This window comes from Labeo rohita, chromosome 5 (genome assembly GCF_022985175.1).
Source record: "Labeo rohita strain BAU-BD-2019 chromosome 5, IGBB_LRoh.1.0, whole genome shotgun sequence".
In the NCBI taxonomy this organism is placed as follows: Eukaryota; Metazoa; Chordata; class Actinopteri; order Cypriniformes; family Cyprinidae; genus Labeo; species Labeo rohita.
The window spans coordinates 1053827-1198005 of NC_066873.1; the positions used below are offsets into that span (position 1 = coordinate 1053827).

The following is a 144179-nucleotide window of genomic DNA, read 5'->3' on the forward strand; positions in this document are numbered from 1 at the left end:
GGCCTCCTGAACCGCCCACCTACCCTCTTTTTTTTTAATGTTATACGGCGCGAGACGCGCCTATTCGGAGGGGGAGGGGGCGTAATGTCACATTTATGTCAGTTCTGTTTTGGTTTCTCCCATTGTCTCCCCCTGTTGTTCTGTTGTTTTTGGTTTCTTCCTTATTATTGTGTTCACCTGTCCTAGTAATTAGTTACCCTTTATAAGGAATAAGTTTGTATTCTGAGTTCTCTGTCGGTCCTTGATGTTGTTGTTTGGTGTTCGTGGATGTTTCGCTGTGTTCCTGCCTGATTTGTATGAAGATTTATATTAAAGTAATTGTTTGTATCGTATCTTGTTTCCCGTCTCGTCCATCCAGCACAAACCGTAACAGTTAAAGGGTTAAGTAGTGTTTTAGTATGTGGGTTAAAATGGAATGTTGGGATGTTTTGTCAAAAATAAAGTATACTGGATTATCAACTAAGATGTTATGATCAATATATAAATCAGGAAATCCGTATGATCAACTTCTGCATTTTACAAAGAAAAATGGGATTCAAAATACAACAAATATCATAAATCACACGTGAAATACTGTTAAAATTGTAATTGTTATGGATTTACCTCTGAAAACTTTTTTAATAAAATAGAAAAAATACATGTAAATCTTAATAGGTCAATATATCCCTTCTGATTAAATTATCACTGTGTTTCAGTAGTGACAAATTTGGGGAGAGGACAAATATTCCAAAACGTTCTGAAAATACAATATGAGAATTAACCGCACAATTACTGGAAATGTGTACCTTGGATATTTGTAACGTGTGGTTTTGGGTTTTGTTTGTTGTTCATGTCTTTTGAGGTTTAGTCATGGTCCTTGTCTAGTCACGTGTTTCCCTTGCCCTCTTTATTCCTGCCATTGGTTCTGTTGTTCAGTGTGTCATGTTCTGTTTGCTTGTCCAAGACATGGGTCTTGTTCCTCACTGGTTGTTTTGTGTTTGGTATATATAGCCCTCATGTAGTCATTGTCTCTTGTCATGTATTGGATGTATATTCCTGCTGTTTGGTTGTTTGTTTCATGTCTGTAGTCAAGTCTGTTCATGTCAAGTCAAGTCGTCAAGTCATTGTTTAGATTTTGGATTACACATTTGGATATTAAAAATAAAGCTGCACTTGTATTCTACTTCAACTTGCCATTCAGTGGACCTTCATTACAATATTATGCGATTTGCGTGCATACTAAATTTGTGGAAAAAGATTTTCTTTTTTTTTTCAAGATGTTTACAACTCTGACTTTGACTCAATTCTGTAGAATGGGTCATATTACATAATTAGATTGTGCTAAATGTTAAATCATTTTGAATAAAAACAATCATTAAATTGTGGTTGAAAAGAGACTTTCTACAGCATGTGGGCGACTGACGCATAACACGTCCTTCAGCTTTTATTTTTCATCAGCATTAAGATTTTAGGTTCACATTTTTTATGAATGTATAAGAAATAGTGTTTATCTTTGCTCCTGAATTTCAGGATAATTTCTTTATATTTTCACCATCATTATTCAACTTTTTGCCATCATTGTAAAAGTCTTTAGATAAGTTTTTTAATTAATAATCTAATACAACGCACGTACGTACGTGTGTTTATATGTTGTACTTTCTTTAAAAAACCCTGCGTTTAATTAATCTGTAATTAATTTCTGTAATTATATAATTACACTGTTGACCCTATATATTCCTCTTAACCCATTGTTAAACCTAACTAAACCACTAAGCCTGTAACTGTTTTCTATCTAAGTATACGGTACCAAACACTAAACAAACAAAGAGACATTCAGAGCGTGTCTCTGTTCTTTCTGATTCAGGGAGATGGATATTAATCAAACAGACCTTACTGACACATTATTTTGGATAAAAAAAAGAATCTTACAAGTAAAAATAAAGAAATCTTGAGAGTCCGGCCGAGAGAGAGAGAGAGAGAGCTGGAGCGATTTTGATTGATTTATTCCATCCGCAGCAGCGTCCAGACAGCTGTGTCCATGTGGGATAGTGGTAGGATTAAGGCACTGGTTCGTGTAATTAATGGCTCGTGTGTGCCAGCGAGAAGGAGATCAACACTAAATCAGAGCAGAGAATGTGTGTGTGAGTGTGTGTGTGTTACACAAGGGAAAAAAAGGTCAATACTAAATCACAAAAGTGCAAAAACAAACAAACAAACAAACAAACAAAAAAACAATATGCTTTAGAAAGGAGCAGAGATCGTGTCTGTGTGTGGCACTGAACATATGAGTGTGTGTGTTTGTCTGCTGTGTTTTTAAGATGAGAAATCAGATTAGATTCCTTGTGCTTGCAGTGATCAACTACTGAGGGGTCACCAGCTCATGTGATCCGGGACATTGAACATGAAGCGTTGCTGTTCGTCTGAACTGCAGGATTGCTGTGATTACCCTTAGTCTTATGACTACATATGCAAAACATTCATGCTTGTGTGATATATTCTTGATAAATACTTGCTAGTGTATATTTTAGGCTACATCTACACTATTCCAGATACATTTGAAAACACGTATTTGTCTCTACATTTGGGCCTTTTGTTTGCATTAAGACGGTGTTTTTGTCCGTGACACGTGTTTTGTTGTGTGACACATATAGAATATGTTAATACTGATATGTGCTTGCATTCACTTTAACAGTATTGCTAAAGATACAGTATGGGACTCTGTACAATCTTCATATTACATTCTTGCAAAAACGACTGTCGTGTGGAAAACAAATGAAGTCGACTGCATTTTAGACCACATATGGGATGGCGATTGAGTGCGACCTGGACGCAGCAGAAGAGTGGTGAGATATTTTCTAATAAATCGATCATGGCAAAGAAATATCATGAGAACTGAACTAGATCTGGACTCGGTATCGAGCTTATTACATTTCACACATGAGCAGTAAGATGAGTTAAGTGCTTTCCAGTGTTTCAGATGAGTTTTTTTTTGGAAAAAGCTTGAACACACTAGTGTTTGTACAGAGAGATCTGAAATAAAACACTGTTTTGAAGTGTCTCGGTTTGTTTTGCAGTATTGCTTACAGTTATTTTGTTGCTTTGGTATGGTTGATAAGCAAGTGGTGCATTGTCAAAATGTGCATCTCTTGTTATTGTTGAATACATTTTTCTATCATTTGACCCTGTACTGATCCTAATGATTATTCTTCACTGAATGATTTGGTACATCAGTTAACTTCTACTTCTACCATGGAGCTGTTGAACACTTGATTCTGATTGGCTGACAGATGTATACATGTATAGATTGTATAGATCCAGATTCTATGAAACAATTTTAAAAATGATAACCACATATAATGAATTCTTGATGTAGTATAAACAACTTATCTCAGGTGAAAAACACAATGTTCATCAGAAGCAGACAGACAAATGCAGGTAACTGCTGTATCCAGTTCAGACATTTAACATTTCAGTATGCCAAGTGATACTGTAAACCAAAGCTTTACCGTGGTAAGGATCATCAAATGATTGTAATTCACCCAACTACAGTCCAGATTCAGTGACACTGCGAGAACATTCACTATATTTGCAGGAAACTCAATTGTGCAAGTAAGATCATATAAGTCAATTTTCTAACATGGCAGCTATAATCTGCATCAGTGTAACATGATAAACATTTATCATGCATTGTTTGAATTCACTGATTCATTGATTTTTATTGCTAAAATACATTGATAAAATCTGAAGTTATATTGTCAGAACTCTTCACACTATCAGTGAAACAGAAATCCATGCAGACCAAACTGTGAATAATTGTTCACTGCTGTCACATAAAATGCATTCAGTGACCACATCCTTCAAAATCCATCAACTCATTGTCAATGGGAAAAAAAAGCAAAAAAAAAAAAAAAAAAAAAAAAAAATGTTTGCAGCACAATTTTTAAATGTTGGCACATGGCTTTCATTTTTCAAACATTAAAAACAGAAAATTCACGCATTACTGCAGTAATTCTATTGGAATATACAAAAAAATCTACAACATCTACAACCAGAATGAAAGTGTGAGATGGTTTTGGTTTTGTAAGAATGACTAGCTGTTTTACAAGTGTGATCATTTTGGAGTCTGTACAGTTTTACAAATGTGCCAAATCATAGAAAACAAAGGAGTGGAATGAGCAGGAATCTCATTTAGTGTTGATTCTTATGCATAACCCATAGAAAACAGACGTGCACCGACTATCATGATGACAACAGCAGAACGACTCAGATGCAGCATTTACACGGAAGCCTAAAACCTTAACTTACCTAAAAGATTCTTTTTTGGCTGCTTTTCGTTCTTGTTATCCAGACCTACAGCAGGTTCCATTTTTTAACATCATCATGTCAGTGCACCGCTGACCCCATTAGAAAGCACCGATCGCACAATACACGTACGCACGGTCGGAAAATTCATCTTTGCTAATGCTACATTTCCATGCTTAATTGTCTGCTTTGAAATGCACTAATCAAATGAAATAATACATTATAATTGAATCCAGTCTCTTAATGTGATTTGCAAGGTGAGTAAATGCTGTGTCCTGCTGTCTCGCTCTCTGATGCTCCACTTCGGTTTTTCACCCTTGCAGGCAATCCAGCCATGCAAACAGATGTGGGACAAAAAGGAAAATGGGATTGATTGATTTAAACGAGGCAAATGAAGGACAAAGAGTCCAAAAAAGAGGGTTAGAATAAATAGCCGGTCGGATGGAAGATCAGGGAAAGGATGGCGAGACAGAGACAAATGGAGGACAATGGACAAGCAGACGGGGGGAAAAAGTCAAATGTGTAGCCAGTGACCTCTCGCTGTTTCTGGGATAATCAATAAGAGAGAGAGACAGACGGTTACAGAGACACAAGGGGAGAATAGAAGAACAAAACCCGTCTTTCCCTTCACATTCTTTCCAGTCCGTTCGACCTTTGTGGAGGCCTTAACCAAAGTCGTTTTCCATGCGTGTCAATTCACTCGATGGCCATTTTGGTAACGCCCTGGGCTGCTGTTTTCTAGTCATGCGTGTGCATGTCTTACTGTGTATTTGAATTGTATTGCGGGACGTCCTGCAGCTGGCATGTTGGCTCTGTTTCGCATGTGTAAGCAGCAATGCAGTCCTACTGCCACTGCAGACTTGCATTTTTATTACAGATAGAAAAATGCGTCCGAGACAGACTGGGAAGAGAAGTGCTGCAGTCGTGTAAAATATGAGAAAATAATGTGTTTTTAGAACAACCAAGCATGAAAAACTATTCTGGTACACCCCAAAAACCAAATCAGGACTTGATGTAAATGAACATAAGGGACAACACGAACATTCTGCTTAATATCTCACTGTGAATTTCACAGAAGAAAGTCAGTCATTGGTTTGAAATGCAAGTCAAATAACTGAGTCGAGTAAACAAAGACAAAACTGTTCTTTTGAGGGAGCTTTCCCTTTAAGTGAGCTGTGATCTGTAGACTGGCAGGGCTGGTAAGGAGTATGAATGAGGAGAGGGAGCGAGTGAAAAGGATGGACGGTAAGATTGTGTCCTCTGGTGCAGTATGGGTACTCCAGAGAGACCATCTGTCATGTTTGACTGCACAGCCTCCGGCCCTCTGTCACTTCCCCCTGTTACCCCGGCCCACACCGGCCCGACACGCCTCTCTCAGTCATCATTTACCCAGCAGCTGAGTCCAGGAAGGAGGCGTCTCGCTCCAGCTCTGGTCATCACGTACGCCGCTAGCAGCACAGTATGTCTCTGAATGCCACAGTATGAGGGACACCGCTGATCTGCTCCGTGTCTGTCGGTGCGTCCGAAATCATGTACTGTCTGAGCGTATACTACATTTGAATTAAAAACTATTAAGCTATTAAAAATGACTTTCTATGTAGTATGAATATGAGTAGGATGAATTACTACATCTGTCATGTAGATATGTGAAATGTGAGCTGTGTCCCTTCACTGCCACTTACAGATCGTCTCCCGTGGCCTCATGGGACAGTAAAGTGTCCATCCAATGCACACCTCAAAGTCTCACTGGATGTAATAGTCTTTTTTTTAAAAAAAAAAAAAAAAAACTAAATGTAACTAAAATTTGTTTCACTTGATTTTGGTTATGGTTCTTCTGTAGTAATACATTTATTTTCATGTAGCTTCAATATTTTGGTAAATATTTATGTGAGAAAATTTGAGAAATTCTATACTTAATTCTAAAACAATGGTTTAGTACAGATACTGTCAGGGCTATGGACCTGTTTTGTCTTGTTTTGCCCCTGTTTCTGTTCCTGTTTTCCCTTATATGGTCATGTTCCTGTTCTTGTTTAATGTGATTAAGTCCCATTTGATTCACCTGTGTTTCCTCTGTTATCCCTTCTATATTATGCTACATTCAAGTCCTCCTGGGATGTTCGTACTTATCAGTTAACACGTCGTCATTACGTTGTCAGGTGCGTTCAAGTTACTTTGGTCGGAACAAGATGGCTATTTACCTTTTCTACATAAAATTCAATGATTTTATAAAAACTCTACAAAACTACAAAAATGTTGAATAAAGAATGTGCAACATTGCGTTTTTGCTTTTTTTCTGCTTTTTATTTAATTTATGAAGGTGATGTGAACTGCATCATTATATATTCTATGGTAATTATACTATAATATAATATTCTGTACATGTAACATATAGTTTTATTGTAAATTACAAAAAAGTAATAATTTATTTCAGCAAATTTACAGTCAATAAAGCTGCTGCATGTCTATTGTCTTTGGATGTGTCCATTGTATCCGACACGTTTTTTCACTGACATGCGCCCAACTCGGAAATTCTTGGCTTGAACACATCATTTCCTGGTTGTTCAGTTTTGGTTTGTCGGGTCTACTCGTTGTGTTTGTGTTTCTGTTGTGGACTGGTCTCTGTGTTTCATCAATAAAGATTGTTTAAAGCTTCTCCGTGTCTCCTGTGTGGTGCCTCGCCTACAAACTGTGACAAATACATTTTTGTACATTTTTTTTTTTTTTTTTTAAATGTGAACATTCTAAAGTTTCTGTAACATTCTGTAATATTATGTAACATTCTAGTGTTTTCTTAAACATTCCAGTCATAAAAAACAAAAATCATCCAAATTACACTTCTGAAGTTTTGGACGACTGGTAACCGTTTATATTAAACTGTTATATTAAGCTCAGTATGTACCACAGAATTTTTATGCATGAGTAATAACATGCCAGCACGGTGTTATATATTCAGACATATTTCTCCTTTGGCCTAGGGGAAAGCGTGGACGAAAGTAACATGGGACAAAAGTAACAAAGCTATTGTCTCAGAGCCCAGACTAAATTTGCTTTCCAAGCTATGATAGCACATTCAGCACGCAACCCTTGATGGAGCTGAGAGATATAACGTGATTTCATCATTGTTTCCCACAGTTTCGAATACAAAAAGTAAATTATGGAAACTATCATTTTTTTCTAATTAGTTGCTGTGTTTCTCGTTTCATGTGTCACAGTAATGATCAATCTACATGTTATTTAGTGCTGTAACACATCCTGAAGTTTGGCTTTTCAGAGTTTTTCAATATAGAAGTAAATGGGATCTAAATGTTCCTGTCGGGACGAAAGTAACACTTGCTACTTTTGTCTCCCAACAGTGACGACAAGTGTTTCTTTTGTCCCGCAGCATGCTAATGCAGTGACTTTCTGTGTCTTGCATCATTTATTAAAATGTTTATCATAAATGTTTATGTTGTATTATACCAAATAAATATGCCAAGAGTGAGGATCAGAAAGACAGACAGAGCTCTGATTCAGCCACATGTTCATAAAAAGGGTGTTTCTGGACATAAACCTATCTGTCAGGGATATCAGTCTCAGGGCTGTTGCTACATCGCATTTACCTTAGTCATATTTAGGTTTTAGCCATACCTTAGCTTTTCCACCTCCACCTTTGTTTTTGCAAAGATTAAGGACAAATATGTTTGCAGTTACATATTAACAAGGTCATAGTCATGTATATTTAATAAAAACAACAATAACAAAAAATCCAGCTTGTATTGTTGTGTTACTTTTGACCCACCTTTCGTCTCAACGACAGGGTTGAAAGTAACAATGTGCAACTTATATTCGGACTGAAATTATACTTAAGTATTTCTACATTTTTACAAAATACCACCTGGTATTAATAGACCACACGTCTGAGTTATTGGCCACAGCAAAAATATATCTCTGTCTACAACTTTATTTTTTTAAATTATGTTTTTCTGAAAAATGGTACTTCCGTCCCCGCTCTCCCCTACTGTTTTTTGCATATTATGCATATGATGATTTTGGACACAAATGTGTGTCTCCATCATTAAAGTAAGATTTGTTTGCACATTTAAAGAAGTTCACTTTCATAACAAAATAAATTACAGATAATGTACTCACCCCATTGACATCCAAGATGTTCATGTCTTTCTTTCTAGAGCCGTAAAGAATTTATGTTTCTTCAGGATTTCAGGATTTTTCTCCATATAGTGGACATCTATGGTGCCCTGAGTTTGAACTTCCAAAATGGGTAACACTTTAGAGCTAATAGTGAACTAGCACTTTCAACTGAGCGCTATTACTTACTGATTCAATAGAATTTCTCGTTAGTCAATAGTAGTTACTAGAATGTTAACAGTGCATTAGTCATTGGTTCCTGTGTAGTTATTCATTAATGACGGAACAGTATTCTAAAGTGTTACCCCAAAATGCAGTTTCAAAGGGCTCTTAATGATCCCAAATGCGGTTGTAAATTATCCTAGCTGAGGAAGAAGGGTCTTATCTAGCGAAATGATCGGTTATTTAAAAAAACAAACAAAAAAAACAAAAGTGATTTTAATGCTCGACTTTTCTAACTCTGCCATGTGCATGCGTACTCTGTGTAGAACTTTAAAATCATCGCTGTTTCACCTTTTTTTTGTAAACACTGGGTCGGTACTTCTGCAACGATATAGGATGATTTTGAAGTTGAAGGAGAATCTTCTTCGGCATCTTCAGCTGTATTGAACCAGAGTTCACATGTACATCACAGAGAATAGACAAGCGTTTGAGGTTAAAAAGTATATAAATTGTGTGTGTGTATATATATATATATATATATATATTTTTTTTTTTTTTTTTTTTAGAAAATAACCAATCGGGTGAGCTGCATTGCTGCTTTTAAACTGCATTTTGGAAGTTCCAACTTACGGACACCATATGGAGATCATTCCTAAAATGTTTTCCTCAAAAAACATACTGTCTAATTTCAATTTTTGTTCTGGAAGTGAACATCTCCTTTAATTTTAGGCTTGGCCTTTCATTATGTTCTAGTTATGGTCAGCTCCGAAATAGTTAGTCAGCTACAAATTCTTATTTTGAATAAAATCTCTTTAAAATGATTTGTGAAAATCCTCACTGAGAATTCAAGAGCCATTCTGGAGAAAGGTGTGACCAGACAGAGGAAACCATGAAGTAGGAGATAATAGAGAGAGGAGAAGCCGGAGAGATGGAGCAGGTGATGACCCAGAGTCCAAACAGGGAGTGGAGGGAGGGAGGAGCTGTGCTGGACACTTGGCTGATGAAACCAGGGGGACGATGGATGGAGATGGAAACGATGGAGGTGGAGACCTGGGCGGAGCTGAGGAGACAGAGACCTGGGGTGATACCGGAAGACTGAGGCAGAGCCACAGCCTCGTGGGACTTATTTCATTCCAATAGCTGGAAAAATGAAAAGTAGACAAATGTTAATTGAGCTGTGCTGTTGCAGGTATGAGAAAGACACATGAGAGCGCGAGACTGGTGTAGTGTTACCTCAGGACTGTCTGTCTGTTGTGGAAATGACAAACAAAGCCGTTTCTGGTAAGTTGAGGAAGGCGCATGTGTCGACTAAAAAGAGTCATTTTCAGCAAATTCTCTCCCCGCAGACGATAGGGATGTTGATTCAGAATAATGATTTCAGCATTTCTTGCTCCTGTTTTCTCTCCGTCTGTTTGGAGAGGGCCCAGGTGCAGCCAGAGACACAAGCATAACTCTTCAACCTGCCGTCACGCCCGTCGACAGCACCTCTTTGCCTTTTTCAGTTGAGGGATTTGTACTATTGGCAGTCAACAAAATAGCGGAATACCACTAATAAAATATCATATAAATGCAATAAAAAGGACAGGTGCTTATGTGTGACATTGTCTTCTTATGACATGCTGCCATTTTGTCATGGTGAATTGTGAATAATCTTATTAAATATTCATGAGCATTGTACATTTGTAGAAACTTGCACACGATGTGCTTAGGTTATGAATGAGGAAAACTGTGAAGCAGTGATGAAACGCTATCATTTAAAATAATTATGCTGGCTTGTCACATGCTATTCTTATCCAATCAATGTTAGTAACCTTGTAAATGTGCAAATTTCTGCTCATCAGGGTTTAAAAAATGTACAAATGTGTCCTTTAAAGGAATCCTATTACTTGATTGTGTCCTCTTGGAAACAAAGAAAAAAAATCACAATTGCCTGGATGTATCTCCTACAAGAAAGGTTAGCAAAGATCACATGGCACGAACTGCAAGTGATGATACTTCTTATGCATATATTTATTTTCTGTTCTAAGATGCAACTCTTTGATTACTGAATATATTATGTCTTTGTATACTGAAATGAGATGAAGTTGGCACACTTATAAACACATGGTGGAATCTCAATAGACTTGAAGTTTTTTTGTTTTTTTTGGAGGAAACTCAAAAGTCTTGGCTAAAGCTGGATTTGATTTCACAACTCTTCCATCTTAAAGAACACTGTGGATTTCCACAGTGGTGATACCTGAACAAACAAACAGTGTCATATGATACACAGTTACTGTTTTTCCACACGACGTCTGTGTTAGATGTTGTGCTTTTTTTCATCAAATGCCCATTTTCCAAAATTTGATATGATTCTTTAGGGTCAATGCCAATGAGCTCTGCTCACCCCGCCCCTTTCTTCCGTAGGGTGACGAGCCGTCCTCTGAGAGACTGTGAACTTTAGCTGTATTTAGCCATGAAACTTGCTAGTTAGCACATTGTTAGGAAAAGCGATTTGCAAAGATTCATAAAAACTCCTTATACTCATTTCTTCTGTAGGTGAAGCTGCATCACAAATGATTCGCGTGAACATAGACACATTTAAGCAGATCGATTCCCTTCAAAAATGAAAGTAATCTTCAGCGGCTCAGATGTCGGCAAGAAATGACGACTGCTATATTCATTATTACATCCAACAACAAAACATCTCAATCGCTTAGGAGATTTTTGTCCACTCCTCCTTCAGTGTCAAAACAATGGTGGACTGTTCACAGCTCACTCAGGGCGGGTCTACGCTAAAATGGTTGTGTCAATCAACAATGATGGGAGGGGCCTGTGCAGAACTCTGCAAAGAATCTCAGAACAGCCTGATCTAATAAAGTGATTATTATTATTGGGCATTAAAAAAAAAAAAAAAGCAGTGGGTGGATTTTTATCATTATAGGGTGCTTGCACACACACTGTCAACCAGTTTTGGGGGTGACGCATTACAAGTAACACGAGTTACATAATAATATTACTTTTTTCAAGTAACTAGTAAAGTAAATACTATTGAATTTCTAAGAAAATAGAAAAATAGTTACTTTTCAAATAAGTAACACCAGTTACTTTTTTCCCCATTTATTGATTGACAAGTCTCCTGTGGGGAAATTGTGAGTAAACATGATGTTAGTGTATTCTAGACTAAATGTGAACATGCATTAATTCATTTCACTCACAAAAAACAGATTCAGTATTCCTCAGAATGAATAAAAACAGTGAAATGCAAACTCAGAATACGACGCAACCCTGCAGTAATTAAATATGTTAAATAAAACAAATATCTTTAATGTATTTAATTCACTTTTAGTGTACTTGCAGTACAAACTAAAAACATAGATGTAAACTAGTTGTGTACTCAAAGTTTACTACTGTTATACTTGAAGTATACTTAAAAGTATATGCTTATATACTAGAAAGTGGGCCAATTTAGTCCCAAGGAGTATTGAAATAGTACACTTACAAGTATACTACTAGTACACTGATATTTGTATACTTACTACGTAAAGTATACTTATAAATATACTTGAACTTAAGTATACTTAATAAAATAAACTTGAAGTATACTTCTTTTTGCTAAGGATCTGGACATGTCAGATGTGTTTGGGTGTCTTAATCAGGATGCAGATGTGAGCTGTGTGTCGTCTGAAGGTTTGGATCCAGTCACTGTTCTCCACCAGAGCTGCTCCTGTCAGTTTTGTGGTCTGTATGCGACTGTAATGTTCTGTTGCCTCTCAAACATGAAGCTGCCTTTGGCTGATTTAATCAAAGCGGTTGTGGAATGGAAAATCTAAATGTTCTTGACATTTAATATAAAAACAATCACCCGAAAAGTAAACTTACTAGAAGAACAAACACTTGAACATCAGCGTGATGAACTTTTATTTCAGTCACTGTTGCTAAGGTTACTGGCGCCAGTCACACAGAATACGGGCTCGACATCATTTGCATGTTCATACAGACAGTATTCGACTCGCACCTGGACGTAAATGCGGTTCTCAATCCCAAACACTAACCGTGTGAACGCAGTGTTTTACTGGTCATGTGTATGTGCATTTTGTGTTCTGAACAACTAGTAAACCATTTCTGAAATTGGGAAGTGTTTGATGCCTGATGTTTTAAAATCTGCCAGATTATTCCGGCCTTGGAAATTATTTCAGATTTGACTACATTAACAACATTAACCATAGCAGTGTGCGACAGCTATACAGGAATTGCCCTTTTTTTCTGATTATTTTAAACCACTGCCTCAATTATAGACTGCCACTGTTTGCCTAAGAAGCTCCTGATGTCTGATAAAGGTCTTGAAGGTGGCTGAAAGACATTAGTTAAGAAATAAAGGTCAAGTTTATATCCACACTAAAATATATCCACACTAAAATCCGCACTAGAGTGCTTCACCTCTTCTTCTAAAGATTGACACAGAATGGAAATATACCTCTATTGATTTCTACCTCTGTGTCAGCAATAGAAATCAATGTAACTGAATGTGTTTCTGAGAGCTTTGCAGAGATGAATATGCTTCATATAAGAAAACGTCTAAGGTTACGTATGTAACCCTGGTTCCCCGAAGGGAACGAGACGCCGCGTCGAAACGCTTTGGGAACGCTTTGGGAACGCCTTCAGCGTGACCGCGCTCTGAATCACGTGTGCAATCAAACCAATGGAAGAACGAAACGTCACAGGCGGGTGACGTCACTGACCAGGAAGCATAAAAGCACGTGCGCCAGAACGAGCGTCAGCTTCCAGGAGAGAAGCAGCGCTCGCAGGGACGCAGGAGGATGGCTACGAGACGCGGCGTCTCGTTCCCTTCGGGGAACCAGGGTTACATACGTAACCTTAGACGTTCCCCTTCAGGAACTCGAGCCGCGTCGAAACGCTTTGGGAACGAGATGCCCACGCCGCCAGACCCCTAGTCCCTGCCTAGGATGTGCTAGGACAAAGGACAGAGGTACCAGGCGAGACCCGCAGGTCCAATTCATAAAACCTAACAAAGGTCAAAGGTGAGGACCATCCCGCAGCGTTGCAAATATCTTGCATGGGAACCCCAGCAAGAAAAGCTTTGGAGGCAGCCATGCTCCGGGTAGAATGGGCTCTGACCCCTAAAGGAGGAGGGAGGTCAGAAGCCTCATAAGCAGAAAGGATAGCGTCCACTACCCAGCGACTTAAAGTTTGCTTAGAAGCAGGGAGGCCCCTTTTTGGGGGCCATAACAGACAAATAACTGGTCTGACTTTCTCCACCTGGCAGCCCTGTGGACGTATGCATCCAGCGCTCGCACTGGACACATACAATTAAGCTTCTGCTGGTCAGCATCCCGAAAGGGGGGAGGACAAAAGGCCTGGAGTACGACAGGCCGTGGTGTCGAGGTGGGGACCTTAGGGACATAACCCGCTTTTGGAAACAGGAAAGCTTTAGAAAGGCCTGGCGCGAAGTCCAGGAAAGAAGGGGCCACAGAGAGGGCCTGAAGATCCCCAATTCTCTTAAGGGAGGAAAGAGCTAAGAGAAGGACAGTTTTTAAAGTAAGGAATCTGTCCGAGATTTCCTCAACAGGCTCGAAGGGAGGCCTGCAGAGAGCCTCTAACACCACAGACAGGTCCCAAGAGGGGACACGAGGTCGTACAGGAGGCCTGAGCCTCAAAGCACCGCGGAGGAAACGTGTAACGAGAGGGTCCTTTCCCACGGAAAGACCACCAAGAGGGGCGTGGTAGGCCGCAATGGCCGCCACGTAGACCTTCAAGGTGGAGTGGGATAACCCTGCAGACAACCGGCTTTGCAGGAACTCCAGCACTGAGCCAACTGGGCAGTTAACTGGGTCTTGCTGGCGGTGTCCGCACCAAGAAGTGAAAAGTTTCCACTTCAAGGCGTACAGTTTCCTCGTGGAGGGAGCTCTAGATTGGAGGATGGTCTCAACAACCTCAGTTGAGAGACCGGAAGCTAAGAGGTGCGCCCCCTCAGAGGCCACACCCAAAGCTTCCACAGCTCCGGCCGGGGGTGAAGAATGGTACCCCCTGCCTGTGAGAGGAGATCTCCCCTGACGGGAATCTCCCAGGGAGAGCCGTCGAGGAGAGAAATCAGGTCCGAGAACCATACTCGGCCCGGCCAGTACGGGGCTACTAGAAGAAGGGACACCCCGTCCCGGCGCACTCTCTCTAGAACTCCCGGGAGCAGAGCGATCGGGGAAAGCGTACAGACGTAGCCTCGGCCACGTCTGCACCATGGCATCCAGCCCCAGGGGAGCTGGATGAACTAGAGAGTACCAGAGGGGACATTGCGTGTTCTCCCTCGTGGCAAACAGGTCCACCTGGGCTGGACCAAACACTCTCCAGATCTGCTTCACCACCTCGGGGTGAAGCATCCATTCCCGGGCCTCGGCCCCTGTCTCGACAGGATGTCTGCTCCCAAGTTGAGATGCCCAGGAACATAAACTGCTCTCAGCGAGAGGAGTTTGTCCTGGGACCACACAAGGATCTGGTACGCCAGCTTGTACAAGGGGCGCGAACGCAGACCTCCCTGGTGGTTGATGTAAGAGACCACCGAGGTGTTGTCGGTGCGGACCAACACATGGCGGTCTCTTAGGTCCGGGAGAAAGTGTTTCAGAGCCCGAAACACGGCCAGCATCTCCAGGCAATTTATGTGCCACGTGAGTTGCAGACCGCTCCACAGACCGCGGGCAGGGTGGCCACTCATGACCGCTCCCCAACCGGTGAGGGACGCGTCCGTCGCTAGCGTTACGCGGCGACAAGGAGCTCCCAACACCGGGCCCTGAGACAAGAACCAAGGCTTCCTCCACATGTCCAGGGCACGTAGGCAACGCCGCGTGACCCTGATCATGCGAAGTGGGTTTCCCTCGGGAAAACTCCTTGGTCTTGAGCCACCACTGTAGGGGTCTCATGTACAGCAGGCCAAAAGGTATCACGTTGGACGCTGCTGCCATCAGACCCAGCAGTTGCTGGAATTGCTTGACAGTGAGTGACAGGCCTTCCTTCACTCTCTTGACTGCAGTGAGGATCGACTCGATCCGAGCAGGAGACAGACGTGCCTGCATCGTGGTCGAATCCCACACCACGCCCAGATAAGTGGTCCTCTGTAATGGAGAAAGCACACTTTTCTTGGCGTTCAGTCTTAACCCCAGCGCTTTCATGTGAGCGAGAACGACATCTCGATGCCGAACTGCCTCCATCTCCGACTGAGCTAGGATCAGCCAGTCGTCGATGTAATTGAGTATGCGGATGCCCTGGAGTCGCAGAGGAGCCAGAGCTGCATCCACACACTTCGTAAAGTGCGGGGGAGAATGCTAGGCCGAACGGAAGAACCCGATATTGGTAAGCTTCGCCCCTGAAAGCAAACCTCAGGAACTTCCTGTGATGAGGAAGGATGGAGACGTGAAAATATGCGTCTTTTAGATCTATCGTGACAAACCAGTCCTCGGACCTGATCTGAGACACGACTTGCTTGATGGTGAGCATCTTGAACTTCAGTCTCTTGACTGAGCGGTTCAGCAGACGCAGATCTAAAATGGGACGCAGGCCCCCATCCTTCTTCGGAACAATGAAGTACCGGCTGTAGAACCCGGACTCTCTTTCGTGAGGAGGGACCACCTCGATGGCCTCCTTCCTCAGGAGAGTGGCTACTTCCTGTTCCATTACCAGACCCTGCTCGGGGCCCACCAGAGTGGGAGAGACCCCGTTGAACGGCGGAGGTGGTGCGCTGAACTGAATGCGATAACCTCGCTCTACAGTATGCAGGACCCAAGCAGACACATTGGGCAGTAGTTTCCACGCTGCCAAATGATCTACTAAGGGAACCAGCCTCTCGAGGCTGGCCTCTGGTGTTAAGGGGGCCGCTGGAACGGTGTCCTGAAACGGTTGCCCGGCAGGAAGCACCTGAACCAGCGGTCCCAGAGACCCCCGCGGGGGTGGCGAGCTCCCCAGCCCCGCTACGTTGCCGGGCGGGAAAAACTGGGGTGGATGCTCGCTGGAGACCGCTGCGCCCTGAAACACTGGCAGGGTTGGCAGGGCGATCTCCCGGGGGCACGGGGGGGACCCGGACACCGAATACTGCGGTGCTACCCGTTTTCCCCCAGATGGGGCTGCCCCCGGCGGTCCCGACCCGTCAGGACCACTTGGTCGAGGACCTCTTCGACTGAAGCACGACCCTCAGATCGGGCTTAGCCTGGGAGGTCCTCGACCTAGAGCGTTTGACCACTCGCTCTCGATGGGGAGGAGTGCGAGTGGCCACGCTCTGTTTCTGAGTTTCCCGGTACGAGGAGCTGGTAGACGGCTGGGGCTGCTCCGTCGCAGCAGCCCCGCGAGCCGGATGACGGCGAGGGAGGAACCGCTGGAACGCCACCGCTTGCTTACGCGCCTCCTGGTATCTGTCGATGACGGCATTGACGGCGTCGCCGAACAGACCAGCAGGCGAAAGCGGGGGCGTCCAGAAGGAAGACCCTGTCCTTCTCTTTCATGTCGGACAGGGTCAACCAGAGATGTCTCTCCGCGGCCACAAGGGCTGCCATAGACCGCCCAATGGCACGGGCGGTCTCCTTAGTGGCGCGGAGAGACAAATCAGCGGTCCTCCTGAGCTCAGAGATATCGCTATCTTTGATCTCCTCACCCTCATCCAGCTCTTTGAGCAGGCCTGACCCGCAGCCGTGTAACCCTTGCCCACCAGCGCTGAGGTGACTCGCAGCGGCTTGGAGGGCAAGACCGGAGCCTTCAGAGACGATGCAGACTCGGGGGACAGATAGCTCGCGAGCGTCTGTTCCACCCGAGGCATCGCTCTGTACCCTCGCTCATCCAACCCCGCCACACAACCGTAATTATAGGAAGCGGGGATGAACAAGCGGGACGAGAAGGGTGCATTCCATGATCTCGACACCTCAGTGTGGAGATCAGGAAAGAATGGAAGGCTCCGGCGTGCTGGAGGTGGTCGAGACCGCAGAAATCTCTCGTCCAACTTACTTTTCTGCGGTTCGACTAATGGCTCGGCGGGCCAATCGATGCTGAGCTTGGCCACCGCCCGAGTCACCACCTCCAGTAGCTCCTCGTACTGGGGAAACTGAGGTGCTGCAGCCTCATCCACACTCACCACGTCAACCTCCTCGGAGGAAGATATGGCGAGCGTGGAGGCCGACCCCCGGGGGGAAGAAACCGCAGCGCGGGCTTCCGATCCCGAAGGCCGGGCAGCGGATCTGGTGGGTGAGGCAGAAGATAGGGGGTCACCCGTCTCCATACCCTCCACCAGATCCAGTTGCGAACCCCACGAGTGCAGCCGCCGCTCCGCCTCGGCGGAAGCGGGACCGGACCCGCGGGGAATGAAGGACCCCTCCGCGGAGAAGAGGTCCTTCCGGGACCGGAGCAGACGCATCGGCAATGCCCGCTCGAGGGCCGATGCCGCATGCTCCGCTCCCAAGCAAGCCACGCATAGAGCGTGTGTATCCCCGCTCGAGATGTAACGAGAGCAGGGAGGAACACACGCTCTAAAACCTGGCTTGCTAACGTTTTTGGTTTTTTCAGATTTTTTTGACATCTGTTCCAAAATAAAAGTGGTGCAAACTAGCAACCAAAAAGGGAACAGCACAGACACAAACACAGAGCGCTGCTGAAAGACAGAAGCTGACGCTCGTTCTGGCGCACGTGCTTTTATGCTTCCTGGTCAGTGACGTCACCCGCCTGTGACGTTTCGTTCTTCCATTGGTTTGATTGCACACGTGATTCAGAGCGCGGTCACGCTGAAGGCGTTCCCAAAGCGTTTCGACGCGGCTCGAGTTCCTGAAGGGGAACTCCAGACTTATCAAGGTATCTGAGGCCTCATTTATAAAATGTGTGTATCCACAGATTTGATCTAGAGCAGAGTCCTGATCCTGGAGATCCACCTGCAGACTTCAGATCCAACCCTGCTCCAACGCATCTGTCTGCATAATCGGGCGCTCCTGAAGATCTTCATTAGCTGGTTCAGGTGTGTTTGATCAGGGCTGGAGACGGTATCCTTTGCAGGATGGTAGATCTCCAGGAACAGGATTGGGTATCCCTGATCTAGAATGTGCTAATGCTAAAATCCATGCCAATGTTCAGATGTATACAAACTCTTTTTGACATGGAAAAGTGCTTAGAGCCACGTCAGGGTCTCAGCAGACATAGGTACTGCAGGTATGTTTGCCGCCCACCATTCCCAAGTAAGGATTGTTGGTGCTCTAGTATTTGCCAGTGACATTATTTGCGGAGATCTGAAACCCATCAGCTGCACACAATTTCAAGATCATTTCTGGTTTATAGATTTCACATGTGGAAGACAGGTGTACACTGGTGTGTGTTTTCAGTTCTCGGAATCACACGTATGCACATTTGACAAATGTCATATGAACTACATTATAGTGGTTTTGTGGTGTTTTTGCCCTTGGTTCCATTCAGTCCCCGTTCACTTGCATGTAAAGGAGGAGCCTGGACGTTCTTCTTCTTTGATGCTCCACAGATGGAAGAAAGTCATGGAAAGACATTAGTGTGAGTAATGATACTTTTTTAGTGTTTGGGACAACTATTCTTTACAGCTTGGGAACACTAACACTGATCTAGTACTGGCATCTTTCTTATGCGCCTATAACAGATCAAACAAGTTAATGCATTCATGCTGTTTAAAGAACTCAGTCCCAGAGGCAGTCTCAGTACATTTGCCTTTAATCACATAGAAAAAACAAAACAAAACATACTTTATACAAAATAGTTTGTTCGTTTGTTTTTTTCTTTTGTCTCTGAGTTTTCATCACACAGTTTGACAGAGGAAGAGAGAGCCATATTTTCAAAAGCTGCAACCTACAAAAAAAGACATTCAAAAACGGTTTGTTTTCTCGCTCGGTGAGGAGATGACTAATAAACAATCAATGAACAGTCAGTGACCTCGTCCCTTCATCTCTTAAAAACAATAAAGAGAACAGAGCTAAAACAAAGTAATGTGACTCATTTGGGGCTTCCGGTTTTGTTTGTTAAGCAGCATTAGTTTGCTCTGACGACTTTAACCAACAGGAGAAACAGTAAGGTTCACTTTAGATTGAATATAACAGAATGAAAAGAATTGAATTAAACAGTATGATGCATTTGTGTGCAGTGTATATCCAGTTTCATTTTAATCATCATTAAGGGTTTAGTTCTTTGTAAGTAAACTTTGCTATGTGTGTGAAAATGATAGGAATATATATGAAACAAACAAACAAACAATCAAAAAACAATAGTGAACTGCTTCTAAAGTAATGCAAGTGGCTGTAATTCCCAAGTTTCCATGATGTTTCATAACACAATAATACTACCATGTAGTGAACTGGACCGAGCGTGATATGTTGTCAGCGTTTACATGACCGACCAAATAATACAACACATATTTGCAGGTGATTGTTGTAGTTATAGGGGCAAAAGATCAAAAGAACCATTTTGTTCATGCTTTTGATGTCACTAACAAACAAATACCATGGGAAAACACATTTTTGACTTTTAAGTGTAATTACCGTTATATATATAAATATGTACTGCAAAAAATATTTTTAATCAGTATTTCGTCCTTTAAAAATATCTAAAAATCCTTAAAAGAACATAAATGTACTTTGGATGCAAAACTGATGAATATATATATATATATATATATATATATATATATATATTCTTAACTAAATTTATTTGTCAAACACCGCTGACATTTTTTGTTTAAGCAGAAATTAAACTAAATGTAGTTAGGGTTATGTTTAAAAAGACTAAAATAGATTCTTTTATTGTAGAGTGGTAATCATTCTGTACCGGTATATGTTGACATTCCATGTTGTTGCTATTTCAATCGCACTATTGTAGCGTGCGCTGCCACTGAACATGTTATGAGGGGTACGGCTGCCATTTTCCCATAATGTAAAACCAGCTGCGTCAGGCAATGAGATCATTTTGAAATCCACTGAAGCCTTGATCGGGAATGTTTTCCCATTGTCGCACAGAACTGAGCTCTATAAGCCAGGGGTCATTAACTGCTTGCGTACAGCACTTAGAAAGAGTCGTATTACACCATTCCCACTGCCTGGCTTATGACATTGTGATGAGATGAGATTGAGATGAGAGAGCACCAGTGACATATGACAGACAGAGAATGAGAGGTAGGCTCAGATGATATGGGTGAGTGACAGCTTCTCACTCTCAAGGTGTCACTACTGCCGAGTTCACGTGTAAAATAAAACCCCAAAACACCATCGCTCCAACTTCAGACACAGCAGCCGCAGATTAAATGCACAAAAATGCTAAATCAATATGTCAAATAGATTTTTCAGAAACACAGGATTTAAGGGTGCATTCACACGACAACAATTGTGCTGAAAACAAACGTTTTTCCTTTACGTGTTTGAAAAGTTTTGCGTACAGGTGACAACACTGATCCCCGTTCACCTGGATCTACGAAAACAACTAAAAATGCTGTATTATGCATGCCAGGCCAGTAGTTGGCGACGTCACTTTATAAAGAAACACTACTCACTTGCGCACACACACATGCATATAGACTGAACACGTAATACCCATGTGTATGACTTTTGGTGTAAAATAATATCTAAAATGCATGAAAAGTTTTCCATTTTCAGCTGAAAATAGTGTAGTGTAAACGCCCCCAAGATTAATTAAAGGTGTTTTTGCACACTTGCACTTTTGGTGCAGGGTTCATTTAACGGCAGAGAACGCAATCGTACTAAATTGCAGAACTGAACTGCTGTTGATGATGTATGATTCAGCATATCTGTGTGTTTGTGTGTGCAAGCAGCATGAGTTTAATGTGCATCGATAAAGCAGCGTGCTCTTAGCTCACTTTATTTACACATTCACATCATTTCCCACATTTTTTTGTGCACAGAAGTGCAGCATTTCACCAGTACTTTACCAAAATAAACCTTCATGATTTGAAATGTTAAAAGTTCGAGGGTTTGAATGTTTGAAAATAAATAATTTTAAGACATACATATTAGTATTATAACTTGTAGTAGTGTAAAGTAAATATTTTATTGTAATATTATCGCACACACATTTTTTTTTTTTTTTTTTTTTAATTTACAACTAATATATTTATATTGTTCATTTTTATCATTAAAATTCAAATTCATAACAACCAGTACCCAGAATTTCCCACAAAAACACTGTTAATAAAAAATATTAAATAGTTAACCGACATCAGAGAATCACAAATGTGTTATTAAATTACTGAAATATTAGCTAATATATGAATTAAAAATCAAAAGCTAAAAAGGGGCTTTGGCTGACAAAAAACCCCAAAAAAACAAGTGGCAACCCCTGCTTTTTTTTTAGAACATTTGCAGCACATTCGGCTGTTATTTGTTAATTCACTGGAAACAAAACCAAGTGAGCAACGCTATGAATTTTACCGCCTTCTCCTGCATCATTGTTACCTAGCAACAAGGAGTAAACAGCTGCCGCTTTGATGCAAACATACCGCGGTTTGGAATTAAAAGTGTGAACACAATCCAGAAGGGGGAGCAATCAAACGCAAACTTGGTCCAGGCAATCAAACCAAGTTATCCCAAGCCAATTTCTGGTGCTTTTTCAAAAGCACCTGAAATTGCGAGAAATTAACTCTAGGTATGATTTTAGAGTATTGACATAAAGGTTTCTTGTTGATAACAGCCTTGTTGCTACAAAGGTACACCTCTAGCATCTGCGTAGTGATGTGCAAAACTCAAGCGGCAGTATCTGATGCCTTGGGAGTGAGAATAGGCTGTGTGTGAGGTGAAATGTATTGTTGTTATTTTACAGAATGAGTATGCAGGTTAAGCTCCTGTCTCAGGGGTGACAACAGAAGGATGTGTGTGTGTGTGTGTATAGTGGAGTGTGCATGTGTGCAAAGAGACATCTGCGTTAATGGGGTGCAGGTGGAACAACTGCTGGTCAGAGTCGGCAGGAGATATCAAATTTGCAGATGGTTTCAATAAAACAGACAGGAAAATTGCAACAGAAAATGCTTTTAATGTATGCCTCTGTATTTTTGAAGCCCTAAAGAACATCACACACACACACACACACACACACTCAAAGACACACACCGACTCTGTAATCCTTCTTTGCACATGCTGCAAAATCAAATGAAAACAATGGCGACAGATCAAAGAGTTTCTCAAGATGGCAGGGGAAAGTGAAGACAGGAAGTGAGCGCCTGAACGTTTCAGCCGCAGGCCAAAAAGATGACCTGTAGGTGGAACTTAAATGCAAGGCCCCATTTACACCTGTGGAGTTGTACAATCTTCCAACCTCGTTGCCTGTGTGAGAAGGGCGTGAATCTGCATTACAGTATCATGGGAATTTGAACAACAGCTTATTCAACAGGTTTGAAGTGCTCTTGAGATGCACTGAATATTCTCTGTACAGTAGCTGCAAATTATACCTGAGATGAATGCAAATAGTTCACCCAGAAATACACTAAGCAATCTGCTAACCCTCATTCAGTTAAATTTGGCTAGTTTTGTTACAAGACACCAAAGAACTAATGGCATCTGGTGTTATTCATTTCATGTACAAGAACTAATCCTTCATGTCTGAATGAGTGCAAGAATGAATTTGATTTGATAACTATTTCAATTTTGCCTTATTTTTCACACAAAGCTGCTGAAGGATTTTAGACGATTTGGAATATAGTCTTCCGAGTCACGTAGACTACATTTATTGTGCTTTTATGATGCTTTTTTGTTCTTTTCAGAGCTTGACAGTCCCTGGTGACTGCGAGTTGTCATTTTTATCAACATTCTGCAGCACCATTCTGCTGAACTACTTTACTAAACTTTTGTGTTCCAAAGAAGAAATTAAGTTCATTTCTTGTCAATTTCATGTTGGGTCTAAAATGGCAGGAGAGTGAGAAAAAGATGACACAATTTCCCTTTTTGAGTGAACTAATTATTGCACTTGGACTACATAAAACATACCAACAATTCAAAATAAATAAATGAATAAAAAAACAAAAAAATTGGGCTATATTATTAAAGCAGCGGTGCTGTGGGTAGTTAGTAGGGTCCGGTCGCTTCATATCCTGTGCACCCTTCACTCTTTCCTCAGTTTTACACTTTTCTCTCTGCTGCCCTAAAAAAGAAAGGCTGAAAACCCCACAGATCAATTTAAAGAGAAACTTCACCCAAAATGAAAATTCTGTCTTCATTTACTCACTCTCAAACCTGTATGATTTATTTTCTTCTGCTGAACACAAAGAAGATATTTTGAAGAACGTACCTCAACAGTTTCTGGTCCCCAATTTTCTTTTATACTATGGAAGTCAATGTGGACCAACAATCGTTTGGTTCCTCCAAAAAAAAAAAAAAAAAAAAAAAAAAAAAAGTTCAGCAGAAGAAAAAAATGCATACAGGTTTGGAACAACTAGAGAGTAAGTAATAGACAGAATTTCCATTTTTGGTGAGCTGTCCTTTTGAAAGACCCCATTAAAAACAAAATTGTATTTTTAGTTTGCCATGAAGTCTTGATTCATTTCCAGCTCTGAAACAGAGGTTAGGAGTAATCCTTTGTGTAGAGGGAAAGGCATGAGACAAAGTGCCAACACAACAGCAGACAGCAAGAAGATGACAACACATTTCATGCACAGTTCAACACCGCAGGTTTCATTTCCGTTAGGCCTCTGCTTCAATGTCAAATCTATGTTTTATGTGTAGAATTTCTCGCTTTTTCTCAGTATAGTACATTCTACTTCTACTTCTCTCTCTCTCTCTCTCTCTCTCTATCCATCTTTTCTTTCCTGTTTCTGACAAGTACACTACAATGCCAAATAGTACATAAAATACACGGCAGTGTAAGCTGTCTTAAATTCTCTAAGTCCTCAAATACGTGAATATAGCAGATCAGAACAGAAATGTCACGGAGACTCTGGGGAGGTCTTTCGTAAAACGCAAGCATAGCTTTCTCTCTGTCTACCTCAGAACCATTGCGGAAACTGTCTGATAAGTGTTCCTTAATTAGTGTTCTGTTCCGCTGTTGGCTTAAATGAATGGGTTGAAGACACTGACAAACTGCTTAATTTCTACACAAGGAAAAATTACATTTTTTTAATCAAAATGCATCCGCCTTACAAAATTATACAACATTCTGATGCACTCTCTGTCTCCCACAGTGATGGTCCACAGTGTTATGGTTCATATTCCTGGTTTCCCCTCGAACACCCTCTCTCCTCTCCCTAAGAATCATAGCAGTACAGCTGCTGTGGTTAGCAGCGAGGCCATATCTTTATCTACAGTGACATTTGGAGATGTGATTTATAGAATGTACTTTGTGCTAAGAATGTGGCTAAGCCTACAAACAATGAGCCATTTAACAGAACTGTGCATTATAGGGGACAATCCATTGAAAACAAGCAAGTTTTGTGTTTTTGTAGGAGAACGTTCCTTTACATTAGTGATGCCCTTGTTTGAAAATTATGATGTAACTATCGTCAGGGCTATATGACTTTTCAAAATTAAAGTGAAACAAATTTAAAAAGAGCAAACAATGAAAAAAAAAAAAAATGTAAACAACTAGGGAACAGAGTTATGACAATGTCCAATATCTAACTTGCATTGTTTGCCTCTATCAACACACCAGGGTTCAGTTGCAATTTTTTAAAAATCGAAAGTTCCTCAAGACACATAAACAGATTTCATTCGTCCTCTCAACTTTACACCGGTCTGAAACTAAAACAGTCACCGTGACGCTTGTTGGATGTTATCATAGTAGTATCAGGCAGCTTTCAAGTGTATAAGATTTCAAATGAATGTAGTTTTTGAGGCATTTCAAACCTTGCTGTAGTTTTTGAGGGCCGTGTCTCTGCTTGGTCCAGAGATTCCGACTTGATTAGGAATAGCAGTCGTGTTCTGCAGCTCATATCTCCAAAACACAAGTGCGCATGTGAGCCCGCGCACTTTCCAGAAGGATTGCTTGCAGCGACACATTTCCAGTTTCCTCTGAGCAAAGAGGTCATCTTGCTTGATGCAGGATTCCTGTCGCTCCTGGTTCAAATCCTTGACTCTCGTAGGAGACAAAAATATCACAATGTACAGCAGGTTGGTTCTTTCCTACGAGAAGACTTCCTCTCACCCATATATGCACTGAGCTCTGTGAACAGTCTGTGAGCTGAAGGCGGTGTGGGCTGCCCTTGAATCCCCCTCAGTGCACCAGCCAGGGATAAAACAGCAATGTCAGGGACACTGATCATTACACCGGGAGGTGAAAATAGCATTTGGTATCACCACCTGAAATGGCATCATCGCCTCCTGGCACCACATTTATAATGCTTCCTATAAGCATCTGGGCCAATTAAAAGTTTTATAGTGTCATGAACAGCAGGCTACATTGTAATGGAGACCAGAAGGCACAAAGGGATTCTGCAGAGCCCATGTTGATTAAAAACTGTGTATCTATGCAGTACATGACTCCTAATTGTGGTTTCTAAATCAAAGCTATCATGTGTAAGAGTAATCTATATCTGGAATGCCTCCTTCTCTATAGCCGCGGTTGGTGCCGTAGCCGGAGTTGGTCATGTTTTGGGGTGGCTTGTATAGACCTGTGCCATTCGAGGGGAAGATGGTGTGTATAATGTAATCCTCTCTCACCGGTTTCGGCTGAAGGGGCTGTCGTGTTGCCATCGGTGTCATCTGGAATCCTGGACCTCTGATCTCTAAGATGGTGTTGTCTTTTTTTGTGCCTGACTCGATGTAGTCATCATAGTGTTTGCTTTTGCGAGAGCTGTTGTGGCTGTAATGGTCTCGGGATGTGAAATGTCCTGCACGGTGCCCATACCAGCAGAAAATGGCAATGATTAGAGCAAGGGAAACTATTGCCGTAGCACCTCCGATGATTCCTGCAAGCGGAAGAGAAGTCATTTGATCAGTGCTCTCGTCTTCACCTTCATCGACAGTGTGGCTAGGATCAGACGTCTCTGTTCTGGCACAAACCGGCACCTCGTTTGATTCTGCGTCCCCTCCGGGCAAACTACTCCTGCTTCCGCTGTTAGACACCAGAGGCACCATGCAGATGATGTAGCTGGAAGCAGGCTGCAGGGCAGTGAGAAGGTACTCCCGCCGGTCACCTCTAACCAAGGTTTCCGTGATGGAGCCCATGGCGGAGCTGGTTCCCAGGCGAAGCCAGCTTAATCGAAAGGAAGAAGATGTTTGCGCTACGCTCCAAGTAACACGGATACTGTCATGGGAAAGGGGTTTCACATTCAGGGCCAAGTTCTTGCCCACACCACTGCTGCTTAATGTGTAGTCCAACCCTGTTTCTGGCAGGCCGAGGCCCGGTCGCTTGGACCTGAGAGTAAACAGGGAGCCTTGAGGGGGCGAAAGAGTGGTAGAAGCGGCTCCTGCCGCTCCTCCGCTCACCCTGTTACCACCGACACCAACTCCCGTACCTACACCGCCTGTACCACCGGCGGCAACGGCCAACTCACAATCATCCATCTGATTTGTGAGGTCTCTAAGCGCCATGTCTCGGACTCGCTCTGGTGTCTGGCAGATAAAACCTCTCACTGTAATTGTATTCCCCTTCGCTTCCAGCCAGTCGTGCAGCCAGCGCAAGTTGCAGCCACAGTGCCATGGGTTTCCTCGCACAAGCAGTTGCCCCAGGCTCTCCAAGTCCCTGAACAATCCTCTGGGAAGGGTAGTCAGATTGTTTCCAGAAAGATCTAGGCGTTGTAGTCTGCGCATTCCGTCAAGTGAGCCCCGAGGCATGTGTATGATGTTATTGTCCTGAAGGGAGAGTCTCTGCAGGTGGGCACTGGGCAAGTTGAGAGGGGGTGTCTGAAGCGAATTACGGACCAGGGAGAGTTCTGTTAGGTTTGACAAGCGCGAAAAGGTATCGTCAGCAATGCGTTGATTAGCTAAGAGATTACCATCCAAGACCAGGCGACGTAAGGAGGACAAACCTCGGAAGGCATGAGTGGGAATAGTAGAGATTCGGTTGTCATCTAAACGGAGTTCTTCGAGTGAGGCAGGAAGACCAGATGGGATGCTGGAAAGGTGGTTTCTGGAAAGGAAGAGGAGACGCAGTCGAGGGTTGTCCGCAAAGGCCTGGTCCTCAATGCTCACTGTAGAAACAGAGTTGTCATCCAGATGCAACTTTTCGAGCAGCGGAAGTCTAGCGAGCGCGGCCCTTGGCAGCACCCTAATGTTGTTGTCCTGGAGGTGAAGCTCTCTTAATGAAGGTGGCAAATGCATGGGAAAGTCATCGAGCTCATTATCATAGAGATATATAACACGCACGGTGGTGTGATGCTCCAAGGACCTAGGAAGCCCCGCGTTGTCAATGTGATTGTTCTGAAGATAAAGGACGGTTGCAGACGGCGGTAGAGGTGGGATTGCGCTCAGTCCGCGGTCGTTGCAGTAAATAAAGTCCTCGTCGCAGCGACACACAGATGGGCACATTATGTCGCCATCGCCATCCAGTCCCTGTGAGGAAGCTGCAGTCATCTCCAGTAGCTCAGCAAGTAATGTGAGGCACAGGAGCAGGAAGAAGAGCAAGTCTCGAAGCTCTCCTATACCTTCAGGAGCCATCATGCAACCAGCAAGCTCTGCTAGCCTCCTCTTGCCTTTTATAGCACAATTCAACCAATACAATGGTTCTTTACAGCAGATGATTCAGAAGTCCATTTGGACTTGTGGTGTGTTTTCTTTCACCCTGGAAAAAGAGAAGAGACAGAGAAACACACGTCAGTTAGCGAGTTAATACCCTGGATAGATTTTAATGTTCCAATAAAAGTCAATGAAAGGCCAACACCATATACATGGCAATACATGTTAATTAAATCAAGTCCAAAATTGCTTAGTCATGCTGAATATTTAAACCGTTTTGCACAGTTGCAGTTCAACTGACGTTTGAACCGATGGCCTCAATTACTGGTGCACTAATCATGAAATATTAGAACGCTTTGATTAAGAAAGACTGACATAAAATGGCGTTTTTCTCTTGGATTATCTTATCAGTATCTTTTTAAATACATAATCATCCAATTATAAAATTCAGCCATTTACTCTGATGGCAAATATAAGACCTAAAAGTTTTTCTTCCTTTTGTATTACAGCCTTCCTTTTTTTTTTCTAGCCATCATAATTCAAGAATTATTAGCAAAAATGTTCATTAGCTTACTGTAGCTCCAGCTTTTGGCCGATTCTTGCCAAATATTGTACATAGCCTCTTTACCTTGTACGCGTGTGCTAGATGTCATAATGTTCATTCATAATGTTTGTACGACTGATTTTTCATGGCTAAGATAGCACACATCAAGATAGACGCACATCAAAGTAAGTTTTGCTTTCTGAAGAAACTGTTGCGGATTTGGGCAGATTTTAACTTGGCGTGCATCCTCAGAATCTGTTGTTAGGTTTGGACATTAGGTGTAGTTACAGGTCAGGCAGTCAAAATGGGCAACACCAGAGCATTTAATTGGTGTAAATCTTCTGATGCCTTGATAGCTTTTTGACGTGTCAGTTTTGATGAGGATTCATGTGAATCAATCTAATGACCTAGGTGGAGACTTTAGGGTAAAAAGTGGTTTTAGGGTAAAAGAAAAGTATAACTGTCAAAACAGTACAAATGTGGAACTAAGGGTTAGTGTAAATGCAGTGCATGTCTGTTTATACACAATTATGTTGTGTTTTAAATGAAACATCTGGTCAGATGAGACTGCCAACCAACGCTGTGTATTTGGGTCACTTCATACAGTACAGAGATGAAGGATTGAGAGAGATGAGAGGGATTAGTAAACATATGTGTTTGTGACCATCTGGATTAAGCAGGTGTTTTCGCTTACAAGGTTCACACTCTTTTACGTTCAGCCTCACCTGGCAGCAGAGAAATAATATTAACCCGTATTTTCTAGAGCAGGGTTTCCAACCTGGGGGCTTTAGTTGGGGAATGTTCTTTTTTAACATTACTGTTAAAATGTGATAAGAATACCTTAAAAAAACTGAAAAGCAACCACACAGAACATCCCAGGATTTTGGCAGCACTTTACATGTGCAAGAACGACTCACAGTTTATTGATTAAATACTCTTTAAAAATATGCATGTAGTGACATTTCTGCAAAAGTGAAATGTACAGTCAGTGGCAATAAAAGTGTGTTCAGTTTTCTCAGAAACAAGTGAATCTGACGACATGTCATTACGTTAGTTGTACTTATTGTTGTACTTACTGCGGCAGTTCACAAATTAAATGTCTGCTGAGTGTCGCTAAACGGTTAATGCTTTATCGTGTTTGAAAATGACCAAGTGTGCCGCACGAGTCCTGAAAAGTGTAGCCAAAGTGTTTTGATCGCCCCCCGGTGGCAGGCTGCAGTATAGGTCATAAACCACGCCCTCTCCATGTAATCTAATGGGACGTAAGCCAAACTAAATAATCGAATTACACTTCAAATAATTTTTTCCGAAGATGGTTTCCATCGTTTAAGGTATTATCATGCTGATTTATGTTGAAGTTTTAGTTTTTCTAATAAACTTTGATACGGCGGCGCCACCTCACGATACTACTGACTCGGGCTCCAAATGAAGCAGTGACACGTCATCCAACTTTTTTACAGTCTTTTTTACATTTTAAAATGATGCACCCCCTACATTAAACCCTATTCTAAACCTAACCGCTAGTGTTAATAAAAGCAAATGGGACTCAGACCCAAGTGTTACACATTACAAGTGTACCAGATCAGCTACGAGCAAGTTTACTACATCAGAAAAGCCATACATATAGATCTGGTTGTTCCAGGTTTTTGGAAATTGTTCAAGGAACCATGTGAAAATAAATGAATCTATAATCTGTATTCATAATGAGTAAAAGGAACACAAGTTCTTTATGTTTTACTGGCACTAGTGTCAGTATTTCAGTATTTCAGATAGAGATTATGTAGATTATGTGTGTCAGACACAGACATCACTAGACCCACCATAGCTATGAGAGCAGGAGATTGACTGTAATTGGAGCATCCACACAGCTGGTGTCATTGTATGTATGTGTGCACATACAGTATGCTGCTGTGTGGATGTTTGTATGTCTATATGGCATATGTATATGCATGCCATGCTCTGCGTGTATATGAGATGTTTGGGTGCACGTGTGTGGAGGCGAGCGAGGAGTGTGGTGTAGTCACGAGGGGACCCGTAAAAATGGCGCTGTCCAGACAGGCTGTCGCCTTGGGGTGTCTTGCTCGCTCTCCTTTCCAATATTCCTGCCAGTGGGAGGGCAGGACAAGACTATATCAATTTACATCCAGGGACTCTGGGACGGACCGCAGAAACAAGTGAGTGACTGCATATGTGTCGCCTCAGCATCAACCACTGAAACTCACAGTGAAATAAAATGATATCTGCTCATCCCTGCTGCCACTTGGTAGCACGTAGTAACACTGTATTGAATTTGAAAATAAATAAATAAATAAATAAATAACACACACAAGAAGCCATACTATAAGGTCTGAACATATTTATTCCCTGCATATCTACAAAAACATGAAAAAACGTAAGGGAAAATGGCAAATGTCACAATATTTAACACTTATTTTTTTGGCCATAACATTTTATCTGTTTTATAAATTGATTTTTCTCTCTTAATTTGTAGCCTACTACTTAAATTTAGCTGAAAAGCCATTAAATAGCTTATAGATTTTAAACACAGATATGTTATTAAAGATATATTTTATTACATTAGATAGTATTTCATATTTAAGGAAGGATATCCTTCTCAAATTATTGTCAATATATGGCAGGTTCCTGTTGTAACTATTTACCCCATATAATATGACAACATACCCGGTATAGATCCACATGTGTTCAATGCAATGTATCTTCTTCTTTTTTTTCTTTTTTCCCTAGGAATTAATGGAAATCTTCAATAGCATTTTTATATTCAAGACTTCAGAGTGTTAGTCTATACAGAAATTCACTTAAAAACCTCACTCTGAGAAACATACATACACTGCATATACATTTACATAAAAAACAGTGTGACAGCTAGCCACGCATTCAGAATAATTTTAGCAATTTATCTTCAAAATATTTAATTTTATGCAAAACTGTTTTGACCAATTTACTACTTTTGAATACTTCTTTTCCTTTCAGTGTGCTTTATATTATAGCACGTACAGAACCCACATGGCCACTGAAGATGTTTGGATGTGTGATCAAGACAAGTGTTTATTGAAGGTAAGAAGTGTTTATTGTCTTTACATTAGTCTAAGTAGAGGTTATGTTGCCTAAATAGCCCAAAATCTCAAAACTGACCAGTGCATGAAAATAAATAAATAAATAAATAAATAAATGAATAAATAATGGTTTGCCTGTTTTGACTTAAAATTGTGTCATCATGTCACTCTAAACTTGTGACATAATGTCACTTTTTCCTGTTAAAGTATCATTAATAAATACATACATAAATAAGTTTAAATAAATGTTTGCTTATGTGTAACTGTATCTTGAAGTTTTTATTTTGCCTTTGTGACAAATACATTGCAAGCAGCGTTAAAACTCAAATCTATGTGATTGCGTGTGGACTGCAGCGTCCCCTGTGCAAACAGCCGAGTTAGAAGTGAAGTCGTTACACGCCGTTACAGCTTATCTGTCAGCCAATGCGTTGCTGTAAATATTTTGGGAACTGAAAATGTCAGATGCAGGAGAGAGAGAGAAAAAGATGGGAATGATGATGGACGTTTACAAGTAACTGAGGAAACAGAGTGATTAAAGGGTGAATGAAAGCTGCAGCGGGAGACGGAGGAACAGGGCTGAGAGACACTGGTAATCGCTGTGCTTTTGGATTGATGTTTTGGGGATGAGAGGTCTCTTTATCCAGCTCCCAATGTGGATTTCAAATAGCGTTAAAAGATTTGCCTAATCCAACCATCCATCAATTCACCCAGGCAGGCGCTGCCAGTCACATATCTATGCATACGACTACTATCAATCTATCAGTTTATTTCTACAAAAGACACTGACAAACTTTTTCAGCTTTTCAGATTAGACACTAAGTGTCCTAATACAGGTTTATCCAGCTGCAACCACAATATGATCAAACATGCCACAATGCAACTATTTTATTGAATAATAAACACAAAGATATAATAAAATCACTTTTATAATACTTTATTGTAGGGATGTCCTGATGTATCGGCCATCGACGATTATTTGAAAACAGCCAATAATGAGGGACGATTGTACGCTGTCAATCAAAAGGGAATGGAAAAATGTGTCAGACAGCAAATTGTTGACGTTAACACATTAATGAAATCTCACTTATTAAAGGCTGTGGTGAAGAGAAATTAGATCGAAGAGGTCTGAACGTGTAAACTGAAGTGTCGTGGTAAACTGTACAAAACAGTAATTACCATACAGTTAATGACACTGTAGAAATATGGTATTTTGGTATTATTTATTATTAATGCCATTTTTATAGGCTACTTCTTATTATAAATTTTCTTGTTGTTATAGAAACCGTAAAACCATATTAATGAGGAGCGTGATCGTACTAATACAACAGTTAACTATGCAATAATTAAGAGCTTGCAATTATAATGGAATACTAATATTGTCAAATGCATTTGCAGCATATTCAAAAATATCTTAAATATGGGATTTGCTTCTGTCCTTGATTATTAATAAATCAGTTATTTATTCCAATTTAAAGGCCGCAAACCGTTTATGGAGGAATGTATGAGCTGTATGTTAGACCCACGTCAAGCCCTGATGATTCTCCACTTATTGGGCCAAAATGAAGATCGTACTCATAAAACTAAACCTAAATGCTCAAAAGTTGTTGCTGTTTCTGGAACCCTGGTGTTATTGCATTTATGCTTTGAATGTGCTGTAGCCTGGAATATTTAATATGCATACTCATTGTAACTCTGTGTGCTGGATATTTGTTTAAAAACAAAAAAAAAACAAAAAACTAATTATTCCTGTGGCAGAAAACATTGTGGCACCAAGATAGGCTACTATGAAGGGGCCCTTGGGTTTGTTACAGCCCCAGGGCTCTCTGTGTGCTTAATCCAGGCCTGCCAGTAATTTATTATTAACCTTATTTTAACCACTTAGGAATGAATTCTTATTTACAACAACAGCCTGGCAGGAGAATATCAATCTCCTGGAAGACAGACGTGCATATCATTATAAATGAACAATTCATCAAAACTCAACACACACATGTTGGGTTTCCATGTTTTATGGGTTCATTCCATATCATACCATACCTACTATAGCTGTGTGTAAATACACATCTCTTTTTTCAATCATTTTTTATAGCATTTTCCAGTCATTTGGAGCAGAAAAGCAGAACGACTGCAAACCAAGAATATGATTAGATGATGTAGTTGTGTACATTCTATCATGAGGCTGCGTTATATGTTGAGGGTGTGTGGGAGACAAAACTAACAGAACCTTCACAGATAAAAATATAACAGTGCACTTCCTGTCTAATATGTAATAACTATTAACAATTATTATTATAATGTTTTATAATAATGCAATATATTATTATAATAATTATTATAATGTAATAACGTATTATTGTGAATTAGAAATATTATTCACAATAATACGTTCTGTAAGGAGCGTTAGTAATCAGTCTAATAGCTGTGTGATATAACACATCTAATTGCGCTAGAACACCTTTGCATGAATTTCTATTCATCACAGTCAAACAATGGTAAAATAGTGGATTCAGCCACTATGAGTCTTGGCAGATATAGTCATTGCAGATCTATTTTGGTATATAAGAAGCCAAGTTTAGTTTTAACTTTCTTCTGAAGAATGTTTATAGGTGGTTTCCACTTTGAATTTTGACCCATTCAAGGACGTACCCAAATTAACTTTGTTTTTGTGCTGTTCAATACAAATCATTAAAACTGTAATGATAAAAACTGTAAATGTATTAAAACATTGCTGAATGATGATTCTACAGACTATAGAACGGAATCATCCCCATATACAGTAGATGAATACAGGTTTTCCTGAGGGAGACAGTCTGAAGGATACTATTAATATCAGCTGAAAACAAGGTTGACACTAGCACAGAGCCTTGAGGAACACCTCTGCTAACAGATAGTGCCTCAGATAGTTGTTGCTTATGATCTTTACACACTGGGATCTATTAGACAGGTGAGTAGAGAACCAAGAAAATGATAAATCAGACACACAAATACTACATAATCAGAAAAGAATGATGGACTGTATCAAAAGCTACAGCTGCACGATACTATTGCGCAAATAAGCATGATAAACATTGCTTGTAACTTTTACAGCCATCACGATTCAACTAAATGATGAACGAAAACCAGAATGTACATCATAAAAGATATTAAATGTGTTATAAAAACCTTTTAATTGTTTAGCAACTAATTTCTCTATAACTTTTGCAACAGAAGGCAGAACTGAAATCGGCTGATATGAACGAATTTGGATCCATTTTATCACCGTTCTTATGAACAGGGATACAGTGGCTGTTTTCCAGGCTGTTATTTATTTCTGTTCTAGGTATCTCCACTATAGATGTAGAAAAAGGATCTAAGGCATCTAAGGCAGCAGGGTTCCTTGGGTTACATTTACATAGTTGAAACCAAACCTGTTTTAAGCGAGGCAGGTCCCTGAGGTAGGAATGATTTATTCTCAGACTCTTTTACCGTACTCCAAAATGTTCTTGAGTTAGAAGAACAATTAGAGAGTTGCTTTTTATAATAATCTGATTTTGCTTTTCTAACAGCCTGAGTACACATATTCATATCCAGTCAGATTTTGAATGTCGTGCTCCAAAGCACATCTAGGCTCCGGTTTATCCATGGACTAGAATGGTTTTTATGCCAAACAGTTTTCGGGGGGCCTGTTTATTACTGACAGTACTAAACGACTGACAAAATAAGACCAAGCTTCTTCAACAGCAGGGATTAGACTGACTTTGAGCGGGTCCGCAGTGGCCTGCTCATTAAAGTGTTTAAAGACGTTGCTGTCGGATTAGACTAGGCTGTCTGGGCGTACATTTGTTTGGATACGTGCTATAAAGTAATGACCAGCTGTATCATTACATTCTGTCGGTATCAGTCTGGATCATACCTAGTAAGCCTACTAATAAACTGTGTAAAATTTAAAGAGTCAAACTGGAGCAGAACACGACTGCGAGGATTTAAAGTGTCCCTATTATGCCATTTCGAATATTGCCTTTCATGCGGTGTGAAATGGAGCTGTAAGTGAACGCAAACGATCTGCAAAGTTGTAAAGCCGAAAGTGCACGAGAAGTAACGTTATTGTCTCCCAACAGAAAGAATCAGCTCTGAACAGCCTGAACGAGTCGTTAGTAATACAAATCCCACTTCTGTGATGGCTACACGTCACGGTGTAGCACATTTGCATAATTTCCACCTATGTTCTACATTGGCCAGCTGCGAACAAGTCAAACACGTCATTTTACTGACGACTGCTATTTTAAAACTTGGGGAGTTCAACGTGGGAATCACAAAACACTTGCTCTTGAAAGATGGCTCAGTTAGACAGTTTATTTGAACCAGCTGGCTCCACTGAATCACAACCTATGAGTATGATAAATAAAAGAGGTTTATATTTTCTATCGAGCGTTCAAAATACAAAACTATGGCAATGGGCGTATCGTTTCTGACACGCGCTGCATGCAGTAGACCAATCACAACAGACTGGGCCATCTGACCAACCAGAGCAAAGCAGGCTCACAGAACGACTAAATAGAACTGCTTCAAACAAATCATTTGAAAATCATTGGAAAACGAGGTGAAATGCCTATTTTGAGAAAACAAAAGCATTGTTTGACCTTGCATGCACGTAAATCTATTGTAGGAGACTCCCAAAACAATATTAGAAACCTTAAAATAGGGGCACTTTAACATATTCGTGTGTTCGTGTGTTTGGTCAAACACAGGAAGAAGATAAAAACCTCTAACTGTCGAACTACTGGCAAGTTTTACTTAAAATCAAAAGTCCAAACTGCAGCTGAAGACAGGGTTGCCAGATCTGCAGTTTTTTCCTTCACCAAACATTTCTTGTAATCCAATAATCACAAAGAAGCTTTGTACTTCTCATAAGAAACAAAGCCTCAGCTCTCAAATTTTATCACAAAATTCAAACAATAAATTCAAACAATTTTGATGCTCTCAAATGTGACCTGACAGACTTATGACCTGCCTTATGAGCAACTGAGTTGTATACAAACATTTCATTTTATGTGTGTGTGTGTAATTATTATATCTAAAAGTAAGAAACAGTGAAATATAATAGTTTGGGCTCTGTTGTAAAGTTTAATCGCTAATATCATACCCTGATAGCACACGTACATCTCAGAGACGTCTGTTTGACGTCTACATTTACATCTGCAGGACATATTTTTTAGATTGTTTGTTCATCTGCAATACGTCTAGAGGACGTTTCCTATCAGATGTCAAATAGATGTCTATTAGATGTCTTTAAGATGTTTATGATTTAGAATGTATGTAAAACTATCAAACTATCAGTATGGGCAGATGTCATTCTGAATATTCGGCTGTAAGCATCGGCAGAGAAATTTCGTTTTAGCGCATTGGTCACTATTAATTGTATGAAAAACACATGGACAATTCTCCACAGAAAACAATAACAGCATTTGGGCTTGGAGCGATGAGAATCAAAGTAAATAATTTTACATTTGAAATTTTGGAAAACAAACAATCTGTTGCTATAAAGTGAGACAGGAGAAAGTATTTTAACACAGAAAAAGAATCAGACTTCACCTCTAAGAAGAAATTGTGGCTCCAACCTGCATATTTTCTCTGACACAATGTACACAAGCCACAAATCCTAACAAGACCTGAGGAAGAGGGAGAAATAATGGTTTTCATATTCTCCTTGTGTCAGCAGTCTGCTGTCAGCCGAGCTACATTTTCCTGACAATCAAGCCCTCAGATCTGCGTCTCTCTCCCTCCCGCATCTTCTGTGGAGTGACGTTAAATAAGTGCATATTCCAGATCCCAGTTGGCCGCTAAAGGAGCCGTTCCACCATCAAAACCTGTTGCCGTCGCATCGGTTTGGCTCCGTGTCTGTCCCAGCAGAATCTCTGATTAAAAATAAATCCTGGAAGCATTAGCGCAGAAGCTGTGTTCGCCTCCACAATGAAATGGCAGGGGAGCGAACAAAAAGGCCACACAACCGTGTGAGGAAAACTGGAGGAACAACGACTGTTCAAATGTGAATAGCTGAATATGAAATAAAGCCGGTGCTGTCTTTGTCTTCTTTTTCTTTCTTTTTTTAAGCTTGCTTTATGAAGTCATTTGATGAAAATGGGAAAAGTTTTCTTTCGTTTCTGCTATAAAATATGCTTTTTTTCTGTTTATTTTTATGTGCATAACACAGAAGCAAGACCATTTTGGACACCCACAGGAATGAAAATCACAACGATTCCCTTTAATATCTGCACTGTTTCTCATGGGTGCCAGTGAGATTAAATAGAGATGTTTTGCTCAAGTCTCTGTTCCTCAGATTTTTCTCTTGAGAAACAGACTTGAAGAATCTCACACAAATCTCCTCCAGAGTTTCAAAGGAGATCTCAACAAAGTCTCAAACGGTGCTCACATTTGCCATGATCCCCCAGAGATCTCATTATAAACTTGAATATATCATATTCTCCCAGAAGCAAGTGGTCACATCGATTTTCTCTCACTGTTAGTTATTTCTCATTTTTACAAAATCTTAAGCAAACTTGCAGCTAAAGAAAGAGCAACATCTCAGGAATAGGACTGTACTCTGGTCTAGCTTTTCATTCTTTATTAAAGAGAGGTTCTACCTGAAAAATTGATATTATCCTTATCTTTATCGACCGTGTAGTGCCTCATGGCTAATACAGTATCAGATCTGCTGCTATCAACATGCTCTAAAAGACTTTGCATTCATAACATGCATATCGTTAGTGTCACATGCAACAAAAGCTTCGAGCTGCTGGCAGCGTTTTGTAATGTGTCAGCGGCTGCAATAGGAATCGGCGTGATTAATTTGTCACTTTCATAAACTAGTGCCTTCATGACAGTCATGCAGTAGTCATGGACATTTATAAACGCCTGCATATTGTACATGCACTATTCTCCACTTCTCATTACCATAAACTTGAACATTTTCCTCTAGCTTCATAACATAAAATGGACTTGGAAAGAAGGTATTTAATATTACAGCATTGTTCACTGAATAATAAGCTGCACACAAGCGTGTTATATCATGTCTGCTCAAAAGCATGACTTTGGTTTGGAGTGTGAATGCTGCTTTACAATACAGCTCATCATTTGAGTTTTTCTCTCTGACTTTGTAAGTCCTGAGCACAAAAGATTGAAAATCATTCTAATAGCAAAATAATGTACTTAAAAATTACAGCAGTTTAAGCCTCGGCTATGTTTGCAATCAAATAAGCCAATGTGAAAAATATGTATTTTAGTCTGTTAAAAAAATTGTATATGATACAAGGTCAGAAAGGATTGGGATTTAAGGCATAAACATGTCTCCAAATTCCAGATAAAGGAGAAACGTGCCTTGCACAATGAAACTAAACCTATTATGGCTGTCGCAATTAAAGTGAAATGTGAAAGTGAATGGAAGCGACTATTGTGGCGTTACATTTAGATCTGTGAAGTTTTTGCAAAACTTTAGTGATGGGAAGCATCCTTTGCTCGCTTTTTGTATACAATTAATGCCAGTTGTATTGTTCCTCGTGATACTAAGACTACACGTGTGAAGTCTTGCTCTTCCGATGCATAAAAAGCAACAGATTAATTTCTAAAATGTTTTCTTAGCTTGTTTTGTCTGTGCAGCCTACAAGCACACAAAGAGCCGTTTCATCACACATAAAAGAAAAAAAGGAGGTCAATTAATCAAAATGAATAATCACTATTACAAGAGTGAAAATCAACAATAAAGATTTGTCATAATATTGCAATTCTGCCCAGTAATGGAATTCCTGTAAATGATGTATTTTCTAGGCTATTTACATTACACAACATTATGCAATAGTTCTGTTTATACATGAGTAGCATTGAACAGTCTATGTAAATAAACATGGCATGACAGATGGCAGACAATAAATAAGTAAATACATCTGACCCTGATATGACTGTAATTATTTGCTATTGTATTGTCAAACATTATTAAATGAGCTCACTACACTATGCTGCATGTTTAATTCATGTCATCCAGCTTTTTAAGGTATATACAAATTTCCCTTCATTCTAATTTTGTCTTTTTGCAGTCTGATGAAATACTGTGAAGACTCTCAATTGATATTTAATTAAAATCACAGAATGCAGTGATGATACAGAATAAATAAAACAACACATCAGATTAAAATGTGAAGCTCATGTCTGGCGAATTGCGTTGTAGGCTCCGTAATCCATGCAGTCTGCTTGTACTCTATAAGTTATTGCACATTTTCAAAGATATAACACATCATCTGCCCTGCTGGATTATGGACTGAGCCAAAGGTGCCTGCCAAAAGAAGCTGAACAGCAGAGCCGTCGGTACATACAGCGCAAGCTGACCGGTCCAAACACACGCGCACACGATCCTTGTGAGACCGAGAACGGCTCCGATCATCTGCTTATTCCATGTGCACAGAAAATTTGCTTGCCTATCATTCAAGACTCAATTAAAGGAGATTTTTTTTTGCTCAGAGGTTTGCTCTTTCTGCAATCAGCTCAGGATATTTTTCTGATCTTTGTTCCCCTACACAGGGCAGCAGGAGGAAGAAGCACAAAACAACTGAACTCGGGTTACCCAAGGATCATCCATAGGGTACATAGATGCTTCATTTACTATAGGTATCAACTTTATGTTCCTCTTAGGAGTATTACTCCCTAGAAGTATTAAATCAAGTAAAACAAGGTGCTAAATAAAGGATAACAAAAACACTGGTCATGAAATCCAGAGTTTAAGTCTATTTTAAGCATAATGGTTGGAGTTACACTTAACTGCTGACATGCGGTAATACAGACAGTTCATGTGCACGAGGCAGATCATTAGCTCTTGGAAGCAGTCGTGATCCAAATGTCTCTATCCAAAGCCTGTCTTTTTACAGGAACAGTATGTGAAAGACACAATGATAATGGTTTATGACTCAATCGTTAAAAAACTTGATTGTTCATAAGTTTAAATTGAGACATTTGACTTAATGTTCAGTTTGTGAAGTACTTGAGATCTCTTCTTAAACTTAAAGGAGACTTATCTGAGAAGCGATTGACTTAAGCAAAAATCTCCATTTAATTATTTGTGCATGCAATGCCCATGAGGTCACAGTGGTGGATTTTTGAGTTGATCACATGACAATGACAATAGGTGTGTTCGACTTGATGCACGACTACAGATGGCGATCAAAGAGATTTGAAAACGGAGCCATCAAGTTTTGATGGACTTGAGGATGTTAGAATAAACCCGAAACACACGTGATCGTTGTCATGCGGTGAATCTGGCCAATCGTGAAACAGCTGTGTCGTCGTCAGAGCTCCTGCAACTGTTCTGGAGAAACTGCAGGCTGCTCTCGAATCGCTATCGCGCTATTTTGATGACACACGTGACATAATTTCTAACTGGCATGCACTGCTTCAAGTCAGATTCTGATCGAGCTGCACAGCGCTGCGTTAAGTTGAACACACCTACATTATGAACATTATGACACATGTAGTACGCCTGGATTTCATTCATACTGTATAGAATAAGCTTTATTAGCACTCACAATGTAAAAGGGCTGTCAGAATGGCTGAAAAACTAAATTTGAATTTTATAGTTAAATATCATGAAAATTTGAATTATATTCAAATTTAAAAGGAAAAATTTCAGTTAGGGGGGAAAAAACAAAGTTTTGGCTTCTCTCCTGAGGCGCATCAAGCAAAATATGACGAATCAATGGTTCTTCAAAGCAATAAAATAACACGACTATCTTTGAAAAAAGTGCGTAATGTTTATAAACCATATATAATTAAGTTGCTTAAACAAGAAACAAAATAGCATCATGTATGCATAGTTTAATACAAAGCACCGAAAACCAATCACAAAGAGTAATGTTATTTTTTCATGTAAAAACATAAGACGCAGTGGAATGGGGAGGGACCTGTCCCGCCATAACGTTTTTTTCAAAGTTAAACTTATAATAATTTTAAATGGCTCTCTAAACACCCCACTCTAGCCCTGTCCCAAATGCAACACTTCAGGTGCACTTGCGGGGTTAAGGCTAGAGGAAATACAGCTCTACCTGCATGCGCACATCAATCTAACGTTACTTTTGTCAAACTGTACAATAATAAAACTGTTTTTGTATTATAGTAAGGGCTAAGTTTAGGGTTGGGGCAGGTGTAGACGTTAAATAAACACAATCCAATAGGTAGAACAATTCATTTCATTGTTAGTTTCCGGTTGGAGCTGTATCCCTTCTAGCCACAACCCACTTGCGGTCTTACCGACTTACGATGGCCACTGTGTACGCATGTCCGTTAACTCCACGAGACCGTAGGGTGTCTTACTAAAGGGGGATGAGAGGGTCTGTATTAGTTACTATTGGAGAAAGCGTAACAGCTAACTTGGATCACGTGTGCCCTAATGACCAATCACATTACAGCCTTGACATCATTGAATTTCAATTCACAGTTGTATGACATGATGTGTGCCATAAGCTGAATCCCACCTGCCGCAAAAAGTCAGTCACTTCTCTTATAAAACTGCTTTTTTTTTTTTTGTGGTAAACTCCAAAAGTAGTTCAGTCCAAAAGTATTTTTAGTGTAAAACATGTTGAAGATTAGATAGGCTGTTGATTTGTTAAATGATGAGCAATTTCCTCTAAAAAGTTGTTTATTCAGCATAGTGAAGGCTCTCTTCCATTGACATCCATTCAATGAAAACGGCCTCTGGTCTCTCTTCCCACGTAGGTAGCGTTAGCTTTAGCCGTTACACTTTTTCAGCTAATGGTTGCAGGCTTGCCATCTAGTGGCTTTGGTTTAGGGGGCCATTTGGGACAGGGCCTCTCTTGTGCGAGATGCAAGTGCAACGGTGACAGATGTCCCTCTAGAAAATGTGCAAAATATGCATTCTGTACCGTTCAGGTTTGGTTTCCGCAGTATTTTTAGAATGAACAACGTGCAGTGGGTTCAACTGGATAGGCTAAGAAAAGCATTAAAATGCAATGACACCTACCTATATCGTCATCGCATCTCGTGCGCCACTGATAAGGCTGCCTGAAGCACACCTAAAATTTAAATGCAACGTTTTGCATTCGAATGTGGATTTTTATTTTTAATTCGACGAATGTTTGAAATTCGATTTTTTTTTTCTTTGGGACAGCCCTATAATGTAATTACATATTGAAAAGACATGCCTACTCAGACAGTATTTGATTTCAGATGCAGCTTCAGACTATAGCGCAGTAAATGTTGGACTTCTTCTATACTTTTACTCCTAACAAAAAGGACTGACTTAATCTACATAACATGCTGTCTTTTCATCCTCTAGCGCTGTCTTGTAGTCTTTGCAGAAAACATCGTCTGATTCATCATTCACTCTATGGTGCGGCTCCCAGAGACGAGACGTTTCTTTCTCTACATGTGGACATCTTTATTCACCCCTTTCATCTTAAACAGAGCAGAAATGAAATTTCAGGGAATGCCATTAATAAATAATGAGGCCACAGTTTAAAGCAGGCAGCAATAGAGCTTGTTTAATTTCAGCGCGCATGTATGTTTTAGCCTTGTTAGTGCACTTGTCCTTCAGTGTATGTGCATGTGTCTTTGGGTGCTGGAAACAGGCATACTATCGAATCTCCAGCTTTTGTTGACGTCCTCCATGGCTTTGTACCTTTTCCTGCCACAAGCTGTTCATTTCTTTTCGTTAGCACTGATTTTCTTGCTCTTTTATTTCCACATGATGTGTGAATACTCTTCATTGACAGATAAGGCTAAAAACACAGATGTCCTGCTCTTTTTATGAGGACTTGTGCCGCAGTATAGAAACATCTCAAATGAGATCGTACACATCTCTGTTGTTTCCTCTATAGACATCGGTGAGTTTCGATGAAGATCCAGCAGAGATTAAAGCAGCTAAAACAGACATTTCTCCTTAGAAAAAGAGCACAGTATTCTTTTCTTACGTTTCAGAATAGATTTCTGTTGATCTTCAGTATCTCTATTTTCTTAATGCCCACATAAAACAAAGCTAAGAACTCCATTAAATCCTCTGAGCTATGAAAGTTCAACATCTAAGCAAACATAATTTTCTTTTCATTGTTTTTTACGACGGGCAAATGAGCTTTGCTGAAAGAATCTTTTTTTAAAAGCTGGTTTACCTAGCAAAAAGATCCTTCAATATGTGCTAGATTTAAAATGTAGCTTATATTTCCTGTTTTGGATGGACGCATCAAAACTATTGCTTAAAACGAGTCTCTATGAGGTAAGTCCGATCTATATTGCAGCTTATTCTGGCTTAGAACACACTGTCCATTTTGACAGAAAAGGCCTGCCTAACTAACATGTCAAGATCACTTCCAGAATAAAAAAATCCTGATAATTGTCATCCAAGATGTTTATGTCTTTCTTTCTTCAGTCAAAAATAAATTAAGGTTTCTGAGGAAAACATTCCAGGATTTCTCTCCATATAGTGGACTTCAATGGTGGCCATTGATTTAAAGGTCCAAAATGTAGTTTAAATGCAGCTTCAAAGGCTCTAAACGATCCCAGCCGAGTAAGAAGGGTCTTATCTAGCGAAACGATCGGTTATTTTCTAAAAAAAAAAATACAATTTATATACTTTTTAACCACAAATATTCGCCTTTCAATAACTCAACCTCATGTAATTTGTAATTACACACAAGTGACGTAGGCGAAAATACCAACCCAGTGTTTACAAAGTGAGCGTGCAAAGAAAGTCAAATGCCATTTACAAAAAAAGGTAAAACAACAATGTTGGATGATTTTGAAGTTTTTTAACTGAAGTACACAGACGAAGAACCAACCACGTGTGCCTTTCCCAACATGATTAAGTAATGCATGAATGCACGCAGATGAGCATTTGTGGTTAAAAAGTATTTACGTTTTAATATATATATATATATATATATATTAGAAAAAAAAAAGTAAACTGCAGTTTGTACCTTGAACCTGTTGGCCACCACTTAAGTCCACTATGTGGAGAAAAATCCTGGAATATTTTCCTCAAAAAAACAAAAAAAACAAATTGTGACTTTGTGACTGAAGAAAGAAAGACATGAACATCTTGCATGATATGGCGGTGAGTAAATGATCAAGTTTTTTTTTTTTATTCTGGAAGTGAACTAACCCTTTAATCAGACATTGTCATATGACAACAGCATACACAGAAAAATTGACAATAACAACAGGCCCTTTGCTGAGCTCCGCCGTCTATGATTGTCATTTAGACAAGCTTCACAGAAAATCCCATGGAAATGAACTAGAGATTATAGTGCAAGGAAACTGGAGGTTTCTTTAAATTAAGGTGGTGCTTTAAATAACATGATTAAAAACTGCAAAGACTGAACCAGAATGAAGAACTAACTCCTACAGTTTCCAGCATTTTAACACAAGTCTTCAGTTACTACTTACACTAGTTATAATTACCATAAAATGAAAATAAATGCTGCCTGTATCCTCTCTGGGAAGCGTTTCAGTTTTCTAAGCGATCCAGCAACAACATTTGTAATGTATGCAAAATTAAATATCGTAACTTGTTCTGTCAGTGTTTTGCTAATTAAAACCGCTGATGGCTCAGGCAGCTATGAAGGTAAAGAACCGGCAGCTTTAATTTGCATGTATTTACCTCTACAGCCATTAACCATATATGAATACACGCCGTCTCCATTCTAGAAGACCAAAGGCAATTAGACGTTTGACTGCCGACTGTTTCTCGGCCAGGTGTGTCATTGCATCATTAGCTTCTGCACGAAGAGCTGATTTTATGCGTGACATTTGCATTCGCAGTCTGTCGGCGTCGTCTCTCGATGTAGATTCGGGGGTGAGGCTTTGACGAGGACGTCGCCTTTCAATTTGTGCGTTTGTCTGGTCGAGTCAGTAAGGTGTGTATTTATTCAGCGGGAGAACTGCATTTGTATTCAATTCATCATTCTTTGTAAGATGGCAGTGTGTTTAAATCCAGGCCGAACAATCTCAATCCCCTCGCCACGTCTCCCTCCCTCTCTCGCCCCCGTCATCTCTCTCTCTCCTTTCCGAACGTGCCCCGCATGAGAAGCGAGGCAGACGATTGAGTCGCAATTTCTCCGCGCCGCTTTCATGCCCTTCTGTTTCATCATGACACTATTTTTCACCGTTCTTTTCAAATTTCGCCTTCTCTTTTCCACTGACGCTCGCATGCGAACCGCAACATTTTATTATCTTCCTCTCCATTCATCTTCATTTCATTCTCTTTTCATTTGTTAGTTCCCGCAAACCACGAAGCTGACTTCCTCTAACTCTTTAATCCCAAATCATGCCTTTGGCTGACACCATCCTGTAATAGTCTTGAACGCAAATACAAAAAACAAAAAAAAAACGTGCAGTGATAATCTGCTTTCTGACGCTGATGTCTAATACCATCGGTGACCTCGGTCACATCTCTCGTTCTGATTCTGATGGGCTGAGCAGTTGGAACGGTTGGATGCCAATTGTAAGGATTGAGGATGTAATGATTGATTTGTTTTCTTGATGAGTTGATTTAAAATGTTTTATAATATGATTTTTTTTCCTGGTAGCATGGTACATGCTCCTGAGTTTCATGTTATCTGTAACACATTCATTTAGATTTTTTTTATTTTTTTATTTTTAAACAACCATAGCAAAGCAAATATTAAATCAATCATGACCTCTTGACCTGTATAAGCAATTCAAACTTGAAGTACTACTGTGCAATGAAGGAGCCAGCATGTGAACCAAAGTAAACACTGTGCAAAAAACAGGATGAGAATGAATTCAAGAACATCTGTTACATTTAGTGAACAAATGCCATTCATCCAGGTCAACAGGTGTCAGCATACATAACAAAGCGACTGCTATTTTGGAAAGAACAGCCAGCGAAACACAAATATGCCGTTAATTAATATTATTAATATTTTGTTGTTGTTGTTCATTTTAAATTCATAATTTAAAAGTCAGATGTAATTTTAATCGTGTGATTCAATCGAGATTTTATTACTTTAAAACCATGGCTGTTTTTGTCCCCAGCACTTTATGAAATAGCCTGCAGCAAGAATGTGTCTACTACAGAACATGTGTCTCCAGTTGTTGAGCAGGATTTTCAATTTAGAAATGTGAGTTATAATGAGAGGCGATCCTGCAGTTTGTTGTCAGTCACAGAGGCGACAGTGGCGATGTTCTCTAGCACAGGCAGCTCGAAGATACGCTCCAGTATTTTGTGTATATTCTGTGACCTGCTTTAGCGAAATTTCATAATTAATTGCACATGACTTCTGTGATTAATAATGATCAATTGCACCTAAAATTTGTAAATATATTTATGCATTGACTTATAACAACTTTAAACTGAAATCATCCTACAAACCTCTAATAAGAAGTCTCATCTGTGTGTTTTTATGAGAAGTAACTCCAGATGGTGTTTCTCTGTCATCACACTTTTTGCTCCACCGTCTCAATGAAATATCTTTTCATTTTTTTACTTCAAAGCTGATTTTACACATTAATTTTCATGCTAAATGCTACTACTAAATGTTTTTAGTAATTGTATTACTTAAATTACTAATTATTACGGTTACACTTTATTTTGATAGTCCATTAGACATTCTACTAAATGTGGGCAACATTTGCAACTACATGCAAATAACTAATTAATACTGAGACAGTCTATTGACTACTGTATATAATCATGCTGTATATAATATCAGCATTGCAAGTTTCGGTAGTTCTATGAAAAGCACACTGTATGGACTTAAAGACGTGAAACATATTGTTGCTCTGGGCAAGATGATGCATGGTATTGTGATTGTGAATTTTAATGCAGTGTAGCGCACTATGATGGAACTTGCCCATAATCATAGCCTCAGGAATTTAAAAAACAGATGATGCATTAAATAATTACTTTTTAAAAATGTACCTGCACATACAATTTACTGCAGTTTCCAGCTTAAATGAATGCCAGTGGCATTAAAACACCAAAACTTGTATTCCTTTTCATACAAAAATGTCATTACAGGGGCAGATTATTAATTAACAAAGATTTATGTTTATGTTGTTACTAAGTTATGAGTTAGTAGACATTTTGATGTTTGCATCACATAAGCAGTTCTATATGTCTGACTTTTTCTGATATAGTAAAGTGTTACAGCAACAAACTTGAATCATGATGAAAAGAGCTCAAAGACTTCTGGCGTGACTGCTTCAGGAAACGCCTTTATCTCACATTTGATTTTGTTAACATTGCATGGTCTAGGGTAGTTGTTTGGTGTAGGCCAGAGCTGCCCAATCCTGTTCCTGGAGATCGACCCTCCTGCAGAGTTTAGCTCCAACCCTGTTAAATGAGCTAGAGCATTAACCCTTTAGTGCCAGAGCTATCACTGGACATTTCATTTCTGTTGCTATATGTACAAAACAACATGTTGCCAGATTCAAATTCATCTGTTTCAGATGAAACGCAACACTCTTGAAATTTGAAATTGCCGTGAAAAGTGCAAGAATGTGTACGATTGCAGAAAATATATATTTTTGTATTGAACATTTATGGAGCAACAGATTTTGTGTGAAAATAAATCATACAAGTCGTTTATTTTGTTTAAAAATCGTATAAATGTATGAGGTGGCAAGGGGAGCCTTTTGCCCCACACAGGGTAAAAGGCTCACCAGCATGGGGTAAAAAGGCACACAGTATTGACACCAATCCTTCAGCTAAAATAATGTTTATTTTTTTTATTTTTTTATTTTAAATAATGTTGTTACTTGTTCAAAACAATCACTTTAGCAACTATTTTCTGGTTATTTTGATACATAAAATAATTCATTTTTTGTTCAGTAAATATATACTGGCATTAAAATGTTATTATAAAACATATTTAAAAATACAGAAACAAAGTATTGAAGGAGATCCCATAGTAATTTAATATAGATTTACAGTAACAATAACAAATGATATTTCATTATATGATATGATTAACAGCATGTTTTTAAATATGATGGTTTCGTTCTAAACATGGTGAGTATCTCTAAAATGGACACCCAACATAATCTGTGATATTTACCATCTGGATCTAACTAAGACATGTTAACAAATGGAAAAGTCAGCCTTTTATTAATTATCATGTTAAGTATTGTGCCTTTTAGCCCCAACAGCAGGGGCGCTTTTTACCCCAAATACCATACTTTTACATATTCTTTCGTTATATAAAAACTGTTGCTTTAATTATCTTAAACAAAACTAGAAATCATCAAGAAGACACATTCTTATTTGCTACTTAAATTTGCTACTTAAATCTACAACATTTAAAAAAAAAAAACATCAAATATTAGATCAAGTAAGCACAGAATCGGCTTTGCACTGCTGCCCGCGATCACGTCAAGCATCAGCCGAATTTGCATGTGCATCTTGAAAAGGGGATGTTTTGAAAGGGGTTCCATGTTTTTTTGCCATCTAGTGGTTTAGAGCAGTGGTTCTCAACGCCAGTGCTCAGGGTCCACTGCTCTGCACATTTTGTATGTTTCTGAATCTGACAATCCTTCAATCTGACACACTTCAATTCATGGATCTTTCTCCTAATGAGCTGATGATCTGAATCTGAATCAGGTTAAATGAGGGAGACATACAAAATGTGCAGAGCAGTGGACCCCGAGGACTGGAGTTGGGAACCACTGGTATAGAGGAAAATAATATCAAAGGCACATTTTATCCAGGGGCGCCTTTAGCCCCATTGTACCCTATATATTTGAGTATATATCTTCTGCCTTGCTCATGCAACTCGTGCAGTGCTGCCTTATAATTTGGCCAAAGCAAGGTGTCTTAGAAGGCAGTCTACATTTTGGAATAAACTTTGTTTGACATGCCTATATGATGCTTGAACATGCAGTCTAGGTAGGCAGCTCACTAACTTTGTGAAATTAGTTTTATTTACACAAGCTAATTTGTCAGTATCTGCTTATTTAATATGGACGATAGGGATCCAAATCGATTTACAATTCTGGTGGCGCTAAAGTAATCTGAAAACAGGACAACAAAGACTGACGTACCATTTTAGGTTCGACTTGGACATCAGGTCTGTCAATAGCGGGATCAGGATAAGCTAGCCAGAGAGAGTGGGACAGGAGGAGATAACACAGAGAGAGCTCTCACTTCTGACACCAAAGCCGAGGAGGTGCTGCTTCAGCTCTGAGGGAGGTCTGGCACTGAAAGCTAATGGACTCCACATTGACTCGCTGTTTGAGCGTCTGCTGATTGCCAGACTGTGAGCGCGCTTCTTCTCCTTGGGTGGCAGTTTGAGAATCAGTCGGATGCAACGCTGTACATCCTGAGCGCTTTTATTGCAGAGGAACGGCAGTCCAACGTTCAGGAAAGCTGGGAATTGGCAAGGAGGCTCCAATCAGTAAAAATATGTCTCAGGAAGTGCCTGAAACATTGTAATCAGAAAAAGTAAAAATGTGTCAATAAAATGGCCCCCAGAATGGAAAAAACTGTCAGAAATCTCACCCACGTTCCTCATGAATTCCAACTAACCGCTTCAGTCGCAAGCCGGTATTTCAAATCCTCTTTCACGGCATGCAAGCTTGCAAAATATCTGACTTCTCTTCCTCACTGAGAATGAAAAGCCACAAAACGGAGCGATTCGTAATTATGTGCCATTGTTCGCTGTTATTGTTCAGTTCTGGCTTTAGGAAAGAAGCGTCCTCAGATGTCCTCGCTAATGGAAGTGGCGTGTCTTCTGTTTTGCCGGACCAGTCAGGGAAAAAGCACATTCATCATTTTTTGTTTATTCCAAAGGGAGGTTGTTCTGTAGACAAAGCAAAAGGGAATATTCAATAATATTCAATTGCTAACAGTTTTCAGTAATGGCGGCTTCAAAGATGCATCACACTGACAGTATGGCCCTGCTGATGTTTCCTATGAAAGCAAATGGGTCGGCTGTTTAAGAATCTGGATGAGGAGTGAATGGATTCGAAGAAACTAGAGTAGTAAAAGCTTGCAGGGAAAATCAGGTGGTCTAACAGCTCTAACCAGCCTGTGTCACAACTCACCCCAGTGTCCCACACCTTAAATGTATTTAATACGCCAGTGTTCGTCATTAACCAGTTAAAGGTGCAGTATGCAATATTGACAGCTAGTGGTTGAAATAGGTACTGCAGTCCATATTCAAAATAAGAAAGATGATTCTTTCACCCGTCCTCCTTAGACGTGGTGATCGCATGGGTTGCCAGATTGAGTACATGCAACAGGAATGAGCGCAGCTGACTATGGAAGGTGATGAGTGTTACGCTGTATGGAAGATGGACAGGGCCAAAAGTCATTAAACCGAATGCGTGAAATTTGACACACACAGTAGCCAATGAAATCGCTGTATATGAGACTACATCTGCATATGCAATGTGATGCTACATTGGTATACAGTAGTCAACATTTGAAGTGGGTCAAAACCATCAAAGTTGTCCTAAAACCAAAACAATACCCGTTCTCTTCTTACGACAACTTTTTTCGAGCCACTTCAAATGTTGACTACTGTATACATATACGAACATCAGACATTGTGTTTATTCATGGATGTTGTAATAGTACACTGCTAGGCAAACATCAGGCGTTATATTTGCTCACGAGTGACAATGTGATGTCATTCTTATGTAATGATTAGTCCTGTGCTTTTTGTTTTGTTCAACATTCTTTCTCAGGTAAGTCTTAATTTACATTGTAACATTAATTCATTTACTTTAGCACAGCAGATATCAGTAAAGCAATGCCGCAATAAATTAAAGAAAGGATTAATACGTGGGTAAATCAAGAGGTAAATCTGCTTTAAAATGTACTGTGTTCGAAAATGTCCAGAATGGACATTGTGTTGAGAAACAGGTTCAAATCTTAAAACAATAAAACTGTGCGTCTTTACACGTACTAAAGAAATACAGGGAAACACTGATTCCACAGCCAGAATGTATGAGTCTACACATACAGTACAAATGAAACATGTTCAAAACTGCTGCAGTTTCGAACTGTTGATGCTAAGTTGATGAGTTGATTTAACTGTGTTTTAATAGGTCTCTGTTCATAGAGCTTTTTAGGTCGGGTAGAATCTGCAATCTGACCCAGTTCGTTTGGAGGTTTCCATGGCTGCAAAACGCTGTGTTTTCTGCCAGCTGGCAAGATGGGGTGTTGAAATACTATTGGTTAATCTGGCAATGGGCGGAGTCACACAGACCAAAACAAAAACAGACATTCTGACTAGGAGCGCACATTTCAAAATAGAATAACTGACTGTAGCCCTGTTTTCCAGAGAAACAAGTATGTGAACTGTGCATGTTTCCAAAATACCTGCCAACGTATTAAAGTATTTTTATGATTTAGTACAGTCAAAAAAAAAAAATTCATGCAGCATCTTTAATAAGAGGCACAAATTGACAATGACATTTACGCTCCTGTCAGAAGAGTAGAAGAACACCCAGACAGCATTTTAAGGAATCACAGACGTAGTCTGACAGACTAGCCATTTCTGAGTGAAAACTGTTTCAAAGTAAAAATCCTACAGCATTTTTTGTCCCATGTATGTAGGCAGCAGACGGTAAGGCAGCTCTAGGTGTTGGATCAGTAGTGTATCTGTGTGTATGTTTGTGTCACAGGCTGATACACACCATCTATTCTGAACAGAGAGTGTGAATGAAAATTAAATTACTGCCCATTTTAGAACTACTTGCGTTTACATGTTTCCGCTTCATACACCCACAAACATACAAAAATAAAAACAATTCATGAAACAGAGATACCAGCGTATGCAGTACAGAATATTAATTTCCAATGGCATATTTAATAACATCTTAAAGACTTGAATATTGGTGACGTAAAGAAGAATTGTGTCACTGAGCCTTTTAGCGGCAGAAGATTTCAAAGTCCGTCAGTCAATCTTAATACTGACAGTCACTCTCAATAGAGTTCAAAATCTGCCAGTAAAACGGATCCGTTCGGCCCGAAGCCAGAATGCTGAATGGCTATAAAAATGCTAAATTTAATCTAATAAAATTGAATCCTCTGACCTCGATGTAAAATGCAAAGGGTAAGAAAAGACATCTCAAACCATTCAAATGCAGAGTTCCCAATATCCAGAATGTTTCGGAGTCTTTTAAAATGGTCAAAATAAACCAAGAGACACTTTTATTGCTCAAAGGTTCTTCATTCATAGCTCAGAATACGTAATGGAGTTCTCTGATATTCTTCATCTACATAATTAAATCATTAATTCAAAAGTGATGAGAAATTATATATATATATATATATATGTGTGTGATCTACTGGTGATATATATATATGTCACCATATATATGTGATCTACTGGTGAGGAACAGCAATGACCCCAAAGGAATCAACTACAACTAGATGCCATGTAAAGCAACTACTGAACCATCAGGAGACGGGTTTAGCTGCACTTTTCAGCACAAAAATGAAGCTTCAGTTCTTGTGAATTGAGAGCAGAGGTGATTTTAGAAATTTACACACAACTCTGCCTATCATCTCAACAGTTTGGATTTACGAGGAAGAAAATGAACCACCTTAGGCTGAACATCTATTTCACACTATTATTTTAATCCTTATTTCAAGAAAATGAGGCATATTATACAATCATTAATATTGTGATGCACAGTGGTTTTATTTTCATGACAGTTAAGCATATTTTCCAGCAGAAATCTCATTAGGATTTTCTTTCTGTTTGAGTTTGTTTGTAACCCTTATTGTTCTCACTGATGATTCTCATTAGATTTTTTTTTTTTTTTACTGTAGTACAGTAATAAAAAATTCATACAGTCTGCACATAATGATATTTTAAATTAAAATTAGCATATTGAAGGCAGTACAGGAAATGACTCTGATGATCTATCTATTTCTTTAATATTACATTACAACATTATAGTAATGAGAATTCAGAGAACGAGCATGGTTAAAGTCATAAAAGTAATGTCACAAAACCAAAAAAAAAAAAAAAAAAAAAAAAAGGCCCTAGTCTTCATTTTCGTTGTGGCAGGATCAAGAAATTTGGTAAATGGCTCTATTTCAAATAATAATTTGGGAATTATATTTGAATTTCACACCATCAAATACAAAAGGATTTATTGTTGTGCACAATAGAACAGGCACTTATTATATATATAATGAATATTGATGCCTTATAAAACATGCAATAAATAAATAAATATAAATAAATAACCCGCAACTTTTTATCTTAGATTTCTGACTTTTTTTTAAATATCAGAATTTCAAGATACTGTATAAATTCGCAAACCGACAAGACTACATTTTCTTACACTTTTATAAGTATATATCTCACAATTCCAACCTTATAACACACAGTTCTGAGGAAAACACAAATAAATAAATACATACATAAATAAAAACCTTGCAACTGTGAGAAAGAAGTCAGAATTGTGATATACAAAGTTGCAATTACCTTTTTCATTTTTTACTCAGAGGCAGAAACGCACTTCCATATACACATATAGCAATTACTGTATATGAAATCTCTTAATTTAGCTTGGCTGCTACCAAATTCAGATTCAGGGATTGGGATTTTCTAAAATCAGTTCTGAATGGCAGACATCCCATCTCTATGCAAAACACACACACATAGACACACACCCCATTGCTTTAATTCTCAATTCATCGTTTAGTGAGAGATCAGAAAATGAGGGGAAATGATGAAGACTGGGTGGGAGGGGAGGTGGGCTGTGAACTCTGTGAATACATCGGAGGCTGGAATTACTGTCAGGCGGAGGAACGTTTGAATTAATTGCATACAGAACTCATATACTGACAAGAAACAGCGTAAAAACCTGAGAGAACCCAATTCACGGTGTGTGTGTTTAAACCAAAAAAAAAAAAAAAAAAAAAACACTGTGAGAGCAGTAGAGCGGTAATAAACCTCCAGTTTTATCTGTACAGTAGGAACAGCTCTCGGCATGTGAAGGCAGAGCTGGTCTCAAAACAGGGTTTCTAATGAACGGGAAAATGTGAAGAGAGGCACGTATGCAGTGTTTATTATCTTATTGTATTATTAAAACAATCTCTCTTTCATAATCATAACCCATCTGGTTCAAATCTCTAAATCATTCTCTGCTCATAGCTTCCCGGGCTGAAGAACAGAAATGCTTATAAAAGCACATTTACACACACAAAAGCTCAAGAAACGTCACTTTTCAGCATATATATAGCAGAAATTATAATTTGCATTGGGTTAATGTTACATTTGACACTGCTTTATTATAAAGAGATTAATCATAATTAAATATTTAAATGAGTTGACCCAAATTTAAACAAAACAAAACAAAACAAAAATAAGTGTAAATAAGGACCAATTAAATGAAGGATATATTTATAATGCTTTCATGACAGTTGGTTTGCAAACGTTATGAAATCAAAATGTACCCGATATGCATTCTTAATACCTTTTTCTGTTCTCTTTAATTACACTGATTCATCGGTGTCTGTTATTCCAAGTAAGCACAGTTTTCTCTCTGCAATCTTTCAAAATGTAATTTGTAAGTTGCTCCATCTCTACAATGACTTCCCAGCTAATGTCACAAATCCCTCCTAAACATTAAAAGTCAGCTTCTTACAATTAGTGGTATGTTGTTATACCAAATGTAATTTAGGATTTAATATAGCTTAATATTGCACCTGGCATGGTATTATTGTAGGCTATAGGGTGAATTCAGCCAAAGTGTAAATAGCCAGATGTGTTTTGTTTTTCTTTCTTTTATTAGCTTTCTTAAGCTTTCTTATGGCCCATCTGTAATATTTTCATTTGAATTCAGTTCATATAATGTGTTGAAAGGTACATAATACATTTCTTAACATCATGTACTTGAGACAAATGCCTTTTCAGGAAAAGTGGGACATCTCTGATTCTGTATTGTCAGAGATTTATACATCACCTGAAAGCTGAATAAATAAGCTTTCCATTGATGTATGGTTTGTTATGATAGGATAATATTTGGTTGAGATACAACTATTCAAAAATCTGAAATCTGAGGGTGCAAAAAAATCAAAATGTTGAGAAAATTGCCTTTAAAGTTGTCCAAATAAAGTTCTTAACAATGTATATTACTAATCAAAAATTAAGTTTTCATATATTTACAGTAAGGAATTCAACGATCATTTTGACCCATACAACGTAGTTTTGGCTATTGCTACAAATATACCCCAGAGACTTAAGACTGGTTTTGTGGTCCAGGGTCACATATAGCCTACAACCCATACATATAGCCTAAGACCATCGGAATTACATTTAAAGAAATCTAACAGAATATTGATAAAAACAGACTAAAAAAATGAATATTTAAATTGTAATACCGTCAAGTTTTTGATTTATTTATTTTTGATTTTCTGTCTGTTTTCTCTGAACACTTTAAATGAACTTCTTAAACCTTATTCTGCATCTACATTGTGCTGCTCCTTTCCTTTCTGCAATACTAAACTTGAATTTCCTGACTTCACATTCAATTCTGATTTCTAAATGAATCATATGTGACAGCTATAAAATAATCAGACAATTTATTTAATGAATGTGAGTAGAATTAGTGAAGGTTCAAGGTGGCCCACGTCATGTGGCACATTCAGCCAATGTGGACCAGCAACATTTAACCAACTTACAAGGAAAATTAATACTTTTGGCTCCTGAAGAAATACTGAGGTCTTATGAAGTGAAAGTTTAAAGTACAGAGGTGTTTAAAGTACCTGAAAGCCATATTTAAGTAAAAGTACAGATATCTTACCAGAAAACATTCATAGCACTACTTTGGTAGAAGTTAAAAGTTGCCAAATGTATTTTTAAAATCTTAAACACACTTAAGTCCTGAAAGTAAAAGTACAAGTAATACATATTTTACAGTTTTAACTCTTTCTTCCATTTTGTATTTTGTGTAAGAATAATAAGCACTTCATCTGGTACTTAGTGTCTTTCATTCCAACATAAGAAAACATTCTGAATCTGCATCTGAAATAGCATTTAGATGTATTCACAGAGTTTAATGGATCTCAGAGGGGACATGGATGCATTTAAACTGCAGTTACAGATGCATAAATAGATTTAATGTTTCATTTTTAACATAAAACACTGAATACTGATATTTGAAATAATTTAAAGACATGAAAAAATAGTCAAAAAGTGAACTTAAAACCACCAGTAGGTGGCAGCAAGTGGCTGTCAATGAGTGAGTCATTGAGAATTGGCTGATTTATTCAAGAACAAAGCATTTGACTGTGTTAATGAGTGAATCACTGAATCATTTTTATTAACCGATTGATTCAGAAAGCTGATTCATTCAATAAGCAAACACCGTCCATTGCTCAGAGACGCAAAACAGTGCTGTGATCTTTGTTTGGAACTACTTTCGTTGGCAAAATTGAGCAAACACAAGTGGTAGATTAAGTTATCTATATTAAATTCTATAAATATAAAAAGCGTACAGAAGCATTTTAGTCATCTACAATTTAGAATGCCTGGAATTTTAGGTTTTAATAGACTAATAAATCAACATGCATGCACTCTGTGTGTGATTTGGTGATATAGCCTACTTGATAATGTAAGATCGCACATCATTACAACAACACTTACCATATTTTTGCAGATGTATAATCGCACACTCCAGACTCGACTTGAGTGAAAAATGAATGATCCGCGGTTGTGTGCGCACTTGTTTGCACATGAGCAAAGTTATTTTTAGGAGTCTAACTTGCAAGTGCCAGACCACTGATTCATCAACCTGCTTTCCTGCAGTCAGTGTTCTTCTGACTTGTGACTATTTTGTAGTAAGTAACGAATGTGCTTCAGGGAAATGTATTTTAATTAGCAAATGTAGTGGATTAAATGTAAAAGTAGGCTGCAATATAAAAACTCAAGTAAAGTACAGACACTTAAGTACTGTAACAAAGTATTATTACTTTGCACCACTGGCCTCAGGCAAACTGAGAAATCTGATTATCACGCAAAAATGCAACATATTCTTAATAATATTATTAAGGGGGGTGGATTTTACACATCTAAAGCATAAGAAGTTAAGATAACGCCTCAGGACTGTAACACTTCCCTGAAAAAGTGGAAACGTGATGCTGCATTCTTTGGGATTCTCAAGGTTTCTCTGTGACTCCTCCAGTTCCCCTGGGTCTGGATGCAATGGCCCATTTCCCCAGTCGCTCTGCTCCCAGGAGTCCTGGCCAAGGTTCGTCAACAAGGGTTTTGCCTCTTACTGATAGCGCCTCATTCACCAACCAGAGTGTGCTTCACAGATCTAGTATCCCTACTCTTGTCTGGACAGCAAGTCTGCTCACATATTCATATGCCTTGGGATGTTAATCACTCTGAGGGACAGGAACTTGTCCTGTGCCCAAAGTAGAACCTGCTGCACTAGCCTGTTCAGGTAAAAGCAGTCCTCATTGGCAATTTACGTAAGAGACTACCACAATGTTTTCCACCCGTACCAGGAAATGGTAGCCCCTTAACTGCTACAGGAAGTATTTCAGGGCCTGACATACAGCCATCATTTCCAAACAATTGATGTGCCAGTCCAGAAGATGACCTCTCCAGATCCCTTGGGCTGGACCCCAGCCCGTGAGGGAAACTTCTGTCGTTAGCATCTTGCAAACAAAGCCCCTGGCTCTGAACCATAAAAGAAACAGTCACGTGTGCTGGAGGTCTAAAGTTATCACCATGGCTAGAGCTGCCATGAGATGCAAAACTTCTTGAAAGTATTAGACAGTACCTTACTAGCCTACCCTGAAATTCTTCAGCGTGTTTAGAATGGATTTGATGTGCAGGAGACAGCTGTGCCCGCACTGTGATCGAATTCCATACAACCCCAAATACATTGTCTTCTGGGCAGAAGAGAGAATGCTTTTCTTGGCATTGAGTCTCAACCCCACAGATTTGAGATGATCGAGAGCGACATCCCAGTGTCGAAGTGCAAGCTCTTAAGACAGTGCAAGCTCTTAAAATCAGCCAGTCATCTATGTAATTCTGAATGCGGATGCCCTGGAGTCACAGAGGAGACAGTGCTGCATCCATGCACTTGTGTATGTGCAGGGTGATAAGACTAGCTAGAACTGAAGAATCCGATACTGGTAAACTTTGCCCCTGAAAGCAAATCTCAGGAACTTTCTGTGTTGTGGCAAAATTTCCATTGAGATGTCCTTGAGATCAATTGTCACTAACAAATCCCGGAGTTGTGCTCTGAGGTAGTGGTTCAGCCCATGAAGATCTAAAATTGGATGCAACCCCCCATCTTTTTTGGGAACCAGAAAATATCGGTTGTAGTAGCCTGGCTTTCTGTCTGGCAGGGGAACATGTTCTCTTGCCCCTTTGTCCAGTAGAGCTTGCAATTCCTGTGTCAGGAAATGTGCTGGAGGGACGTTTGGCAGTAGCTTCCACTGGCAACTAGGGGCACTGGTTTTGACACTTTGCTTTGCTGGGGGGATGTTAGATGTTCAGTGTTGTGAAACGTAGCAGGAACATGTAACATTTCGCTGGAGACTGCTACCCCCCAAAACACCAGTGGAAATGGAAATGGTACAGCAATCCCCTGAGGGTAACAGGAAGGAGCCCCTACTCTCTTTTGGAATTTTTCATGCCCCTCCCTGAAGGGATACACCCCCATGGCCTTGGATGCACCACCCCCAGGACTTCTTTGATGAAATGATCATCGTTAGGTTCAGCCTCTTAGGTCCAGGCTGCTGAGAGCTGCGGGCCACTCCCCAGTTCCTACAAGGGAGTGCATGACTTGCTACACTCTGCTTGTAGGATTCTTGCCGCAAAGGAACCGGACTGGGTCGAGGCTGGGTGACTGACAGCCCCGACCCCTGAGCACAGCTTGGGAGAAACTTATCAAAAGCTTCTGTGTATCTCCTGGCCTCCCAAAATCTGCTGATGACCATATTGAAGAATTCGCCAAATAGGCCGGAGGGCGACACCTTGTCCCTATCCTTGATGCCCACCTGTTGCAGCCACATAATGACTGATGGCATGGGACGTTTGCTTAGTTGCATGGAGAGACACAGCTTGGTTAGGTATAGTTCTGAAAACACCTTCTCACTAATTCTCTGGCTCCTGCTCAGGTCTTTCAGCGGGTCAGCCTGGTATGCCTGCAGAACTGCAATGGTGTACAGGACAGCACCAGCCTGACCCGCTGGTCAGCAGGTAAAGCCTGAAAAAGGCAGAGGCACTGATCACCATGATGAGTTACCTTATTGGCCACCCAATGGAAATCTGTTGTCTAGCCTAGAGTGCCTGAAGTTCTCTTGCTCCTGGCAGGCACAAGGGCATTGTGATCTTGCGAGAACATGCAAGATAAGGCTGTTCCTGCCTCTCGCTTCTCAGCCAGGTTGATGTGCAAACCCAGTGATCTTAGTGAGGAAGCAGAGATTCGCCCCTCCTGAAAGAATGTTAGGCTGGAGCACAGCACTTGGATGGGCAACACCTCACAGTGCTCACACTCAGTGTCCTCGAGTACAAGAACAGCATGTTCTTCCCCCAGGCACTCCAAGCAGGAATCATGCAGATCATCTTCAGAGATAAGCTCTTTGCAGACTCGCTAGACATGATTTCTTGATTTTAAAGCTTTCAGAAACATTTTCTTCTTCTTTTTTTTAACAGCACATGCTGAACACACAATGCAGTCTCTGAAAACAAAGAAACCTGAAGGTGTGTCTGTTTCACGTCTTTTTATAACCTCACAGGTGAGGTTATTTAAGCCAAATTCTTGGAGTGTTTGACACGTACGCTTCACAACCAGTAAGCGTTAATGAGATGCAGCATCAAGTGTAGCTTTTGATAGGGAACTAGTCTTCATCAGCTCCCCTTTAAATATAAATCATGAGAAGCTTTCATTTCGCTACTTTATTCAAGTGTTCATGCATGAACATATCAGCAGGTCATTGACCTTCGGTCTGATTCTGTCCATTTCCTCAGTTCAGCGACTGCTGGAGAAACTGAGGAACATAGGATCAGATATGCCCATATATTAGCTCATTTCCAGTCAGAGTGTCAAGCGTCTGAAAGTGAGTTTTGATTAAATAACTTGTAGATCTGTGCTTCCTGAGCCACAAACTGTTTCAGATGATTAAGTCCGATTTGGTGAACTGGTTTATAAAGCTCACCAAAAAGAACCGGTTCAAAAGAAAGATTCGTTCATGAACTGGGCATCACTCTGTGCCATTTTCCTTAGGTTCTTGATTACAGGTATGCTATAAATAATGTTCAGTTTCTTGCACAGACTGATCATTTCACTGCATAAGACCTCAATATACTTTCAGGAGTCATGGGTATTAATTTGGTGTTCCCTAGAATGCTTTTTTGACTCTCAAGGCCCTATTTTAATGATCTAAGAGCACGGTCTGAAGCGCATGGCGCAGGTGCACTTGGGGTGTGTCCGGATCCACTTTTGCTAGTTTAATGATGGAAAAAATGTTCAGCGCGGCAGGCGCATGGTCCAAAAGGGTTGTACCTATTCTCTTAATGAGTCATGGGTGAGATTTGGGTGTATCGTGCAATGAACCAATCAGAGTGTCATCTCCCATTCGCTTTAAAAGCCAGTTGTGCTTGAACCATGCACACAATAATAATCTTTTACATTATAATCCTTTCATTTTTAATATTTGGCATGTTTGAGTTCTGCTGTTGAGTGTACCTTGTTGTGTACCAGCTATAGGCGCATATAATTAATACATCTTTTAAACAGATTTTTAAATACAGACCAGATTTTAGTTGGTCAATGGGAAAAGCACCAACAACACGCCTGAGCACACATCATTTTCAGACTAGCATGGGTGGACCAAAATAGATGGGTGCAAGTGCATTTGCTATTTAAACAACGTGGCGCTGGGCGTGAAACTGATAACTGCGCTGGGCTGAAACTAGCAAGAAACACTTGCGTCACGCCTGGCGTCACATTGCGCTGGGTGTATGATAGGGCCCTCAAAGTGCTGGCAGCCATTAACTTGCATTTTATGAATCACCAAAATCGATGTTTCTTTACTGAAAAAAGAGTCATCTACATGTTGCATCCATTCATTCATTCATTCATTCATTCATTCACTGAGTGTGAATATAGCCATTAAAAATATTCCAGGGAGAGACATTTGTTCATGCACACGTACGCACACGTAGGTAGAGCCGTGCCGTGATGCTGTAGGCGTGCAGTTTGGTATTAATTAGCCGTGGGAGTAACGGAAAGTGCAGTAACCAGAAATGATTGGATGCCACACACACATAAACACATACAGGGTGACGTGACCAGACTGCTAATGCAGCGAGGCATAATAGTCATTCAGAGAGAGATCTGAGGAGAAGAGCGAGATGAGACACCGCACCGCTGTTCAAGCACCTCCACAGCGACACGTGCCAAACGGCCAAATGAGACCCAGTCAAAGGCAGATACAGACAGGAGGGATTCATCGTCTGTGAATACTCTGTCCTCCATTGCTCTTTATTCCTTTTGTTAATATCAGTGTCATTTTGAGCCTTCTACAATACCTTTATTTTCTTCTTTCTGAGTTCTGTCTGTCTCTCTTCTTCAGAGATGCTGGAGGAGATGGATTTCAGTGTGCCTCATTCAGGGAACAGAGAACAGAAAAAAAGCTCAAAGACAATATGAAGAGAAACTTAAAAATGGGAAAGTGTAAAGGAAAATGAGGGGTTTTCATTATACCGCTATTTCTGAATGAAAAAGAAGAACAGACAGAAAGAAAAATATGCGTTAGTTCTGTCGGAAAGGAAAAAAACACAAATGAGACATCTTTAAAGGTGAAGTGTGTAATTTTTTTGAAGTGTGTAATTTGTTCTTTCTCCCATATGCAGATGCAGCTAGAATGAAGCCATTCATAGGCTGATACCCATGAAACATGTGAACACTGTAGCTCTGTGGCTCAGATTGACAGTTTGCATTTGAAAGTCAGAGATCTCAACATGAACTGAAGTATTTCTGATCAAACTCTATTGCTTTGCATAGCTGAAGACTGAGCACTATTTTCCTTTGGCATAGAAATGCTGTTAAGGAGCTGAACTTGTAGGTCATAAAGATGTTACGTGTGACCGCCGAAAATTATTAATAATAATAATAATAATAATATCAGTGTTTAAAAAACAAAACAAAGGTAGCTTAAAAAATAAGGCAAACTATTACAATCAATTTGTTTATTAATGCACCAAAATATCTCTGAACCACATGACAACCGTGACAGAAGCAGCAAAATTAAACCAGTTAAGTGTAAAACAATTTTAAATAACAGTTACCACATTAAGTTTTTTTTTTTTTTGCAGTGCATGCTGGGAACCCAAAAATACTGTGTCCAGATGACTCCATTTTGAAAAGCTGGGGCAACATCTGGACATGTTTTAAACATATAACATAGTATCACAATTTTGTATTTCTTTCATTTGCTTTTCTGGCTGAACAGTGACATGTAAATGATTGTATCTATGTATGTCTGCATGTTTTATCTTTCTCTGGAAATTTAACAGCAATCTCTCCAGCATGACAAATCAGCAGAAATTGAGATGTCATTCATGTCTGTAGCACAAATAGAGCAGGGCTCTTAAAACACCTAATATTTTAATACTTAAAGGGCCAATATGCAAGAATTTTCATGTATTATTCACTTTTTATTGCCGATGTGTGAACAGCTTGTAACAAAGCTTAAAAAACATGACCTTCCCCAAATTCCTATCTTGTCTACAAAAGCAGACTGTAGACTGTTTTTGTGTAAAGGACTCTGGGACATTTTTGCCAGGAAAATCTAACGGATGTGACATTTTGCACGCTCCTGAGAGCTGCTCTTCCATTCTATGACACTTGAAACAAATGCTTATGTTCAGGTTAATGCTGAAAGTGTTGTTCTGTACTGTAATGTCAATGTGTCATGCAAAGAAAATGGAGCGATTCAAAGTATAGTTCACATAGCCAGATCTATATAGTCTGTGGTCTCAAATATACTTTATAATCAAACTATCATAAGTATCATTTTAATCTCAGTATCAGTTTAACTGACCTCATCTGTAGACATGATGGCGGTGAACTGCAGAGCTGGTGCATACAGACCCGCATTGCTGTGATCAAATGCTTTCTTAACTACTGTGTGTTTATGTTGTTAATGAGAGAAAATGCACAGCATATATTTACATATTCATCTAAATGACGCTCTCATCATGGTGGACGGTGACTTGATGTTTGCTAACAGCGTGTTGCTGCAAAGCATTTACAACTTTTTGCTTCTAAGCAAAGAACAAACAGAATATAACGGGGCACTGAATCACATTCAGTCTCGTCTGCATTACATGTGCATGTGTCAAGCAAAAAATGCTGGCTGCAGTTCACATAACGGCCACCGGTGTCACTAAAAACATGAGTTTGTGAATTCTATATATAGTCCCTTCAAGGTTAAAGTTTAAATAACCAGGGGATGACTTTTAGCAAAAAAACACTAAATATAAATTGGTGCATCAATGGTGCATTTCTTTCTCTCTCTCTCTCTCTCTCTCTCTCTCACACACACACAGACACACACACACAGTCATTTTCATCATGCTTCAACACGGTTTTCAGCATTTCTTTCTCTAAACTTTCCAACACACACTGTAAAAAAACACTCAGGTTAATAAAACCCCCTCTAACGTCCACCTTCAAAAAAAGACCCCCGCGTACTCTCACCATACTCTCACCCCGCTGCACGCGCTGCCAGCTATCACTTCCCAGTGGAAATGATGAGGTGGCTAGAAATAAACAGGCAATTTAAGTGCTGGACACTTCAGTGATCCATCTTAACACACACACACAAACACACACACACAATTTAGAGTGTGAGACTTGCCCCCCCCCACACACATTTGCTGCTGCAGTTGGAGTCTGTCAAGGTGGGAAGTGAGCAAGGTCAGTGCATCAATGGAAAAGAGATGAGAGAGGAATAAAAAGAGTGAAGATGTTAAAGACAGCTGTAGTTACAGTTGAGTTGCTCTCAATTACTGAACACAGTCATGTTCGGGACGCTGACAAATACACACACTTAAGGCCACAAAAATCCAATCCATTTTCAAATCGATTGTGAATTCACAAATTCATTCATTTTCCTACATTATCTTTGCTAAACCCTCAAAAGTGATCATATTCACCTTAAAATGTGATATATTTTCCCAAATGATATGCAGATATTTAAATTAACAAAAACAATTAAAATAAAACACTTTCTAAAAAAGATGTAACATTTTATTTGTGTACTTGCATCTAATTTGACTATTAACCAACATCACAGCAGGGTTTTTATCATTACTAAAATAAACAACTAAACTAAACTAAATTAAAATAAATCATTACTTAAAATAAAATGCAAACTGAAATAAAAGACATTTGAAGTACTAAAATATATAAAACTAAAACAAAAAAAACAAAACAAGATATATATACAGTATATATATAAAGACCTAATATATTTAAAAAAAAAAACAAGAAACTAAAGAAATTGATCTAATTTAAAATAATAATTGTAAACCTATCACAATATATAAATTATATTAAAACTACATTGCTGTAAATAAATAAATAAATAAAATAGCCTACAAAGAACATATTTTTTAAATTAAATTTTCCATACAAATAAAGATGAAACATTAATGAAGAAGCAAAAAATAATATTACAAAACTATGTCTGATATATAAATACATATGCATTAACTATAAGAGAACAACATTATTACTTATCCAATAAAGCATTATTTATGTTCTCCATTTTGTCCTTAGGAGAGAATTATTATTTGTTTCTGTTCTCTCTGTACTTGAAACCATAAAATCTATCTCATGCTGAAAAATGATACTGAATTGATCTGTTGAGAGATCTATATTTGTTTATGTACTGTGTATTTGTTGGGAATTGTTTAAGGAGAAATGCCATAGGCTACTCAAGAATCCAGCTTTAGTTTAAGACCCTAATTTAATAAATAATAACAATTATTTTACAGTGCTGGTCTATAGATGGATAGAAACACTTATTCTATCTATCTCATTTCTTTTCCATCAAACACACAAAGAGATATTTAACTTATTTTTCACTACATAATGTGTTTTACACTTTAATTTATTGCTTGTTTGTTGAAAACACACATAAGAATCAAAAATAAACGTATGCATTATTTACTGTTACACCTGTATACTGTGAGCACATCTCTGTCTTGAACTAAAAAGACCAGCGTGGGCATTTTTACTAATGATCTTGAGCGAACTGTTCCATTAAATACAAACTAGTGCATCTCATTATGTGTCATCAGAACTACTGCTTCAGCTCCTGATTGAACGTCACTCCTCACAGCCGTTCGTTCTCATGTGTATCCGCTGCCGCCTGTTTAAGACACATCCCTACTGTATGTACTGTACGTGTGCTCGCACTCTTACAGCGTGATCAGCGCCGCAGCCGCGAGCGTGAAAGCCCAGCGGTCTGATGTCATGACGGGTCTAATCAGTGGAGCGGGTGGAGGTGTGCATGTGAGCATTATAACCCTTCTCAATCTGCGAATGCTGCTTAAAACATGTAGACACTCAGACTGACAGCTTCCGCTGCTGTAGAGCTCTCACTGCTCTCCCCAGTGAATCTGTGAGTGTGTGTTGGGTAATGACAGATCTAGAAGAGCGGACCTAATCAAGCCTCGCTTCTCTTTGCGGCGCTGCACTTGACGAGCAGAAGCGAATGCTCCAGGAGTTGCCGCGTGCGTCTCTCTGCAGACAGAGGCTGCTCGCGCTCGTCCGGCGCTCAGACGCACAGCGTGAATATTAAATGACTGCAGGTGCGGCTGCGTTTGGAGTGGAGTGGAAGCTGAGCTTAATAATAAAGCCATTAATTTAAAAGAGCTGCTTGCTAGGCAGCGGCGGCACTGTTGCTATTTCTCATATTTAAGGTTGGGGAACAAAGCCCTCACCCTAAGGATTAGATTCTGGTGCGGAACTCGTCCTGCTTTTCTGTATTACAGTCACGTGACTTGTTGAGGAGACGTGCGCTATTCGTTCTTCACATGAGAATTAATAAAACAAATGAATGAAAAACAACAACTGAGAATTACATTAGCATAACTTAGCTTAAATCAGTCACATCTACAGTTCAGAATATCTGAAACCCCCTTTTCTAGCGAGCAAACACTCTATCACCCTAGCAACAACGAAGTACACCTTAGCAACCACAAAGCAAAGCCCTGGCAACAACTCTGTATTCTACTAGAAATAGTGTGACATCATTAGCCAAACAGAAATGCACAAAATCCTACAGTATCTGATGTGATACACTCTTAAAAATAAAGGTGCTTCACGACACCATAGAAGAAGCTTTTTTGACTAAATGGTTCCATAAAGAACCTTTAACACCTGAAGAACCTTTCTGTTTCACAAAAGACTCTCTGTGGTGAAAGAAGGTTCTTCAGATTAAAGGTAAGAAAGAGATGGTTCTTTAAAGAACCGCTGACTGAATGGCTCGTCGTGGAGCCAAAAATAGCTCTTCTATGGCATCGCTGTGAAGAACCTTTTAAAGCACCTTTATTTTTAAGAGTGTATGATGTGATCTGCTCCCATCTCATGTTCTCCCTCAACTTCAAAATCGTCCTATATCGCTGTTTGACCTTTTTTGTTAAGGGTGTTTGATCTACTTCGGATGTTCACTTTGCAAAGACTGGGTCGGTACTTCTGCAGCGATGTAGGATGATTTTGAAATGATTTTTGAAGTTGAGGGAGAAAATACGAATGGAGTTTTTTGACATACACTAACTGTCTTGAGCCAGAATACACAGAGTTCAGGGAGAGTAAGACAAGACGAGCGTTTGAGATTAAAAAGTATTTAAACTGTATTATTTTTTATGAAAATAACCGATTGTTTCGCTAGATAAGACCCTTCTTTCTTGTCTGGGATCGTTTACAACCGCATTTGTGATCGTTTGAAGCTGCATTTAAACTGCACTTTGGAAGTTCAAAATCGGGGCACCATATCAGTCCATTATATGGAGAAAAATGCTGAAATGTTTTCCTTAAAAAACACAATTGAAGAAAGAAAGACATGAACATGTTGGATGACAAGGGGGTGAGTACATTATCTGTAAATTGTTGTTCTGGAAGTGAACTACTCCTTTAAACACAAGCTATTCAATATTTGGTCAACAGTGTTTAGTGAACTTTTAAAAAGCAACTTCACTGATGACATTTATCATGACACGATTTTACTTTTGCGTCTATTGTTGTCTATTAATGTATTCTTGTAGTTATAAACATTTAACCCAACCTAGCTGGGTCAAAACAACATGAACACAAATGATGGGTTAAAAACAACCCGATTTGGATCACTTTGGCAACCTGGGTCAAAAAGGTCTGAGCCCAGCATCAGGTTGTCAAATTGTGCATTTTCTACAGTGTACATTTACTTGAGAAGCAGAACTGTTCAGAAATGCATTTTTAAATGTATATTTTCTTACCCTAACAAATATTCTTTCTTAAAACAAAAACATAATATCTTTTGTGGAATGATCTTGGAAATATCCACTTCACTGCAGACTCAAGGTTTCACAACCCAAGTGCAGTTTATTATTCAAATAAGAAAATACAAGAGACCAAAGACTAGAACTGACTTAACCTTGATTTAAAATTGACAGGACAAGAAAACAACACAAGGGATTCACTGAACAAACTCACTTCTGTAAGACACAAATAAGAAGTGAAGCAAAACCTTGAAACAAGAAGAAAACCAAAGCAAGCATGATAATAAACAGAATATCCCTCTACAATGATCAAGGAATGTCTACAGATTGTTTTCTGCAAACGCTTGACTGAACCCTGAAACTAATTAAAAACGAAAAATAAATAGGTGAATAAAATAAAATAGAAATATCTTCTCTATTTCACTATTTTATTCCGTTTTATCAGTTCCAGTCTGTTCTTCTCTGAACAGTTCTGGAGTTTAGTACTGTAGCACTTCTTACCGCCTCTTTACAAATAATAGCTTGTTATATAAATGCCGTGAGGAAAAGCATCTTCTATATACGATATGGTTCTATGATTCTAGCTTATTATATTGATTTCTAAAATTAATACCAATCTTTTGAATTTTGCTTCTAAAGTAAACCGATCTTGTTTTAAAGATGTCTTGGCATTACACTGATACAAAAGTGTATATTGCATTCAGTGCACAAATAAATGTGAGCCATCTCCATTTCCATTCTACCTCAACACAGAATGTCTTGTGCTGTATGTGTTTGTGGATCACACGGTGAGCCCACTGTACATTTTAATGCATGCATTGGATAGAGGTGCTCATATGCATGTGGATCTTGAGCGTAAATATGTGAACTGCAATTTTGAAGCGACGTGTGGGTTTGTTTGGCACCTTTGATGCCGAACTAATTACCTCCATACTAATGAGAGCGTTGCCCATATATCCAGCCGTGCAGTATATATCTATATGCATGCTATGCAAATCTCTCTGAAGGTGTTGCTTCGCTCTCAGCGCAGCCTTAAAACTGACTGCTTATGCTGCTTATCTGGGGTGTGTTCTCCAAAAGCATCACTAGCCGACTATGATTGTGAGTTCCATCTTTACTAACATTCAGTGTTTCCTGAAACCATAGTTCAAACGAACATTTGCAAACAGCATTATAAATTTATATAATGGGAACTTGGGCAACAATGAGCAAACTAACATTTGATATATTCTGTATCAGTCAATCAGTTTTAAAATATGTGCAGTATAAATGTGTAAAGGAAGCCTGGAGTATGAAGTAGCAAAATCAAATAAAACTAAATGACGGGGGTGAGAAAAACATATTAAGGAGCAAAAAATGAACACCCGTGGCTTCTGATGATATACTGAGGTCTTATGAAGCGAAACAATCAGTCTGTGAACATTATTTACAACATTAGCTGTAATCCAGAGCCTCAAGCAAATGTTACTATAGGTTCAGGAAACAGTTGTGACTAGTTGGTTAGTTTCTCCAATGGTGCATCATACTACACAGTATACATCATACTATAGTAGTTAATAAACAAGTTACATCATTGTATGGGAGACAAATCTCTGGTCAGCTAGCATAGTGAAGCTGGTTGATCAGAACAGTCTTCCTGGTTAAGCTAGTAGTCACAGTCTGAAGAACAGCCGTATCCCCAACATTTGCATTCAATCTCTTTTCACTTGTCTGCCTATCGGATCATGTCAGCAGGTCTTTCACACTTCATTCAGTCGGGTTCACACTCTTCTTGTCTCCTCTCATTTTCCACTTCAGTAGGGATGAGAATTGTAAGGAAGCCACAAATCTAATTCTGGTTCTTTCATTTTTTTTGGACGACGCACCCCATAAAATGTATGACAAACAAAAATATTAAAGAAAAACTACATATGTTAATGCCATTAACCTGGCATTTATTACAACAAAATAATGTCCTTGTGTATCTGTGAATGCTGGACAAATGCTGAAGTTATCATTTGGTCTGGGTGGTGTTTGGTTACCGGTCGTCTCTATCACTGACAGCACAGCAGAGCTCCATTAGCTGGATTGTATTTTTACTAGAGTACTCCAGAGTACAGACGCAGAGTAAACCACGCCCTAATCAATCTTAACAAGGCAATGATGCAAAGCATGAATCCTAAGATTCCTGTCTGACACGGATCCTAAACACACCATGAATCCTGAAAACAGCAGCACATCAATACTTCCAGTTTCTATAGTCTTCCCGGAAAAGGATTACATTGGAAAAATTAAATCATCATAGCATTTACATAAACCGTGCAGTTTTATTTTGCTCTAATTGAAAAGAAAAAAAAATGCCACAGAATAAATGAAAAGTTTTGTACAAATATAATATTCACTTCAGACTGCTGATGTGCAGAACATATACAGGCTGAAGGAGAAGTTCACTTCCAGAACAACAATTTACAGATAATGTACTCACCCCCTTGTCATCCAACATGTTCATGTCTTTCTTTCTTTAGTCATAAAAAAAATGTTTTTGAGGATTTTTCTCCATATAATGGACTGATATGTTGCCCTGAGTTTGAACTTCCAGCATGTAGTTTAAATGCGGTTGTAAACGATCGCCGAGGAAGAAGGGTCTTATCTAGCGAAACGATCGGTTATTTTCATAAAAATAACAGAATTTATATACTTTTTAATGTCAAACGCTCGTCTTGTCTTTCTCTGCCTGGACTGTTTTTGTTCTGGTTCATGTCAGTTAGGGTATGTCGAAAAACTCCCATCTCATGTTCTCCCTCAACTTCAAAATCGTCCTATATCGCTGTTTTACCTTTTTTGTTAAGGGTGTTTGATCTTCTTTGCATGTTCACTTTGTAAACACTGTGTCTGTTCTTCTGCAGCGATGTAGGATGATTTTGAAATGATTTTTGAAGTTGAGGGAGAAAATACGATTGGAGTTTTTCGACATACCCTAACTGTCTTGAGCCAGAATACACAGAGTTCCTTTAAAAATATATATTTGCTATAACAATGATACTATTCGGCTGTTTGCACTTGTTAAGTTTAAAAGATGTCTCTGGTCAAAGAGCACAAGCTGTTTATTACACAACAATCTGCCATTTTTGAGTGGTTTATGTGTGTTTTCCACAGAATATAATTCTTAAACAGTGATTTTACTAATGTAAGGTTTTGCATTTCCCCCCAAAAAAGTTACCAGCCAACATTTTATTTACTCACCAAAGCCAATTTGCACTTGCAGTTCGTGTTTGGCAAGTGTTGATCTGTACTCTGGCAGCGTTATAGAAAGCATCCTGTTGTCATGTTTTGGCAGAGCAGGAAGAGCAGGAGATGGAGACGCTGAGCGGATCACTGACACTGACACGTGAAGCCCTCGTAATAGAAATCATGATTTGCCAAGGCAGTTTGATCATATTTAGGGTCAGGGATTTAAACAAACCCAGCTGGTGCTTCGATGCTGTTGTCTTTACACACCCACTCAGACGCAGACCTGCATCCTTACAACCCTGGTGAACAAGAAGTACATACTTATAAAAATAAGAGTACTTACTACTGAAATCATTAAATAAACTTTAGAGTATACTTATGGATTTTCTTAAGGGTGTTACATTAAGTAAATGTAATGTTTTTGAACACTTAAATGCACTTCATGAAACTTAGAGTGCTGTTTGACCCACTTAAGTAGGACTTAAGTACATCTTTATATGCAATGTCACAAATATGAAATATAGTGTACTGCTGAATATACTGACAAGAATTTATGGTAAACTGAAATACACTTTCAATATCATTTCTACTGAAACTAGGGCTGTCAGTTTAACACAACTAAATTAATAATTATGAAGATGTCACGCAATTAAAATATGTTAATACAGTTAACGCACTGGCCCCGCCCTCAGACCTGTACATCATCCTATATTTCATACAGCTGCCTGTTGACAACAACTCCATAAATGCAGCTATGTACCAAAATTCAAGATGTTGGTGCAAAAAAATGCCCCGTATATGTTTTGTCCCATATATATATATATATATATATATATATATAATCTCATGAAATGCCCCTATATGTGTTTTGTCATGAATCTGCAGATCATATATATATGTATATCATGATATCACACTGAGCAATAGCAAGAGCAAAATGGATACATTATAGCACACTATATTATGTGTTTTTTCTCAGTTTTGCAATGAACATATTACCTATAAAGCCATAACAGAAGTGTTGTGTTTTTCAGAGCAACATAGCGGTGTTTCGTTTATGAATGAATCCGCATTTTGAATGAATTGTATGAATCAATAAATCAAAGGCCCATTCATAAAGAGAGCCATTTACTTTATTCCTAAATGAATCAACCATTTGAACGAATGGAATGAATTAATGAATGACTCATAAAGACATTTACCGCCATCTGGTGGCAGATTTAGTTTCTTATTTAGAGTATAATTTTTAGTAAAAAATAAATAAATAAATAAATAATAATAATAATAAAATAATTAATTAGATGAATTGATCGAAACATCATGTAATTAATTAGATTAAAAAATTTTAATCGACTGACAGCCCTAATTGAAACTTATATGACACGTATTTGAATATATTTGTAATAACACATTTATAAGTTGCACTTTGTGCATTTAAAATATATCAACCTAAAATGTAATATCAAATAACATGTAACCCCATCAAGTGTACTTCAGTAAGGCATGACAAAAGATTATAACACTTTTGTGTTTAGATTAAAAATACAGTTTTGATTTTGACATAAAAAAAAAAAAAAACACTTTTTAAAAGTGTACTCCGGTGTGCTAAGAAACACAGTCATGAATGTCTACATTAATTTCATTAAAGGTCTTTTGTTTCAATAATATTATATTACCTGCAACTACAGTTTTAAAAATATACTTTTTAAGATCTGAAGTACTGTACACTACAGCACATTCACTACAATTACAGTAAGTGCACTGAGGGACCTTACAGAAACGTACTAAAAGCCGTTCAGAAGAGCTGACAGTCTGGCAGCACATCATCCACTTCACCCTACAGACAAACACAGCCACACTTTCTTCACTTTATACTCATTTATGACATGAAAAACTGGTCAGCTTCATAATCGGTGTATAGACCATATCTGGCCATGTCAAATGGTAGACTGTACGTAGACTGTTTATTTTTGAACACAGTTTATCATTTATTCGCATATTACTCTGTAGTAGAGAGATTTGAAAGCCCTGCAGCAACATAAAGATAAAGTCTATTCACTGCTAATATAATTTGGTCTTTCCCTCAGAAAAGAGCAGGAGAAACTGGCCTGCATCCATCTTATAAAGACCCTCTTCTCTTTGACACTTAACAAAATTGAATTTTAAATTAAGTGGATTCAATTTTCAAAGAGATCGAAGCAAGTAAAAAAAAAAATAAAAAAAAAAAAAAAGTGTTCTACGATGTTTCCATAAACCCGGAAATGTGAACTAAAAGTTTTGGTTGTAACATTGTAACATTTATTTTTGGCTACTTTTCTGTGTTTGGTCATCAGACCATGCATTCATCTGTTTTCCAAACTGTTTATCTCAATTATCAATTTAGTATTATATCATATTATATTATATTATATTATTATATTATCAAACAGTCCAATGATTGAACAGTCAAAGAAAAAGAAGCATTAATGCCATAAACCGATTGTCTAGAAGTCTAGCAGTGCATAGTGTTCATATTCTATGTGTATGCGAGTCAGATGGCATTGAGATCATTCATCAAAATCTGCAGTTACACATACACATGTTTTTCTTAACTGAAGAGATGGTAACCTTGCGTCTGTGTCACTGGAGAAACGAGCAACCCGGTTTCTCGTAAGTCAATCATATAATGGGCTGACGTCACCGAATCGCTTTTAGTAACCGTTTGCTTGGTCGTTTTGGAAAATGAATCCCGTCACAAATCTGTGTGCGCTTTCTCTTATAAAATGACAATTTTGGTAACTCTAAATTTAACTCAAAATGAACATCTAATGGCAAACATGTTGAAATTAGCAAGCAGGCAGTTGATTTATGACGTGACTAGCTGTTTCCACACAGAAGCCGTTTATTCAGTGTACTTCGACTCTGGATTGCAGCAGAGACCTGACATCCAGACTGTCACTGGATAGTGGTGTTTGTCCACCACTAAAATTACACTTCTTTTTGATTTGGTGATTTTTTACAACAACGCTGATTTGTGTTGAAGCTTTAGGGGGGGAAAAATATGAGGAAAAACTCCTAATCCAGATCTACAGTATGTAATCTACTGTATTTACCCTTGCGTGTTCCATCATGTCACATTACGACGTCAAAATCCCTACAGGCTGAACAAACATCAGCGCGTGTTTCTGAGTGTCAATAAAACAAGAAAAGCTGCGTCCCAATTCACATACTGTCTGCCCTAAATAGTATGAGATTAGAATGTTTGTGTTTCGCAGTATGTTGGAAAATAGTTTGGACTGTTTGTATCATTCGGTTTGTTCCGCATTGTTTTCATCTTTTATTTTGAAGAATGTCAGTAACCAAATAGTTGCAGTAGCCATTATTTGGTTTATTCTTGTTAGTTTTTTTTTTTTTTTTTTTTTTTTTTTTTTTTTTTCCCAAACAGATTTGGAACAAGTGGAGAGTAAGTAAATGATGACATTCATATTTTATATTTTAATTTGAATTCTATATAAATTTGAGATCAATTTGAAACATACAGTAGCTTTCAGAGCAAACATTCATAGAGCCCTTGGCAAAATCATGACGTGTACACGCATTAGACGCTCACAAATTCTGCAAGTACAGTACGTGTGCATTAGTTTTCATTTATACGTTCAGTGCTTCTCTGTCCTTTTTGTGTTATTATGAATGTTAATGTAATCCCATTACGTCCAGCACGTGTATGTTATCAAATTAAGCAATGCCTGTGTGACAGAGAGCAGCTCTTAATGCACAACATCCAATAAAGCTCTGACTGACTGACTGCAAACACGACTGACTGACAGACTGACTGATTTCACTAGCTCATGAAACCTAATCACACCGGAACCAGTCCAACAAGATCAACAAATCATATAAGATCGCATCTTCATAAAGAATGACGACGGAAATATTTTCTTTTAGATGACAAGGCACAGTTTTGAAAAAGGTTAATGGAAAGTAATGCAATTAATCTTAGGCGGCTGTTTCTTTCAGAGATAATCAAGATTTAACAGATTAAGTCAGCACCTTTCATATTTACTGTTAGTTATTTTAATAGTGAGAACAAATGTCTGTTCCTTGTTCATGCAGGCAGTATATGAGGCACTCCTGTAAGATGTTTGTTTCAAGAGTCACACCTCTCAATACATACACTGCAGAAAATTATTCTTCAAAACTGTAAAGATTACTAGAGTGCTATCTACAGTCTTTCTACTTCAAGATTTCACATTAAATTCAAGGTGTTATTTGCAGATTCTTTGTAATTATTTGTGAAATTCACTAAAGTAATTTCTGAGTGTACGGTTGTCAATGCCGAATGATGACTGTTTGAACACAGCCAGAATCTGTCAAATGACATTCAGGAAAAATTCTGCCTTTTCATGTAAACACAGCAAAACAATGATGAGTTTACTCATTGTAATTGTCTGGATGAGGGTATTTGTAATTAATTTAGTGGAAGAATAGTTTGTAATTGACTGTCAGGATCTACATCTGTGCTTGAGAAGTGTGTGTTGTGTTGTGTTGAGATGTGTGTGAGTGTGTGTGTGTGTGTGTGCGTGTGTGACTGTTGCTGCCGCAAGTGCAGCCTGGAAAGCTCAGCCTATGCAAACCAAATCAAGATCGCTTATCATTAATTAGTGTGTATTTCTAAATATAGCTGCACTTCTGATATGTATCTAACGAGGCTCCATTCATCATGTTTGTCTCTCCTTCCTCACAGCGTAAACAATTATTTTTGAGTGTTTTCCACAGGCTGCAAAGAAAAAAAGAACTAAAGAAAGAAAGAACTAAGCAACAGCAACGGCGGGAAAACGGTTTGCTGTCGCAGATAATCACACACAAAGTTTATGCAGCAGTTTTTATATTACTTTCCCATAACACAAAGTGAGCTTCCTAAAGCAACAGCCCCGAACTTGGGTTATTATAGATAACTAAAACTAAAACCACACACACACACACACACACACACACTGTTTGTTACTAGAAATAAAATATCATTTTCAAATTTAAACCCTTTGTTATTTTTGCTTGTTCCCAAGGCGATATTTCTCATTTTAATTAGCTTAATGTGCTACAATAACTACAACTAAAACTGAAATAAAATAATGCTAACAAAAATGACTAAATATGACAAAAACACACATACAAAGAAATACAACTTTAATTACAATGGAAAATATAAAAATAGTAAAATAATTTAAAACTATTCATAAAAACTATAAAAGCATTTCAGTGACACTAAAATAATGGCAAATTAATAAAATGATATACAAATCAAAACACATGAAATCTTATGTTGTTTTATATATTTAGATTTAAAAAAAAAAAAAATAAATAAATAAATAAATAACTTTTGTGTGGATATGCTATGGGTTGCACGATGTGGGTTTATAAACACTGCACACTTACAACTGGTTGTTGAAAACTTTAGGACTAACTGTCCACACCGTTTAGCAAGTGATTCAATCACATCTATTGGTTTAGGCAGTGCAGTTTATTTTCGGGAAATCTTCATTGGTTGCTATAGTAATGGTGTAGGTGTGAGCACAATGCCAAGTGATTTCTACAACAAGTGAAATTAGAAAGAATTCAGAAAGCATAAAGCATATGGAAACTGAAATTGTAGCCTCTGCTCACCTCCATCAAGGCATCCCGCTGTGGTTACGCACGCGCTTTACAAACGCCAGTAAGCAAATCAGACAGAAACACATTTCAGGAATTTAAGTCCAATGTCAAACTACAGAAACAGAGCTTGCAACAGTTTTGTCAGATGCAAGTGACTAAAAATCCTCCAGCCTCAAACATGTGGTTACATCCGGTGTGATGGCCTCATCTTGTACAGCGGAAAAGTCTAAAATGATAGTTATGTCTGGTGTCACTCTATTTACGTGTGTGTTTGTGTGTTAATGCAAACAGATGAGTGCATGTTCCATGTTTGCGTTTGGGAAGTCTGTGTGCATAATCTTTGCGCAGCACCTTTGCTCACATCTTTAAAGTGAAAGACTGTCACAGCACCTGAACACACGGTTCTTCTAATCCAGCTCTTAAAGGGACAGTTCATTGAAAGAAAAGTCTGTCATCAACAGTTTTACTCTGCTCTTGTTTGGCTTTTTAGGACTTATAGATTTTGGCTCCATTCCTGCCTGTAGTTTTCAAGTAGTCCTGAAATATGTAGTTAGACTTTTACCTTGTGTTTGCTTAATTTTCCAAGACAGTGCCCCCCCCCCCCAGAAAAGACCATTTCTGAATATTGTGCACAAATTATTTTGATAACAGGTGTTTACATGACAATAATGCACTTACAGGAATTTAAAACATTTTCCTTACATTTTTGAAAAGTGTCAGGTACAGATATAAACGTGTTCACACAGATCAGCTGCATTATTTATGCCAGACCAGTAGTTGGCAATGCCACTTTGTAAAGAAACACTAGGGGCCCTATTTTAACGATCTAAGTACATGATCTGAAGCGCATGGCGCAGGTACGCTTAGGGCATGTCCAAATCCTGTAGTTTAATGATGGAAAAAAATGGTCGGCACACCAGGCGTCTGGTCCGAAATAAAGTTTCTAAATGGCTCCATAAAGAGCCTTTAACATCTGAACCTGTTCCACAAAAGATTCTTTGTGGTGAAAGAAGGTTCTCCAAAGGTAACAAAAACATGGTTCTTTAACGAATCTTTGACCTAATGGTTCTTTGTGGAACTAAAAATAGCTCTTCTGTGGCATCACTGTGAAGAACCTTTTAAAACACCTTTATTTTTAAGAGTGTGGGTGTGTTTTGGGCATAAGATGCAATAAACCAATCAGAGTCTCATTTCCCCATTCCTATTAAAAGCCAGTTGTGCCTGCACCATGGCAGATTTGCTATTTACATGGCAGATTTGCAAGAGCAAAGACTGAACACTTCTCCAGAGAGGAAACAGATCTGCTCGTGCGTGAGGTTAAAGCGTACACATAAATAATCTTTTACATTGTCATCGTTTTTTAATATTTGGCATGTTTGCGTGCTGCTGTGTCCCTGTGTGTGTAATAAGCAGAGTGTACCCACCTATAGGCGCTCATTACTAATGCTGCCTTTAAATAAGTAAAATGAAAAACAAACACTGCAGTTGGTCAACGGTGCAATCGTATTCAGTTGTCTCAGAATAGCAACGTGCCAACAATGCCCCTGAACACACCTCATTTTCAGACCAGCACGACCATGGGCGAACAGATATTATGTGTAATAGGGCTTAAAGGAACATGCCACTTTTTTAATTTTAATTTTTTTGAAATCAAAAAAGCTCATTTTTCAACTCCCCTAGAGTTAAACAGTTGAGTTTTACTGTTTTCAAATCCATTCAGCCGATCTCCGGGTCTGGCGGAGGCACTTTTAGTATAGTTTAGCATAGATCATTGAATCTGATTAGACCGTTAGCATCTCGCACAAAAATGACCAAAGTGTTTCGCAATTTTTCTTACTTAAAACTTGACTCTTCTGTAAAAAAAGACTCTTCTAAAAGTGCTACCGCCAGACCCGGAGATCGGCTGAACGGATTTGAAAACGGTAAAACTCCACTGTTTAACACTGGGGGAGTTGGAAAATGAATTTTCAAAAATAGTGGCATCTGTGCACATATTCATTCCTAGTCTGAATGCATAATATGTATGCACATGATGTCACTGTTTTCACATTCACAGTTTTGTATTTTACACAGAGGCAAAAACTTTGAAATCCGTTTACAAAGGTTTGCATTTTCAGACCCCCAAAACACCACTGTTGTGTAAATGAACGGCCAAAATGCATAAAAGGTTTTATGTTTTTAGTTGAAAACAGTGTTGTTAAATCTAACTTTAAATGTGTTTTTTTTCTTCTTCTTCAAAGCTTAATTCTTTATTTTGGGTGAAAAATAGAAGCTTGGACAATCTTCTAAATATCTTCTTTTGTGTTCAACAGTAGATTTGGTGTTCAGGTGAAATGAGGGCGAGTAGATGATCAAATGTTTCATTTTTTAAGCAGTTTTACTGTAAGACAAACCTGAGAAACAACAGGAACTCTAGTAAAATGTGACAGTAAAACCAACAGAGCCTCCATTTCCAAACATCTTCATCCTAAAGCACTTCACAATTCTCACAATGACTCATAACGCCAAAATTCAAATCTTATTAAAATAATATTTAAAATAACTGTTCCCAGCTGGTTTTGCTTGAGGACAGTTTTTAACGCTCTGCACGAACACTCTCTAACCTGCTGCTTGGAGCAGTGGAATTTAATCAGTATCAGTAATGATCAGAACAAATCATTCCTTTCAAACCAGACATGATATATGACAAAAAAAAGTTCAGCAACAAATAAAATCTCTTCACCCGCCCATGTTCATGTCACTCGAAAGCTACAAGATTTTCCTCTCCCCGCAGAGCACAGGAAGAGTTCCAGGCGGCTCTTGCGCATCACTGAAAGTGGATGATAACTTCAGCCGTCAAGCTCTAAAAATGACAAAACACCACAAAAGTAGTTGACATCTGACTTATGTGCTTCATTCCAACTCGTCTCGAGCCATATGAAAGCTATTTTTCACGATAATCTTGGAGCCTGACAGTTACCGGTCGCACTTTGCTTTTTTATTGCGGGAAACAGCGGCCTGGACGGTCTTGTTTTGGGCTGAACTGAAACAAACCGATTTGTAGGCGAACGATCCTTTAATTTCATATTCCACTGTACACGCAGTTTGGAATATGGGCCTGAATTTAAATGAACGGTGAGGAGATCTAAACTCCACACAAACCTCCAATCAAATCAGCAGCAGCAGCAGCAGCAGGCCCGACTCCAGCTCGTTTGTTTGGGGTACACAAGAAAAATAGATTTCCTGTACAAGCGGTTGGGCTCCCGCGGACGCTCGCAGATGAACCGCCTGGACGGATTCCAACGCATCTATAGAAAGGCGAGCGGTCAGGCTTGGAGGATATGCCTCGTGGACAGTGTGGTGTGAATCTGGGGCGGAATCCATCGATCCGAACGCACGGACCACGCCGGCGCGAGGCGTTGCATTAATCAGACGGGGAAAGAGAGGCAAAGTCATTCCCTCCCTTCTTTAAAATGTTTTAGGTGGGTTTCGTTTCAGCAGGGTGGGCCTAATCCTGTTTCCATGGCGACCGGCGGCCGCGCTCTCCATTTGTATGTAAGAGCGTGTGCGCCTTGAGCTAGCAGCTGTACCGTTTCACAGTTTTCTACTAAATCCACTTTTATAATCTGGTCACACAATATGCTAACGTTTTACCCACTGCTGATGTGATGCAATACGCTCCATTTGTCAAGGTACGGGGGTAAAATATGTGTGTGAATTCACCTGTGTGTCCTACAGTGCTCAACAGTGCGACACAATTCTGTGGGTGCAGTACATATAACATGCATAGAATTCGTAATGTGCATAATGTGTCGTGCACGATGTGGAAGCGAAAGCATAATGTTACTAGACTGTTATTTTATGCATTGTGTGTGTCATGTATTAAATGTTGCGGTTTTGTAATTTAATGTATTATGCATGCATTTAATGTGTAGGCTGCATGATGCAAAGCATATTCATAGTGCTGGAAGTTTGCTGTTTTTTATGGATTATGTGTGCAAACTTGTATAAAATGCACTGAAAACATTATGGATTTACTTATTGCTATTAATTAGTTGTGAACTGAGCTAAACCATATATTTGACCAGTCGTCACTCAAGTATTGCGGGTATATTTGTAGCAATAGCCAAAAAATACATTGTATGGGTCAAAATGATCAATTTTTCTTTTATGCCAAAAAACATTAGGATTTTAAGTAAAGATCATGTTCCATAAAGATATTTTGTACATTTCCTACCGTAAATATATCAGAACTTAATTTGTGATCAGTAATATGCATTGTTAAGAACTTCATTTGGACAACTTTAAAGCACTTTAATTTTTTGCACCCTCAGATTCCAGATTTTCAAATAGTTGTATCTCGGCCAGACATTGTCCTATCCTAACAAACCATACATCAATGGAAAGCTTCCACATGATATATATATATAAATATATAAATATATAAATCTCAATTTCCAAAAAGTGAACCCTTATGACTGGTTTTGTGGTCCAGGGTCACATCTTAACATTATAGTTTTAGATGTGCCACATGTATTATGTAAGATATTAAACATGTGTCACTGCCAGTGACGTTAACACTGAGAAAACAATGGTGTAGGATTTTAATTAAATTAGCACATTTAATTAACACATCGCGTTAAACGTGACATTTTGAAGCAGAAAGACTGAAGTGGTGTTTTCTCGTAAACTCTGGTAATCTTTTGAGAAATAATTTTTACACGGCAGATCTGAGACCCAAATGGTTTATTTAAAATAATATGAAAGTATACGGTGTCTGTAAGTGTATTATGATGATTATTCTTCATATTTGGTATGTATTGTTTATATGCAGGATACTGGATGTAAATCTCTGCTGTGGTCTGGCCTGACTGGCTTTGGCAGTGCCACCGTACCCTACTGCTAGCCAGCTGTCACCCTGTGAATGAGAAAGGATCGGTGGGGACAAAGACACACACCCATGTCTCTCTTCTGTAACCCAGCCTCGCCGCGTTACGCTTTCTCTGGCTCTCGCCTGTCCTTTTCTCCTTTCGGTCCTTTTCTCTGATGACACAAGCAACACGGCCGCTTACAGCAGCCTGCAGAAGACAGACACGGAGGGAGGGGCATCTGCGCGAGCGCGGCGAGAACAACGGCGAGAGATCAAAGAAATATCGCAACATGAGAGAAAAAAAAATCTGAGATGGAGAGAGGGAGATAAGCATACGGAGAGGGAAATTATATTCGCCACGAGAAGCCCTCTTAAAAATAAGTCTTATACAAATCAGCATGTATACAGCTCTTACACATATTAAGAGATGACTATTCACACATAATTGCATCTCTGTCCTTGTTCGTCCTTTGTCCTAAATGTGGATGTCCTGTCTGCTTGTGTTAGAAATCAGGCCGTTTTGCTCTTTAATTAACAGGACGGAGCAAAATCTTCCTTTAGGAATGGACTGATACAGCTTGATAGTTGATTCGTTGTCATTTGTAACTAGTACTGCTCAGTATTGGTACATAAATCATACGACATTTGTGCTACAGACATGAATGACTCAAATCATGCAGCTTGCTGAAAAGAAATGTGCTATAATGTACTTTATAATCATTTGCAGATAATAAAACAAGCAGAATAATCTCATGTCTTCATTTTGTAAGAGCGACCTGAGCCTCATGTCGTGTCAGTTACAAATGACAGCACCGACCACTGAGAACTGCTAACAACTGTCTAGCAACATGTTAAAATCCCCTCAAGAACACTTTAGCATCCTCAGAGTAACACCTTAGAAAACACCAACAACAGCTGTGTATAATACTGCTTACTTTTGAAGAAATCATCAGCTACTAATCTACTGCCAATACACTGCAAAAATAATGTTCTTACTTAGCATCGCTTATTTTGTTTTTCTCTTTTCTAGTACAAATATCTAAATATTATTAAATCAAGATACATTTAGCCTACTTGAGAAGCAAAATCACTACGGAATTAAGTGACATATTAGAATTAAGTGAGTTTATTTTTTCATTTCTTTCACTCTATGGACAGATTTTTTTTCTTGTTTGACGCAAAACCTCACTTCATTTTGATCAATTTGATAAAGAAAACAAGACTTAATAGCTGAAGTCATTTTTCTCCTCACATAAATGTATCTCAGTTTAAAATGATATTTAGATATTTGTAGTGGAAAAGACAAAAACAAAACACAAATCACAAAAATACTGAGAAAATCATTGTTTGCTTAACCCACTGTTTTGACCTAAGCAGATGATCATTAGTACGTCGCACATCCCTGTGTATTTTCTGCGCACACAGCATCGTATGCTTTCCAAATAGACGACAAGAACAATAATAACAGTAAAGGAGCAACGTACTGTATGCAGGCAACACGGCAATGACCAGCTCCTGTTCTCGAGCCATACGTTCACAACCGGGTCTTCAAACGTCTGAAATCATTTGCAGTGAAGGGAAACACCGAGACCCTCAGTGCCCATCAGAGAGGCCATAAATGATGCACACACTCATCCACATCCACGCTGACAGTCAGGAAGACTGAGAGAGAACATGTTTACAGCCGGGATGGTCCCTTGGATCTGGAAAAGCTGAAAACATGATCCATTCCCCCGAGATCATCATGCAGAGAAGCAGACAAGCTCTTCACAACAAAAAGCGAAAGCAAGGAATATCTGAAATGTGAACAAACTGCTGCGAATGCTAAAAACCGGCGATCATTGAAATGACTGACATTAACATGCGTGTGGCAAGCTGTTCTAATGGTCACGCTCGAAAATGTTTAGGACTGAAATATGTCTGAGCAAAATTGCACTTTCCTCTGGGCTTCGCCATCCTCCTAGACTTATTGAACCCTGATTTGAATAGAAACGAAAATGATCTAAGCGTTGATCAATATCCTGGAGCTCTGCATTGAGTCTTCAGAGAAGAATTCAACTGAAGGGCGGCTGAATCAATCAATCATGCATTCAATCTACATTGTTAAGTAGAAGCAAGCAGTAGCATTTGATTGGTATTTCAAGGTCTGAGAGCAGCCATTTACTGGAATTCAAAGTTATGAAGTTTGTTCAAATGACAGATGGTCTGAGTGAAATGTAGTTTTTGAGGTATGGACCACATGTGACATCACCTAGGAGAGACTGTCAAGTCATTATTTACCGAACAGCTCTCAGTTACAGGACATTCGGTGTCACCGATGCCAAGTCCAGCACGATTCCGAAACTTAATATGATCCAACGAGAATGAGGTTTGAAATTTACATCAGAAAACAAGACTTCTGTGAATAATGAATTAGTTTTCAGCTTACGTTCTTTATTCCAAAACAGTCCATGGAACATAAACGGAGGCGATCATGGACTCCAAAAAAGGGGAAAATATGCACCAAGCAAGACTTGTGCACAGAAAGCTGCAGTATGGCATCAGGATAAAGTGCACAATTCATACGAACCACTGTTATGGTGAAAACCTGTGCTCACATCGTTTTTTAACATTCTTTAAATCACCTCCATTTATGTTTCTGTTTTGGAATAATTTGAGGGTGAGAAAATGACGAAAGAATCTTGATTTATGGGCGAGCTGCTGCTTTAAAAGCTGACTTGCTGATTTCAAGATGCAGCCCAAGAAGTCAAGATGCAGAGATTGTGATCTAACTGTGAACTGTCTTGTTAGTGCCCTGTGGGAGAGCCAGAGTGTTACGCATGCAGGCAGAATCCGCGTTTATACAACCACCACTCCAAATTTCCTGAAGCTCACGGCCAGGGGATTAGTCATTCAACAACACAACATTAAAGCCGTTTTAACCCGGCTGGGCCTTAAGAGGATATTGCTTAGGTTTCCATATTGAATCAAAGGCACGTCTTATGTGGCCATCAGACAGCGGGCCGAGTCTCGCTCCTCTGATAACACAGGTACGTCAAACAGATGTCTAATTGATGTTTGCTTATATGTAGAGCTATACGCAGAGTGACTCAAAAGCACTGACACCTGACTGACATTAAAATGATGTTTATGATTAAGAATATAGGCTGGGTCAATGCCTTTTTAGGCTTTTTTATCATGTTAGAACATTTAGATGCCTTCCAAATCACACTCTTTAACAGACATATTGAATGTGCTTAGGGTTTTTATTATTGATAAACAATGACAGTTTTATTTACTGATGGTTCAGCCAACCATGCACAATGTGCCACTTTAGCGATTGAAAAATAAATAAATAACATTTAAAGGTGATGACAAGTGATTTTAGCTGTTTTACTAACCTCTAAACATTGGGCTCACCTCCACAACACGTTCTGTTCCCGAAAGCCCGCCCTCCAATGACATGTCAACCTACCCAATGTCAGTAATCCGTACATTTACAATGATTGACAGGCGAAGAGCGTATCAGATTGGCAAAAAGGCACGGGCCAGTCCCCTGACTCCTCTTTCCTATTCTAGGGCTGTCACAGATACAGGTGTGATTTCTCACGACACCCATTTCAATGATATCTGTCAGGTAAAAGGTACGTTTTATTTTTGGCTTACAGCACCTTCACGAGTAGTCCAAACCCCAAAGGTTTCTCAATGAGATCTAGAGGTTTTGTCGTTAGACACCATTTGCAGCACCATTCACAATTTAAAGCCGCCGTGACCGCACTGACTCCAGCTCTTCATGAGCACAATGTACCGCATTAATGAAAAAACAATATTTGAAGGCAGCCCATACGCCTAACCAGGTTACACACACCATTATGAATGGCAATTATTAGCGCCGAAGCCAGATGTCACACAAGCGTTATCGGGAGGTAATGAACAGCAGCACAGGCGCGCGTGCATTCTTATTTAACTTTTTTGGGCGTTTTTAAACGATTGTAACACCCATTTTAATCCCCTTACTGGGTGCAACAGAACGCGTCTCAGGACGCGTTTTTAACTTGCGCTTTGAAACGGCGAGGCTGACGACGCGACGCCAGTGCCGAAAACACGCGTGTGTGCACACGGTAACAATTAAAAGATTGCGCAGAAACACATTACACGTGTGAACAGCTCTTGCGTTGTGCGTGTCGCGGTGCATTCGGTCATGGGTCATATTTCTGCAGAACCCCAGAAATGCTGAAAGTGTCAGCAGTCGCTTTGTATGCTGTGACAGTTGCGCTTAATTTTGACTGCGCTAAACGCGTCTGTTGTTGTGTTCCAGCGGATCCACACACAGCTTTGGCCAGCAAAGCCTGAAAACTGCTTAGACTCAGCGAATGAAATGGCAAAATGGAATATTATGATAACTTACCTTTGCATCAGAGAGCCTTTCCTTTGCCTGTCTCTCCATCCATGTCTCCTTTACCGAAAACGCTTCTTTGTTATTTCCTCAGACCTGTGAAGTTCCGCGCTATTCGAGCTGTAATTCAGAATTAAGTGACGGTCCGCTGTAGCCTATAAGTCATCATTAAAACCATACACCCCCCTTTTCTCTCTTCCTTTCACCGACCATCCGACTATTGTTTATTTATTTTTTTTCTTTGCAATAAAATCCACCCCGCACTACGTAGCAATAAAACACTACACTAAATTAATCATACGTGCGTACATAACGCTGCGACGAGAAAGCGCTTCACAGAACTTCATCGCCCTTTAATGCATCTTCTCCCAGTCCTCTGTCCTCCTCTCTGAGCATCACTTTCCCTTGTTAGTTCGAATGCATAATTCACGCTCGGTTCACAGCGTAGCGGTGTTCGATTCGCAATCGAATCGTTCTTTTGAGTCGGTTCCTTGATTCATTCGAACTGGTTCGCAAAGCGTTTATGCTGGTATTTCTGATGTGGCCTACTGTACAGCGGGTGACAAGGTGAAGCCATAACCAAACTTTATTTCTTTAAAAAAAAAAAAAAAAAAAAAAAAAAAAAAAAAAAAAAAGCAAAGGGAAATCACATAAGTGACAGTAACACACACATTTGTGTTAAATATAGAGAAAAAGATATAAAATAAAAACTAAAATGCAAAACGTAAAGCATAAATTAAACAGCAGTATAAAACTAAAATAGTTCCCAGTACAGAGGAGTAAAAAATGGGAAATTCTAAGATGGGATTTCTCGAACCACTTTGTAATGGTGACTCGAAAGAATCGAATCGTTAGAACGAACCGTCTGAACGAACCGACTCACTGAAGTGATTCGGAGTTCCCATCGTTAAAGAGCTTGCTGTATTGTCTCGTTCGTGTCAGTTTGATTCGCCTGCCATTTCTCAGCGATGTCAAGCGCAGGATGTTTCAGCGGCCGTTCATCATCCCAGACAGAGCAGGAGAGTGGAATAACAGCTTCATGTGCTTAGGAAGTGCGGATATCACGTAGTGACGGAGCGAGGCTTCCTCAGAGAGGGCTTTCTTTGTTATATATCTGCGCTTTAATCTACAGATATTATCCCTGTCATTTTATAGGGGAATCTCGTAAAAAGGTATAAAGGAGCCCAGCTGGGCAGCATACAATAATTTAGCGCTGTACTACATGTCTTTAATGTAATGCAGTCATTTGTAGTTTTCATTTTACTTTGTTTAATTCTAATGTAATTTTTTTTACAGTGATATATTACCAGGATTACACCATATTACATAGTCATAATTATCATGATAATACTACCAAATAAGAATAGCAAAAAAAAAGAAAGAAAAGAAAAGAAAAAGAAAGACTTAATTTTCTTCCATGTTTTTTTTTTTTTTTTTTTTTTTTTTCACATTATTTTTGTTTTTCTCCCTCACTCTGATAAACACTCGTACAAATAAGGATATTCTATACAATGGCACAGTGGCACCAATTTATTAGAAAACATAAATGTTTAATTATTAGCAGTTAAAGTACATGCTCGGTTACCATCAGGACTCTCAGCTTTATCTCGCGTCTGCACCAGACTAATGAGCATCATAGTCCATAAATTCATCTGCAACCATTAAACTAACTACTTTCCCATTAACCCTACAAATGCAATAAATTATGTGCCTGCGATAAAGACTTGAGAGGATAACGACTGTGTAGCTGGGTTAACGCAACTGAGTTAACCTGATCTGTTGTGATGCATAAGCCGCAGGTATCCGTATCTCCGTATGTTCTCAGTGAATAGGCGTTTTGTCAGCAGCGGTACGGTCGTGTGGGCAGCATGCCCAAGAGGCCAATGTTATGATGTGGGTTAAATATTCACACTCAAAGCCTCGACACAAGATTATGTAACAAACATCTTGGAAAATAAATATCAGAAGAATGCAGAACACGCCCTACAGCTAGAATGCCTTTTATGCAGTATTTGCATAATAAAGTGTATCTATAGTCTTTTGATGTGAGCATATGTGGAGAGAGAGCCGCTGTTATCACACTGCGAATGTGCTGCCGTGTGATCTGGTGACCCTGTTTGGAAATGATGAATGCCTTGTCATTTTTAGGTTAATTGCATCTTTATTATGCTTTGTTAATATCTCTGTCAAGGATATTTGCTACTCAGTTAGCGGAAATGAGAATTCACTAACTGTGAGCACCTTATGTACATAGTAGATCGGTTCAGGCTTTGACTTTTTGAATGGTTTTGTTTGCCAGGACAATACTGTATGTGTAACCTTCCTATAACATACTGTGAAACGTATAGTTATTATGGTCAAAATCTGCTGTATTCTATTTGTTTCCATTCAACCATCCAGAACCTCCAAGCAAAGCCATAATAGTCGTCTGACAACTGGACTGTGGCAGTAAGTTTTGCAAGCACCGCTCACGTTTTTTTCTGATGATGCTGGTGCAGAAATTACACGCTTTACCTTTAAAAGGCTATTACAGCGTCTCCATTAATAAAGGCTGGTGCGGCTGACAGAGACGCACTGTTAGTTTATGAGATGGAGGCCATGTTGTGTTCTCTACAGGAAGCACTGCTCCTTTGAGACGGGTCCATCTGCGCTGTTCTCCACACAGGTAAGCCTATTCCCTTAACACATTAATGATTTAATGTATGTATTTCACGAGCTGTAATATGTCATATGCAAGCCCTTAGAGAAATAAACAATGCAATGTAGGTTTTGCTGCTCTCTGTTCCTCATTCAGTCTCATGTATTGATTAAACCAGAGTGAAGGTGAGGTCACTGGCTTGTGCATCTTTCTTCTTGTCCCTTTGTCCCCTGCCGTATGTCTCCTTGTCAAGTTACTATCAAGGAACTACTAGAAACGACTTAAACTGCATTTGATTTCACTCGTTCCAAACATGCATGGATTTCTTTCTTCTGTGGAACACAAATGAGATATTGTGAAGAATGATTTAGGCTACTGGTAGATGACAGAATTTAGATTTTTTTTTTTTTTTTTTTTTTTTTGCTGAACCACTCCATCTGAAGAACTGAAGGGCTTGCTTCTTTGTTTTTGATATAAACCAATTCTAATGTAAAAGCCCTTTTACACCAAAAGTGAAATGAATTCACCTCAGTACATTTATACAGGAGATCACTCTTCTTTTCTTTAAAAAAAGCAACAAATGTTAGTTTATCTGAAGTAATTTTTGGTTATTAGTATGGTTGAATTGCATCACTGAAGGTCAGCAGCAAAGACACTAGTTAATAAAATGGGATTAAATACATAAAGGATATTTGTATTATTTAACATATTTAATTATTCCAGGGTTGCATCATATTCTGAGTTTGTATTCATTTTGATGAATACTGAATCTGTTTTTTGTGAGTGAGATGAATTAATGCATGTTCACATTTAGTCTAGAATACAGTAACATCATGTTTACTCCCAATTTCCCGACACTTGTCAATCAATAAATAGGGGAAAAAAGGTAACTGGCGTTAATTATTTGAAAAAGTAACTCCGATATTTTCTTAGAAATTCAAAAGTAATGCTACTTTACTAGTTACTTGAAAAAAATAATATTATTATGTAACTTGTGTTACTTGTAATGCGTCACCCCCAACACTGATAATCAATGTGTTAAAAAGTGTACATTTGGAGAAGATTTGCAAATATGCATTATACGTGGAGCAGTCTTTTTGGCTACTAGTCATTGCAAATGTCTTTTTTTACCCAAAGCAGCTTGTAAAAAGCAAGTAGCAGGCAGTGTCCCCTGGGCTAACCTGCAGGCTTAAGTACGGCGCTCCAGGGAATAATGGGTACTCATGGGTTATGGGTTTTTCATGTAAGGACTAATGCAAGATAATGATGATATAATGACTACTTAAACACATAGACTCTGTCTTTATCCAAAAGATCAGCTGACCTGCTGTTGTGGGATATATCATCATTATGTAATACATTCAAAAGTAGAGCTGGTAAAGGTAATCAATGCTTTAGGGGACAGGGCTGCCAATCACGTCACAGATTAACTGAACATGATGAATCTGTTTAACACAGTTATAACATATCTATTTGATATGAACACTCTGGAAATTCTATTCCTAACTTGGTGTTCAGTTGGCCTTTATAATGTGCATGTAAATCTCTTGTTATGCTATATATAGGGTAATTCCATGTAAATGTCAACCAAGGGTTTTTACTATACTGATAGCACAGATGTCAACATTGGTGCAAATACCCATGTGAGGTCTCTCTTAAAGTTTTTAAAGCATTTTTGTTATTATTATTATTATTATTATTATTTTTTTAGTGCATAATTTTCCATAGTCTGGTAAGCGCTATTTTCAGGGTTGTCACATTGTAACAGTACATATTCCTCATAAATAAATGCATCAAAATGAACATAAAGTAACAATTATACGTTCTGTAAAGAGCCATCGCTCTTCTATTTGTTGGTTATAATTGCATCTGGTTTGTGCATTTTAATTTGCAGAAATCCTACAAAGTATGCAGGAAAACAAACAGCTAAAAAGATTTAATACAGTATCCCGTATTGTAATAATACAGCGTAGCAAGATTTTTTTTTTTTTTTTTTTTTTTTTGTAGGCAAGTGTAATAAGGTAGAAGAAAAAAAAAATACAAAAATTAAAGGAGAGATATCATGAGAATCTGACTTTTTCTGTTTAAGTGCTATAATAGAGTCCCAGGTGCATCTATTAACCCAGAAAACGTGAAAAAGGACAACCCAGTAACTTTGTTTTCTTAAGACTTTTTTTGCAAGCAGGTGCAAAAACAAGCACATTCGATTTTGCTCCCCCTGTGATGTAGGAAGGAGATCTTATTATAATATTACCACCCCTAAATCTGCACATTTCCACAGCACCATCATGTAGTTTCACAAGCGACAACGATGTACCAGTTCTAACGCCACGATAGAAGTTCGAGCAAAGCATGTTAACTTTTCTGCTGTTGGCTGCCCAGACGAGCACGCAGCACTGTTTAGAGTCCCAGCTTCAGAGAAGAGAGCAGTGGATTTATTGATTTATATTACACTGCTGCCACACAGATCTAATATACACATGCCATTTCTTTCCCATCTGTTTACCTTCACAGATATAACCGACTGTTTTTGTAACTCGTGTGTTTTAACATAAACTTGTGCATTTGACAGTTTAAGTGTAATAAGTTTAGTTTAGTACTTGCATGCCGTGTAACAGCCGCTTTCTGTGCATGTGCTTCAGATGTGTGCGCTCACAAAACCCCATATCAGAAGTGTAAACTATAGTTTAAAATGCATGATTTCAGTGCGACAGACATGATAATCAAAACCAAACAGATGTTTTTTAGTAGAGTATCTGAAGTATGGGCTCTAAAGGCACAGTTCTGTTCTGGAAAAGGGGGCGGGGAGCAGAAGCTCATTTGCATTTAAAGAGACATGCACTAAAACAGCATGTAGGCATTTTCAGTTATATAATAAATGATCTGTGGGGTATTTTGAGCTGCAGCTTCACAGACTCATTCTGGGGACACTTAAAGGAACACTCCACTTTTTAAAAAAAAAAAAAAATAAACTCATTTTCCAACTCCCCTAGAGTTAAAGAGTTGAGTTTTACTGTTTTCGAATCCATTCAGCCAATCTCCGGGTCTGGTGCACTTTTAACATAGCTTAGCATAAATCATTGAATCTGATTAGACCGTTAGCATCTCGCTTAAAAATGAGTTTTGATATTTTTCCTATTTAAAACTTGACTCTTCTGTAGTTACATCGTGTACTAAGACTGACGGAAAATGAAAAGTTGTGATTTTCTAGGCTGATATGGCTAGGAACTACACTCTCATTCCGGCGTAATAATCAAGGAACTTTGCTGCCGTACCATGGGTGCAGGAGGCGCAATGATATCAGTTCCTAGCCAAATCAGCTTAGAAAATCACAACTTTTTATTTTCCATCAGTCTTAGTACACAATATAACTACAGAAGAGTCAAGTTTTACACAGGAAAAATATTGTCATTATATATAGTTATTTTTGTGCGAGATGCTATCGGTCCAATCAGATTCAATGATCTTTGCTAAGCTTTGCTAACAGTGACTTGGAGATCGGCTGAATGGATTTGAAAACAGTAAAACTCAACTGGGGAGTTGAAAAATGAGTCTATTTACAAAAAAAGTGGAGTATTCCTTGAAGACTTATATTGCATCTTGTAAAAAGGGGCATAATAGGTCACCTTTAGATAACAATAATTAAAAAATATATTGTTATTATATAATATTATATAATATTATAATATATATATATATATATATATATATATATATATATTATTGTTTTTATTATTTTAGAAAAATGTGAGTCAAAATGACTGAAATACAACATTAGGGTTAAAAGACAATATATATGGGGAAAAAATATGGGTATTTTTAACCCAAAGTAAATATGTTATCTATTTATTTATTTATTTATTTGTTCATTCATTCATCCATTCATTCATTCATATTACAGAAATGAGAGTTTGGGGGTGTTGAATTTCCACCCACAACATTCCCAGAACAGCTCCTCACATTTATCAGTAAATAATTTCATTAAATTTCAGTTAGTTTATCATCAGTGCTCAGCAAGAGGAACTAAATGGATTGTAATATGTTGACAATCCAAACTAGGTTTGGCATCAAACCCGACACACAAATGACCGAGTGTGAACATGCACGAGACTGTGTGATGATTGAAAGCTACAGATTAATAACAACTGTGTGAAGAATGACTTCAATTATGTTCTGTTCCTCAAGCAAACCTCTCATTAGACTTCAGGAGACATGAATTGTTTGTCTACTGCTTTAAATCAACCAAATCTCTTCTGTCAGAACTACTTTTGTGTTCCACAGAAGAAAGAAAGCAGAAGAGTACGAGGGCGAGTAACTGATCAGTATGTTCATTCTTGGTTGATCAGTGACTGGAAGGCGTTTGCTGGGCACACGAAGCTGCAAATGTGGCAACGCTGCAGGTCAGTCTGCAGAATCTCTCGACATGAATGTCTGCTCATTCTGAAGCCGTATTAGCAGTCCGTCCACATAAACACTCCTCGCCTCTTGGTGGTGGACAGATTGGATTCCTCTGCCTTAGGTCTAGACGTGCTACACACACACACACACAGAAACACACACACAGTTTTATTCATCTGTATATTACAACTGTCTGGCAGCAATCTTTCTTTGTTATTTTATTTCTCCATTTTTCATTCACCTTCTGTGTCTTTTTCCATGGATGGATGGAAAGATGGATAGAAGGAGAGCGGCCACAGGAGAGAGATAAAGCTATCTCTCCCTCTCCATAATTAACCGGGTTTCGGTAACAAGCCTTTGGGCTTTGCCGTTGCCATGGTGACCTCCTGTCCACAAGTTTTTCATCGGCGCGTCTGACAGTGTGTGTACTTGGACTCGCTCCATCTCAGCCTATCGCTCCCATTTGATTTGTACATATTCCCCCTCCCCGCTCGCCGCTTCTCCATATTCCCGCTTCTCTCCGTATCTCCGCGCACACACGCACTCGAAGCCCCTTAGAGCACTTACTGCTTCCAGACGCATCAGTGTGAGAGTTGGGCCTGAGATCAGGCAGCTTTACTAACATCACTTCATATTACCAGCAGGTCAGCATAAATAACATCACACACACACACAAGCCTTTTCAGCACAACACATAATGTACAGTACTGCAATTATCAGTGCTCAGACAGCAGCAGAGGTTAGGAGCGTTCTGTCCCAGGACGCAGGGGAGATATCCTTAAAAAACTGAACGTGAAAATAATCGACAGTACAAAACGGGAGACTGATAATGTATAAATCACCCATTTGCAAGTAGCACTGTCCAAACATGTCCAAATGTGAGTGAGTAATGCTGAAATAGGGGTGTAAATGACACTTTAAAAGAAGGCAGTGCTTCCACTTCACTGTGCTGTGATTGGCCGATTGCATCATAATGACTGACAACTGTGTCTGCAATTGGTCCACAAATTTGCATGAATGAAACAAACTGGTAGAAATGAATGGAAAACAGCAGAATTATTTATCCACACCACTTCATGTTTTGTGATGCATCCATACGCAAGGCCTGACAGCTTTTATCTTTATAGTGTTTTTTTTTTTTTTTTTTGACATTTCAGTGCAATCACATTGCCCATTTATTCATTATGTGGCTTTTATGTTTTGCTAACTGTCTTTAATTCATTAGCATTCTGAAGGTTTGCACACATTTTTAAATATGCACAGAATTATTTAGTAGTTGTTTGGTACGTCGTTTTGCAGGTTTACGGTAAAATCTTGATTTGTTTGTCTGCCTGATATGTTATATCCTTCCCATCTACAATAGCCTGCAGTCCCAGACTCATTCACTTACTCTAATGTCTTTAATACTTATCCCAGTCTATGTGATCTAATTACAGTCTGGGTTCCCTATATTAACGTCATTTACGGCAGACGCAAAGGGGGAGGGTGGAGGAGCAGGAGCAGGAGAGCGGGTGAGGAGGGGTGAGAGTCCCACTGACTGCCAGAAACTGAACCCGGTGCAAAGGGTAATTTGGATATCGTATAAAGGAGTTCTCAAGATTATGCTTACAAAATTCACCATTTAACTTTCAAATCTACTTTAAAATGAAGGAAAATGCAAACAGGACATGTAGTGCATTTAGAAACTATTCAGACTCCTGAAGTATTTTTTTTTTTTTTTTCTCATTTTGTATTGTTGCAGCTCACTCTATACTCCATACTCCTTAATGATGAAGCAAAAAACAGACTTCTGATAACTTTGACATCACTTTGGAATAATTATTCAGACTTTTATCTGTTGAATCGCTTTTAGCAGTGATTACAGCCTCAAGTCTAATTGGGTATGATGTGACATGTTTTGCACTCCTGGATTTCGTTTTTTCTTTCGGCCATTCTTTTCTTCAAATCCTCTCAAGGTCTGTCAGGATGTGGACCATGTGTGGACAGATGTTTCCTGGTTCCTCCAAGACTGGGTTCAAGTTCAGGCTCTGGCCAGGCCATTCAGTGACATTCGTAGAGTTTCATTCCTCTGTTGTGGCTGTGTGATTAGGGTCATCGTCCTGTCGGAAGGTGAACATTCAGTCCGGTCTGAGGTCCTGAGTGCGCTGGACCAGGTATTTGTTATCGCTGTACTGCATTTGGCTTCATTCAGCTTTCCTTCTTTTCCTTCTCTTTCTTTCCTTCTTTTGTCCTTTGTCTCAGCCCCACAGCATGACACTACCACCATCATACTTCACCACTGGATAGTTTTGCCCAGGTGATGAGCAATGCCGTCCTTCAGACATCATGCTTGGAACTCTTCATCAGACCTTAGAATGTTGTTTCTCACTTTCTGAGGGCACTTTGGTTTCTTTTTGAGGTCTTTTTGGCCCTTGTTCCCTATGAAGCAGAGTGGAGTGTTGCAGTGATGGCTGTCTTTCTGCAAGTTTCTTCTTTACTGCACATCATCTCTGGGGCTCAGAAATACCATAAGGTTCTTACCTCTCTTACCAAGGCCCTTCTTCGCTGATTCCTCTGACAGTCAATTCTAGGAAGAGTTCTAGTTGCTGCACATATCTTAAAAATTGTAGCCTTTCCCGAAACTTGTACCTTGACACATATCAGGAGAAACTGAATGCACCTGAGCTAGTCTCATAGTAAAGGGTCTACATAATGAATACTAATTTTTGCTTTGTCATTTTGGGATGCGGAGTGTAAAGTGATGTGATAAGACAAGACAATTTACAGCATTTTAGTATAAGGTTGCAACGTAAAATATGTAAAATACTTTCTGAAATCAGTATATAAATCTAATGCAGAGATAATATATCTATATTATACATATGTAAGTAATAGTTTGTTTTTACCATCCTTCACCATTATTGAGTGTTGTGGTGCTCTCAATAATTGTGGAGGATGGTGGTTATGAAGTCGTTATTTTTTGTTTTCCCATAGCATCGTAAAATTATGGTTGAACCACTGATGTCACATTGATGTAGTCCATACCAGAGCTGTTAAAAGAGAGAGATTTGCAACAACCGTAGCTTGAAATGCTCAGTCATCATGTGATTGGTGTAGACTTTAAATAGTTCCAGGGAGTTCATAGTGGCCACTGGAATACACTGAGTTAGAAAGACAAGAGACAGGAACTGCGGGTAATTATTAGAAAATAAAATTATTTATTTACATTATTCAACATGTATATGTAGTATGTACATGTAGTTATATCAGTGTTGTTTTTAAAAGATAAAATGTGCTAATATTTGAGGATTAATGTGGTCAAATATCCCTTGCCTACTCGTACATATTTTAGGCTAAAGTTTCTTTGGTTAAAGACTGTGTATGCCGTTGTTTTGAAACAGTATTGTCTTGTTAGTGTGTTGTCTTAGACAATTAATTCCAAATAAGTGAATTGTAAGATTAAATTAAGGGAAAATTAATCTTGTTTAATGTGTTTGATACTTGTTCACCCCACAGTTAGTAATATATAAATATATTCATAGTATATTGAACTTAAAACATTTTTACACATTTAAGCATATATTTTATGCATGTTGACTTTTGTTATTTACAGCAATGGATTTATTCATCCAAAATAAACTGAGAAGCATGTTGTCCTTTAATAGTTTACACCATAGTGTGCTGTGCTGCATGGGAATGGTCCAGTCACTCACGGAAAGCAGAATGAATGTATGGTTTCCCTACTGACACAGAGAGAAAAAAAATGCATTGTTGTATTTAATTCACATTTATTTGTATAGCACTTTTTATTATACACATTGTTTCAAAGCAGATTTGCAGAACATTGAGCAGTTTTGTAAGTTTATTGAGAGTTATTGGCGTCATCTGAAGCTCTCTCAAGGCTTGGCATCATCTCTTCACAGGTGTTGGGTCATCTGAAGTCCTCGTAAGAGGCTGGATATAGTCAGCAGGAGCAATCTAAATATAGCTAGATTACAACAACAAAATGTGATGGAATCATATTGGGGATTGGCACTTTTCACAAAGACACAAATAACAATGAAACACTTGTAAAACCCAGTCTTCAGGTGGTTCTTGTTCTGAAAGCAAGATAGAGAAGGAGAAAAACAGAGTTATCCATCACATATCAGTCCTGTGGCATCACTGCTGCTCCAACAACACAGTGCTTCTACAGTACCTAAGTACAGATGTACAGTAAATATAAAATACAGTAATAAAGCACAGCTTTACTGTGATTACTTTTATAATACAGTAGTGGTATGGGAGATAATACATTTCTGGTAATTTAGCCCAGTATGATTCTGAAATGAAAACTACCCGCCTAATTTAAACTTTTCTCATTCTCACTTAGGTCCATCTGCATCTATTGCAATCAATCCAATTTTATTAAATAAATCCCTACCAACAACAATCTCATTAAAAGCCTTAACTACACAATGATAAATGAAACTGTATGAAGAGGAAAATAATGTCCCCTAAATCAGTGGTTCCCAATCACGTTCCTGGAGGCCCCCTAAACACTACATGTTTTCCATGTTTCCTTAATCAAACACACCTGATTCAGATCATCCGCTCATTAGTAGAGACTCCAAGACAGAGATTCTCTTACTATAGGGAGATGAGAGGGTCTGTAGTAGTTACTATTGGAGAAAGCGTAACGGCTCACTTGGATCACGTGTGCCTTAATAACCAATCACATTACAGCTTGACGTCATTGAGTTTCAGTCAGACTTTCGGCTAATGGTTGCAGGCTTGCCATCTAGTGGCTTTGTCTAAGACCTGAACTGGGTGTGTCAGACAAAGGAGAGATGCAAAATGTGCAGTGTTGGGGGACCTCCAGGAACATGGTTGGGAACCACTGCCCTAAATCAACTATTTTTTATGGAATAATCTAATAATAATCTGTTTTAATGCACAAATCAGATGAGCTGTGCTGATAATGTAGAGTTTTGTTCCATAACTTTAAAAGCTGATCACAGCGATCTTTTCTGCTGCACCTCTACGGCACTGACAGTGTCAGCGCTAACTTCCGGGAACTACTGAGTGGCTCCATGATCCGCCATTGCTGTAAAAACCTGGTCCATTGGAGTGAAACGTGACTCTGTCTCTCATGGTCTGGTCCTTACTACGTTTCTGTGCCTGGGAACATTTCAGTTATATTACTGTCTATGGAGTGTCAGAAAGCTCTTGAATTTAATTTAAAAAAAAATCTTAATTTGTGAGTTTTTTTGGGTGAACTATCCCTTTAAGAAAAAAAAAAGACCCTAGTAACTTCACTTCAAATACACTACATGGCTCACTTTATGTGGATACCTTCTAAAAAGAGGTTTAGCTATGTGAGCGACACCCATAACAGTTGTATAAAATTAAAATAAGAGTCATAGTCTTCTTATATTAACATTTGTAGAAGAATAGGCCTCCCTTTTCTGTTTTAGTGTTTCAGTGTCTGTTTCATTGTACAAGGTGAGGTCCATAAAGAAAAGAGTTTCCTGAATCTGATGTGGAAGACCTTGACTGGTCTGGACAAAGCCCAGAGCTTTGGAGTGAATTGTAACAGCAAGCCAATACACATCAGCCAATGTCAGTTCCTAACCTCAGCGATGCTCTCGTGTCTAAAAAAGAACAATTTCTTGCATTCTTGTTCCAGAAGGCCTTCCAACAAAAGTATAAACTGTGAAAGAATAAAAGCAAAGAGAGCATAAAACCAATCAAATTTTGGTGTCCAATGGTCCACACGTAATTGTGGCAGAACGGGTTAATACCTGGTATTGTTGAGTGATATTTATCGCAACCACCAATCAGTGCCAATTGCAGCCTATTTAGAGCAGAGTAAAGTGTCACATTCAGTCTACCTTAGACCTGCCTTACTCTGGCTAGATATTAAACCAACAAGTGCTGTTAATGTATTTATTGAGTCTTTGCTTTATTTCAGGAGCTGGGAGCTTTCTTTCTTTCTTTCTTTCTTTCTTCCTTCCTTGGAAAGAATCTTGGACTCTTAGATGTGACTGTGAGTGCTCTTTCACAATGCAGCTGATCATTCAAAATTAGCCTTGTGTAATATAAAAGTTTCCGTAGCCGATCGGATATTACATTTCACTCCCTCCTTAAGAGACCTTGTCTCTCCCCATGGATGCACGAATGTGTCTTTGAAGTACCAGGTGGGGTGCAACAGGACAGCCGAGCCTTTGCAAACAGACAAGTGTCTAGGTACCAGCCCCTGGACCTGAGAAAAGGCCATGAACTGGCATTCGGCCAAAAACCAGCCATCAGCTACCATGCCCACGGACCTGAATGGGCATGAAGATTAAGCCGAGCTGCCCTTCAATTAGCCGTCCCCTTCCTGGACCTTCCCAAGTCTGCACTGCCCAATTCCCAGCCAGCACCAGAACACCACGCCCCCACTCCCCTTTTAGTTACTGCACTTTATTTCCATTATTTCATTGAGCGCAATAATGACAAACTGATTATGGCTTAATGGCAGCAAGCTACTTTTAATGAGGACAAGTCTGGGTAGACACTGCTTTTCAGAGCTTTATTGATGTTTACTGTCTTTACCCATACAGAAATGTAATATATGACATTTCCCTATATATCAAGAGTGGTTTTGCCGTATACTGTATGTTAGTATGTAAGGCAATATATCATAGCATGCAAACATCCTCTAGATATATGGAGATGAATACTTATAACATATCTAAATACCCATAATAATGATTTATAAAGTCTACATGATTATTTTTTTTATAATACATAGCGACTATATATGTTCACAATATATGGTATACCTCATTTGTATATACATGTTTATGAAAAAGAACAAAAATGCTGTATGCATATACATGTTTTTTTTAAACATGCATATTTATCTTGTATATTTACATATATAATATCAACATATATTGACAAGCGTTCACTCTGATCTGACATTTAATCATCCCTCCCTGTATCCACTCACCTCAGTTAACAAGGACACTACAAATACACACACACACACACTGTCTAGTCTCTCACACAGACTGTGTATACTGTACCTACCTCCGTTTGCTAGGAATACTTACCTTCATCATCATATACTGTCTACTGTCTTTGCCTGGCATTTTCACACCTGTTCTATTGTTACTCAACTGCGTTCTCTGTTAAATAATCCACCCACATCTACTTAGTTATGGTGTGATAGAAGCCCAGACCACTGTCTATTAACCCAGCATGTTCACATCTTCCCCACGCCACTGATATCATCAAGGCACTGGCTAATCAGCTACGTAGAGCTCTCACTGCTGCCATTTAGGAACTAATTTAGAAACTTTCCTAGCTCCGCCCCACTCCAAACTCTGTTGCTCCTGAGGACTGCTGTGTCTTTCTATTGCAGTGCTCCCTCAATATAGAAATGCAGCACCAGCGCTTCTTGACTAGAGAGCAAAAGTTGCATTTACTGTCTCACTCTCTCGTGGACCACCGCCATATGGAAACAAGCCGGTCCCATTACACACTCTGTTCTTCATTCATCTCCTATTGTGACAATCATACCAGTGAGCATTGTCATTGTCGCTGCCAAGGGAAAAATGCCTTGACTTTCTGCACTCTTGCCACAGCCAATTGCTGGAACAAACTGCTCAGATGACTGCCAGCCATCATGGACTCCATGCTCCAGCTTCAGCTTATAGAATGTGTCAATAACATAGGCCTGAAAAACGTCCTTTTGCTTTCAACCTTCTTTCAGGTGCTTCCTTGCCATGTGCGAGACTGTACCCTATGCCTGAACAATGAGTGATCAGCAAGGCATTACAGCAGGGCTGTAGTTGTCCATCCACTTCATTTCTGTGTCTAGCTCATTCTTCAGGACCAAGAAGCATGATGGACTCTATGAACAAGGTCTTCAAAAAAACTAGCTCCAGTACTTCATTATTTTTCATATCTTGATCTATTGCTCTTCCATGTCCACCCGTATCCATCATGTCAGGCTCATCCTCCAACGCTGTCAACACCAACTATATCCCCCATCACTCCACTCACCTCGCTCCTCTCTTGAAAAGCCCAAGACTCTGTCGTGGTTTTCTGTTGCAGCTCTCGCTTCCTCATGCTCAAAATGGCCTTCACTTCTGCTTCGGTCCTTTGGCATCTTGACCCTGAGCATCCTTTGTTCTGGAGGTTGTTATGTAGGTTTAACTACTATAGTGTGAGCCATATTTTCTGTCATAGCACTCCTCCTAAGCTATTTCCTTGTGCCTACTTGTGCACAAAAAGCCAATGAAATCAGCAACCAGGAGCTGGAGGAGTAGCGCCATTGGTTTGACAGTTCCTATTTCCTATTCCAGACGATAACCGATCACTGCAACTTGGAGTTGTCTGAATTCTCTCCAGGTTTATTTTCTTTACTCATACTTCAAGTTTACCAACACGTATGATCCAGGGACCAGAAGTTTAAAGGTGGATGTTCTGTCTAGACTCTGTTCTCTAGAGTCAGTGTGTTCCCTGAGTCTATTCAGACTCCATTCACTGTTGCTGCTCTGCACACTGGACACCTGATGACCAAATTGCCCAAGCCTTCTCTGCCAAACCAGTACCAGCTCTGCATCCTCCAGGCTGTATCCTAGATGCTCTGAACCACCAATGTACCAACACTGGCAGAAGGTCTGGCTTTTCATCAAAGACATCCACTTTAGCCTTCCCACCTGCAAGTTACATTCTTGCTATATTGGTCTCATGATTCTATGAGATACACACAGTGTTCGAATTGTGTCAAAGCTCTTGGGGGGTCCCCAAGTGTGGTCAGTTCACAGCAGTGACAGAAATTAACATTTTCTAACAAGCTTAAAGTGATTTTTACTTTTTATGGGCATTTTTTACCTTTATAAAGCCATTCATGATCCAGCTTCACTTACAGCAGAAGTGTGTATAAGGGTTTTTTATGAATCTTTGTGATCGCTTTTCCGAATAATGTGCTAGTTAGCAAGTTTAGAGGCTAAATGCGGCTAAAGTAAACAGGCTCGTCACTCCACAGAGAGAAGAGAGGGGCGGGGCGAGCAGAGCTCATTTGCATTTAAACAACATCGAGCAGAATGGGATGATTTTTGCAGAGCTGATTTTGGCAACATGAAAAGGGTGTTGTTTTACACAACCACTGAGAATTTTTAAGTACTTTATAGACTTTTCATTAAAAAATCATATCAACTTGTGGAAAACGGGCATCTGATGACCCCTTTAATATTAACGTCTAGTTTATTGAACTGTTGTATAAAATCAATATCACATTTGTGATTTTCGCAAAAAAAAAAAAAAAAAAAGGCACTCTTTGTGTGATATTGATTAACTATGTGAAATTATATAAATATAAATTTTCTGGTACCCATATCTTGAATTTTGGGAATATTCTAAATGCATTGCTGAGACTGAATCACGAGTGAAATTAACACACTCTAAATGAGCACAGTCAATTTGGCGAATGTTTAGGCACTCATAACTCCTCTTATAATCAATGAAGCTGTCCATACACTGTATGATGAATGAATGAATTACTTGCATAGTTCGTACATCTGCACTTTGTTGCTTATGATGATGGAATTCGTGAGTTTTAGTCAAAACTCTGGGTTTCAGCTGACTATTCTGAACGCTTCTGATTGGCCACTATATTCTAAACTCAATAGAGTCATGTGTGATTGGTTATAATGAACAACGCTGTAAAAACATGTAAAAACAAAATATGATGTAATATGAGCATGTCTAAACTTAATACAGCAATCAGTAGGTTTTATGGGGCTAATCAACGTTAATAATTATTAGTTATTCTAAAGCACCATTTTACAGAAATAGTGTTTACAGGATAACATTAAAATGAAAAAAATATTGGTAAATTTGACCTCATTCTCAGTTTTTATTAGAATACTTCACATCTGGGGCCGGTTGCATAAAAGGTTAAGACTAGTCTTAAAAGTTAGTCAGCTAATGTTTTTCTTTAAGATTGGCCAAAAATAAGTATGATTACTCCTTGGCTAATCGCTAGTTGGTGAGACTATTTCTTAAGACACTGTCTTAACATAGAGGCTAAGTTTACGCAACTGGCCCCAGGTCGGGCAGTTCCATGCAGTCCAGCTGCAGAAGTTCAAATATTTTACACATCCGAAGCTCAAATCAGATCTGAAATATCTGCATTTCTAAAATAGTGGAAAGCCGACTTTCATGAGGGGAGTGGTGATGCAAAATAATGTATATTTTCTTTCCATATGTACATATGGAAGGCATGAAACAATATACAGTACTGTGCAAAAGTCTTAGGCCGCTAGTATTTTCATCAGCTAAAAAATGGTTTAAAGTCAGTTAAAGTCGGTCTTTTGCTGTAGTGTGTCAGTATGAAATATCAGTTTACGTTTCCAAACATTCATTTTGCCATTAATCGTAATAATCCAGTGAGATTTTTGTTTGCACAAGGAGTCTAACAACAGCGAGTGCTCTGCACAGAGATCTGAACTCACCATCATCCAGTCTGTCTGGAACGACATGAAGAAACAGAACAAACTCAGACAGACTAAATCCAGAAGAACTGTGACAAAGTCTCCAGGATGCTTCAAGAGACCTACCTGCAAAGCTGCAGCACTGTTAAAAGTTTTAGGCACTTGTGTAAAAATGCTGTAAAATGAGGATGCTGTCATAAATAGATTTTCTTTATCAATTGCCTTCTATTAACTAAATGAAATCAGCATTTGATGCGACCATTCTTTGCGTTTACAGCAGCTTTTGCCCTAGGTGCACTTGCGCAAAATTTTTCAGGTAGCTTTGCAGGTAGGTCTCTTGAAGCATCTTGGAGACGTTGCCACAGTTCTTCTGGATTTACTCTGTTTCAGTTTGTTCTGTGTCTTCATGTCATTCCAGGAAGACTGGATGATGATGAGATTAGATCAGTCTGGAGCACTGGCTGTTGTCAGACTCTTTGTGCAAACAACAATCTCACTAGATTATTACAGTTAATGGCAAACAGAATGTTTGGAAATGTAAAACGATATTTTTTACTGACACACTACAGCAAAAGATAGAAATAACTTACTTTAAACCGTTTTTTAGCTGGTGAAAATACTAGCGGCCTAAAACTTTTGCACAGTACTGTACATATTATACAATTTTATAACTTTAAAATGTATGTATGTATGTATGTAAGTATTTATTTATTTATTTATTTATTATATTTACATGTATAGGTAACATTTATGGAACTCTCTGACATTCTGTAATTACCTGGATAAATTAAACTCCTATGAATGTCTTTAACAATGTTGTTTAAATCTATAAATAGCATGTATTGAGCCTGAGATAGTGAGTGAGTGTGTTTATAGTAACTCTGTCTTGCAAACCCAAATGGCTGGTCCATTTCCTAAATAGAGTTGCGAATAGCATACCATATAATGATGCCATTCCTCTTTCTTTGCTTTAGGTGCACAATAGATGATACATGTGCACTGCAATAAAAAGCAAGCTTTAAAATATCCACTAAACTGAAGTAAACAAGGACGAGTTTTTAATAGGGGAGCAGCTACACAGAATTGTTTTGCTCATAGTTTAGCCATGTTTAATTTTTAGTATGATTTTGAATGTCACCATATCTAGTCAATTAGAAATAACTTGGCACTAGCTTTTTGTTAATTAGTTGTGCTTACAAAGTTGAGCGGTGTGCTGTCATTTTTCTAAAAGATTGGATGATTAAACATTTTTCCTGGTGGGTGATGGCACCTAAAAATTCTATTGACTGACAGTGATGACAGCATAGTTTTGCCATGGCAAACACGTTAGCATCGTGGCAAGCACCGGTTGCATTTTCTTCAGAACATGTACAAATCAAGTTTATTTATGCATTTTATTGCTGTGCTCCCTACTGTACATAAACACTCCAAACACTGTGTCTTACTCTTGCTGTCTCTTGGGGTCTGTTTGCATCCTGACAGGTACATTCTCCCAGTGCAATGAAGAGGGCTCAGACTGAGCGCAGACAGCGACTCCCACGGGGCTCTCAGAGCGGTTAGGATGGGACGTAGACAGAGCACCGTAATCAGGGTTCAGCATCACACAAGGCTAATGTGGCCATGCACGGCCTTCTCTGTAATGGATGCTGTCAGAAAGCGACATCTCCCTGATGCTGTGTGCGGAGAACTCATGCCTGCCGCGCGCGTACGTGAACCCCCGGCGGTCCCGCCGGAAATTAAAAGCCTGTGTGGTCTTGTTTTTTGCTTCTGGTGGAATAGATAGCACAATCACTCAAATCTGGCAATCTTTGTATTAGCATTATTGTCAAGCAATCGAACCAAGTAAAAAGTGTTTATTTATTATTACTTTTTTTTTCCATAGCAATCTAATCTTCTGAGCCAAAACAACATCCTACACCAGAAACTGTAGTTTAAATTACATGCAATATTATGTTAATGTAATGAGCAACATTATTATGTCAACAGAGCTCATCCAAATAATGTTTAATTAAATCAATTCTTTACAATTCTTAACTTGCAATGTTTTTATTTAAGTTGTGGTAATAGGTCCCCTGTATTTCTTTTTAAAGTGTGTGATCTGTGCCTCAGTTTCACACTGCGCGCATATTTGTCCACTTGTCTTCATTTGCTGAGCTAATGTAAAGGACTGCGTCTTATGTGCATTTGTTGGATTTCTGTTGTCTAAATTATTGTTGGGATTTCTGCTTGCGTTTGTGGAGCAGGGCCCCGGGGCCGGCTTGGGACAATGAACACAAGGGCTGGCAGCACATCAGCAAAGAAGTGCCAGCAGCTGCTCTCTCTTGGGGGCCAGTTGGGTAGGTTTGTAAAGAGCACAACTAGAATTACAAGGCACACTTATTTATAGCTTCTTCATTTCTAAAGCCTGAACATATATTCTTTGTTTATGAAAGCGGTCACATCTAATCACAGTATCCCATCACTGTAGGATGTCATCTAGCAAAATATGTGGTGAGGATATGACTAAACATTCAAAGTGTTATGCTTCTGAATTTGACAGTATAAGCTGATATGCATAAACTTAAAAGAACTGAGACGTTATCCGGTGTAGATGCTTGGAGAAAAATACATTGGAGAAATGTAATTCAAATGTTAAATTTCACTGAAATAGCTCATAACACATCACCATGACATTGTGCTACTTGTTCGTGCAAAAGTCACCACCACACACAGTGCTTCTGAATGGTTGTTAGAAGGTTTCTTACTGGCTTCTTAAGGTTTTATCTGTCAGGGTAACATCTCAAGTGTGATTGTTTTGAAAAATGGAAGTGCATCACTGATCTGCACCGCGATCTGAAGGATTGAATCATTATAGCCCAAAACTATTCCGATAAAATAAATCTCACTCATACAGTGTGAACTACACTTAAAGCAAGTTGCCCTTTTGTAGAATGTGGTTTCCGCTCGTCAAACTTACTGTACACTCTAAAAAAATCAACCCAATTTTGGTTAATTTGGTAACCCAGTGTGGGTCAGATATGGACAAACCCAGCCAGTTGTGTTAAATCTTTGTTTGTTTTAATGAACTCAAACCTTGACTGAAAATTACTATTGCTGGCTTTAATTGAACCAAAAAATAAGTTAGAAAGCAGACACATAATTACAAGAGGCAATAGTAATAATAAAAACGTGAACATTTATTAATAAGTGAAAACACCCATGGACAAAAATATAAGACTAACTGAGTTGTGCAACATAGTTTTCAACATTACATACATTTAAATTAGTTTAACAAGCATTTTATAAAAAAAATATACAACATTTAAAAGTAATATTTTTATTCAAGAATATTAAACAGTTCTCTGTTATCCCTTTTTTTTCATTTCATTTCATTTCATTTATTTATTCTCTTTTCATGGTCATACAACACAAAATACCACAACAATCCAACAACACAACCAAAAATACAATCCATGACAAAAAGAACAGGAGTAGGATGAAGAAAAAAATCTTATAAACTCCGACCCCATTCTAGTATTATAAAATTTACAAATTAAATTAGATGACCTCACAGACATGAAGAGAAAAGGAAAAATCCTTCCAATATTATTAATTAACTTACACAACGTTAAACAAACAAAAACAACAATTTTACAATAATAATAATTCTGACAACAAAGAAAAAAGATAAAAAGAAAAGAAAAACAACAACAAAAACAACATTAACCCTCATCTCTATACAACTGAAATATCTTCTGTTTATACTTATATTTAAATCGAAAAATATCTGAACAACATTTTAGATCATTTTCCAATAAATTCCATCTTTTCACACCAGAAACTGAGACACACATTTGTTTGAGAGTATTTCCAGCAAAAGGTTGTTTAAAATCATTATTTCTTCTACTTGTCTCACTATTCACAGTAAAAAGGGTTTGCAATCCATCCGGTAACATACAATATTTTGCTTTATAAACTACTAATAAAGTTTGCAAAGAGACCAAATCCCTCAATTTGAGTAGTCCTGACCTCAAAAACAATCTTGTGGTATGTTCTCTTGGAGCAACTCTATTAATTATTCTTATGGCCCTTTTTTGCAAAATAAATAAGGGCATTAAATTAGTAAAATATGAATTACCCCATACCTCCAAACAATACATCAAATATGGCAAAATAAACGAACAATATAGGATTCTCATTGCCTTATAATTTAACATAAACTTTACTTTACTCAAAACAGCAATATTTTTACAAATTTTATTTCTTACATAAGCTATGTGTGACTTCCATTTAAATTTTTCATCAATGAATACTCCTAAAAACTTAAATTCTGACACTCTCTCAATAATTATTCCATTTAAAGTCAAACAAACATTATCAGGGCATTTTTGATTTGTAAACAACATAAATTTTGTTTTACTTAAATTTAACGATAATTTATTTTTATTAAACCATTTCTGAAGTACAATCAATTCCTGTTCAATAGTTTTAAGTAATATTTTTAAGTTCTTCCCCGATACAAAAAAATTTGTATCATCCGCAAAAAGAACAAAACGTAAAATCTTCGATTCATCACAGAGATCATTGATATATAAAATAAATAACTTAGGCCCCAGCACAGAGCCTTGGGGGACTCCACACTGCATTATTTCCAACTTAGATTCATATCCCATATACTCTACATATTGTTGTCTGTTTTCTAAATAACTAGTAATCCAATTTAATACTACACCTCTAATTCCATATGTCTGTAATTTAGATATCAATATACCATGATCAAGAGTATCAAAAGCCTTTTTAAGATCAATAAAAACTCCAGCTGTATAATTTTTATGCTCCAATTCTGTAATAATGTCCTCTGTGATTTTCATCAAAGCCATAGCTGTTGAGCGGGTGCTTCTAAACCCAAATTGATTATCGTGTATCAAAGAATATTTTTCAAGAAAACAATCAAATTTTTTAACGAAAAGCTTCTCCAAAATTTTTGAAAATTGAGAAAGCAAAGATAAAGGCCTATAATTTGTGAGACTATGCCTATCGCCAGATTTAAAAAGGGGAATAATTCTGGCCACTTTCATTTTTTCTGGAAAAGAACCTGTATTAAAAGACAAGTTAATTATATATTTTAACGGTCTAATAATACAACATATAGTTTCTTTAACAATATACATATCTAAACCATCACTATCACATGAACATTTACTTTTTAATTTAGAGACAGTAGAAATAATTTCACTCTCACTAACTTCATCCAAAAAAAAAGATTGCATAACTCTACTTTCACCTGTCCAACTTTTATTTTCATTATAAAATGGTATAGTTTTAGCAAGATTCGGACCAACATTAACAAAAAATGAATTAAATTCATCAGCCATTTTTTCACCACTTATCTCAACATTCTGTTCATTCATTAAAGGAGCATTATTAAAGGAGAAGTCCACTCCTTTTAAAGGAGAAGTCCACTTCCAGAACAACAATTCACATATAATGTATCACCCCCTTGTCATCCAAGATGTTCATGTCTTTCTTTCTTCAGTCGTAAAGAAATTATGTTTTTTGAGGAAAACATTTCAGTATTTTTCTCCATATAATGCACTGATACGGTGCCCCGATTTTGAACTTCCAAAATGTAGTTTAAATGCAGCTTCAAACAATCACAAATGCGCTTGTAAACGATCCCAGCTGAGGAAGAAGGGTCTTATCTAGCAAAATGATCATCGGTCATTTTTTTCGGAAAATAAAATTTTTTATACTTTTTAAGCACAAAAGCTGGTGTAACACAGGTTCCGGGATGCGCGTTCACGACACTACGTACTATTGAATCACGTCGAAAGGTCACGCGGAACTACAGACCCAGTGTTTACAAAGCGAACGCGCAAAGACTAAGAAAGTGCAAGTAAGTCAAACGCCGTTTACAAACAAAAAGGTACAACGATGTCGGACGATGAGTCTCGTTCAACAATTTTTTTTCTTGAGTCATTTCGTTCATTTTTGCAAAATATAATTAAAATGTTACATGTTACTTCCCTAACACATCTACTGCTTACACAAACGTTGATCACACTACAAACAAGACAAAACTATAATGCTATAAGAAACAGAAAAGATTCATTCATTGTTTACCTGGGTCTTTAGTCTATGATTAGCTCACCTCACCTCTTATCTGACAATTTTTCGGGTTTGAGTAGTTTGTTCATCACGTGACAGCCCCATAAGATGAACTAACCAAAACCCGAAGACTCGAAACAGGTGAACTAATTCCAGTGCAGAACAGGACTAGCAACAGGATGTTGCGCATGCGCAACTGAACGAATCATTCCCTGAGACGACTCGTTCTTCCCGAGTCACATTAAAGATTCGTTCGAAATGAAAGAAAGACAGTAAAGACATCATAGATAAATACACCGTATACAATTGTAAATGAAATGTATACAAACCTTAATTTCACTAAAGAAGTGCAGGAAATCGGCAGCGCTGAGGACTCGCTCTCTCTTCTGAAGAGAATGAAAAGCCTGTGCTCCGACTGAAACCCAACAGCAGGGTTGCCAGGTTTTCACAACAAAACCTGCACAATTGCTACTTAAAACTAGCCCAAAACTAGCCCAATTGCGTTTCGAAATCTTGTTCCGGGGGATAAAATACACGTTTTTTGTCTCTGTTCCCCATGGTAAATTTAGAGGCTAAATATGATGTTATTGGGCTCAATTCAACCCGCAGACATCAAAAACAACCCGTGGCAACAGTGTTAAAGTAGCCCAATTCCGCGGGAATACCACGGCCTTGGCAACACTGGCCAACAGCTGGGAGTCCGCGCTGGGTTATTTCGTCGGAGGGACGAGAGGGGTGTGTGGTTTCAGTGGTCAGTGAGATTGACCCAGCCACTAACCCAACATTGGAAAAACTAACCCAACATAATGACCCAACAGGCATAACCCAGCGTTTTTAGAGTGTACACATTGGTAGAACAGACCTTTGAGGAGAAATAAACCATAGACTGTTAAAAAAAGATGGACAAGGCATCTTCCACTTCCTTCCACTATAGAAAAGTAAAGCCAAAACATCTCAGTATGGCCTCATGGCGTCATTTGGAGCCAGAGTCTGAGCAGCAGTGGTCGTGAGGTGGATCCACAGTACCAATTTCCCACAGACACGTCCACAAGATCACAATCATGACACCACACCCCGTTTTTATAGCATCAAATAATGAACTACAACCACATTTATTAGGAAAGGGAACACTTGAACATACATCAGCATCATAAGAACTACCTAAAATGGTGAAAACCATCTTTGGAAAGAAATTATTTGAAGCATAATTTGATTTAGTTTGTCTCACATCCCATTAGATTACATGGAGAGGGCGTGGTTTATGACCCCACACCTGGGGGCGATCGAAACGTTTTGGCTTCACTTTTTAGGGCTTGTGTGGCACATCTGAGAGAAACAAAGACCATTCATCTTATTGGAAGTAAGTGTACCATCAGAATGATTTTGAAATTGACATTTTAAGGTAAGTACATGCATACATTTGCTTTAATGCTGAATGATTTGTCAGGATGAGTTATGCGCCAAATTAGCCCTACAGGAGCAATAGTAACAGAGATAGAGTTATCTTAGCAAACATAACAAATTATTATTGTTTCATGTATGTTTGTTTAAAACTATGTACTTTTCTGCAGGCTTATTTTATCCACTTATCCACACCTTCATTCATTACCTTCTATTCCAGCAGTTTCTGGCTGAGAGATGTTGTGTGTCCCCACATGGATAGTAAAACCTGCCAACTGTCCCCACTAGGAAAACGGCTTAATAAAAGTACTAAATAATGGCTTCGTGAAAGTGTGAAAATGCAGAAAGAGTTTAGTTTTGAGGTAGGGTTGGGAAATAAAATGTCATTAGATCAGACAATGTAAAGACTCCACCACGCTAGAAAAAAACAACACACAAATTCCTTTGCAGTTTAACCAAGGTTAAAGCTTTTCAAACTTTCCAGAATTTTAATTTACTGAAACATAAATAACCTCACTAAAGAGAGAGTGAGCGAGAGAGATTATGCAGGTGACTTAAACATTTTGGTCCGTTCACTGTGTTATACAAGCGTGAGTTACCGTCAGCCTGACTGAGCCTTGACTTTAATATTAAATAACGACAGAGAAGATAAGGCGGCTTGTGTGAAATTCTTTCAATTACTCTGGATTTAGACACATTTATCTATTAAAGTATGACTCTATTACCACAAATGCATAATGAGATTTTTATAACAATGTGGAAAGTATTATCTGTCCGTATGCATGCAGCCACAAGTACTCGAACCTCAATTATGCACCTTCTCAATGCCCCCTCCTGTTTTCTATCTACTGCGCCCACCTTCTTTTTATGTGCATATTTCTGAAGGGTTCTCATGAGGATTGCTGAGAGTAGATGTGCAAAGAAGCTGGTGTTAATTATTGAAGGACTAATCAAGCACACATATACACACACACACACAAACACACACAGTCAGCAGGAAATGAGGCATGGTGTGTTTCAGGGTCAAACTTCCACAGAGAAACAACTCCACTGTATTGCTCCTAACTGGAGTGTGCAAAGAACTTATCATAAAAATATCAGTTTGAATAAACAAATCCTAAAGCATTTAGTTTAGCATTTACATACATATGACAACATAAAATAAAATATCATTATATTATAAAAAATAATATTACATTATAGATGAGCATTTGGGGTTAAAAAAGTATATAAATTGTCTATTTGTTTTCAAAAACGGCCAATCGTTTCCCTAGATAAGACCCTTCTTCCTCGGCTGGGGTCGTTTAGAGCCATTTGACGTAGGGATGGGATAATAAATCGATTCCGCGGATCGATTCTGAGATCTTCCGAATGCATCGCCATTCTCTTTGGAATCGATTCTAAATTGAAGCTGCATTTAAACTGCTTTTTGGAAGTTCAAACTCACGGGCACCATAGAAGTCCACTATATGGAGAGAAATCCTGAAATGTTTTTCTCAAAACACATAATCTCTTTACAACTGAAGAAAGAAAGACACGAACATCTTGGATGACAAGGGGGTGAGTACATTATCTGTACAATTGTGTTCTGGAAGTGACTTACTCCTTTAATCAAAAAGTTCACTGAAAAATGAATATTTGCTGAAAATGTGAAAATCCAAGATTAGGATGAGTTTGTTTGTTCATCAGATTTGGGTAAATGTGTCATTCCATCACTGTCTCAGCAATAGATCCTCTGCAGTGAATGGGTGCCGTCAGAATGAGAGTCCAAACAGCTGATAAACACATCACAATAATCCACAAGTAATCCACACCACTCCAGTCCATCAGTTCACATCTTGAGAAATGAGAAGTCACTTTTGGCCAAAATATAGTCCATAATTCATAATAACACCTCATCCAAAGTCCTCTCCTGTTGTCTCTCACATCAGAATCACCCACATAGTTGTTTAGAGCTGTTGTGGCCTGTTTTAACTGGTGTGCTTGATCTGTGCAGATTTGTACCCATATGATTTTTTACCTGGAGAAAGCAATTTTATGGATAGAGGACGGAAGTAATTCTTTAAAGTTAAAATTGTCCTAATGATAGATTTATTACAAACATGTAGCTTTTCACTTATCGAGATATGAATTGATGGACTGGAGTCTGTGATGTTTTTATCAGCTGTTTGGACTCTCATTTTGACGGCACCCATTCACTGCAGAGGATCCATTAGTGAGACGGTGATGGAATGGCACATTTCTACAAATCTGATGAAGAAACAAACCCATCCTAATCTTAGATGATCTGAGGATGAGCACGTTTTCATAATGTTTTCATTTTTGGGTGAACTATTCCTTTAAGGTTTAGGAATAAACCAGTCTCTTTCTTGGCAGCCATGATTGTGACTTCATACTTCTGTTTTGTTTGTTTGTTTGTTTATTTTGTGACATTTTCCCGTTACACAGTCAGAGAAGTGCAGAGTGAATAAGCCAGCAGTACACAAGTAAAGGTGTTTATATGCAGAGCCGCTTGTGACCTTTACCCAATTGATTTGCATGGTTCGCTAGTGAAGGCCTTGGGACCGCGTGCGTTTTTCTGGTGCCACCAGCCAATCAGCGGCGCGATGACATCATTTCCTACAGCTCTAGAGTGATTAATTGCATGGCATTTACAGCTCACAAGATGCAAATCTGAAAAAATCTGAGCAACTGCCATTGGAATTAATGGGAATGCTAACGGGTAGCTTTCTCTAGGTACTGCTGGCTAACTTGGCAGTGTACATCATGATCAGTGAATGGTCTTGTAGGCTTTAGGATGTGTTCACAATTTAATAATAGTTGTTAAAAACATTAGCTACTCTTTTCATTGATATGCGCTGAAAGTGACAGCAGTGATGATAATGTAAACAGTAATCTGTCACAATTATGAGGTCGTGACTTTTTGACTATTACTTTAAAGGTTAATTTTATAATTATGATATTTTTTTCATCAGCATATGAGAGTACACTATGTGCTCACACTAGCTGCATTCACACGTGCATTTGCTCAATATAAGGGTATGAAAGTGTGAATGAATGCAAGCACGCAGGCGTCACAAAAGGCGTCTTCAGTGAAACCTGTAAAGGAAAAGAAAAACTGTTGATGTTATCAGTTAAAATTGTTTACTTACTGTACCTGTCACCTGCAAGACAGAGAAAAAACAAGGTCGAAGCAATTAAAGATAGCATCAGAATGTTGTTATTCATTATTTTCTGCAGTGATTTTTTTCTGTTTGAGACCGGTGACACACACCGCTTGCATACTGTTTACTGCGTACTGTTTGGCCTGTTCTGTTTGGCCCGTCTCAGTATCTGCTGCGTATTTCTCCTGCCAGATGAGTGATGAGGCCTCAGAAGGGTTTTCACAGCATTTCCTGGGCATCTACATCTGTGAGTGTATGTGGAGCTCTGAGTCTTGTTAGCAAGTGAAGATGTTCGCTCTGGGCCTGTTTACACTTGCTAATGAGCAGCGCGTGCGGAGTAAAGGCCACGACAGGCGCAAACCGACGCTTCTCAAGCTGCGCCTTAATCACTCAGTCTTCCTCCGTCAATGACTTCCTCTTTACACAGATGCTCAGTCAAGAGATCCGTCTAAAAAGCAAACCACCAATCTATATGGTGCCATCGTACTTTTAAAACCTGCTTTTGAAGATCAATTCAATTGATTCAAATCAAGAAATCGATTCTGTCAAGACGTTTACCTGCTGCAGATTAAACATGTTGTTTTTATGAAACGGTTGCTGACGCTGTCAAAAACTTCTTGTTTTTGTCTGCCGAAAGTATTCTGGGAAGATGTTTCATCAGGTAAACAATGGTACGATCCAATGAAGATGCTGCACTTTTATCCCTTGCAGCCTTGTCTTCCTATCCAACATTAATTGTAACGATAGCCTGACTGTGGTTCATTCAAGTGTCTCGGGCCGCAAAGCAAGGAAACACCCTGGACAGATGGCCAGTCCATCACGGTGAGTACATCATCTCAAATTCAGGAATTCATGTGGGATTTAAAAGGCGTTCTCAAATGGTGCACAACCATATTAAAAATGTGCCTCTTAGTGAAATAAAAATGTAGCCATGACTACCTACACTCAAAAACATGTAACACATGACACGCATGGAGCAACACAAACACTTGTGCTCGACTAACCTCTCTCTCTCTCTCTCTCTCTCTCTCTCTCTCTCTCTCTGTGGGTTGTGCAGTAATTAGGTAGTCAGACTGTGTTTACAGATGCAAAAGCACTCTAATTTATTCCAACAGTTAGCGGTAATTCCCCACTTAAATTTATAGCTCCCCTCCACCACGAGGAGAGAGTCAGGAAAGGAATGGAAAACAGAGAGGCAGAAGGAAAGAGAGATGGAGATGAGGGAAGCAGACAGTTCTATGTTATTGACCACGAGTTGTAAAAACACCACCGCTTGCACACTCCCAAGGTTCTGTCTTTTTCCCTCACTTGGACGTCAGCTATCGATCTTCTACCATACGCTGCAAATTGGTAGAAATATGACCTTCTCAGTCAGAATAAGGCAGCTGAAAAACGACCTTTTGTATGAGACCAAGCTAAAGTTCTGCTGAAGGTGTAAAGGATTGACAAGGACAAATGTGATCTATCGATTTATATTTATTTATTGAATTATTTATTATTAGTGCTTGCTGAGGAATGCATTGGTATTACTGGGCCAAAAGATTTTTCAGCACTGATTTCTCAGAAAATCTAAAGAAAGGATTTAGATGTGATAAAATACATAAAACAGACATGCAAACTACGCAATACTGTAACATCATTTAGTGTGTAAAAATGTGATTTCATAAGAAATAGAAACACTAGTGCCCAGCAGCACTAGTTTAGAAAACTTGCTCTTGTGTGCTCCCATTATTTTTCTCTTTATTTGTCCTTTTCTCTGTCAGTTCACCAGGAAAATGTGCCTGAATATTCAGTATTATGCTGCTTCTTTCTTCTCTGTGCTATCATTTAGGCCTGTGCTTAACTGCGAATCAGTACTAATAGTTCATCTTTCAACATCAGGAAGACTTTCTCAAAACATTTCACATCTGACCATAAAATCATACCCAGACATGATCAATATTAGCATGCAGCTGAACAGCATTTGGCATCGTACTCGACTGTATATTGCAATAAACAGGAACATCTGTCGGTCAAATCTGCCCTCAAAAAGCAAAGCAAAATGAAGAACTCACTGTTAGATGTTTGCTGTAGACATTATAGAATAACAGATAGAGCCCTAGGGCAACACACAGGCCTGATGAAGACACAATGGTCTATCGACGTGATGTTGTTAATCAATTTGACCCCTAGATAATCCGTTATGCTCTTAACACACCAGTGTGCAAGCAGCGACCGCGGTCAAACTGCAGTCGATAGCCGCATGACTGCGAGCAAACGCTTTTCATATTCTCAGTATTTACTGTTATAGTAATGCACTTTTCATAGTTTTATAATGGCTTTTCATTGTATAAAATATAATAAAGCTTGTTCTTCTCTGCCTCTGTAGTCATAATTATTCGACACTGCTGTCACTTATTTGTATGTTTAAAACACAATTGTGTATCTGGAAACTCTACAAAAGGACTTAATTTGCTTGAGCTGTTCACATACACCATTTCAGTCCATGCATGCGCTAACACTGAGCCATGCCAAAAGAACTCTTACAGAAGCTATGGAGAATAAGCCATTAAATGTTATTTATTAGCCATTATTTTTGTATTATTTATTACGTTTTATTGAATTAGATCATCTATGACTCCAAGAAGACATTTCCTAGAGACACAGCTGGCAGCATTACTAATAAGTTAAAAATATCTTGTACCAGAAAATCTTTGAGGATGCTGAAGTGACAAAACAATATCATCAGGTGGAGTAAAATGTTTGATCAGAGCAATGAGAATAACACTCCCGATGAAAGGAGGCAGAAACAAATAAAGAAAGAAAGAAATTGGTGACAACCAATTGTGGCAACCAATTCTCACCATTAATGAACTATTACTGCAATGTTTGCCTCAATAAACTCAAAGTTTGCTGCTTATTATCAGTAAGTAAAGTTGTTGTTAAAGGAGAAGTCCACTTCTGTAACAACAATTGACAGATAATGTACTCGCCCCCTTGTCATCCAAGATGTTCATGTCTTTCTTTCTTCAGTCGTAAAGAAATTATGTTTTTTGAGGAAAACATTTCAGCATTTTCTCCATATAATGGACTGATATGGTGCCCCGATTTTGAACTTCCAAAATGCAGTTTAAATGCGGCTTCAAACAATCACAAATGAGGTTGTAAACGATCCCAGACGAGAAAGAAAGATCTGCGTTTTGGAAGCTCAAAATCGGGGCACCATATCAGTCCATTATATGGAGAAAAGTCCTGAAATGTTTTCCTCAAAAAAAAAAACAATTTCTTTTCATTAACTTTACATCCTCAGAATCATTCAAATGTGTATTAACAGTCTAATGCCTTGATTTAATTGTTTTGATACATTTTTGTTCATGGTAGCAGAATGTCTTGAGGGTCAAGGGAGTTGAATCATTTTGATTGCAGCTCTATATATTTGCATGCACCTGACTTTGTACAGGTTTGCTTATTTGAAGTAAAAGAATCCAGATGCAACCTTAATGCCCTCTCCAGATGAATTCAGTCTGATTCTGTGCCTCATCTGACTGCCTTTCATAGACATATAAATATAATTTATTAACATCTAAAATAAAACCAGCACTCGGCCAATCCTCGGTTACAGTCTTGTATGTTCGCTCACCCTCATATCACCAATAAAACTTTAACATTCAACCAACCTTCAAGCAGGCTAGTTTTGAACTGGCAGTTTGTAATTACAGTTCCAAATCCTGATTCTCAGAGCCAGGCTTTTGACTACCTCTGTAAATCCTGAAAGAGTTTGCGTGGGATTTGGAAGTAGAATTGCTCACCAAATACTGTAAGAAAGCGTACCGCATCTGTCATTGTCAGTCTGACACCAAACGCACATGGTAAGAGCCAAACACTTGCACTACAAAGAAAACCTCTGCATCAAAGAGATTCTGCTGAGTTTATTAGTGAAGAGGATCAGCGGACTGCATTCACTGTGTGCTTTGTAAAATAGATGCTTCAGGAAAACAAACCTAAATGTTTCCATTTAGTGTGCCAATTTCGGATTAAAATTCATGGGTATCCCACAGGGTTACGACCTGGTCACCCTCCAGCATCTGCACATGTACTAGTGTCCATCACAGCTCCAGCTGTCACACCATCATCATGAGGCTTTCTCATGCCAGGCTTGTTTAGAGTCAGTGATGATCCGAGCTCAATACTCTGATCAAGAAAACACTACTATAGCTGATGGGCAATTTAAAATGGCTCAGAAAAAAAAGGACTTGCCAGCAGGCAATTTCTTTAAATAAATTTGCCACAGGCTCGGTAGGAAGGCCTCACATGGCTGGTAGAAAACTCTTTCGTAAATGTAATGAAACTGTGCAATGATTTGGACTGCAACCAATTGCATATGTTAATATAACTGAGTACACTAACTACATTTTTCAAACAATACAATACTTCAAGTCAAGTCAAGTCGAGCTTTATTGTCATTCTGCTACATGTGTGGACATATAGTGGAACGAGATGTCGTGTCTCACAGGACCACGGTGCTACATACTAGTTAAGCATAATATCAACATACAACAGTACACGAATAAGAAAAACAATTATAGACCTATACAACGGTTAACCATCTGACTACATATACTATAAATACTATAACTATAATAAATAGTTGACTACACATGCAAAACTGAGACAACAAAAACTTTACATAAGTACTGTCTTTTACAAAAGAGACATTTGTACATGAAATTGTGGAAGAGAGATATTTTGTGCATTAAATTGTGCAGAAGAGAGATTTTGAGGGAAGCAGAGCATAGTGCAAAATGATTCATAGTGCAATGCACAAATAAACGCATATAATCCTATTGAGTCTTTGTAGCAGCGAGTGTTTATAGAAAGTGTCTAATGTACATAAGTGTGTTACTACAGGTGGTTTGTATAGCCCACTCACCTGTGTGTAGCACACTCAGAATTGCACTTTGAAAGATTGTCAGCAGTTTTAATGAGTTGGGGGGGAGGCTGAGGTTTTCATGGTAAATAAGTACACTTTAACGTACTTTTAAGAAGAGTTTGCATTACAGAAATTCTATACTTTAAAAGAACATAGTGAAGTGAAATATATAGTAAAATATATTATTGTTTAAATTTATATTAAAGACAGTTAAGAGTGCTTCCTGGCCCATCTATATAGAACTTGAGTGTATCTTTATATGTAATTTCATAATTACTTTTTTTGCCTTTGAAAACAAAAAGATATTTTAATTTCAGTTGAAACGTGTATGTCATCTATTTAAATATATAGGTAATTAAACATTTAAAATAATAAAGTTGAGATGTCGAACATTAAAATATATGATAAAATGATAATCAAGTCCTTTACATATGCATTAATCACACATTAAAATAAGCACACTTCTTTAAAACACCACAAAAGATTATTCAAACATGATGATTTCAAATGTACTTGAAGGTAAAACGTTTCATTTAACATTATTACAAAGTGCATTTTTAAAATCATTAAAGTGTACTCAAGTATGGTTAAGTGTCCTTTTGTTTAATTTATCTGTTATCTGCAAGTACAGTTTTTATTTTAATGTAGGCCTAAATACTATTTGAAGTACGCTACAAGTGTACATTCAATACAGTTATGTGCATTTTTTTACAAGGATACTCTTGCTTTGTGCATTAAACAATGTCATTTAAATAAAATTAAATGTAAAAATGCAAAGCAATAATAACCTTGGTGGTTCATAGACCTGTGAGCGCTGCTGCAGGTGCTGTAAATGTGTCTGGGCGATGACTGCACGACGCATGTGAACGTATGAGAACACGGGACGGGTTGGAGAACAACCGTTTTGGAAAGACTGAAGACACCCAAGTGGGCTGTATGAGTCACTTTGCTTATCTGCAAAGATAAATGCGTGCACAATGTCATTTCTGCTGTTGAGTGAGTGCAGTATTATTATTGCTCATATAGGGATTTTTAAAAAATGAAAGCTATTTTTTGCAGTGGAAATGAATGATTGAAGAAATCAGGTGACTTATTGGGAAAAGGAGAGCCACTGGCAGACGATAAAATTGCAAACAAAAAATAAATAATATTAAGTTTTAACTTTTAAATTGATATCAAATTTCACAAATAAACCAGAATATGCTAAAATTTTACCTGGAGCACACTCTCCTTTGCTCCAGTACCTTTGAAAACCTACACCTTTGCACCTTATTTACCCCTAAAGAGTGCATATTACTGCCTTGAAAGCACATATACCTAATTAGTACCTAAATGGTACATTTTAGTAGCTTAAGGTACTTCCCCAGTGGCTGCTTTTGTGCCTTTTGTTCTGAGATTGCACGTTTACAACTTGATAGCAATGCCCTGACAGTCAGTGCTGCATAAATAGTACGTTTACAGGCCGATCTGAGAGCCAAATATAGCTACACCACACAAGTGCCCCTAATACAGCTGTGACAAGACCAGGAAAAGCTGGAAGAGATGTGGGACTTTGGTACAATCCCTCGGCCGAACTGTACGGCTGCACAGTTCCCCATGACTCAAAGGCGTTTCTTCTCATTCACTGCAGAGGAAATGCAGAGCAGCTTAACCTCTATAGACAGAGAAGCTCGCCAGGCAAACACAGAGACAGTCAGTAAACAGGAACAGTAGGAGAGATTAGTCGAGCCGGGCGCTATCGCACAGACGCACTGCCCTGAGAGCCTAATTAAGATGAGTGTAGTTTGCGCAACCAACCCGACACAACAGCAGACCCCTACAGTGATTTCTTCCACAGTGTGTATCTCTATCAGCTCTAGTATTCTCTTTGTCTGTCTGACGCATGCTATTTTCCCCATGTTTATTCCTCTCTTTTATATCTCACACTGATATTGTATAAATTTGTCATCTGGAAAATTGCAAAGCAATAACACTGAAAATGCTACAGGACACCAAACAGACTGCAGTTAACAGAGCCATAGACACCGCTATCGCTTAACTCTCTTTGCCGAGTTTCCACAGTAATTTTAAGGCAAGATATTCGTGGTAAAGAAATGTCCATGTTAAAGTGGTTGGTATTCATTTATTTATTGCACTGTATGGAAGCCCGTTTCCGCCACTAATGATTATTTTCGTCTCACAATTCTGACATTTTTCTCACAATTGCAAGTTTACATATCGCAGTTCCGACTTTATTTTTAGGAACTGCGCTATATAAACTTGCAATTCTGCCTTTTTTTCTCAGAATTGTGATTCCGAGAAATAAAGTCATAACTGTAAGATGTAAACTCCTAAGAAAATAGTCTCTCTTTGTTTCCTCAGAATTGGACTTAAGAGCTCAAAACTGCGAGTTTACATCATGCAGTTCTGAGGTAAACAATCTGAATTGTAAGATGTAAACTTGCAATTGTGAGAAAAAAAGTTGCAATTACCTTTTCTGGAAAAAAAGCAATTGAAAAAGTTAAAAATTAAACACTTGTGTTTGATGCAAGGCAGAAAATCAAACAGGTTTTAAAGTACATGTAAGTAAATATACACTCTCAGGTACAAAAACTGTCACGGGGCAGTACCCCTACAAAAGGTTTTAATACGTACCATGTTGGTACGAATATTTACACTTTAAGTACTAACATACACCTTTAAGTTCTTAATATTCTCAGTTTACAGGGTAAAATAGGTACAAAAGTATACCTTTTAAAAAGGGATTGCCGTAGTGACAGCTTTTGTACCTTTTTTGTGAGAGTGTAATGACAGACTTTTCATCTCAACCCTAAACGTTTAGCCTGAGTAAAGACATGGAATCCTCTAAAACGAGTTGAACGAGTGATGGAGTTAGTAGCTATGGTGTGTTGCTCTGTTAGGAAAAAAATGGTGTGTTTACAAGGTGTCAAGTCATGTTGGACAAGCAAGTCAACAAATATAGCAAGCTAAGCTAACAGCTACTCTAGAGAAAACAAACCAAAAAAAAAAAGCCAAGTTGAACACTACACTGCAAAGTAGCGAGACACATACAGCAGGAGCTATATATAAAGTAAGCTTTGTTGGGTCACACTTTAATATAGGGAACAGCTGTCACTATTAACTAGTTACTTATTGTCATGTCTATTATTAACATATTGGCTGTTTATTATTACTTATAAAGCACCTATTCTGCATGACCATATTCTACATCCCTAGCCACACGTTTTCACTCCCAACTCGTCACATATTGACGCTCGGTCAGGACTCTTTAGCGCCATTTTTCGACGTGCAGGGTCCTTCATTGCTTTAAATAAGAAAGCCTTGGCGTCATAATGCTGACACAAAAGGCACTGGGAATTTTATCGTCATGATTAAATTATATATTGGGTGATAATATTGCCATTATTGCATATATGTTGGGCTGTGATTTCTCAATGTAAAGTCACAAGTTGTATTTACATTTAATTATTTACACATTTACGAGCATGTAACCCAACCCCTGCCCCTAATCCTACCATTTGTCAATAAAACACAACATATGACCAGCAGATACAGCTACAGTTATCATTTATTCAAAAAGTATTAATATTCCAAGTCTTCTGAGACAGAACAATCGATTCGTTAGAGAAATAGACGCGATCCATCTCCGTCCACCGTAAAGCTCAGTCTGTTTGTGCATAAATAAATTTTAAAAAGTCCAGTCGCCTGAGGAAGTGTCACATCAGCCTTGATTGTGAAATGCCATTGGCTCTTGTGTGTCTCGTGACCGACTGCGTCATGCTAATGTTCAGGAGTATCTTTATGAATGTGTTGTGAACGCATTAACGGAGCAGAATCATTTTCAATGATAAAACCTTATGTTTGACTTTTTTCGCATAAAGATATTGTATGGCTTCAGAAGACTCGGAATGCAACATGACTTGTTTGTAATACTTGTTCATGGTCAGTTTCTGCAATAAATACCTGTGACTGTACTTATATTTGCCTGTTATGTGTTTTATATTGTTCAGAAGTGGGTAAGTTTAGGGTAAGGGTGGGTTTAGGTGCTCCAATGAAAGTATAAATTTATAAAAAAATATATATATATTAATATTTTTACAAATGCATGCAAACCATTAAACTAAGGCAAACAACTAAAATCAATGACAGTCCAAAAGTGACGGCAAAGGGGTCCTGAGCAAGCGTCAATATGTGATGAGTTGGGAGTGAGAACGAGTTGCCCTAATCCTACCCAATACATGAACCAAACGACTACCTAACTATTAATAAGCTGCAAATTATAAGTTTATTGGGGCAAAATCCATAGTGCTGAACTGCTCCTTAAAATAAAGTGTGACCCTTTTTTGTAACAGGCAACAACCATTCATTCAATTATTTTTCAAACTGATTATTCTAAGTACACTGTCAATGAGGAAAAAGGTATGAGAGCTGTCCTTGAGGCAGTGCCTGTTCAAAAGGTTCACCTGCTCCCAATCGAGAGGGAGCGTCCCCAAATTTGAATCGTAAATATCAAACATTTTTGATATTTAGGATTCTTGATCGGCTGCCTCTGACGTGATACCCACGACAGCCAATGAGAGCAAGCAAGCGTCACTTAGGGGAGCGCAGGGCACGATATATATAACGCAGGGTTAGTAACACACATGGTTTAAATATTTCCACACATACTAGCATAACCAAATTTACGGTGTTTACTAGCTGCCATAGCAACACTATACAGAGAAAAAAGTCTGCCAAAATTTAAAAGCCTTTTGATGACATCGCTGAATTTTTATTTTACCATAGTAAAAGTAAATTTGTGGCTGATTTTTCGTCTCAGTTTTTAGTATTCATTTGAAATGAGACAAATCTGCTATTATTTTAATCTCCAATCTGTTGTTTATCAGTTTAGATGCTTGCCAAGTCAGCAGAAGACACAAACAGTTTTATATTCCAGTCGCGCCGATGGTGAACATTGTGACACTGCGTTACAATCTGCCCCGCTATTATTAAACTATTCTATTCTATGACATTAGCCATGTCATTTTCACTATTTACTTTTATGGATTTTAAAAGAAACCACAAGAAACAGGTGAATAAAGACTGACAATCGATGTTTAATGTTGAGAAATTTCAAGAAATGTAAAGCATTTTGGCTCGTTTATGTGTCTGGTGTTCTATGAGAGCTGTGTTTGGAGGGAGGGAAGTGTTTTTCTGAATGTCTGAATGTGTTTCATCTATTTTAGTTCAACTAAACTGTTATTGCATCAGGGCCGTCACACGCATGGTTGCGAAGTGTTCATTGTGAACCTCAAAAATTAGATTTTTTTTTAATTCTTAAAAAATGCCATTATTTTATTTGAAAAAGTTAATCATTTTATTTTATTCACAAAATATTTTAGTTTGTTGTGTATATTTTTTTTCATTTGATCAGATAACATTTTAAGCTGTCACATGGTCATGTTACAAGAAACCCTTACGGGGCAAGTTGTCACATTTCACTTCCTTTTATTGTGATGTAAATAATGAAAAATGTATACACTGTAATTATGAAACAAAGCGACATATTTGTACTAGACAAGTGTACAATTAATGTGGATAAAAAATTATACTCTGAACCACATGTGGATTTACACAAACTGAGAAATTCATAAAGTGTTAGGTTGTGCCCCGTGCTCCCCTACCGGATGCTGCGCGCTTCTATAATCAGAACTTGGCAATAAAATACATCACCCATTTTCTTTTTTATACTTTGTTTTTTTTCGCTGTGAAACAGAACACAAGCCAGCAGAACCAGCTGACAACGTCAACTGTCTTCCATTTGTTTTTCTTCTTTAGTCACATTTGATCTCGCGAGTCTCCGCCAGCTCTCGTGTCACTGTGAAATCGTTCCTACAATCGACAAGTGTGTGGTCTCACAGTCTGGTTGTATCATCTAGTGTGTGCGTTCAGAAGATTACAAGGCTAAAAATCACCTGAAACTGTCTTCATGTCTGTGGTCTCCCATGGTTTTAAAATCGGTTACACTGTGTCCTAACTACATGCGACGCAACAGGATTCCAGCGACAAGCAATTTGTGTGTCTACACCAGATGTGACGTGACAGATATCACAGCTATTCAGAACCGCTTAAGTGCACTGCACTCCCAGTGAAATGGGATTCATAAATATTAAACCTTTGTAACATTATTAATTGTACACACTGAGTGACTGATACAGTTTTTGTTATGGGATACACTTGTTGGTTCACACTGAATTCACCGTTTTAATGCACCTTTGCTTTCATTTATTTTCAAGTTCTGAGGTTGAACTTTCTGTTGTTGCTTTCAGTATGGCTATAATGGTCACACAAAATGATATTCAAACTCACATTAGACACATTCAACTTTGAATAAAGCAGATAATCCATACCTGAGCTTATCACTGTCATTGGTTTGTATGTTGTTGTTCCAGTCGCGGAAATAGAAACCCTTTCTAAAATAGAAATTTTGTGTGCCGCTGTCACGGCTAGTTAGGACAAAAACTCCAATTAACGTGGAAATGACACCTTTTATCTTGCGTCGTGGCGCGTGTAGTTAGGACACGGTGTTAAGATGTGAAAATGGTCTAGTGTGCGGTCAGCCTTAGTGCCTTTTGAAAGGACACCTTCTGTCAGGGTTATGGACTTGTTTTTCCTTGTTCCCTGTCTCATTTCCTAGTTTTCCTTATTTGGTCATTTTCCTGTTCTTCTTTAGTTTGATTGCTTTAACCTGTGCACCTGTGTTTTTGTAATTTTCTGTGTATATTAGTTCCTGCCTGTTCAGTTCTCCATTGTCTGGTCTACTTGTAGATTATGAGTGTTTGTTTTCTCCTCATGTTGGATTATTTCCCTGTGTTTTCATTTATTAAAGACTGTTTCAGATATTTAATGACTCCTGCGTTCTTCGTTCAACAACGTCCTGTGAATGTCTTGGGCTAAAAAAAAAAGGCAACATGTTTATTAAAATACATTTCTAAAAGATGTACATGTGAGTTGAGATAGCAAGATTATAATGTAAGTTGCCTTCTATCAGACGTGCATGTGAATTAACACATAAAGACAGTGTTGTTTGCAGTGTAAAGGCCATGGGCGTAGCTTCCGGGGAGGTAGAAACATGTTTTATTATGTGTCTTGGGGTTTTCATGCTGCGTTAGACCTCAGGTTATTGTCTCTTTAAACCCTGATAGCTCTGAAACGGGGTTAGCGCTGCTTTTGGGTGGTTAATCTTTCAGTGCAATGCAGAGTAAAAATATAGCAGTCATCTTGATTAGCAACAAACAAACTAATTGACTAATTAATATTCACATGCTTTATACAGTCAACATTTATGCACTTGATTTTTTTGTTTTGGTGATAAATCTAAAAGGAAAATGTGTTAATTCACCTAAATTCACCAAAAAAATTACATTTTGTCATTTCAATTCCTTAAGACTTTGCTTAATCTTTGCAACACAATTTAAGAAGTTATTAATGAAACCTGAGAGCTTTCTGTTCTTCTGCTGAACGGTGACCAAACTTGGAAGATCACAAAAGACTGTTGAAAACAAAGATGTTTAGACAATAACTTGTCTTTTGAAAATCATATTTCTCATGTTACAAAAACAGCATTCTTCCATCTTAGAAACATTGCCAAGCTACGAAACATGTGACCTGTTTCTGATGCAGAAAAGCTAGTTCATGCATTCATGACCTCTAGACTGGACTATTGTAATGCACTACTAGGTGTTTGTCCTGCATCTTCAATAAACAAGCTACAGATAGTCCAAAATGCAGCTGCTAGAGTCCTTACCAGGTCAAGAAAATATGATCATATTACCACAATTTTACAGTCTCTGCACTGGCTACCTATTAGGTTCTGCATCAGTTACAAAATATCACTTCTTACCTGTAAGGCCCTTAACGGTTTAGCTCCTGCGTACCTTACTAGTCTTCTAGCCCTGGTGAAAAATCATCCCAGGTTACGTATATAACCATGCTTCCCTGAGGGAACGAGACACTGCATTCGAAAACGCTATGGGGAACGCCTCCGGCGTTTTCGGATGCAGCTCGAGTTCCCGAAGGGGAACCAACATATGCTCGTAGGTATGTTTTGATGCTGGTTTAAGCTGGTCCTTTGCTGGTTTATGCTGGTCCTTGACCAGCAACATGACCATCTTAAACCATCATCAAAACATACCTACGAGCATATGCTGTTTTTTTTTTCACCAGGGAGGTCACAAAACTCTGGACTTTTGGTAATTCCTAGGATAGCAAAGTCCACTAAAGGAGGTAGAGCTTTTTCACATTTGGCTCCCAAACTCTGGAACAGCCTTCCTGATAGTGTTCGAGATCAGACACACTCTCTCTGTTTGTCTTTATCTAGATTAAAGACTCATCTTTTTAGCCAAGCATTCAAATAATGCATCTCATAATCTTGTATTGCAGTTATATCTGATCACATGCTCATTATTATTCTTTAGCTTGGGTTAAACAAATCATTTAGTTTGGTTGGAACAGCAGCTATGCTAATTTTGTCCCTATTTGTTTCTCTGTTTCTGATTGACATCCCGTGGTAACTAGGAATTACACAAGCCTTACTCTGGAACCAGAACACTTAAGAAGAGATGATGTCAAACTCTCAAAGGAGCTCAGATGATGCCAACCCTGAAACAACATACAGCACTACCAAATTCTGCTAGAAGTGTGATTGCAACATATAATTCATTACTGTTAGTAGTGTTCATTGTCTGATTACTTTAATGATTGATTTTTACCACACATCTATGTACATTAACTTGACAGTCACCACTAGTAAGCTACTACTAAATATATTGTAGAAACTTTAATTTTGTGTAAAGCCACGATTTGTATCATGATTAGTTTCTGTTGTTATTCACATATAAACATACATACAGTGCATCACATCTGGTAAAGAGGTGCTATAATTTGAGTTTTACCCTGTCTTTAGCATCACATTAAAAACCAAATTGGTTTATAAGTTGGCGACAGTGATTCTTGGCCAGAATGAGTAGCATAGTGGACCAGACATGATGCCTAAGATCAAACGTCTGGCTCTGTGTGACCCAAAAACAATAAGCCCATACGGTCTGTGTGAGAGATAAGCTTTCTGGTGTGTGGTGAACATACTGACATCCTGAGCTTAATGCGCTTGTGTTGCTGCAGAAATGGACAACGGAGTCTATTAGCGACGTCCCCCCGGCAGCAAGGACTTTCAGTCACGGCGATATGTCTTTTGCAGTCTTTAGACCGATGTCATCTTTGAGTTTGCCCTCTGCCTGCCAAGGCTTTGCTTATTGAATGTATGACAATGAAGGCATGCAACAATAGATACTTTTATTTTGCCCTTAGCATGTTTTGAAGCAGAAATATTACCTCTTTGGAGTGAGATGCATTGCGATATTGAGTTTTGTACATTGTAATGCAGCCTTTGTCGACCCCGATGCCTCGGAGCTAAGACCCAAATGCAAGAGCGCTCTCACACAAAAGAGTCCGGCTTGCTATTCATTCATTCAGAGACAGAAAATAAAAGACGGTTGAGCATTTAGGTTTTTAGGCAACCAAAGGCCAAAATATGCTTTATTTTATTAATGGTGCTTGCCGGGGCAAGAATCACTATTGTTATTGCTCATACTTAGAATTAGGGATTTGAACAATCTCCAGAACATAAAGGATTTATCTTTTGCCATATAACTCATCCTGCACTTGTGCTGCATAAATGATGCCTCAAATGGTGTTGCTTGCTGAGGAGTAGTGATCGATGATAAAACAGGTGAAAAAAAAAAAAAACATACATTTACATTACATTTAGAGACAAGGGGGTCTTGTTTATAAAATGCACATACAGTCAAATTTGATCCTAAAAACAATGGATTTTATCCTCTGCCAAGAGAGGGGAACAAATTAGGATTTTTAAAGGTTGAAACTGATGTGAAAATGTTATGAATACATGAACCGAAGACAAATATACAAATTTTTTGGTGCTCACATCACAGCAATTCATCACTTAAGAGAATGTAAAGGTAACACTTTACAATAATGTTCATTAGTTAACATTAGTTAACTACATTATTCAGCATGAACTAAGAATGAACAATACTTCTACAGCATTTATTAATATTAAAGGAGAAGTCCACTTCCAAAACAACGAATCACATATAATGTACTCACCCCCTTGTCATGTTCATGTCACAAAATGTTCATGTCTTTCTTTCTTCAGTCGTAAAGAAATTGTGATATTTTTTTTGTTTGTTTGTTTGTTTGTTTTTGAGAAAAACATTTCAGGATTTTTCTCCGTATAATGGACTGATATGGTGCCCCAATTTTGAACTTTGCATTTTGGAAGTTCAAACTTGGGGCACCATATCAGTCCATTATATGGAGAAAAATCCTGAAATGTTTTCCTCAAGAAACCTTATTTCTTTACGACTGAAGAAAGAAAGACATGAACATCTTGGATGACAAGGGGGTGAGTAAATTATCTGTGAATCTTTGTTTTGGAGGTGGATTTCTCCTTTAATGTTAATTTTAGCATTTAATGCATTATTAAAATCACAACTCGTGTTTGGTAACATTAGTTAATGCACTGTGAACTAACAAGAGCAATGTATGACTGTATATTTCAGTCTTTCTACTTTTAACTGAGTGTATCACTTGCTGTTTCTTTGAAATTCTTTGTGAAATTTACTATCAGTTTCTCATGTAAAAAGTGCTTCAAATGCATTTTTTTTTCTTCCAGTGTACTGCACATAAGTTTTCTGAGTGTGCGCTTGGATTTCTTTGCCCGTGGATAATGAGTGCTGCACTACTTCTGAACTGTGATATAAATGCAGATTGACATTGCGTAAATTGTTTCATTTCAGAGAACATTGTACATTCACATTTTGGATCATTACACGCACATATTTATAAATGAACCCAAACACCCTAGAAAGCAATGTTGCATTTCATTCTGACGGGCTCATCCCTGTGCTCTCATCCCTTCCCAAGAGTTTACTCTCCAGAACGAGAGCATCGAAGGGATGACGGGTGTAGGGGACTAAAAAACAGTTCCTTGGAACACACTCCTGTGCCATCTTGCTGAAGCAATTAAGGAGGTGCCATCAATGTACAATTAAACTTGTGCAAAGAATTATGAGAGCAGAGTGACCATCAGTTGTACCCTTCAAAGCCCTTTGAAGTGGCCAGTTTTGAGCTCTTCGGTCTGGAACGACCTTTCAATATGGCAGCCATGATTGCTCTCACTCCGAAGTGGAGGAGTTTGGACTCTGATATCGCAACTACAGCTCATGATCACTACAGCGCTCCAAATGACATCAGCACAAGATGACAGCGGCTGTTTCTGGGATATTTTAGCTTCATTTTTCCACAGCTGAAGGAGACGGAGACGTGCCGTTCATCCTTTTTTTTTACAGTTTATGCTAGAAACCATCTAGAAATGCTCTAGGAGCTACTCTGAACGTTCATAGCAACGTTCTAGAAACCCGTCAGAGCACCCTAGCAACAGCATAGCAGTGCCCTGTGGCAACCACGTGTGAGCAGCACTCGCATTTTCTTCTGATAGATAGCTAGTGAACGCTAGAGTGGAAGAGGATGAGCGGAGAAGAAAGCCGAGCCGGGCTGGAGGCTCTGTTCCCCAGGGGTGGGGGTGTGGAGAGAGCATGTTTGCCTCAGTAAGCAGGAACGGGAGTGAGGGAGAATTCAGCTTATGCTGACAAAAGTAAAATCGCACTGTTCTGGTACAGTAAGAGGGTCATGATTCGTAAATATCTCTAGCAGACAGAGATATGTCATTGTCTGCTGTGTGTTTGTGTGGTACACACGAATGCGTCTAGACGCATTCAAACGCATTACTTAAAATACAATACATGCGTTCACTTATATACAGCACATTAAAGCTGCCCTGGGTGATTTCTGTGCCTCTCTCAGCAGAATCTCAGCCTCCCGCACAGAACATACAGTCTGTTCACTGACCATCTGATGCATATTACACATTCAGTTGTGAAAATAGCAAGTTAAAGATCAGATTTGCCAACAGAAACTAGCACAGTCTACCATAAAACAGGTTAATATATGAGCATGTAAAAACTGGATTTTCCAAGTTTGTGGCTTCAAATCTTGTCCTTTTTTTAGTGCTGTTTTGTCTATAGTTGTATTCTGTAAACAAGAAATGGATGAAAATAGCTCCATGTTTAGTTTAATTTGAACACAGTCTGCTCTAATTTCAGTCAGTTGCTCCTGTACTGAACTGAACTCTCTAAAGAACTTATATCTTAATCTTATAAATTTATAAATTAATTTATACATTTCTTTTATAAATAAAAAATGTTGAGATAAGCACATACAGGAAAACTGAAATACCCAATATATTCTGTTTTTAATATGGGTTTATTATAGACATAAAAATACCCAGTGTAAGTTGTTCCAGCACATCTACATATATTATTTATGCACATACAATAGACATACATTTATTACACATGTGCATGTCAATATGCTTATATGCATACAAAAAGAAACAATGTATGTTAAACCCTTGTTATAGAATCAGAAATGAAATGTCTTTTTGACAAAACCTTACGCTCCTCCAACTTGCGGGCCATAGATGAGTACTGGATGTGATGGAACAAGTATTAGACTTGTGTCAAGAACAAAGGCCAGTCCCAGAGAGAAGAATTCAGAAGCAGAGGAGCTTTGGAAGCTGACTTGGCGTCCTTTTAGGGGCATCTCAGTGAAAGGAGGAGAATTTCTGGAACCAAATACTGCAAGAATGGATGAGTCTTTTTCCTGTGCCAGCAGAGATTCCAGACCTGATGATTCACTGATCCTCTGCCACAGTCAAACCTCTTCTCAGTCCACTGTCATTTGGGATGAGGATGTCAGCTGGACTACATGGAGTGGGTGGAGGAAGACAATAGACTGTGCTGGAAAGAGAAAGATGTGATATGGCCATTGCGTAAGATCTCCCATAACAGCGAAGCCCGCTGCGAGCGCTGGGTTGAGTGGGATGACGCACTTGCTGTTGGCTTTTTATAGTGAGAAGAAAAGAATGAAGGCAGTGACTCCCGCAGGCTCGCCAGGCAGCCGACCCCAAGTGCATTGGTTAACAGCAGGCAAAAATAGATGCCAAATGTTTCCTTTGCCACCTCCGATGTCCACCGGCAAGCCAAAGCCATCTTTGAGCGCTGGGATGAGGGAGTGAGATGAGCAGCTGAGCTGGAGAGACACAGACCCACAGCGGAGCAGATACAAAACACATAAGCTGTGGCTGGCAGAGCTCGATGAGCTTCATCTTAACATTTTACTCAAAGGTATGAATGAATGAATGTTCTCACCTTCACAGAGGTGACTTTAGTCAAAACATGGAGCTTTTAACACTTTGAACTCATGGAAATCCTCACAGAAAAATACAGATTACAAACTAAACGTGTGTGTGTGTGTGTGCGTGTGTGTGTGTGTGAACATAAATCCGGATTAGAATTAAATCAGGCCAAACTAAATCGATCAACTCTAAAATGACCCGTAACAGCATAACCTGGAGAGACCAATGGACAGATTGTTCAGATCAGTAACTACTGATAAACACAACTGGGGGACATCTTAGCCAAAATTAAATTTATAAGAGACTCCTAAGGTTGAGCGAGGGGTTGAAGTGGGTACTGTGGTCCTCATTTAAAACACCAGAGAGTGTTGTCTCTGTCGCAGTTTTACTTACATGTGACTTGCATAAGCACATATTGGTACATTTTTAAATGTTGTCCAGAGAGAGCGAACTGAACCAAGAAGAAAATGCAACATTGAAGCAATTTCAGTCCCTGTTTCAGAACAAATCAAATGATCTACAGGTCTGAAAATGTCTGCAGTACAGTGCAGTACAGTATTGAGGCTCCTAGAATCGTGGCAGGCCAGGTGTTTGACTGTGCTTGAGTTTTTGACACCTTCATATTGAGAACGTGTTATATATTAACTACATTTATTCTGTAGTGGCCTATTGTTGATGCCACATATCATTCAGGATTTATTTGCCAACAGCAACTGCCTTTATCCAAAGCAACAGAGGAGCGTAATCAATGTCAACAATAATAATTTTCTGAAGCAAATGCACTACTTTAGGTTGCTTCTACATTTCTCTAACAACTTTTTGTGTGACTCGTGCTGTGTTTCACGGGACTTGAGCGCTTCACATCGTAAGTGCAGTGCTGTAGGTGATTTACTGAGCAATTTTACTTTATGTCAGAAAAGCCATACAAATGGAGTTAGTTATGTGATAGGAATGTCCAAATCTACGCTGAAAAAAATAACTTGCAGGATTTACATAAAAAAGGAAAAAAATCTTCGTAAAAATTTGTAAAAAGACATTTTAAGTAAATTGTACTGTTACTGCTCTGTACAATCTACTTACTATTGAACTTACCATTCATAAGAGAAATTTAGTAAATGTTGCATAATGATGCATAATCTCACTTATAGAATTAAGCAAAATCTACCTACCCAAGTTAAGTCAATTTAACAAAGAAAATACATAACTTAATGCTTAAGTAACTCAAAGCTTACTTGGCAGTACTTTACTTAATATAGCACCTAATTAAACCTTTCAAAGTAATTAAAGTAATTAACTACTTAAACCTTTTAATTAAAGCTTTTAAAGCGTATGTTAATTAGAAACATCTAAGTAAATCATACAATAGCATACCATATCTACATAATCAGTAAAGTGGCGCTCATCTGAACACAGAGACTTCAGTGCTTGGTACATAATACACTACGACAGGAACATTCTGTGGTTCATTTCTAAGCATGAATGTGTCATTCTGAGTAGAAAATTATCCAGATGTAAGCATGTTTTTCTAAAGAGCTTATATTGTATGTAAGTCAATAGGGACAAACAGCTGTTTTTGGGTGAACTATCCATTTAAAGTGTTCATCAGATGCCCATTTTCCACAAGTTGATATGATTCTTTAGGGTCTTAATGAAAAGTCTATAATATACTTTGGTTAAAAATTCTCAATGGTTGTGTAAAACAACACTCTTTTTACCTTGTCAAAATCAGCTCTGCAAAAATCATCTAATTCTGGTCAAGGCTGCTTTGAATGCAAATGAGCTCTGCTCGCCCCGCCCCTCTCTTCTCTCTGCTGCTGTGAGAGATTGTTTACTTTAGCCGCATTTAGCACGTTTAGCCGTGAAACTTGCTAACTAGCACATTATTAGGCAAGGTGATTGTAGAGATTCATAAAAAAAAAATAAAATACATCCAGCAACACAACACCTCAATCGCTCAATCGGAGATATTCTTGTCTAACTTACATCCCCGCTCCGGCATCGAAACAATGGAGGTCGGACTGTTACAGCTGATTTAATTGTGTCAGTCAACTATCATGGGAGCGACACCGACAGGCATCTGAGAACGGCTCGATTTGAAAAAGGGGATATTATTTTTACAGATTAATTAAAAACCACTGCATGGATTTTTATCATTATAGGGTAGATTTGTACATACACTGCCAACACACATTGATGTTCAAACAACATGTAAAAGTGAACTTTGCATCCAATGACCCCTTCTAAGCAGTTTGTTTGGAGGTTGTCAGCTCGTTCCACCAGAGAGGAGCAGAGAGTCTGAATGTTTTGGTGTTGCAGTGAAGGCACAAGATGTTAATACGTTAGAATGAAAGTCTCTTCTAGAGTAACTTGGCCAGAATAAGCTGAAAGGTGGACCAGACACTATGCTGCAAGTCAGAAGTCTGGTATGAAACTGTAAAAATAATGGCCCTATATTTCCATACAAGTTTCCCAGAACTGGCCCTTCCCTCTCATTTGCCAGGGTTCAGACAAGTGGGTGATCCAGACAGACGATGAACTGCCCTGTTGTTACAAGAGAGATCAGATAGAAGGGATACAAGGACAAATTTCCGACATGGAAACAGTTCCACACCAGCTGTAAAGTAAAACATCATGCACATACAGACATAATAGAAAATGTAATTTTTCAAAAACGTATTATTATGCGGTGTAGTGCATTATGAAGGGGCTAATTGCTGTGATACTTTGATTAAAATGAGTGCAGGTAAATGCCCTGAGGACCTCGCTGGATTTCTCTATGAAGAATTACACTAATCAAGCAGCTGATAACATAACATTCTCTCATTTCACACAAAGAGCCTTTCAGTTTCTCATTGAATCACTGCTTTTCGTTTATATTTTATTTTTGGATTTAAAAAAAAAAATCCATAATACAATAGAGAAAGGACAGGAAACAATATGAAGAATGTGGTGAGAAATGTCACAAACTCCACTGTTTGTTTTTGAAGCGATGATTGCAGTGCTGTAAAGCAACCGTTTTTGGTTCCTCGAACCTTTCAGTGAACAGTTCTTAAAGAACCAGGGATTTCCATGGATGTTAAAGGTTGTTCACGGAACATTACAGAGCCTTTATTTGAGTCCAGCTCACTAAGCACAAGGCCGCAGCTCATCTCTCTCTCTCTGCCTGATTCTTACTTTCTGCATTTCGTTTAAGCATGTCTTCCTCTCACCATCTCTCTTCCCTTCCAAAGTGTTGATGTATGGGTCGGGCGACAGGTAAAACAAACACTGGCCCAATCAATGCTGTAAACAGGCAGTAAATAAGCACGGATGTCGGCAGCACTGGAAAGAGAGATGAAGGACAGAGAAAGGGAGGGAGAGGAGGAGTTCATTGCTCCATTTCCCAGCATAATATCCCATTTACCTGTCAGTGCAGCCCATAAAATGGCCTGACTCGGTGTGGTTGTGGTGTGGCTCTACTGCAATCAACTGAAGCACATTACAAAAGCTTATGGTCAGAAAGAATTGAAATAGCCTGTCCATATGTGAAAAGATGTTAGATTATCAAATGATATGACTCTATAGAAGAACACTGTGTTCAGTGACTCCAGCATATCGTTTGAATGCTGTCCTTATTGTGGAAATGTGCTGGTTTCCTCACGAGGTTCCTTATCCAGCAAGACACTGTTGATCATCCAGCATCACTAAATGTTACTGGTGTACAGCAGGTTTATGACTCACGATATCTATGGCTCACAAGCACACAAAAATCAACATGCAAACTATGCAGTGCTTCATTGCTCCAGGAACAGTTTGGAGCCACTGGTGTGAGATACTAAGAGTTGATATTACAGAATATATCTTTATCATTTTTTTCTGTTTTGTCTTAAACATAAATCTCATTACATGTTGAAAATGTTGCCAACGTGTAAGAAAATTTCAAGATAATGAATGTTCCTATCAAATAAATCTATCTAATTATATGGGTTTTTAGATATTTTTTGCTGGAAAACAAGACAAAATAATGAGTTTAAACTAGATAGCCACATGCAGAATTATACTCTTTGTTTTCTGAGCTTTCTGTGAAATAATCAGTATTTCTGATTACAAAGTCTTCATACATTTACTCATACTGTACAGGAAACCCATAGTCAGCCATAAATGTCACATACAGTGAAAGTCTTCCCATCTAAGTGTGATTTTTCTGAACCGGAACGAGCTGCAAAGTGGACCAGGTTTTATGACAATATTGAACTAGCACTAACTAGTATCATCAATCCAGGCTCACTATAAAAACATGCCTTCAGCAACATTTTTGCTAAAAACATTTTGCTAAACTTCAAAGTGAAGCAACATAAATTACACTTTCAAAGTGAAATGTCCACTGAGTGGTGCTAAAAAGAGTGTTTAATTTTATACAAAACAGATGAAAATTTAATTGTATTACACTGGTTGTTGTGCATATCATGACAGTTTGAAAAATAAAATGTCCTTGGTGTTCTATTTTTTCTTTCTTTCTTTTTTTTTTTTTTTGTTGTTGTTGTTGTTGTTGTTGATTCCATTTTAATGTTTTTTGTTTTGTTTTTGAAGTTCATTAAAATAAAGAAACATAATTTAACAAGAATGTATTAAAAGATTAACAAAAATGTTATTTTAAGCCTTAATTATTTTTTTCTTTTTCTTGTTCTTTCTTTCTTTCTTAAAATTAGGTTTTTATTATTATTATTATTATTATTATTATTATTGCTTCATTTATAGAACTTTAATGATTTAATTTTACAATTTATTTATTTATTTATTTACTTACTTACTTACTTAAGTACATATTACAATTAAAGTGCTATATGAAAAATATTTTATCTTTTCAGAAATTCAGTGTCATCTGTTTTAATTTGTCTGGCTTGATGATTTAAAACAAATATATTATCAAAAACGGTGGTAATTAAATGAAAATTTAAAATTTACAGATCTTTGAGCTCTTGGTTGCTTTTTTTCCTCCTCCTCGTGTTTCATGGGACTCGAACTCGAGCGCTTTACATCACAGGTGTACCTGTATCAGGTGAGCGACCGAGAAAGTTTACTATGTTAAATTAGCCATACATATGAAACTGGCGATGTGATGGGAGGTTTACAAATAATCCATTATTATAATAATCTCCACTGTTAATGTTCGTGTGAAAAGGAATAAAAGTTGCTGCAGTTTTACTGGCACCAGTGTTCATTTCAGCTGGAGACTGCAGTGAATGTAGATTTTTTCCTAATGAGCTCATGTTGTATATAGACCAGTGTGGAGATGCTGATCAGAGCTGATCTTTAGGTTCATCAGTACCCATGAGCTGATTGGCTATTGCTTCATACTGGATCAATATTCATGCAGCGTGCAGGGGGTCCTGCTGTTCCCTTTCATGACGAACACAGTCTAGATTTCCTCACCGGAGGGAACATTTGTACTAGATAGAGGATCAGGCAGCAGAAAACGCAGACAGCACAAGCTCACAATGCTCTCATTTGTTCATTCTTTCTCAACAGGTCTCTCGTGTCCCTCAGGACGACCGTCTTTGTTGCTGTGGGTGGAGAAACACCTCCACCGTCACATGGGGACAGTTTCGATGAGGAAGGGACGATGCACTCGTCCCATGAGGCTCCGGTTTAGAAACACACACAAAAGAAGGACAGAATTGACAGGTAGGAAAAAAAACTCAATCTCGTCTCTCAACATCTCAACTCTGTTTTCACACAGGTCTGGCTGAAGAACATATCCGGTGATGTTAGTTGTCCGACATGGACTTTCCACCGACGCTAGTTGACCTGCTGGTTAATCTTGTTAAAAATCCTGGTGGAGATGCCAATATATGCAGGTCTTTTCAACAGGGTCCTCAGGGACATCAGCCAAGAGAAACAAGGATGAAGGGATGGTTTCGATACCTTGCATAGGCCGACTAAAGCTGAGCCTTAATCAGAAACTGAAGCTCTTGAAGCTGGTGTGAATTTCATCTTCTCCTTCAGGCTTCCAGAGGCCTGTGAAATTACCAATCACACAGACCTTCTTTAAGAATCCCAATCAGAGGGCTCATTTTCCACTCCGCTGGCTCGTGCTGCTGTCCTCCTCTCTTACGGCTGATCACGGAGCAAAGGTGGAGTTGCCATAGATACATATGGTTGCAGGTGCAGAGGATCTGTTAGCTAGAAATCACTTGCTCGCTCCCTATGTGTGTGTGTGTGTGTGTGTGTGAAAGCAGACTGACTCATGGTCCTCGACTGTGAATGTGTTGACTACACAGTGTAAACACTAGGAGTCTGCATATTACCTCAGCAATCACTTGAAAGCAGCTTGATGTACTGAAAACAATCAAATGATTCAACGCTAAGCATACCTACCCTACTCCCATTTTTACAGGAAATACAATATTTGATATTTTATTATCCATCCAGTAAATCTGTGTTGTATTCAAAGTCTTCCGAATGCACATGATGACTGACACACGATTCATGAGTGAAATCCAATTTCAGCTCGAAATCAGTGCAATCAAGGATTTAATGTGAGGACGAAAGATTGCTCCACACTGTTTGCATTGGTTCGATGGGTCACACAAATTTACTGCACTGACCAACAGAAAGCTGCTTGATTTTAAATCTGTGCCTCATACATAGAGTTGGGCATTTTTACTCGGCCTTGACTCGGACTCGAGTCTTTCGGACTCTGAAAATATGCAGAGTCCATCCGAGTCCAGAAACAGTTGACGGAAATGTCACTGACTCGATGCATTATCACGAAAGTGATATTCAGTATTTGCATGTGTTTTTAAGTCTTGTCCAGTAGCTACTTGAAAGTCGACGGGTTTATGTGCGCACACACTCAAAGCGGCTCACAGAACGCGCCTCTCAGTCAGTGTGAGAATACAGAGTTCTCTTTCGCTTTTAATAGGTTCTGTTATTGCTACACATATGCTCGTCTTAGAGACTATTCATGTAAATGAAGTCGGTTTCGTCTTAGGTAAACCTGAACAGCTGGGAGAAATACTGATGCATCAAAATATTTGATCTGTGCGTCAGATCTTAAAGCGACAGCAGCGTAAACCTGCAGCCGCCGACCACGTCATAAATATTGATAAGACAACAAAAGAAAAAGAGAATCACTCACTTTTCTTGACTGAATCACTTATTAACTTGAATAAGAATCGTCTTTAATGTGTACAGTGAAGATTTTGCAGTGTTTTATTTTAACATTTATTAAGAAATGTCTGTAGCAGTCTATTTCTGTAATAGCCTTTAGATAGACCTACCTAAAAAAAATAAATAAATAAATAAAAACAATTAAAAAAAATAAATAAAAATTCTATTTTAAAAAAGATTCTATTTTTAAAAAATATATATATTTTTTTATTATTATTATTTTATTTTTTTTTTAAATAATATTATTTGTATTTTTGATTAATATATTTATTTATCCTTTTGTTTGTAAGTAATAGGCCTACTTGGAGTGTTTACTTGCCTTCAATAAGCTTGAGAATGTTTTACTTACATTAGTTGATTAGTTTTTGCTGTATCAAAATTATTATTATTTTTAAACATGGTGGCAGTTTCTAGCTTCAAAGAAAAATAATTTTTCTAACATCTTTGCAGCAATAGTTTTAATGGGTCCAAAACCACCTTGGGTGTGCATGAGTTTCTAATAATTCAATGGCACATCATCATTTTTTTATATACATAATGTAATTTATTGTAATTAATGTAACTATAAATGCATTCAAAAATAAAACAGGTGTGAGTTTGCTGTGAGTTATGGAAAGTATAGGTAGGGCTTTATACACAGTGTGTACCTTGGTAAAGACTAGGTTTATCCCTCACAACCTCATTTACATCCAAGAAAAAAAGGATATATAAAACCCAGAACACACACAGCCACAATCAGAAATAAAAGAGGTGCATTTTCTGCTCTTAAGGTCCCATTCACCAAGACACCTACTCCTTTACCACCACCCTTGAATTTATACATTTACTACATCGATGAATAAAGTCAAGTCCCGCCCTATAATTTATCACATTCTAAAACCTGTTTCACTGTGAAATATGTCACAAGACATAAGTCAGCTATAACTCCTGTTACATGACTTTAAGTTTGCTAATCATAGCGTGGACACTAATTATGAGATGTTGTAAAATCAAAAATCAAAATGACAAGATCCACCAGAGGTTTGCTTTTCTTTGCTTTTTGCTTTTCAATTGACATTGCGGCCCTCCAGGACCGAGTTTGGGAACCCTTTGGGTTAAAACAATGTTAAGATACTGACAAACAGTAGTGCTTCCTTGGACTCGGACTCAACTCGGACTCGGCCCTTTGGGACTCGGACTTGAGTCCGACTCTGCCCATTTTGGACTCGACTGGTTAAAGACTCGGACTCAACTCGGACTCTACTCATACATTACTACATTACTGATAATGGACAATAAAACAATGGATATTTCACTAATCTGACCACACCTTAAAACTGAAAATGTAGTACCGTTAAAGTTTTTTGTCCAGTCTATTCATTTATTTAAAGATACATTCAAAAATGGATTTAATACAGATTTTATGCATGCAAAGATCTTTAAACCTTTTCGAGGTTTTCAAAGCATAATGATATTTATGAATTAATAATTCATAATATTTGTATAAAATATATGTAGAAACTGAATAATAATAATGATAAAAATGGTTCAAACTCGCATGTATTTAAGGTGTTAAAGGTGTTTTTAGAGAAAGTATATTACGTTAATAACTTGACAATTATTCATCTGAAACCTTCAACCTTTTATTTTACTTTTACTTAATTTTATTATTTATTTATTTATTTATTAAGTGTATCAACATTATTGAAAACTATATGAAACCCAGATATACATAAAGGTTACACTTTATTTTATTAGGTTGACATTCTACTAACTATAAGTAACTTTGCAACTGCATGTCAATTAACTTGCAGAGTATTAGTAGACCGTTAGGTTACGGTTAGTAGAATAAGTTGACACTTGCAAAGTTACAGTCAGTAGAATGTGTTGGGGAACCATCAAAATAAAGTTATTACGCAGACAGTCTACTAATACTGTAATGACTGCTAGTTGAACTAGTAGCAAAGTTACTTATAGTTAGTAGATAGTGCTGGGTAGTAACTGATAATATAAGTATTAAGTGCAGTATAATTAGATTATATTATATTTTAAAGTTGTCATAATCAAATTATGGTTACTCATTCCTTTCTCTGTCTTAAAATGTCCTTTATAAAACTCCTACAACATACATTCAGAAAGTTTTTTTTTTTTTTATATTATTTTTATTTCCAATTTGATGGACCTGCACACACCAGACACTAGTCAGGTGACAGAAAAAAAGAGATGACAAAAATTAGCTTAACTTGGCCCTTTTATGACTTAATCTATTATTACCTTGTAATCACCTCACAAACATCTTCCAGGAAATCCTGGTGTGTGTGATGTTTAATGTCCTTCATGATGTTGATAACAAAGAATGGAAAATATTTTATTACGAGTTAGGCCAAAAGTAATCTAAAAGTAGTCTGAATACGTTTTCTTCTATGTGTAATCCAAAAGATTACTTTACTAACTACGATTTTTGTCATGTGATCTGTAATCCAAAATTGGACTATGATTTGTAAATAATATACCAGCACTGTTAGTACAAAAGTGGACTATCAAAATAAAATATTACATTTCAATTATATGTTTTAAACATTTTCCCCCTCCTTCTCATGGACACACTTGTCACTGACATATATAAAAACCTCAGTCGTAAGGCTGACACTTAGAGCATACAGCACGTGAAGATAAAATCTCATATTATATTATTATAATACAAACATATTGTTATGATACAAATGAGATATTTTTATTGTTGAAAATTATGATAAGGCAAGAATCAACCCCTTTTTCCAAGAGAATCTGGCTCAGTTTGGCTTTCAAACACTATGTTAAGTCATTAAGTTGATTAATTAGAGCTTATAAAGAGCGGTGCGCTCCAGTACTGTAAGCAGTCAGACCTTTTGCTGGCCTGGTGAACGGCCAAACTAACTCACAGCCATATTTACTGGTTACCTGCCATAACAACACTAGTCTCTGTGTCTAATGAATGCACTTCTGTGGACTTACATTCAGTGATATGAAAATGCATGAAAGATATTGATAAATGTGATTAATTGGATTCATTAATCAGCATATCATTTAATTAATTACAGTCATCTAAAAAACTACAGTCAACTGACAGGCCTACACTCTTATGCAATGCATACATTTATGTATGATCTCTCTGTCTCTCATCTCTTTCGTACTCTGTTCTATTAAAAGTGGATTTAATGAGAAATTCCATCGGGCTAATCTGTATTCTGCTCTGTTTATGCGTGTAGAAAAGCATTCAGCTCAATTTGCCGCAATGCCAGACACTTAGAGAGCCGCTGCAAGCTCTCACTAGATTGACCCATGCTAAATGATAGGCCTCCATTTACACACTCGCTCTGACACTCTCTCACACTCTATTACACACTCTTACCCTCTGCCTATTGCTTTCTAACTCCATGATGGGCGCGCACACACACACACACACACAGGTGCACTGCTCTTTGATAGACAGCTGTTATCCAAACACTTGCTAACCACTACAAATTGTCTGTTTCTCTGACTACAATGCTCTCAGCAGCTCTGCTGTACACCGACGAATGGCTGTAGCTGCCGAGAAAACACAATTTCTGTTTAATTATTGAACAACAAATGAAGTTAATAATATTATCATCATTAATTTGTGAAACAAATTAATGATGTAATGATATATCTACCTCTAGATGTCAACATGACACACTGGAACAAACTGCTTCTGTACAACAGTCAATCTAACAGCAATGTTATAGATTATATAATGCTCCTATATAGACATGTCGGCTCAGGGTCACATGCTTTCCATATAAGATAAATAATACTGGGAAGTAATTAACTAAAAGTAGTGTAACTAATATAACTTAATTCATGACAATTGTCATTATAAAAACCACTACTTATTGTGTTTAAAGTCAGTAAAGTCATTGTATTTTCCACACAACCAAGCAGGCTGAGGCAACAATCAAAGCACTGCAAACTGTGATCCATTCTATTCTGAAAAATTTTTTACACAACACTGTATTGTGTAAGGAAGCTTAATAGTATCGATTGTGCACTAGTAGTACACGCTGAACCCTAAAAGCATATTTACTTTGAAAGAAAAACTGTACTTTAAGATAAAATAATATTAATGAAATAAAGAGTCACTTAAAGGGGTCATCGGATGCCCATTTTCCACAAGTTAATATGATTCTTTAGGGTCTTAATGAAAAGTCTATAATATACTTTGGTTAAAAAATTCTCAGTTTTCTCAAACCCTTTTTACCTTGTCAAAATCAGCTCTGCTAAAATCATCTCATTCTGGTCGAGGCTGCTTTAAATGCAAATGAGCTCTGCTCGCCCCGCCCCTCTCTTCTCTCTGTGGAATGACAAGCTTGTTTACTTTAGCCGCATTTAGCCG

The 144179-nt window shown here is 38.4% G+C and overlaps 1 protein-coding gene and 1 pseudogene across 4 annotated transcripts; both read right to left on the reverse strand.

Annotated features, from left to right (window-relative positions):
* Positions 1-13240: 13240 nt before the first annotated feature.
* On the reverse strand, positions 13241-14801 carry LOC127166097 (uncharacterized; annotated as a pseudogene).
* Positions 14802-21620: 6819 nt separating this feature from the next.
* flrt1a (fibronectin leucine rich transmembrane protein 1a) lies at positions 21621-86694 on the reverse strand. 4 transcript variants are annotated; one of them, XM_051110514.1, is made up of 4 exons: positions 86308-86694; positions 50278-50551; positions 49794-50170; positions 21621-28251 (listed from the first exon to the last, which is right to left on the reverse strand). In XM_051110514.1, exon 4 carries the CDS (start codon positions 28128-28130, stop codon positions 26040-26042), a length of 2091 nt encoding a protein of 696 aa, XP_050966471.1. In that variant the 5' UTR covers positions 28131-28251; positions 49794-50170; positions 50278-50551; positions 86308-86694; the 3' UTR covers positions 21621-26039. The 4 variants fall into 4 exon arrangements, with proteins under 4 accessions (XP_050966471.1, XP_050966470.1, XP_050966469.1 ...); XM_051110513.1 differs by having other exon boundaries at positions 49794-50118; positions 50251-50551; XM_051110512.1 differs by lacking the exon at positions 86308-86694 and adding an exon at positions 85301-85350 and having other exon boundaries at positions 49794-50551.
* Between the last annotated feature and the right edge of the window lie 57485 nt (positions 86695-144179).

Coding starts and splice junctions, on each gene's coding strand:
- flrt1a (XM_051110515.1), bottom strand. CDS start 28,130: ATGATGGCTCCTGAAGGTATAGGAGAGCTTCGAGACTTGCTCTTCTTC.